At 43.8% G+C, this 144,179-nt stretch overlaps 1 protein-coding gene and 1 pseudogene across 12 annotated transcripts; one reads left to right on the plus strand and one right to left on the minus strand.

Moving 5' to 3' along the window:
- Positions 1 to 41,782: 41,782 nt before the first annotated feature.
- On the plus strand, positions 41,783 to 105,064 carry LOC106583045 (uncharacterized). Of its 12 annotated transcripts, XM_014166879.3 has the most exons (22): positions 41,783 to 42,138; positions 55,799 to 55,889; positions 72,181 to 72,399; positions 77,840 to 77,908; positions 78,572 to 78,592; positions 80,319 to 80,387; positions 81,033 to 81,053; positions 84,513 to 84,676; positions 85,102 to 85,213; positions 87,823 to 87,927; positions 89,718 to 89,837; positions 90,268 to 90,407; positions 90,739 to 90,869; positions 92,025 to 92,290; positions 93,561 to 93,849; positions 96,168 to 96,348; positions 97,455 to 97,559; positions 99,215 to 99,265; positions 99,348 to 99,408; positions 101,194 to 101,266; positions 101,847 to 102,082; positions 103,842 to 105,064. In XM_014166879.3, exons 3-22 carry the CDS (start codon positions 72,267 to 72,269, stop codon positions 103,850 to 103,852), a joined length of 2,358 nt encoding a protein of 785 aa, XP_014022354.3. In that variant the 5' UTR covers positions 41,783 to 42,138; positions 55,799 to 55,889; positions 72,181 to 72,266; the 3' UTR covers positions 103,853 to 105,064. The 12 variants fall into 12 exon arrangements, with proteins under 12 accessions (XP_014022354.3, XP_014022287.3, XP_045560224.2 ...); XM_014166812.3 differs by lacking the exon at positions 55,799 to 55,889 and having other exon boundaries at positions 89,718 to 89,828; XM_014166806.3 differs by lacking the exon at positions 55,799 to 55,889 and having other exon boundaries at positions 41,784 to 42,138.
- Positions 105,065 to 123,901: 18,837 nt separating this feature from the next.
- Positions 123,902 to 131,023, minus strand: LOC106583087 (complement C3-like; annotated as a pseudogene).
- Positions 131,024 to 144,179: the final 13,156 nt, after the last annotated feature.

Consider the following 144,179-nt stretch of genomic DNA (forward strand, 5'->3'; position numbering starts at 1 on the left):
AGGGCTAGTGAAGTACAAGTCTACTCAAACACTGAGACACAGGGGATATTAAATCATTTAGGGATTGGTTCACTTTAATGTATGAATAATACCCACAAAGGCATATCAGTATTGTCTGTTTTGTGTTTAGATAAATGTTTATTTCCTTTCCTTTCTATTCTTCTCTATATGAGTGTTTTATCCTATTTCTATTGCATGTAGCACATGAGGGCACATGGGTACATGATTAAAAACACCCAGAGAAATTAGTTACGGATCAAAAAATGTACATTTACATTTTAGTCATTTAGCAGACGCTCTTATCCAGAGCGACTTACAGTTCATCTTACTATAGCTAAGTGGGACAACCACATATCACAGGCATATAAGTACACTTTTCCTCAATGAAGTAATTGTCAGCAAAGTCAGAGCTAGAAAGGGGGGCAGTCAAGTTCAAGTGTTGGTTTAGGAAGTCGTTTTTTGGGGGGGTGGGTCGAGGTGAGGAGGGTTATTTAAGATTCTCTTTGAAGAGGTAGGGTTTTAGGTGCTTTCGAAAGATGGGCATTGACTCCGCTGTCCTCGCTTCTTGGGGAAGCTGGTTCCACCATTGGGGTGCCAGGACAGAGAAGATCTTGGACTGGGCTGAGTGAGAGCTGCCCCCCTATAGGGGTGGGAGGGCCAAGAGACCAAAGGTGGTCTTGTAGTGGATGCGAGCTTAGACTGGAAGCCAGTGGAGTGTGCGGAGGAGCGGGGTGACGGGAGAATTTGGGAAGGTTGTCCAGGGTTACACCAAGGTTCTTTGCACTCTGGGAGGGTGACCCTGTGGAGTTGTCAACCGTAATGGAGATGTCTTTGTGTGGGCAGGCCTTCCCCGGGAGGAAAAGTAGCTCCATCTTGTCGAGGTTGAGCTTGAGGTGATGGGCTAAAATCCAAGCTGAGATATTGGCCAGGCACTTGGAGATGCGTGTCGCGATTTTGCAACCTAAGTTTAGGTGGAAGGGGAATGGGAACTGACAGCAGTGTCAATAAAGTATGTCTATGACCATGGAGCTGAATCAGTGATAAATGGTTGCGTCACAGTCCATAGTGCTGAATTGTTTAGGATTGTACACCGTGCACAACTTGGGGTTCCCCAGGTTATTCAGATGTCAGCATCTAACCCTTGGCTTCCCTCCCAATTAAGTGGCAAACCCCATGGTAGCCTAAGTCTTACTCAAGAAATGAAGTAAGAACATAGACTTACTCATCATCACTGGAAAACAAGGTGCAGGGGTTGTTGCACAGAGCACTCATGGGACATCAATTATATGACCCAATGTCTAAATATGTACGATCAGGTCCAGAATTATTGGCACCCTTGATAAAGATGAGCCAAAAACACTGTATAAAATAAATAATATAAATAATGAGCTATGATGTATGCTCAAATCTTTCTTCTCAAAAAGATAGGCGTCAAAATTATTAGCACCCCTGTTTTCAATAGCTTTCTATACCTCACCTTGCAAGGATAACTACTCTGAGCGGCCGGAGCCTTTCCCTAAAATGTTTTATGAGATAGGACAACACATAGGGAGGGATCTTAGACCATGGTTAGTGTTTATTGGCTTATTTCACTGTAGAGCCTCTAGCCCTGCTCATTATACCTTATCCAACCTCTCAGTTCCTCCACCCACACATGCTATGACATCTTCTGGTTTCAATGATGTTTCTAGAGACAATATCCATCTCATCATCACTAAATGCCTAGGTTTACCTCCTCTGTATTCACATCCCACCATACCTTTGTCTGTACATTATACCTTGAAGCTATTTTATCGCCCCCAGAAACATGCTCCTTTTTCTCTCTATTCTGGACGTCACAGACGACCAATTCTTATAGCTTTTAGTCGTACCGTCATACTCATTCTTCTCTGCTCCTCTGGGGATGTAGAGGTGAATCCAGGCCCTGCAGTGCCTGGCTCCACTCCTACTCCCCAGGCGCTCTCTTTTGATGACTTCTGTAACCGTAATAGCCTTGGTTTCATGCATGTTAACATTAGAAGCCTCCTCCCTAAGTTTGCTTTATTCATTGCTTTAGCACACTCTGCCAACCCGGATGTCCTAGCTGTGTCTGAATCTTGACTTAGGAAGTCCACCAAAAACTCTGAAATCTTCATCCCTAACTACAATGTTTTCAGACAAGATAGGACGACCAAAGGGGGCAGTGTTGCAATCTACTGCAGAGAGAGCCTGCAGAGTTCTGTCCTGCTATCCAGGTCTGTACCCAAACAATTTGAACTTCTACTTTTAAAAATCCACCTCTCTAAAAACAAATCTCTCACCGTTGCCACCTGCTATAGACCACCCTCTGCCCCCAGCTGTGCTCTGGACACCATATGTGAACTGATTGCCCCCCATCTATCTTCAGAGCTCGTGCTACTAGGTGACCTAAACTGGGACATGCTTAACACCCCAGCCATCCTACAATCCAAGCTTGATGCCCTCAATCTCACACAAATTATTAATGAACCCACCAGGTACAACCCCAAAGCCGCAAACACTGGCACCCTCATAGATATCATCCTAACCAACGTGCCCTCTAAATACACCTCTGCTGTTTTCAACCAAGATCTCAGCGATCACTGCCTCATTGCCTGCACCCGTAATGGGTCAGCGGTCAAACGACCTCCACTCATCACTGTCAAACGCTCCCTGAAACATTTCAACGAGCAAGCCTTTCTAATCGACCTGGCCCTGGTATCCTGGAAGGATATTGACCTCATCCCGTCAGTAGAGGATGCCTGGTTATTTTTAAAAAATGCCTTCCTCACCATCTTAAATAAGCATGCCCCTTTCAAGAAATTTAGAACCAGGAACAGATATAGCCCTTGGTTCTCCCCAGACCTGACTGCCCTTAACCAACACAAAAATATCCTGTGGCGTTCTGCATTAGCATCGAACTGCCCCCGCGATATGCAACTTTTCAGGGAAGTTAGAAACCAATACACACAGGCAGTTAGAAACGCCAAGGCTAGCTTTTTCAAACAGAAATTTGCTTCCTGCAACTCAAACTCTAAAAAGTTCTGGGACATTGTAAAGTCCATGGAGTATAAGAACACCTCCTCCCAGCTGCCCACTGCACTGAGGATAGGAAACTCTGTCACCACCGATAAGCCCACTATAATTGAGAATTTCAATAAGCATTTTTCTACGGCTGGCCATGCTTTCCACCTAACTAACCCTACTGCATTCAACAGCACTGCACCCCCCACAGCTACTCGCCCAAGCCTCCCCCATTTCTCCTTCTCCCAAATCCATTCAGCTGATGTTCTGAAAGAGCTGCAAAATCTGGACCCCTACAAATCAGCTGGGCTTGACAATCTGGACCCTTTCTTTCTAAAATTATCTGCTGAAATTATTGCAACCCCTATTACTAGCCTGTTCAACCTCTCTTTTGTGTCGTCTGAGATTCCCATAGATTGGAAAGCAGCTGCTGTCATCCCCCTCTTCAAAGGAGGTGACACTCTTGACCCAAATTGCTACAGACCTATATCCATCCTACCCTGCCTTTCTAAGGTCTTCGAAAGCCAAGTCAACAAACAGATTACCGACCATTTCGAATCCCACCGCACCCTCTCCGCTATGCAATCTGGTTTCAGAGCTGGTCATGGGTGCACCTCAGCCACGCTCAAGGTCCTAAACGACATCGTAACTGCCATCGATAAGAAACAATACTGTGCTGCCATATTCATTGATCTGGCAAAAGCTTTTGACTCTGTTAATCACCACATCCTCATCGGCAGACTCAGTAGCCTTGGTTTCTCAAACGATTGCGTTGCCTGGTTCACCAACTACTTCTCTGATAGAGTTCAGTGTGTCAAATCGGAGGGCCTGCTGTCCGGACCTCTGGAAGTCTCAATGGGGGTACCACAGGGTTCAAATCTTGGGCCAACTCTTTTCTCTGTATACGTCAATGATGTCGCTCTTGCTGCTGGTGAATCTCTGATCCACCTCTACGCAGATGACATCATTCTGTATACTTCTGGCCCTTCTTTGGACACTGTGCTAACAACCCTCCAGACGAGCTTCAATGCCATACAACTCTCGTTCCGTGGTCTCCAACTGCTCCTAAATACAAGTAAAACTAAATGCATGCTCTTCAACTGATTGCTGCCTGCACCTGCCCGCCTGTCCAGCATCACTTCTCTGGACGGTTCTGACTTTGTGGACAACTACAAATACCTAGGTGTCTGGTTAGACTGTAAACTCTCCTTCCAGACTCACATCAATCATCTCCAATCCAAAGTTAAATCTAGAATTGGCTTCCTATTTCGCAACAAAGCATCCTTCACTCATGCTGCCAAACTTACCCTCGTAAAACTGACCATCCTACCAATCCTCGACTTCAGCGATGTCATTTACAAAATAGCCTCCAATACCCTACTCAACAAGCTGGATGCAGTCTATCACAGTGCCATCCGTTTTGTCACCAAAGCCCTATATACTACCCACCACTGCGACCTGTACGCTCTCGTTGGCTGGCCTTCACTTCATAATCGTCGCCAAATACATTGGCTCCAGGTCATCTACAAGACCCTGCTAGGTAAAGTCCCCCCTTATCTCCGCTCACTGGTCACCATAGCAGCACCCACCTGTAGCACGCGCTCCAGCAGGTATATCTCTCTGGTCACCCCTAAAGCCAACTCCTCCTTTGGTCGTCTCTCCTTCCAGTTCTCTGCTGCCAATGACTGGAACGAACTACAAAAATCTCTGAAACTGGAAACACTTATCTCCCTCACTAGCTTTAAGCACCAGCTATCAGAGCAGCTCCCAGATCACTGCACCTGTACATAGCCCATCTATAATTTAGCCCAAACTACTACATCTTCCCCTACTTTATTTATTTATTTTATTTATTTTGCTCCTTTGCACCATATTATTTATATTTTAACTTTGAACTTTCTTCAAATAACAAATCTACCATTCCAGTGTTTTACTTGCTATACTTTATTTACTCTGCCACCATGGCCTTTTTTGCCTTTACCTCCCTTATCTCACATCATTTGCTCACATTGTATATAGTCTTATTTTTTTCTACTGTATCATTGATTGTATGTTGTTTTACTCCATGTGTAACTCTGTGTTTTTGTATGTTGTCGAACTGCTTTGCTTTATCTTGGCCAGGTCGCAATTGTAAATGAGAACTTGTTCTCAACTTGCCTACCTGGTTAAATAAAGGTGAAATAAAATAAATACATTAAAAAAAATCCTCCATACAGAATCTTTCCAGATCCATGATATGCTTTGCCTGCACTTATAGAATGCCCTCTTCAATTCAAACCACAGGTTTTCAATGGGTTTCAAGTCTGGAGGCTGAGATGGCCATTGCAAAATGTTGATTTTTATGGTCAATTAACCATTTCTTTGTGGATTTTGATGTGTGCTTGGGGCGTGAGTTTCTTTCAAGCAACAGTACCAGTGTCAGTCTTCATGTTTTAAAGTTGTTTTGGTACTAATAGCTTTTACTGTTTTTGGCACTACAGGTGACAGGAAAACTAATAATAAGTATGTTGGATTCCAATACTTGTTCTTGCCTTCAGCAAACACATCTAATGAGACTATTCTCAAACCCAATAAGCAGTGAGTTTTTTTTTACAATGTCACCCAATAGTGTTCTGTAGATAAGGACTGCACAGAGTATATTTGAGAAGTTATTGCACAATTAAAATATGTGCCTCTGTTCTCTGATAGGTCCAGGTCGATAGTGTCTCTAGGGAAGCTGCTAGGGTTTACATCAAGTTTCGAGTCAGGTGAATAACCATATTAGTAATACAAACCAACATATCCTTTTTTTGAGTAAACAAAGTGTTCTCGGTCAATGACTGGCGATGACCATTGTAAGAGTTATAAATCATGCTCTCTATACACATAATGTCCCTTTCATTTCCAGTGTCCTGTTGTACCTCAATGGGAGCTCAGAATACAAATTCTAAGTAGAGGCTCGAGGAGCCAAAGTCCGAAGATGTCCTGATGATGTTGGATGGTTTCCCATGTGAAGGATCTTCCATCACCAAGAGTTGCAGTCTGTTTTGGAATGGGTGACCAGTAATAAACTGGTCCTGAACATCTCTAAAACTAAGAGCATTGTATTTGGTACAAACCATTCCCAAAGTTCTAGACCTCAGCAGAATCTGGTAATGAATGGTGTGGCTGTTGACCAAGTTGAGGAGACTAAATTACTTTGCGTTACCTTAGATTGTAAACTGTCATGGTCAAAACATATAGATTCAATAGATGTAAAAAATGGGGAGAGGTCTGTCCGTAATAAAGAGATGCTCTGCTTTTTTGACACCACACTCCAAAAAGCAAGTCCTGCAGGCTCTAGTTTTGTCTTATCTTAATTATTGTCCAGTCGTGTGGTTGAGTGCTGCTCTTCATTGTAATCAGAGGGCTGATATAAATACTATGCATGCCAGTCTCTCTTGGCTAAGAGTTGAGGAGAGACTGACTGCATCACTTCTTCTTTTTATAAGAAACATTCATCCCAAATTGTTTGCATAGTCAACTTAAACACAGCTCTGAAACCCACACTTACCCCACCAGACATGCCACCAGGGGTCTTTTCACAGTCCCCATATCCAGAACAAATTCAAGAAAGTGTACATTATTATATAGAGCCATTATTGCATGGAACTCTGTTCCATCTCATATTGCTCAAAATGAACAGCAAACCTGGTTTAAAAAACAGATAAAACAATACCCCACAACACCTCTCCCCTATTTGACCTAGATAGTTTGTGTGTATGTATTGATATGTAGGCTACGTGTACCTTTTAAAAAAAACATTGTATGTAGTTCTGTCCTTGAGCTGTTCTTGTTTATTAATGTTCTTTATTATGTCATGTTTCATGATTTGTGTGGACCCCAGGAAGAGTATCTGCTGCTTTTGCAACAGCTAATCGGGATCCTAATAAAATACCAAAAAATGTTCATCCTCTTCCCAATCACTGAACCTAACAGAGGATAGAGCATTCCTCTGTTCAGCACTCAATAACCTAAATTCCGGGTTAGTTCAAGTGTTCTCTTTACCTAACTAACACAAATAGACAGAAGTAGATTGTTTTGAAGTTATAAACTTGTCCAACATCAGGTTGGGTTGAACAGGGGACTCTATTGACAAGTATGCATATTGTTACGAAAACCAATAACTAGCCTACTGCTTTTGCTGTACTCGTTATGTCTAGGGTCTTAGGACTAGTTAACTGGTCTGTAAGATGCCTAGGTGTTGAATGTGCCTTTCCTTGGTCCAGGGCCAGCTCTGTCTCTCTTGACCTCTTGGTTGGCGAGTCCAAGCAGATTATTCAGATTATTGTTCAGATGGTGACGGAAGCAAATATATACAAAAATGAAAACTACAAACAGGTATGCCTAAACAAAACGAAAGGCATCATGGCCACCAAACGAACCAGCAGCCTCATGGCTTGCAAGCTGGGGCACTGACTGACAATCACCCTAATTGACAGCACCTGATGTGCTTATCAACCAGGCTCAGCACTGGGACAAGGTTGCTCCTGCCCCCTGGGGGAATTGAGTGTGGAAGTGGTAGTGAGCTGTATTGCGCTGTCTAAACTACCTAACCTATTCCAAAACAATATGATGTTGATTTTGAATGTCTGTTGCAGACCACTTACGGAAGAAGACCAGGCTCACAATTAGGATGTTGGAAACTCAGAGAGCAAACATTTTTGCATCTGAGCTTTGGCCGACACATTGAACAAGCTTTTCGAAGTCACCGAGAACTAATCTTTCAGTGGAGGACTTGACCATGGCCATTAGTGCTGTCAGTGAGGTCCTTGTCTGATCCTCTACTTGCCTTACCACCAAGATCAGTGCCCCATGACACTCCAAACTAAATGTTGTCATCAGTTTCCCAGACCTGACGGCAGAAGCATTGGAAATGTTGAGACTGTAAATAAAGACTTGGACTTAGAGATGCCTTTTCCAGTTCAAGAAGCCACAGCTGAGGAGCTTCAGGATGACTTGAACCATGCTGCCATTGCCATTGTTCCTATCAATTATATACTTCCATCCAGGGAGAATGAGAAACTTTCAGAGACCAGGTAAAGGCATTGGGCCCTTTGTGAGTAACTCGGCAAGAGTTCTCATTCCCTGCCTGCCAATGCCCAGGAGGCATACCAAGTCCACATAGACACGAGGACCAAAAATGTTATTAGTACTATTGTCCTCTCTTATTTATCAGAGAATACAACAGAGGAAGCGCCAAAATCTGAAACCTCCGTTGAGGTCAGTATATTTCTAAACAGTTTATTGTCCCACATGGAGGATTAATCCTCCTCTGGTACAACTTATTGGTACTCTGTGAGATTGGAGACATACTCTGACGAAGAACTGGGTCCTCTTGGAGTCTCCCTATTATTTTTCATCATAACTTCCAGGCTAAAGCTGAAAGAGCAGTAAGCGACATTCTCTTTAGTTCTACAGACACTGATTTCTTTATTAGTGACCAGAGTGATACTCTGTCAGCTGCACCATCATCACTGACCATACAGCATGGGGAGGAGTCAGCCTGCGCAGGCTCAAGACGTCTGTCCCCACACCTGTCAGTGCAGACCAGAGTGAGGCTGGGATCTCAGAGACCACTTTCATTCCTTCCAAGAGCTCAATATGTTTTGACCCTAGACTGGGCCTGAGTTCCCGAAGGACTGGTTGCGCTCCGCTGCTTGATTTTATAGCAAAGTGAGGGTCAAGGTGGACAAGTTCATCCATCCCCTTAAATCCTCAGCTTTTGACTCAATGGAGGTAGTTGCACCTGCTGCTAGTCTTCAGAGATGCGCTAGTGATGCAACTACAGTATCACCTCCAACAAAGGCAAGTGGATCAAAACACTACTGATCTCAGACTAAGTCAGGGATTCAGATCATTCCCTGCTCACAAACATGGGTTTGGGTTCCATGTTCTGCAGCGTTGGAACGGTGTTCAACAATAATGCCTCTGTTGAGAAATACATCAAAGCACCCCTGAAAAACTCCCCTGTGTTGTGTCTGAATGAGACAAGAAGTGTGTCTGACCATTAAGACAGAAAAAGCTAGTGTTGGACTTTGTGACAACACAATGAGAAGTGACAGCTTTCAGCTCCTTGTAATGTGGTCTGTGTGTAGCTTGTGTAGAGGAGTCAGGCGCAGGATAGCAGATATGAGTAAATAAACGTAATTTACTCAAAATAGACAAATATAATACAATAAAGCGAGCCCACATAACGGACCGTCTTACATACAAACAATTACTCACAAACAACATGGGGGAACAGAGGGTTAAATAATGAACAAGTAATTGGGGAATTGAAACCAGGTGTGTAAGACAAAGACAAAACAAATGGAAAATGAAAAATGGATCGGCGATGGCTAGAAGGCCCGTGACGTCGACCGCCGAACGCCGCCCGAACAAGGAGAGGGACCGACTTGGGTGGAAGTCGTGACACTCCTTCTCCAGGGTGTCTAAAGCACCTCGTCATCTGTAAGACTCCCTCACGGATATAACCCTTAGGGTCATTGAAGCACTGGAAAAAAGGGCAGGAAGTGGCACAGTCAGAGGCGTTAGATAAGGCCAACACGGCAGTATCCAATCTCGTGGCAAATATGTTGGCTACAGGGAAGGATGCAGCTTCAGCTGAGAGAAGCCTTCAGACCCTTCTATCTACAGGCATCCTCCGGCCATTCATAGACCACCTGGTGGAGCAGATCTGCAGCTTCCTTCTGGAGAACAGCACCCCATTGTCTTCAGTGACCTGTCTGCCAAGCAGAAGGCAGACAGGTGAGATCCAGAGGGAGCTGTCAGCAAAGGGATACTGAGAGATAGTCTATGCCTTCACAGAGCCGTCTCTCAAGTCCCTTCTAGAGCAATTGCTCCAAGTCCTCCTCCTTCCACCAGGAGATACTGATGTGGCCTTCTGCTTTCCCTTTCTCAGACCCATTGCGAGTCTGACACCCACTTCATATTCACATACAGGCCAGGCCAGCTCAGGGTGTTCTAAGCCACTCTCCAAGATCTGCCAAGGAGTAGTCAATCTCTTCACGCAAGTGATAGCTAAACATGTGGCAGACACACTGTCTCAGACAGCTGGGCTTCTGATTCCTGATGCCAAGCTGACTGGTGAATCGTACCTCACTTCCATCAATGAGAGCTGTAAAGAAACTGTTAATTGCACTAACCAAGTTCTCAAAAAGATTCTCGAAAAGATTCCCAAGGAGAAGAAATCTGATCCCAACCCAAATGAGCATCCCAGTGGTTCCAGGGATGAGGCTGTTGCCGATCCCAGCCTACCCGCAGCCAAATCAGGACCAAAAAAAGCAGGGCAAGAAAATGTCCTTTTCTTCAAAAGCTTTGGAAGATCAGCATTAAAAGAAGGTGGAGCGTCTTTAAGAAATGGCATACATTTCCTTTGATTATCTGGAATGAGTTCACATTTAGGATAGTGGCAAGGCCCCCAACATTTTGAGATACCCCTACCCGAGGTATAACAAACACAACCATATGGTTGTATAAAAATATTTTACTGCAAAGGTGGTTAAATTGATAAATATTGTGACACAACCCCTTAACTCAAAAAGTGCAAAATAATGTAGTGCAATATTGCAATCTCTGATATTGCTCAAATTTGGAATACAGATAGTCAGCTGTCTGCCCTACATACACAATCAAACAGCATTAGGGTTTTTACATGCATCTTGGAAATATAGACCTGTAAACACACAGATACTATAGCAGAAATATCAACTATGAATATTTATGATAAACTTCACTTTTTGGTAGCTGTTCATTAGACAACTTTCCGAGTCAAATGTGTTCTCTCTTATTCAGTGTTGTATGGTGCTGCCTGAAAGAAAATAATACAGTTACACGTTTTCTCAAGTTGTTGTGGCTATTGCAATCGGCTCTAACAACTGGGCTCAGACATCGAAATTAAATGTTTTGGGGTCCAAGGTTCCTTAAAGGATTTTGTATCTTTAGCCCCGTAGTCTTGCAATTAATAATAATCACAGTTTATCTTTATATTTTGATGTTCTAAATCCAATATGTCTGCCATAATTTGATGGAAGTCAAATCACCTGTAATTATGAATTATGTAAATGAGGCATTTTTTTCAGAATTGTGTACACTCATGCCTATAAAGACTGTTGGTGTGAATACATTTGATTCTGAATCCAATACAGCCAACGGGATTACATTCCAACACCTTCGCCTGCATATAAGTAGCCCTTGTTCATTTTCTATTGTGTTTTTCTGTCTTTAAAATGGTTTCATACAGCTCTTGGTATATCTAGGACTATGAGTGGTACTGCCATGCCTCTGTTGAGTTTGAATAGCCGAAGCCAGCTAGTTTTTCAATGTGTGTTCGTATTTTAATCTCATTCACACACTTACAGCATATCAACAATGGGCATTTCCACAAAATATAATAACAAGCCTTTCACGACACAAGCACACAGTAGTGTAACCAAGTTACAGGAAAGCAACCTGTAGTACAACAGTAGTGTATATGTACAACCCTCTTTTCCCCACTAAAACTAAGTATGCAAGGTTGATTCAAAGTCTTTGAGGCGACCAGGACATGAGTGAGTCCGCAAAGGGTGAGGAGACAAAGTAGCCAGTGGTGGTTGTAGTTCTGGGGCCTGACCAGCTTGCACAGTTAGCTGGTCATTCTGGGCAAGCTGCAGCGAAAAGGGTAATATCCTTCCTGTATGACACACAGGGTATTGGGGCTGTGGGGTGATCAGTTTCCATTTCTGTAGTTCACTATAGCCAGTCAGCAGATGCATCTTGCATACCAAAGAGACCCATTGACTAACTGGAATGTTATCCAAGCCTGAATGAGGCCGGGGACACTCCAGGGGTGGAATGGTTGGTTGTCTGGTTGTGAAGGAAAGTCTGTGAAAGGGCTGTCAAAACAGACTTGCCTTTAGGTCTTTCCAATGCCTAATTGGCCTGTGGGTAGAGTTTTTTTTAATGTTGAATGTGGCAAAAAGTCCTGCAGGTCACGTCCTACATATGATGATGATATGAACTGTGGGTGGTTGGCATTGATTATGGACTGGGGCTCGCCCAGAAGATGTGGAGAGTGACAGAACCTGTGAGAGTGACATCAGGTTACCTAGAGGTTAGTTAGTGTAGCTAGGTCAAAGACTATGACCTAAGAAGCATTGGTTGTGAGGGACATAGCACAGCTCCACACATTTTTACATTTGAAGATGATCCCTGGGCTTTGATGGACAGTAAAATGGTTGCAGAGGAGGTGGAGCTGATCAAGCATGGTTACCAAAGACCACTATCTCACAGTCAATCCCCAGCCACCATAAACGATCACCTACAGCAAGATTTACCTCTTGTTTGTCCTTATAAGAATGTTGGGATTACTACACCGTTTCCCATATCAATGTATGAATCACCCCAGCATAAAACAGCCAGGATGGTGGACATGATTGTCTGGCAGAAGCAATGTGCCAGCTCAACACAAACAAGATGAGGGCACCAGAACATTCAAATGTGCATCACAATTGCAGTGAGCCAGGGGAAGGTCATGTTGGATTCAGGCAGACGTATTGGACTAGCAATGAATCAAAGCTCACTTCTAAATGATAAAGAGGTGACTTAAGCGTTAGCAATCCTGGAGGGACAAGTTATACCACAGTGGGGGCAAGTTGTAGAGCGCGGGAGAGGGTGTCAGGGTTGGAATCTCTTTCCATTCGTTGGAGCCTCCCAGTTGCCTCATTGATCCTCAGAGGCTTGTCACTTGGAATACTACTGTTGCCATGCCAAGCAGTCTGCTGTCTTTTTATATATCCATACAAAGGTGTTTGAGTGTTTATGGTGGATATTGGATTCCTAACATAAACTACATGGCCAAAAGTATGTTGACAAGCCTTCAAATTAGTGGATTCGGCTATTTCAGCCACACCCGTTGCTAACGTGTATTAAATTGAGCACACAGCCATGCAATCTATATAGACAAACATTGGCAGTAGAATGGCCTGTACTGAAGAGCTCAGTGACTTTCAATGTGACACAGTCATAGGATGCCACCTTTCCAACAAGTCAGTTGGTAAAATGTCTGCCCTGCTAGACCTTCCCCGGTCAACTGTAGGTGCTGTTATTGTGAAGTGGAAACATCTAGGAGCAACAATGGCTCAGCCACGAAGTGGTAGGTTAAAAATCATGTTCTCGGTTGCAACACTCCCTACTGAGTTCCAAACGGCCTCTAGAAGCAACGTCAGCACAAGAACTGTTTGTCAGAAGCTTCATGAAATGGCCGTGCAGCCGCACACAAGCCTAAGATCACCATGTGCAATGCAAAGCATGGGGTGGAAAAGTGTAAAGCTCGGCGCCATTGGACTCTGAAGCAGAGGAAACGCGTTCTCTGTAGTGATGAATCCCACTTCACCATCTAGCAGTCTGACGCACGAATCTGGGTTTGGTGGATGCCCGAATGCATAGTGCCAACTGTAAAGTTTGGTTGAGGAGGAATAATGAAACTCTTTGTCAATAAAAGGGAAACATTGAAACATTATTCCTGACATAAAAATGTTAAGAATGGTCGGTGGGGATCTAAAGGATAATCATGCCATATTGTTTATTATTTTGTGATGCCATTAAGGATGGTTCTACAAAGTAACTGTCTGAAAGTGTACATTCTATGTATCAACTTTACATCTAAGTGTTGTATGAAATATATGATTAAATATGAGAATACTTTCGTGAAGATAGCAATGTGATTTTAGCCTTCTAAATGAGAATTGTTTTTCATATAAACTTGTGCCCAGTCAGTAACCACGCCCAATTGAGCACAGACATTGTGTCGGCATGATGGAACAACCCCTTTTTACCTGAGGATAAAAGCCTTGTTAACAAAATTTACATTAGACCAGTTGATAGACCAGCCGGACATCTCGAATGGTTAAAACTACAAGACCAGAAAGCGTGGAGTTGTGGCTACACGGCTGAAAATGGTGAGACCAATAAATTGCCAGGTTACTACTGGCGTGTAAAGTGGTCGGGAGCTGAACCCTGAATAATCAATCATTGAGACCACTACGAGACCAAAAGACGTGAGGCTGTGGTCCACACGTTGAAATGGTTAGAAACTGAATCTCTCAAACTCTACACAAGAAGATGAACTCACTAGACCTCATCATATCAGTCTGCAGCTGGCATGTAAAGTAGTCTAGAACTTTGCCTAAAGACACAAGGTGGGAAGGAGAATCCCATGTCCGACAATCGTTGGTACATCTGAAGTATTTGTTCTAACAAACTCTTCACTACCAGAGAAGCTCTACAACTAAGAAGGCCGTTGTGACCTCTGGTGGACAACCAGAGCCTTACATCGAGCCACTCCCCATAGACGGATCGATTGGTTTCAACAGAGAGACGACAGAGAAGGACATCTACGTGTAAATATATATATTGCATTTGTTATCCGAATGAGTGGTGGTTCATGTGCAAAGTATTACTATTCCTTTGAGCATAGGTTCCAAATGTATCCAAGTGTTCTCTTATTGTCTCTCTGTCTCTTTACCTACCCCTCCATCTCCAGATGTGTAACAAGCTGTCATATCTTGTCAGTCTACTAGAGACTTTTATCTCATGTAAGTGTGTATGTGTATTCTGTGTTATTATTTAGTTAGTAAATAAATTATTAAGCCAATTTGTGTATTGCTGATTCATCAGTAAGGTTAGGGTTCTTGCAGATATCAAGGAGTATGCAACGCTCAGAATGAGACTGATGAGGTATTAATGGTTAATAATTGACTGTTATTGATGTAAGAGATATCTTTAGAGTTTAAGTCGGGAGATAGTAACTCGTTAAACAACTTTTCCCGTGGTGCCCCAAATTCCTAATGAGTTAATTGTTATATGATTCATTTAACCAAGTAACAATTAAACATAGTTGATAAAATAAATAAGTTATCAGATTAATTATAGTCATGTCACGATAACCCCCATATACAAAGCGCGGTCCATACAGAAATGGTTTGTTGAGATCGGCGTGGAAGAATTTTACTGGCGTAAACAGAGCTCTGACCTCAATCCCATCGAACACCTTTGGGATGAATTGGAATACCTACTGCAAGCCAGGCCTAATTGCCCAACATCAGTGCCCGACCTCTTGTGGCTGAAGGGAAGCAAGTCCCTGCAGCAATGTTCCAACATCTACAGTGGGGGAAAAAAGTATTTGATCCCCTGCTGATTTTGTACGTTTGCCCACTTACAAAGAAATGATCATTCTATCATTTTAATGGTAGGTTTATTTGAACAGTGAGAGACAGAATAACAATAAAAAAATCCAGAAAAACGCATGTTATAAAATGTTATAAAATGATTTGAATTTTAATGGGAGAAATAAGTATTTGACCCCTCTGCAAAACATGACTTAGTACTTGGTGGCAAAACCCTTGTTGGCAATCACAGAGTTCAGACGTTTCTTGAAGTTGGCCACCAGGTTTGCACACATCTCAGGAGGGATTGTGTCCCACTCCTCTTTGCAGATCTTCTCCAAGTCATTAAAGTTTCGAGGCTGACGTTTGGCAACTCGAACCTTCAGCTCCCTCCACAGATGTTCTATGGGATTAAGGTCTGGAGACTGGCTAGGCCACTCCAGGACCTTAATGTGCTTCTTCTTGAGCCACTCCTTTGTTGCCTTGGCCGTGTGTTTTGGGTCATTGTCATGCTGGAATACCCATCCACGACCTATTTTCAATGCCCTGGCTGAGGGAAGGATGTTCTCACCCAAGATTAGACGGTACATGGCCCCATCCATCGTCCCTTTGATGCGGTGAAGTTGTCCTGTCCCCTTAGCAGAAAAACACCCTCAAAGCATAATGTTTCCACCTCCATGTTTCTCGGTGGAGATGGTGTTCTTGGGGTCATAGGCAGCATTCCTCCTCCTCCAAACACGGCGAGTTGAGTTGATGCCAAAGAGCTCCATTTTGATCTCATCTGACCACAACACTTTCACCAGTTGTCCTCTGAATCATTCAGATGTTCATTGGCAAACTTCAGACGGGCATGTATATGTATTCTTGAGCAGGGGGACCTTGCGGGCACTGCAGGATTTCAGTCCTTCACGGCGTAGTGTGTTACCAATTGTTTTCTTGGTGACTATGGTCCCAGCTGCCTTGAGAGCATTGACAAGATCCCCCCGTGTAGTTCTGGGCTGATTCCTAACCATTTTCATGATCATTGCAACCCCACAAGGTGAGATCTTGCATGGAGCCCCAGGCCGAGGGATATTGACAGTTCTTTTGTGTTTCTTCCATTTGCGAATAATCGCACCAAATGTTGTCACCTTCTCACCAAGCTGCTTGGCGATGGTCTTGTAGCCCATTCCAGCCTTGGGTAGGTCTACAATCTTGTCCCTGACATCCTTGGAGAGCTCTTTGGTCTTGGCCATGGTGGAGAGTTTGGAATCTGATTGATTGGTTGCTTCTGTGGACAGGTGTCTTTTTTACAGGTAACAAGCTGTGATTAGGAGCACTCCCTTTAAGAGTGTGCTCCTAATCTCAGCTCGTTACCTGTATAAAAGACACCTGGGAGCCAGAAATCTTTCTGATTGAGAGGGGGTCAAATACTTATTTCCCTCATTAAAATGCAAATCAATTTATAACATTTTTGACATGCGTTTTTCTGGATATTTTTGTTGTTATTCTGTCTTTCACTGTTCAAATAATCCTACCATTAAAATGATAGGCTGATCCTTTCTTTATCAGTGGACAAACGTACAAAATCGTCAGGGGATCAAATACTTTTTCCCCCCACTGTACAGTAGTGGAAAGCCTTCCCAGAGGAGTGGAGGCTGTTATAGCTGCAAAGGGGAGACCAACTCCATATTAATGCCCATACTTTTTTACACAAAAATAATCTTGAGTACAGGTCATATGTGCAGTACACAAATCTGAAAATTGTCTCTGAATTTAAAATGTGTACATATACAGGTGATTAATCTACCATTTAATGGTAATGTGGCAGCCATATTGGAATTTGGACTCAATATTGTATTTGGAGTCAAATCTAGTGGGTTCCCCTGACTTAAATGCAAGACTAGGGGCTAAAGATACAAAATCCTTCATGGAACCTTGGACCCCCCAAAAATAAATGTTGATGTCTGAGCCCACTTGTTTTCCTTAGAGCCGATTACAATAGCCACAATATTAAAAAAAACGTGTAACTGTATGTATTTTTGTCAGGCAGGACCACACAGCACTGAATGAGAGGACATTTGACTTGTAAAGTTGTGTATTGAACCAAATAGTTCATCATAAATATTCAGAACTAATACTTCCTCCTATGGTATCTGTGTTTACAGGTCAATATTTCCAAAATCCTTTAAGATATCCTAATGCTGTTTGTTTTGTAGGGCAGACAATATTCTGTTTTCAACCTGCTGCGCTATGACACCACAGACTGCACAAGAGGTGAATTCTGCCTCCTGTTCTTCCGAGAAGGAGAAGAAGAACAAGCAGCCCTTATTCGGGAGAGTATTTTCTGCCTTGACCAGAGCCCTGAACTGATAGCAGAACACCTCACTAGACTTGTATCAGTACTGATCTCTCTCTGTGGCAATATACTGTACATTGGTTAACACTTCTTATGGGCAGGTGGGATGGTAGCGTCCCACCTGGCCAACATCCGGTGAAATTTCAGAGCGCAAAATGCAAACTACAGAATTATAAATATTGAACTTTCATAAAATCACAAGTGTAATATATCAAAATAAAGCTTAAGTTCTTGTTAATCCAGCCGCTGTGTCAGATTTCAAAAAGGCTTTACTGCAAAAGCACACCATGCGATTATCTGAGGACAGCGCCCCGCATACAAAAGCATGAAAAACATATTTCAACCAGTCAGGTGCGCCACGAAAGTCAGAAATAGCGATATAATAAATGCCTTACCTTTGATGATCTTCTTCTGTTGGCACTCCAAAAGGTCCCAGATACATCACAAATGGTCCTTTTGTTCGATAATGTCCTTCTTTATATCCATAAAAACATAGTTTAGCTGGCACGCTTCAGTCAATAATCCACCCTGTTTCCCTCCATCAAAATGCATACAAAAATGAATCCCAAACGTTACTAATAAACTTTTCCAAACAAGTCAAACAACGTTTATAATCAAACCTTAGGTACCCTAATATGTAAATAAACGATAAAATTTAAGACAGAGAATCGTTATTGTCTTTACCGGAGAAACATACCAAAGAACGCACTCTCTTCCACGCGCTTGGAAACACTACAGCCAAAATGGGAGCCACCTAGAAAAACTACAATTTCTGGCTAATATTTCCAAAAACGAGCATGAAACTCTTTCTAAAGACTGTTGACATCTAGTGGAAGCCCTAGGAACTGCAATATGGGAATATTTCCCCTTATAATAAGTGACAACCATTGAAAACAGTGGTAGGCTGAATTATTTTTTGGAGGGGATGGTTTGTCCTCGGGGTTTCGCCTGTCATATCAGTTCTGTTATACTCACAGACATCATTTTAACAGTTTTAGAAACTTTAGAGTGTTTTCTCTCCAAATCTACAAATTATATGCATATCCTAGCTTCTGAGCCTGAGTAACAGGCAGTTTACTTTGGGAACGCTTTTCATCCGGACGTGAAAATACTGCCCCCTACCCAAGAGAGGTTAAATGTACAGGGGCGGCAGGTAGCCTTGTGGTTAGAGTGTTGGACTAGTAACCGAAAGGTTGCAAGATCGAATCCCCGAGCTGACAAGGTAAAAATCAGTTGTTCTGTCCCTGAACAAGGCAGTTAACCCACTGTTCTTAGGCCATCATTGAAAATAAAAATTTGTTCTTTAACTGCCTAGGTAAATAAAGATAAAATAAAAATAAGCAATAAATCAAGCCAGGCGTTCGCTGCTGTGTCCTTGGACCAAGCTGTCAGCAGGCAAATTTTGTCTGCTATTTTCCAATATTTATTTCAGTAAAACCTTTCATAGTGTGTGTGCAGGTATAGTGCATTATGATGGGGTTATTATGCATTGTAAGGCTTGATATAAGCATGAATAACGCCTTTATAATGTCTTATCATCTTAGGGGACTGCAGCTGTCATCTTAAACGCATTCATAGGATAATTGAATGCAAAGTTAAAAGAAGCCCTTGAGTCACTGCTGTAACAGGCTTTGTACCTCGGTGGTATTAATTAAGCATGTCCATCTAATGGGATAAAAATTGTTTGTTGTCGTCAGAAGTCATTCCTGTAGGATTGTATTGGAATTATGTTGAGTTTCTCTGTGTAACATGATTGCGTCCAATCTGATGTGGGACAGAAAACTAATTTACAGTAAAGCGGATAAGAAATTGAATTTAAGATGGTTGGTTGATAGTGGGGCCTTTTCAAAGATTTTTATGTGACGGAACATTCTATAAACTAATTTAAGCTGCCAACACTGCACCAGTGGTTGTTGGACAGGCCCAATTCACTTTCTGTATCTACTGAAAATGGAATACTAGGCCTACAGCGTTCTTCTTGCCCTCATTTTTGATACAGTATTAATTCCATTAAGATGTTCAAGGACAGTACTGTTTGCATTTCTAAGTTTATAGGTAAAGTAAGGACAACGGTTAGCTCTGTTTCCATCGCTTATAACCTATAGCTCTTAACACTCCTCAATCTTCTTCTCTCCTTGTCCTCCCCCTCTGCAGTGCTGGTTGGAAGGTGGGGCTAATCCATTGATAGACGAATAATGAGAATCTCTAACAAAGGGATTGTAATGGGGATTGTGGTCTCTTTAAGAGTCTGGTCTAAACCACTGGGGACTAACACGGGGGGGATTATCCTAAAATAGATCATTCTGGTGTACTGTTTGTAAACGTCTGTTTGAGAGTATTCTGTACTCTGTATTTGAAAGACTGCACCCTCTTGAGTACATACCCCTCATGGGTCATATTGGTGGGCACAGCTGGTAAATAACCAACTCATCTGCCTAATCATACTGCAAACTACAGACAATCTTCAAAATCACTAACATGCTGTGTTGCTTCTACTGAGATCTTGTATGTATGTGGTGCACACCAGGTCAGGGACATCATCCTCATTATTTTAACTCCTAATGAGATCGTATCCCAAGGTGGAAGCTGTCCTAACACGGACACCGTATTCTACACACATGCACAGACCCTTATCTTCTGAGTGTGTATGCTAGAACTGTGTGGCGAGGGCATATGGCAGGCAGCGTGTGAGCTCACTCCTCACAGTGTCGTCATTCCCTGTTGATGATAAGAATGTGATTACTCCCATGGGTGAGGGACCTTGGCCTATATTTCAGTAAGTTGACTGAGTCTCGCAGTGGCCAGTTAACAGGGAATGGGACTTTCTAATGACCATGTTGGTGGCAATGGTATGATATATGGACAGTGATGAGAGAGAATGAATTACTGTAACAGACATTGTCATTCAAAAATTTGTTCATCTGCCAGCTGTCCAAATGTACCCTGTGTGTGTGTGTGTGTGTGTGTGTGTGTGTGTGTGTGTGTGTGTGTGTGTGTGTGTGTGTGATGGTAATGAGAAATGGGGAGTCACAGTCACCAGGGCTTGACCTTTTGACCTTTCCCCTTAGTTATCTCAACCTCCTGTGCCTGTGTGACACTTTGACAGTTGTCCGCACATGTGACATCTAATCAATACATTTTTTGGGCTTAGTGACCTAAGCCCAACAGTTGGCTGCAGACGGCAAAGCAAATGTGAGCATTCCTACCTAATAGCTCAGTCTATAAACCCAGTGCCCCATGCTTCTTTGTCTCTTTCTTTTTTAATGAAAATGATGTACATTAATCAATGCCTTTAAAAACATTTTGTCTTTCCTAACAGCATAAATCTGTCCTTCTCTTGATCATCCTTGTAGATGAAAAGCACTGATATACTCCCGTTACAATACAATTATTTGTTCAGAGTGTATCTAAATACAGGCAACTACATTTCTTGACGGACAACAATTCATAAATGTGCTGACCAATTGAGGTTCATGAATACTCCATCAGGGCCAGTAGGAGAGGAGGGACAATCCAAACGTTCAGCTGCAACCAGAGGTCAAGGGAAGGAGGTGCCATTCTCTCATTTACTTATCCCACTCTCGGCCTCTTTCTCTCTCTCTCTCTCTCTCTCTCTCTCTCTCTCTCTCTCTCTCTCTCTTTCTCTCTGGTTTGTCATGGTAATGAAGGCACTGAGGGAGGCTCTTTAACCTGCTGCTGAGGGGGGTTGTGTGCATGTGAAGGGGGGGAGTCCGGTGAAATGAAGCGATGCAGTCATATAAACATGGAATGCATTGAAGCAGAAGAAGGGGGTATAAAGTGGGTATGGCGCGGGACCCTGAGGGCAGGCAAGGTGGACTGAGTGAGCCATTCAGGCCCACGTGTTGTGGAGCATTCTGGTGTTAGCCTCCTGTACCCTGTTGCCCAACAGACAACACGTTCGGCGTCGCATTGTGTCATTGTGTCACATTAGTCTGAACTGTGTGTAATTTTTTCCCACTTACATAATGCTTTACTTAGTACAGTAAACGCTTACCAAAAAAACTGGCTTCTGGCAAACACTTCTGGGAAACTTGTGGCGAACATTTTGTTTACTGCGAATTCAGTATGAATGTGCAAATTAGATCAGGTTTTATGTTACTGCATGTTAAACAACATTGAAATATATGTAAATAAACCGAATCACATAACTTTAAATGAACTTACTTCAAATAAAAAAAACGAAACATACTAAATGTAGTAAATATACTGTATATATTTACTACAACATACATTCAATGTCTTTAACATATAAACATAAATTCAATACAACTTGAAATCATCAGCATGATAATGAAGAAAATAGCAAAGACAAGTAAATTGTTTCATCTTTTTATGTAACTACAACATTTACATGAGAGAAGTGTGAACACTATGGGGATGTTGACCTTAGGATGTTTCAAGGGACAACTACAGAATGATTTACATGTGCCAAGTGATAATTGAACAATAGATTAACCAATGGAAGTTTAAAAGAGAATTAACAAAATATGAATAATTAAAACAACAAAAACTAAATCAAACCCATTTCAGAACTATTGTCTTTTTGAGTGAACTTCGAAGATGGCGGCCAAGACCTTCATCCAAAGCTTGTTGAATGCATGCACTGAAACAATCAAAAGAAAAGAAAAGTAGGATACTGAAAACAATTACTGAAAAATATTTATATTTTGGCATCTTAAAAGGTAGAAATTGAGTTATGCCTAATATGGCAATTCATATTATAAAAAATATATATATATTGTTACTCAAAAAAATGCTTGGTTAAAAATAACCCAATTTGGGTAATTTTGACAACCCAGCGCTGGGTCAATATTGGACAAACATAGAATTGGGTTAATTCAACCCAGCGCCTTGGGTTGAGGGCTTGACCCAATTGCTGGGTAAATTAGACTATATTACTGGGTTAAAACAACCCAGTGTGTTGGGTTGTGACATAAACCCAGCAAATTGGGTTGGTAGATTGACCCAGCAGCTGGGCAACCAGGTTTTCCTTAGGCAGTTTGACTGTGCATAGCTGTATTCCTGTCACATTGGTATAAAGTGATCGGGAGACAGGCGCAGGAATGCATAATAGTTTTTTTTATTGACCCAAATTACAGCGTGCCATGTAAAGGCACGGGGACGAAGACTAAACAAACACGTAACAAAAACACAGGGTTGAAACCCCAAAAAAAGAGACGAGTACCTCAAATAAATTACACACGCGCACAATGTTTAACACACGGGACGAGACCCGTAATCATCTGCGCAATCCACAAGGGCACGTAAGCCCAAAACACACAGCACAGGTACTCACACGCACCAACGGACAATGTAACAATAATCGACCCCCAAATGGAATCCAAAGGGCACATATATATACAAATACTAATCAGTGGGAATATGGGACAGGTGTGCGCAATGAAAGTTCCTTAGGGATCTGTGACAATTCCATTTATTTTTATCCTAAAAAAACTCCATAGTCCTTGCCGATGACAGGCATACCCATGACATGATGCAACCACCACCATGCTTGACAATATGAAGAATGGTACTCTGTGATGTGTTGTGTTGGATTTGCCCCAAACATAATGCCTTGTATTCAGGTCATGAAGTTCATTTCTTTTCACATTTTTTGCAGTTTTGCCTTATTGCAAACAGGATGCATGTTTTGAAATATATTTATTCTGTACTGGCTTCCTTCTTTTCGGGTTAGTATTGTGGAGTAACTACAATGGTGTTTTATTGCCACCATTGGCCTCATGGTGAAATCCCTGAGTGGTTTTCTTCCTCTCCAGCAACTGAGTTAGGAAGGACGGCGGTGTCTTTGTAGTGACTGGATGTTATGATACACCATCCAAAGTGTAATTAATAACTTCACCATGCTCAAAGGGATATTCAATGTCTGCTTTTTTTATGTTTACCCATCTACCAATAGGAGTCCTTCTTTGCGAGGCATTGGAAATCCTCTCTGGTCTTTGTGATTGAATCTGTGTTTCAAATTCAGTACTCGACTGAGGGACTTTACAGATAATTGTATGTGTGGGGTACAGAGATGAGGTAGTCATTCAAAAATCATGGTAAACGCTATTATTAAGTCCATGCAACTTATTATGTGACTTGTTAAGCACATTTAAGAAATATATATAAACTATTTTGACATTGTGGAGTATTGTGTGTAGGCCAGGGACACAAAATTGCAATTTTATCAATTTTAAATTCAGACTGTAATACAACAAAATGTGGAAAAATTCAAGGGGTGTGAATACATTTCTGAAGGCACTGCACAATACTAAGGTTGCTGTGTTCTATGTTGGGAGTCATTTTACAGCTTGCATTGATGGTATCATGTTTCTATAACTAAATAATTACATTACAAATAACTGATAGTAGTTTGTCGGACATTGCCAACAAACGGAAATGTGTTTAGAAGAAATAAATATACACAATATGTAAAACCAGCTCCTCTTCCCTCGACAGAGATCGATCATGTCGAAATCTAAAGCAGATAGCTTGCTACGGCCCACCACATTCAACAACTTCTAGACAAACACACTGCTATAAATAATTACTTCATTGCATATTTTTAACTGCATTATAATACTGATCTACTTAGTTACGTAATGCGTCGTCACATATGTGATATTCGAGGACCTGCAGTAGAAGGTTAAAAAAAAGAAAGGCTGCTATCCTACTCGAAGTGAAATCAAGTGGTAGGGAATAAATTGGCCACGTTAGCTACGGTCGTCACTATCTGGGCTTGTGTCAAAGTCATCATAGTCAAATGCAAATGTTGACTTCCCACCTGCACCGCAGCTTGACAATGTTAGGATGGATGCCATCTTTGGTGAGTTTGTTGAATACACTGAATGAAGTGTTGGCTTTCAGTTATCTTTCTTTATATTACTGAATCATTGCATACTCTATTCTGATTTCTGTTATTTCATACTTATATTTTTTCATAAAAAGTAATGCGTCTGCATCCGGGGGTGGGGGTGAAGATCTTGAGGGCGGCTACACAGAACAAATTCTCCAATAAAAGGAAACCCAGCAAACCGGGAACATTCCCATAACATTAGCTAAGATAAAAGACCTGTCTTGGGAACCAAACATTGCAGGTTTAACCCCACATATGCAGATTGTCAACATATGAAGTGTAAAAAAAATATGGTTGTGTTTGAATGAGTAACAGCTGTTCAAATGTCCTATGAATGAAATCATGTGCAGATTTGTCAACATACAAGTATAAAACATTTGTTTGTATCATTAAATGCTGTTCAAATGTCGTATGAATGAAAGGCAGTCCCCAAATGTGAATTGCCATTAAATCTGGAGAAAACATAATGGAGATGTATTCAAATCTGGCTTAATTTGCATGCTGCGAATGTTGTGGTAATATTAGGTAAAAGTTAAATATAACATTTTCGAAATGTTCTTGAAATGTTCTGAGGACCTCCAAGATGAGGTAAAATGTATATTGCGTGAACATCAATGGAATATTTTGTTCAACCTAAAACAAATATGCTATAAATGTCATAAAAAAACGACCTCTTTCATTCTTACAACATAAAGGGAAAGTCCTGTGCAACCTATGTGAAAATCACAAGAATATTATTTTAACATCTCAGACAACTCCCATAACTTAATGAAATGTTCTGGGAACCTTTAAAGAACTTAGACCAGGTGTTCTGTCAACATTCTAACAATATTCTAAGAATGTCCTGTGCAACCTATGTTAAACACTGTATCAATGTCATCACAACTGAGCATATTTTGTGTTTTGGGAACAACTCACACAACCTAATTAAATGTTTTGGGAACCTTTAAAGAACTTAGTAAGGCTGTTCTGTCATCATACTTGCAACATCAAAGGAATGTCTTTTGCTCCCTGATACAAACATCATCTGAATGTCAGCACATGTCTTGTCATGTCTCCACAATGTTCCCACAACCTAAAGAAGCGTTCTGGGAAACTTTAAAGAACAGACAAAATGTGTTCTGCGAATGTTCTTGTAACATCAGGTGAATGTGTTTTGCAAACTAAAATAAACATAGTAGAATCCTCCGCACAACTGGACAGTTTTTGTGTTTTGGGAACATATGTGTCATCTTGACATAGTTTCAGAACAGATGTTGTTTGGAATAACTAGCTAGCTAAGGACGGGTTATTTAAGTTTTAATGTCAAATCAAATGTTATTTGTCACAGGCACTGAATACAACAAGTGTAGACAAACAATTGTGGCCGATGAATCAGATTTAGTTGGGTAACATAGATAATTAAGATGTCTTACCTGCATAATATGCTTATGTGATATACTTGTTATTAGAATGTATCCCTTTGGACTCTGGTATTGGCAGTTGCACTTCTTCCCTCAGTTAGGGCTCAGTCACTTGGGGCCCAGAGGGGAGAGGTCAGACTTGTCTTTTACATGTCTCTGGTGCTATGCAGAATATCAGAAAGGGAAGAGGACAGGATGGAACATTGTCTTCATATGTGAATGTGTCTTTACCTATTCTTAAACCATGTGAAGGGATGGTGTGATTAATGGGGAACCAATTACTTGTCTCCACAATGTCTGTGTGCAAGCCACTCCCTCCTTTGGCATTGGGGGGAGGTGTATGGCAGTGTATGGAACCATTGTATGTCCCCTCTGATGTTGCACTTATCCTGGGATAGTGTATGACGTAGAGGCTCACTCCCCTCAGTGAGCTTGTCCAGGAGAGGGGTCAAGAAGGGGTTTTACTTGAGATGGGAGTATCTAGTGTTGACAATTGAGTTATGCCATTGGATGAGTTGGTGTTTTTTTTGCTATGAAGTACCAGGAAAATGATTAGAACCTCATATTAGGGACCAAACTGAACGATAATTTATAGTGAATGCTATCTGGCTACGGAATACTCCTTTCTCATTATAAAGTCTTCCTTTGTGAACTGTTCCTAATATCTGTGGTTTGTTGTGTCGACTAGGGGGGGTGTATCTTGGCTATAAAAGATCTTTGTACTTTTGTGTTGTCACTCTCAACGGTTCATTAGAAATAGGGAATCGTTGAAAGTCAGTGCTATTGCAAAGTTCTTATTATTAAAGATGTAGTTTAAGTATAACTCTGACTGGTGTGTGAAGTTTGTCTCTCTCCTCATTTTTGGTAATACAGAAATTAACAACCACACAATGCAGAGTTAAAATAAGAAAAATAAAAACAAGAGAAATAAAACACAAGAAGGAAGCTATATATAGGGAGTGCAAGTACCATATCAATGTGCAGGAATATGAGGTAGTAGCAGCAGTGTATAAAATGAGTGAACGTGTACATGTGTTTGTGTAAGAGGGTCAGTGTGAGTGTGTTGATAGAGTCCTGTGAGTGTATATGGAGTTTATGCAAAATAGAGTCAGTGCAGATAGTCCAGGTAGCCATTTCATTACGGGGGGGAGGGTGTAAATGTCCATGGGGGGAGCAGCAGGGGGAGGGGGGGTGATGGAGGCAGGGAAAACAGGCAGTGGCTCAGGTGGCTGAGGTCCCTGATGATTTTCTTGGCCATACTGCGAAACCTGGTGTTATAGGTGTCCTGGAGGGTAGGCAGTGTGCACCCAATGGTACTGTATGTTTGGCTGAGCGTATCATCTTCTGTAGCGCCTTGCGGGCGGCAGTGGAGGAGTTGCCGTACCAGGCTGTGATGCAGCCTTACAGTATGCTCTTGATGGTGCTACTGTAGAACACTGAGGGCCCTCAGGGTCAGGGCAAATTTCTTCAGCCTCCTGACGTTGAAGTGTCACTGTAATGCCTTCTTCACAATGGTGTCTGTGTGGTTTGACCATTTCAGTTCCTTGGAGATGTGTACGCTGAGGAACTTGAAGTTTTTGATAGTCTCAATGGCGGCCCGGTTGATGAAGATGGGAGCATGCCCAGCCTGGTTACTCCTGAAGTCCACAATCAGCTCCTTTGTTTTGCTGACGTTGAGGTAGAGGTTGTTTACCTAGCACCATGCCGTCAGAGTGCCTACCTCCTCCCTGTAGTGTGTCTTGTCATTATTGGTAATCAGGCCTACTACTGTCGTCATCGAACTTGATGATGGAGTTGGAACTGTGAGGGCCCGCAGTCGGGGGTATACAGGGAGTACAGGAGGGGACTGGGAACTCATCCTTGTGGGGCCCCCGTGTTGAGGATCAGTGTGGAGGAGGTAGTGTTCCCTACCTTCACCACCTGGGGGCTGCCCGTCAGGAAGTCCAGGACCCAGTTGCATAGGGAGGTGTTCAGACCCAGGGCCATGAGCTTTGTGGTGAGCTTAGAGGGCACTATGGTATTGAAGGCCGAGCTGTAGTCAATGAACAGCATCCTGACATATGCATTCCTTTTGTCCAGGTGAGTGTGGGCAGTGAGCAGTACAATGGCGATTGCGTCGTCTGTGGATCTGTCGGGCGGTAAGCGAATTGGAGAGGGTCAAGTGTGTCTGGGAGGGAGGAAGTTATGTGGTCTTTGACTAGCCTCTCAAAACACTTCATGATGACAGAAATGAGTGCTACAGGTTGGTAGTCTTTCAGTTCAGTTACTTTCCCTTTCTTGGGCACGGGGATGATAGTGGACATCTTGAAGCAAGTGGGGATAATGGCCTGAGTTAGAGAGAGATTGAAAATGTCTGCTGGTCTGCAGCTAGGTTGCTGTCTGGGCCGGCAAGGGTTAACACGTTTGAAGGACTTACATACGTTCTCCGTGGAAACCATAAGCATGTAGCCCTCGTTGTCCTCAAGGGCTCTCTTTGGCAGCTCAGAGTCGTCATTATGCTCGGAGCATGAGAAAAAGGTGTTAAGCATGTCCTGTAGGGCGGCATTGGTGTCTACGACATGACTGGCTTTCTTTTTGAAATCCATGATCGTTAGAAGCCCCTGCCGCATACGCCTCGTGTCCGACCCTCTGAATTGCTCCACTTTGTCCCTATACTTGGGTTTCGCCGTCTTGATTGATCTGCGTAGGTCGTATTTGTACTGTTTAACCCTACAATTGTCCCCAGTCACCTTGCTATGTTTATAAGCAGCATCTCTCCTTCAGTTTCACAACAAGGCTGCCATCAATCCGCCAGTGGAGGCTCCTTAGAGGGGGAAGGGGAGGACCATCCTCCTCGGTGAATTGAATAAAAATATAAATTGTGAAACATTAAAGAGGTTATCCTTTTTAGATAAAACTATACTAAATACAATGCTCACAAAAATAAAGGGAACACTTAAACAACACAATGTAACTCCAAGTCAATCACACTTCTGTGAAATCAAACTGTCCACTTAGGAAGCAACACTGATTGACAATAAATTTCACATGCTGTTGTGCAAATGGAATAGACAACAGGTGGAAATTATAGGCAATTAGCAAGACACCCCCAATAGAGGAGTGGTTCTGCAGGTGGTGACCACAGACCACTTCTCAGTTCCTATGCTTCCTGGCTGATGTTTTGGTCACTTTTGAATGCTGGCGGTGCTTTCACTCTAGTGGTAGCATGAGACGGAGTCTACAACCCACACAAGTGGCTCAGGTAGTGCAGCTCATCCAGGATGGCACATCAATGCGAGCTGTGGCAAGAAGGTTTGCTGTGTCTGTCAGCGTAGTGTCCAGAGCATGGAGGCGCTACCAGGAGACAGGCCAGTACATCAGGAGACATGGAGGAGGCCGTAGGAGGGAAACAACCCAGCAGCAGGACCGCTACCTCCGCCTTTGTGCAAGGAGGAGCAGGAGGAACACTGCCAGAGCCCTGCAAAATCACCTCCAGCAGGCCACAAATGTGCATATGTCTGCTCAAACGGTCAGAAACCGTTTGAGCAGAGGCTGGTATGAGGGCCCGACCCATGAGGGTGGTATGAGGGCCTGACGTCCACAGGTGGGGGTTGTGCTTACAGCCCAACACCGTGCAGGACGTTTGGCATTTGCCAGAGAACACCAAGATTGGCAAATTTGCCACTGGCACCCTGTGCTCTTCACAGATGAAAGCAGGTTCACACTGAGCACATGTGACAGACGTGACAGAGTCTGGAGATGCCGTGGAGAACGTTCTGCTGCCTGCAACATCTTCCAGCATGACCGGTTTGGTGGTGGGTCAGTCATGGTGTGGGGTGGCATTTCTTTGGGGGGCCGCACAGCCCTCCATGTGCTCGCCAGAGGTAGCCTGACTGCCATTAGGTACCGAGATGAGATCCTCAGACCCCTTGTGAGACCATATACTGGTGCGGTTGGCCCTGGGTTCCTCCTAATGCAAGACAATGCTAGACCTCATGTGGCTGGAGGGTGTCAGCAGTTCCTGCAAGAGGAAGGCATTGATGCTATGGACTGGCTCGCCCGTTCCCCAGACCTGAATCCAATTGAGCACATCTGGGACATCATGTCTCGCTCCATCCACCAACGCCACGTTGCACCACAGACTGTCCAGGAGTTGGCGGATGCTTTAGTCCAGGTCTGGGAGGAGATCCCTCAGGAGACCATCCGCCACCTCATCAGGAGCATGCCCAGGCGTTGTAGGGAGGTCATACAGGCACGTGGAGGCCACACACACTACTGAGCCTCATTTTGACTTGTTTTAAGGACATTACTTCAAAGTTGGATCAGCCTGTAGTGTGGTTTTCCACTTTAATTTTGAGTGTGACTCCAAATCCAGACCTCCATGGGTTGATAAATTGGATTTCCATTGATTATTTTTGTGTGATTTTGTTGTCAGCACATTCAACTATGTAAAGAAAAAAGTATTTAATAAGATTATTTCATTCATTCAGATCTAGGATGTGTTATTTTAGTGTTCCCTTTATTTTTTTGAGCAGTGTATATTCACGTCACTAAATTATTGATTATTGATTAAGGTTTTCTAAATTTTTTACCATGAATTTCACTGAGGAGGATGATCTACCCCTTCCTCCTCTGAGGAGCCTCCACTGCCGCAGTGAAACTTTATTCCTGTGAGGAACTATACCTTATCATGGAGTGACGTTTTACTGTGGTCACGTGGGTCGTACTGGGGTACGGATGTAAAAATCCCTCAAAATATGGCGTTGGAGACCATTCAAATTAGCCCCAAGGTTGCCTTGTTAAATCTTGTTCATTCTCTCAAACTAAATACCATGACTGTTTTCTCATTAGCTGGGAATGTTATTTGATATGTCAGATACAACATAATTTGGTTGATATCGTTACCAAGCTACTGCACACTCCTTAAAAATATACATTTCCTGTGCAGGGTGTGCTATTAGCATCGCTAGCATTCACTGGTTGAAGACGAAGTCACTTTTGAGTGTAATGACATGAATATATATCATTCACAACATTTTGACGGGAGTTCTAATCCAGTTATAATACCCCCGAAAATGTAACTATGGTGTGTCAATATTGCTTTAATTCAGGCTTGGCTGAACTGCTTTCAATTGGGAAAGATTGGCCCGTACCCCGATTCCGTGATTTTCATTGAAAACGTTACTTCCCCATGTGGACCTATGAAAAAGGTATTGACTCCAATTGAAAAAAAATTGTTAGCATTCTTATTGGAATTATAGCTGATGCTAACCAGATTAGCATCTCCTATTTTCTTAGAGTATTTCAGATAGCATCTATGCATGCGGTTCTTCTGCATTCCACTGGGCCAGCTTGCCAACTCCCTGTGCTACTGAAAGCTAGCCCTGTCACCAACTGAAAATGTTAGTATGGAGCCCTGTGACTTTATTCTCTTACAGGTCTGGACAATTGCAGTCCTCGAGGTCCGGATTGGTGTCAGAGTTTTGCCCCTGCCCCAGCTAACACACCTGACTCCAATAATCACCTAATCATGATCTTCAGTTTAGAATGCAATTTTATTAATCAGCTGTGTTTGCTAGGGATTGTGAAAAAGTGTGACACCAATCAGGCCCTCGAGGACTGGAGTTGCCCACCCCTGCACGGTCTTACACATAGTATAGAATGTGAATTATAGGATATGTAGGCTATCCTCTCACAACTTAAAAAAGTGAACATTACTGGAGACACGTGGCACTTGATTGTTCCGGAACACTTCCAGAGGTGGGCAGCCAGAGCAATATCAGGACAAAATGGGTATTTTGCACGTCCAGACCTGTAATTTAAAAGCAAACTCATGTGTTCGGATGACTCAAGCTCGTATGTATCTGTCAGGTCTTAACATGCTCAATGGACTGCTATTGTGGAATTATGCTTATCATTTTCAAAGGCATTGTACAAACATCAGTGTCTGTTGCTAGTAAGTATTTAAGGGTTGTATTACAGGTTATAACACATAATAAAAAAACATTTAACGAAACACTTATTCTGACCAATAGTTTTGTATAGCTGCAATTGATGCTTTTCAGGTTAGCATGAAAACAAATTCAGACACCATGAAATCCAGCATATAGGCTGACAGCTAACTATTGTCTTGACCAAGCTTCCTTGATGCTACTCTACCCACGCATCACAGAAAGCATTTGGCAACATTCAGAGATAGCATGTTCAGTAGACTATACGAGCTGGCTGGGCGTACTCTCTCCTGGGACATTCTGGACATTCCTGCTATTGTTATTTCATTAAGGGGCCATGGATGACCTCGGCCATTCACAGCAGCTGAGCTTCAGAGTCCAGACTCATTGTGTCGGTGGACACTAGGCTCTGTGGAATAGAGACCAGAATAGGTCTGTGGCCACTGCACTGCGCCCTCTAAAACAAGTGCCCTCTCACTCACTTGCACGCACGCACACACACACACACACACACAGACACACACAGCTATCAGATTTTTTTTTTTACAAAATGACAGCATTTTTAAACTATCTTCTGGCCAGGGTTGGGGAGTAATTGATTTCATGTAATCAGTTACATGTAATCTGACAACAACAACAAAAACTGTAACTGTATTCAGTTTCATTACCAGTGAAAATATTGTAGTTGGATTACAGATACTTTTGAAAAACTAGATAATTACTTTTTGGATTACTTTTAAATTCAGAAAGGATGTTTGAAACAATACATTATGACACCTTTCTCTTTCCTCAATTACATTCTATTTAGCATTGGGAGAAGTTGCAAGTTTAAGTTTGTTCTACCTGAGTGAGTCTGACCACAAGACAGAGACGACTATGATGACACACCAAATGTGTTTGTTGGAACCTTTTTGTCTTCTTTTAGGTAATCCAAAAGTAACTGAAAGAAAGATTAAGTTATTGAGCTGGTGTAATCAAAAAGTTCCATTACTGATTACAATTTTGGACAGGTAACTAGTAACTGTAACAGATTACGTTTAGAAAGTAACCTATCCAACCCTGCTTATGGACTATATCGTTACCCATCAGAGACAACCATAGCCAATATGTTCAAAGAGTATAATGCTCAAAAGGGAAGTGTACAAAGACAATCAGATCAGGCGAGTTTCAAGTGTTATCTGTCTGTAGATAACTTATCTTGTGTGGCTTTTTTTCATTCTTTGTGGTATCAGTCGCTTTTCAGTCTCCCTGCAAAGGCTCTCCATAATTTCATGGCAAGATCTGTGATCTGTCTGTCTGCTATTATCTTGTATCATCTGTATTTACTCTGCTTTTCTATTGTTTGTTTGTTTTTGTTCATTTGTTTCTTCAGTGAGAGTTTCAAAATCTCAGTGCCATTTATTTACCCCCCTATTCCCCAATTTCCTTAATTAACTGCTGGGCCTCAGGCCTGCGCCACTCAAAGCAATCAGTAGCAATTTATTGAGCGACGTGATTATTGCTTACTGGCCTGCTTGCTTGTGTACTTGTTCATGTTAGTGATTATGCATGTGTCTGAGTTTGAGGGCCTCTCCCTCTCTCTTTGTGTGTTTGGGTGAAGAGAGTGCAGCTGCAACTCTCAAATCAAGCCCTTTCCTGAGCAGTGAGTGAATAAGCGAGGGATGAGAGAGGGGAGGGTGGGACCCCTCTTCCTGTGTGCAGTGTGAAGTGTGTGCGATGCAATGAAGTCTAAAGGCTGCTACATGGTTTACGTGCGTAGACTCTTTTTGTTGCGTTACACCCAGAGAAGAAGTCTGTGTAGTGTATATCCCCTAGGGGGCTTGGGGTAAGCCAGAGTTGCTTACCAATCAAGAGGGGCCGAGGCACTCTTTTTGACTCTAGCTAGCGACGACATTTGAACTTCGGGACCTGGTGTCATATGCCTGTTTACGAAAGCTAGCTAGCCACAGAAGCAAACATGTCTTTCTATGAATTGCAGTTGCTAAAGTTTGAACAGCAAGAGCTTGAACTGCTCTTATTACTTAGGAGAATAAAAAAAATTGAAAATCTACAAGAGGGGACGATGGAGAATACAAGTCTCTTGTCCAAACTTTGCAAAGCATTGACGAGGAAAGACATTTTCAATACTTGCGGCTCTCTGTTGCCAGATTTCACGGCTCGCTTCAGCGGCTTGCCTCTCACATCGTGTATGTGAGAGAACTCACAGCTTGCCCGTAATTGATGCAGGAAGGCTGTCTGTGACCCTTCGGCTTTTGGCGATTGGCAGCACACAGCAAAGTATTGCTGTGAGTTGTAAGTTAGGAATCTCAACAGTTTGTGTCATCGTCACGGAAATGCGCTGTGCCATCTGGCATGTCCTGAAGGAGGATTTTGTTTCTCATCCCTCCTTGGCAAAATGGGCTTCACCATGATCAACGTTGCCGCATAGTCTGAAGCAAGTTCGGCCAGCTGCCGCTACCAAGGTCAGAGTGCTTGCCGACAGACCCAAACACTGAGCCCATATGTCTTTGTGGGAGACAAAGCATTCCCTCTGATGGTAAACCTAATGCAACCATATCCAGGTAAGATATGCTAAATACATTTGACTGTACTGTACATACAGTATGATGTGAACATTATACCATTAAAGATGTTGTAGTTATATGTCTCGCATAAAAGTGATCTGGCATCCCAGTAAAATGATAAAGGCCTATGTCCAAAGCATAGGCCACACGGTTGTTACGGTACACATTTGATAGCCATCGTGTCGTTGTTCAATACTAATGGCAATAATTATTTTATTCAAAGGTTCTGGCCTTGATGAGGCCAAGAATATCTACAACTACCACCACTCTCAATGTCAAAGAACTGCTTTGGGATCCTTGCTGCAAGATGGAGGATCCTGGAACGAGCCCTTGAGGTTGCCCCACAGAAAGCTGAGACCATTGTGAAGGCCTGCGTGGCCCTCCACAATTACCTTTGCACTACAGACACTGACGACACAGTCATCAACACGCTACACACGCTACTTTATTGCAATGGTACAGCGGTGAGAATGAGTGTCCAGCTGAAGGAAATAAGGACAGACCCCCAATACATTAACCTCATCTACATAGCTCATGTACAGTACAAAGCAGTAGTTTACTGAGTGACTGATTCAGAACAGTAATATTTTTTGTGTAAATAACCAGACAAATACATTTGCAGACCTTTTTGATATTTATTTAGGAAAATAGTTGAACGTAAAACTATGTAATACACAGGTGAAAAGTGTGATGAAAGGGGAAATGAGAGAAAAAACACAAAGTAAACAACAGTAACATGAATTAGGAAATAAGTGAATATAAAAAAAACATGCTGGTGAGAAGGGCCTGGGCGTTGGGGAGAAGGGCCGAGGAGGTGATGAACCAGGCCGGGGAGAGCGATGATAAACCAAGGGGCAATGAACCACCTGTAGATGGGCCCTCAGGGCTCAACTCTGTTTCTGGGCTGTCCAAAACACCACCCCACTCCACCACCTACAAGCAGATGGCGAATACATTAGAATACATTGCAAGCAATCTTAAAATATCTTCATAGGCTCCTTTTGAGTTAAAGTGCTAACTCAAAATAACAGATTTTTATAAACATCTCAATCTAATTAGCACACCGACACACCACAGTGTCTTATTTCAGATTGTTGAACTAGCCCTGATAATCAGTATGATAACAACACTGAATATTTCCCACTCACAATTTCTCCCATCCAGAAAAGAGCAAATTTCACATGATCTAGCTACGTCTAAAAACATAGGATTAGAAACACACACAATGTACAAAAGGACTCGGCTGCATGACAGAACACAAGCATTTCGCTACACCCGCAATAACATCTGCTAAATATGTATATGCGACCAATGCAATTAGATTTGATTTGACAAGAGTACATACCGTATTTGGCATATTATTGGTGTCTGACAATGTTTCATGTGAACACAAAACCAATCCAGGTGTCAGACAATCGGTGGGACACACACACCAGCGGCAGCCCCACTCCTCATCTCCTTCCCCCTTTTCAGATTGCGAACATACCAGTCCCAAATCTTTCTCCATGTTTCTTTGATATCAGTATCAGTGATCAAATGTGATATCCGGGATATCTCCTTCCAGCTGTTGTCTTTTGCGTGTTCGTCCGAATACAACTGTATCGAAGGGTGGTAAAGACTCTCGTATGTCTCACCAGTTTGCACAGACGCTTCCTAAAACTTGTGACGAAAAAAAGACATTGCGACACTGCGCTACGCTCTGTCGGCCCTGTTTGCGAATTCTATGTAGACCCCTTTACATGCAGAAAGCTAATGGAAGCCCTCATGTCAGGCCATTTTCTCCTCTCTACCCCCCCTTGTTTCCGATGGCTCATTACCACCACATGGTAATGCTTTCTATAAGAACATAGGCCTCCTGACTCCTCCAACAGTGTGCTTTTTTCTGGGCCCTTTCATTTTCCTATCACGCTGTCAGCTCAAGCAAATAAAGAGAGAGCACGCCAGAAGTATACGGCTGTATAGAATGGATGAGACTACCTTTAAAAGTACATTGAGGGTGTTCCACCAAAATAAGGTGAGGCAACTCAATGTAATTGAGTCAACCCAATGTAATTCAACCATGGAATTATTTGTTATTCATTGTTTAAAGCTTCTTTCTGTTTTACAGGTGTTCTGGAACAATCAGGTGGCTTCACTGTTCAGTAGTTGGAACTTCTCAAACAGTAATCGAAAGGTTGCAAGTTCAAATCCCCGAGCTGACAAGGTACAAATCTGTCGTTCTGCCCCTGAACAAGGCCGTTAACCCACTGTTCCTAGGCCGTCATTGTAAATAAGAATTTGTTCTTAACTGAGCTGCCTAGTTAAATAAAGGTAAAAGAAAAAAAAGAGAAGAATCTGGCTTTTTACACACAGTTGCGAATGTGTCGCTTTTGTAATCTTGCACAAGACGACTCTGTATTCATTTGTTATTCATGTACACAGTACCAGTCAAAATGTTGGACACACCTACTCATTCAAGGGTGGCTACTTTGAAGAATATATTTTGATTTGTTTCACACTTTTCTGGTTACTTCATGATTCCATTTGTGTTATTTCATAGTTTTATTCTACAATGTAGAAAAGAGTTTAAAAAAAAGAAGAAAAACCCTGGAAAGAGTAGGTGTGTCCAAACTTTTGACTGGTACTGTATTTTTGGAGGCCAACTTTACAACAAGTGTCACTGACTCCTTTGTGTAGCCTTATCACCAACCATTACTTCAGCGCACAGAGAAACAGTTATACCCATATTCTTTAAAGATAGGGTGAGGACTTTGCATCATGCACTGGGTGTGCAGTGGATCTATCAAGATAATTCAGTTGCAATAAGTTCACTGGCACTACAGGCTGTAGCAAATGTGTGTTTATCAAAAGATTTATCCAACATATTAATCCTGTGTGTGACTGCGTGTGTGGGGTCATTGAGAGACAGATGAAAGGATGGGGGAAGAGGGGTGTGAGAGGGTATGAATACCCTGGAAAGAGGGGGTACAAAAGATTAGGTGCATTTGCAGATCTCTTGAAAAGGAGGTTTAAAAAGAAGTGTGCTCCAGCACATAGAATGAAAGGGTGCAAGACTGCTTTTCTCCCTCAAGCTTGGGTTTGAGAGGGCAGTAGAAAAAGGCTCTTGAAATGAAAAAGCTTAATCAGTAACTTCCAGGTAGAAGACCATCTAAAATGTTTATATTCCTTCTACTGTTATTGTCACAGTTATGTATTATGGGCCTATAGAATGGCCCAATCTACAAACCTTTCTTTAAAATTGTGTTTTTCTTGTCATCACAACTGAGATGTTTAAGAAATCTGTGATCAAATCAATGAGTTCCTTTTAGCCTGGTTTCAGATCTGTTTGTGCTCTATAGCCTTGATAACAACCATACGAGTTGGTGATACAGCACAAACAGATCTGGGACCAGATTTCCTTTGCTTCCTGTGCAAAGATTGACACATTTCAAATGGCATGAACACAATGTTGTTCTGTGTGCTAAACTCTACACTGATCCTTTAATCTTCTCATTTTTAAAATCTTTTTTTTCTACTATTTCTCTTTTTTTTTCTCTGCATTGTTGGGAAGGGCTCGTTAGTAACCATTTCACTGTTAGTCTACACCTGTTGTTTACAAAGGATGTGACAAATAAAATTAGATTTCGAAAGGTTTGCATTTGTTCAGCTACAGTCCATGTGAAACATTCAAGGACGTTAAAAGGTTTCTCAAGTTGAATAAACAGGATGAAATAAGCAAAGAGTGCTTTTGTATTGTTGATCGAATTGTTCACATGCCATGTCATCCCTGTTTCGCCATGGGCAGTTACAACGTAGTCCAAAGTATGAAAGTATGAAGAGTGGTTTATCACGGAGAGAGCTAATTAAGAAAAGCATTGTTCCTCATTAAATTACCCATGGCAAGTTGCTCTTTACTGTTCTGTGCGAGTACAGAAAAATTTATAGATTGGCAGAAACATTGGGATTACAATGACAAAGCCAAAGCAAGGAGCTCTAAAGAGGTAGTGAATAAACCTTTTAAACCTTTGCACTAAACTCCCAAATCTCTCCAAATACTGCATGCAGGGAAGTCATGCTGAAAGGTCTAACTGTACAATGTTCTAGGTCTCCAGCTTGCAGCACTCACAGTAGCACATTCTAGTATACAGAAAGAGAACATACAAAGACAACCTGTTTTGCCAACACGGTTGTTAGGTTATTGCACTATGCAACATTGAACTATGAGCATATCCAACCCAGTCTATGTGTCATGAGCTCTTATGTTATATCAAATTGACAACACCAAATGTAAAGTACTTGTCCCATTTTTAATAGTAATCTCACATGTTTATTAGCGTATTGCTCTCCACTGTACATGAACCTATGCCTGACTGCAAGGCAGAAGGATATTGATGCTTAATTTACTCTTCATCTCCTGCAAATGAAACGTCATGCTCTTCCCTCGATGCTATTATATGTATTTTTTCACATCAGTCTTCAATTCATCTTCATTTCATATATGTGGTAAAGACCTCCACAGGCAACAGAAAGTGCTTCATTTGCTCCTATTCATCTCATATCTTTGTAAAAGGCTCTTGGGTATACTACTGAGACCAAATCATAAAACGAATGAAAGATTGTTGAATAGGTTTCTGGATTCATCCCAAGCCAAGTCCAACTGAATATCTCTGTCTCCTCTCTTTTCATTTGAAATTACCTCTTCAAAAATGTAACTGTCAGATATGCAAACAAACAATCAAGCATGTGCACAGACACACACACACAAGCCCCCTGCTCCCCAGCGCACACACACACACACACACACACACACACACACACACACACACACACACACACACACACACACACACACACACACACACACACACAAGCTCCTTTCTAGTTGCAGTGACAGGTGGCTCTTGGGGGTTTGTGCTAAAACGGCTGAACAGCTGCACAAAGGAGCCCTACTGGGTCTTTTTTTTGGGGGGGGGGGGTCCCCTCTCAAGCGTGCCGATTACCCCCCATCGCAGCCCCCTCCTTGGCAGATGCTCCTTGAAATCCACAGGCGTGGGATAGAGTGCTTCAGTTGGAACGAGTGGAGAGATCCATTATGGAAAAGCTTGTACATTTTGTATCTTTTTCACTGCATGATGAACTAATGAAATCAAGAAATCTAAACACGTATTTCCACTCTGCTTCTATTTGGCATGCAGTCGCCGTTTGCTAAATTACCTTGTAAGCCCCATTAGACTGCATAACAAATATTATTGGAATACTGTATTAGAACATACTAAAGAATTGTGAAGACGTTTCATTTTGTTATACTTCTCCAGCATTGTTTTGGCACAGATTGGCATGGTGTTTCTGTAAGCACAAACATTGCAGTAAACTCTTATCTTGGGTGGAACATGGCTTGTTTAACAAGTCCTGATATAAATCAGAACCATCACAGCAACAACAAAAAAATCTGATTCACACACAAGAACACTGACTAGAGTTGTCTCTCTACAAAGAACATTATATATCGTAGCAATGTACGCAGGATAACTTTATCATATCATTCGCTGAAATGTTCCATTATTTTACTATAAAGGAGAAGCATGTTTCATGCCAATTATTGTGTTTGGTATGCCAAACCATGTGCCAATAATTGTGCCGTTGTGCACCCTCTTCTCTTGTTTTCACTGCATGTGCCCTCACAGTCCAAATCCCCAGCAAATTTCTAATCCATCAGACTGGAACGGTCGACGGAATCAGCATCTTTTACACACTGTGATGAGAATCCTAATTAAAGTGAGTGTATATCCCACTCCTGAGTCAAAGGTCAAGAGATTTAGGTTGTGCATGTTGGTATCATAATTCCTAGGGACTAGGGTCAGTCTAGGCCTACCTGAGATGCACACATGAGCGTTTTGAACAACACATGTGTTCAGAGAATATCATTCTCACATGGTACAATGTTGCATTTTATATGGTCAGTTTCCATTGATGATGGCCTTGAACTTGTGGGGTCTTTCACAAACTTCTACAAACGTGTAGTCACAGAGAGTGTTGTCACTCTGGTGTCTTGATGTTGTTTTGAAATTGTGCAGACCAAGACTAAGGCATTAATCATAGGGCAAAACCTTGGCCTGACTTTTGGCCATGCCAACATAAAGTAACAACTGAATTTAGACAGCAGTCTCATTTTAATTTCTGCCAGAGACGGGGGCGCAACTTTCACTGGGGACGAGGATGGTGGGGGGAGGGGGGCATGTCCCCCCCACATTCTGAAATTGCATTTTTGTCCCCCACAGTTTTATAATTGGAATGTGATGGTGTGCCAACGAGGCAATGGTGTGCTTTAGGCCGATGCGGATGCCTCTGAGCGGTCGGGTAGTCTGTTTGGAGTGTTTATCCGACTGGATAAAAAATTGAATGTCCTCCCCACTTCTAAAACCAAAGTTGCGCCCCTGGAGAGAGATAATAATATTTAAACACTTCTGGAGAGTGAATTATACTTTAGGTTTTACTTTTTTCGTGGTCAATAGCAGGACAATAAGTGTGCCAAAATATACTGAACAAAAATATAAATGCAACATGCAACAATTGCAAAGATTTTACTGAGTTACAGTTCATAGATGGAAATCAGTCAATTGAAATAAATTCATTAGGCCCTAATATATGAATTTCACATGACTGGGCATGGGCCCACCCATGTGGGAGCCAGGCCCACCCACTGGGGAGACAGACCCAGCCAATCGGAATGAGATTTCCCCATTAAAGGGCTTTAATACAGACAGAAATACTCCTCCTAGGCTATATTAGAGTGAGCTATGTCAATAATCCATTACATTAATACATATGTGGTCTGTATAAACAATGTAGCTGAATACAAAGTACAGTAGTATAAATATTAGAATGAGTGATGTCGCAAATACAGTTTATAAATACTCAGTGTTAAAACGAGAAGTGACCAGTGGTTCAATGTCGCTCTATATGACATGGGACAGCAGTGATGGCTGTGCATGTGAGTATGAGGTGTGTGTGTGTATGTGATAGTTTGTGTGTTTTTTTGTTAGTCAGTGTGCATCACCTGGTAGGCTAGTGATGCACTAATAATTAGGCTACCATATGTGACTTCTAAAAAATGGCTTTGAAAACATTTGTTTTCAATGTTGTTTGGGTCGTTGAAGCATCGTTGAAGCAAGTGGTCAGGCATTCAACACATGAAAAGCATTGAATTACTTTACACTGGAATGGACCAGAGGTTGTATTCTTTTATAGACGGCTGGCTTCATTTGGAATGAAAGGGGTATACATTTGTATCATATGTGAAGTATTTGATTAAACACGTTTAAACATGTACATAGTCAAATATAAGTCATTACAACATAATACTACAAATATATGTTATTCGTTGTGAATTATATAATGCGGTATAAATATTGAAAATAAACGTGCTCCATAACATATTCACACCCCTACTGACTATGGAACAGTCCGATCCGGAGGCCAGCATCTGACTGTCCGTACAATGAACATACGGTCAGCTGTTGTGTGGGTTTGACTTATTTCCCCTCTCTCCTCCCCCTCTGTATCTTTCTGATCCTGACAATTTAGGAACGTTGATGGTATTGCAGCCCAAATAGTTTCCAACCAAACACATTGTTGTTCTACCTACCCGTGCGTTTCCAGCGTTCTCCATTTGGAAATAGGGGTCGACTGCGCGCGCTGGTGAGCAACTAGAGTGACTCAACCAAGTTTCCCTTCTGTCTGAGGAATGAGTATACATACGGTCGGGAGAGGACGAGCCCAAAAGCGCATGATTTGAATGAATAAAATGCAAAGCAAAGACCTCGACACCGATTTGGTGGGAAATGCGTTGCCTGAAGCAATATGTAAGTTACCTATTATTTTATTGAACCTCGTGTAAATTTCACGCACGTTGAAACGTTTTGTGGTTCGACCTGTCAATGAATTCGAGGATTTTCTGGTGGCCTTTCTCACGTATCTCCCGACAAAACTTTTTTTTAATAATCGAATGATCTTCATACCGGTCATTTGCGCGGTCGCTGTGCGTGTGAATGCGACATTGTTTGAGATCGAACGAGCTTAATATCTTTTCATCTGTATCATTGTTAGGCTATGTGTGGAGTAGTCTAATAAGGGATATTTCCACTCTATAAACGTGTAACAACACATGTCGAGGATTTGTCTAAATGTTGATTATTAGCCTAGTCAAAAGGAAGCAACTAGAGGAAGCAGAGCTATACATTCACCACATTCACAAACAATTCATAATAGCATAGGCTAGTCCGGATTGACTTCCGTCCAAAAAGGCTCCATAATACAGCCTAGTCTATTTCCACAATACAGCCTAGTCTACTAATTCTTCTCTAATCCGTATGACAACAACAACACATGAGAATATGCTGGGTTTAAATCATTGGATTTTCCTCAACAGGTTTCACAACAAATGTATGACTAGTGTCTCTAACAGCCTTACCCTAACACTGTCCATTCGATCGAAACTAAATGATTAATAATTAATACAGCGCGCTTGATGAGGTAATCGCTGTCCCCAACCCCCTCCCCATGTTTACATTATGAGGTCACCGGTCTGGCATCCGTTCCGTTTTCCCCTCAACCGGCTTATCATATGAGCACCCATCAACCGGATAACGAACGGCTTCTGTTCTGTGCCATTTGATCTTGACTAGCCCAGTTCTAATGCAGGGATTCATGGTTCATGTATCTTTAATCCAGGTGCCTTCTGATCTGTAAATTAATACACATGAGTACTGTGATTTAGCCTACTGAGATCACATGCCCTTTAATCAGAAGTCCAGAGCCAAAGTGCAGGCAGGGGCCAACTTAATCATCTGGCCAGATTGATTGATTTACTCTTCAAGTGCTATGATTTTAAATGTGCAAATTACAATCGGTGACTTTGTTGTCCTGGAGAGCTAGTGTTCAAGGACAAAGTTATCCACTGGATTTTATAAGCAGTATGCTATCATTCTGTCAGTGGACTTTTGCATAAGAGTGTTTAACAGTGACCGGTCAAAACGGATGTGGCAGGAGTATGAGTGCAGTTGTGCATTCCCTTCGGGCACACACACACACACACACACACACACACACACACACACACACACACACACACACACACACACACACACACACACACAACATAACCCTGTATTTGTCAGATGAGAGATGATCAGAGGATTGTCGTATTGTTTCGGGAAATGCCTCCTCGCCTCTATGGCTTTTCATGTGTCATCATAATGCATAAGGACTATTATGAAGTATAATTATGAGTGAGTGAAGGACTTTTAGACTGAAGACCAGAGCACAGCCATTGATGTCATCCAGTTAAGAGAGCATCAGAGGCTATTTTAATGTTCCATTTCACACAGCCAGATAAGCAGCTCCATTTGAATACATGAATATAGGTTTATTGTGAAATAGAGGACAATGCACTTTCTCTCTGAATCAGCCATACCTGATAATCACCAGGCCCTATTTTGTGCAATTAGCCTGTCGGCCAATTATCTCTGTGTGAGTAATAACACTCCCAGTAAAGAATAAAGCAGCTGGGGGCGGATTGCTAAGATCCTCAAAACGAAACCTCCCCAGAAGGAAGATGGAATTACCCAGATTCTCAGGCAATTCATGAGAGGAGGTAGTTGTGTCATAATGCAGGTGAGGTGGTGTTCACTGGTTAGAGCTGAGGTTGTCAAAGAGCTAGAACGATTGCATTGATCTATTACCCTGCTCTGTTAGTAGGACAAACACACACACCATGGACAACAGTGTCCAACCAAGAGCTTCCTTCCTACTTCCTGTGGGCTGCTGGATGGGTGGGTTGTTACTTGTTTTGGCTGAGATTCATAAGAATGGAGCTCCACCCTGTTGACCGTGGAAACCTTGACTAGACTCTGCTGTATCTATCTAGCAGCTATGTCATTGATAGCCTGGTGTCAGATCTGCTTGTGTGGTCTTGCCAACCTCATATGGTCATTGGATGACAGTGACAATGGGAGTTGGCTACAGCACACACCAATCTGGAACCGGGCTATGTCACTGAAGGCCGTGTCCAGGAAACGCGCCATCCTCATTATGTGCATTGTAGCCTACAGAATTCTTCTTCTATGATCTCCGCCCCTTGACAATGAGCAGAAGCTGTTTCTGAAGCTGTCTGGAATGATTCACGAGGAACATGTTACATGAGCTAAAAATGTAACAAAGTGACGACTCATGCCCACTGACTGACTGGTCCTGTTAAAGATCTTAGCCAGTCTTCATCGTCACATTCCTCAAGCATGAAGGGTGAGCTGTCAAGCCCTAGCCGAACTCTGTTGTCGTGTGAGAACATTTATAGAAGGGATTTTCCCCAACTTCAGTAGAACACTCAATCAATATTTTAATGTTCTAATCCTTATTTTCTTTAGGGTTGTGTCCCAAATGGCACCCTATTTCCTATGTAGTGCACTATAGGGCTCTGGTCAAAATTAGGGTACTATGGGGAATATTTGGGACGCAGGCTAGATTTGCATTCAGGCACTCGCCCCGCTGAGCTCTCCTTCTCTCTGCACCGCCAGTCCACCACTCGTTCCATGCCCTTGGAGTCGGCAACCATTTGGTCTTTCTCTCTAATCTGTTCTCTGTTGTTAACCTGCAAATCTGAGGCAGGCTGACTGGAATCAAGAGCTTTCTTTCTTTTTCGAGGCTAGCTACACCATTGCTAGTGCACTCTAACCATGACACACACACACACACACAAATGCACGCGAATGCACTCACGTGTACGCACGCGTACGCACGAGCACATGTACACACATGTACACACATGTACACACACACACACACACACACACACACACACACACACACACACACACACACACACACACACACACACACACACACACACACACACACACACAGACACACACACGGAGTATGCTCTACCCATCAGAGAGGACTATAAAAATAACACTTGTCTGAAATGGTTACTGTAGACGTCACAGACAGTACAGGATATATCATATAGAATTCAGGCCTTCTGAATAACTTGTCAGGTACCTGTGAGGAGCAAAGTGAAGGGAAGCCATCTTGACGTGTGAACTCTGGAGGCAGATCACGTGAATACTGATGTGATTCGTACTGGCATGTTCTGATATTTACTGTAAATGTCAAGTGTGTAACTGCACAGCTAATGGTAACTGCCTATAAACTGATTGAGGGTCGGCCATAGTATCACAGTTTAGGCCTACTTTAAATCTTAACAACGTGTGTAATATTGGGTCACGCACTTGCTGATGCACTGTAATGCTCAATAGATCTAACCAACAGATCAATAAACTTCAAGGTCAATACTGTTTGTTGTGCGTTTATTCCAAATGGCACTATACATGTAAGTTGCCTCATTAATCAATAGCAAATATTGCTGTGACTGTACTTGCATTGTTGTGGAGATATTTGAGCCTAGCTGAGCGATCGTGTCTTCCTGCCTAAAGCGTTATAGCTTGTTCACTGAGTTCCATGTTGTAGCCTACTGTTACTAACCCTAGTTTGTACAAACACGCTCGTCATCCTGGAGGATGAAGAGTCTTAGCAGACTGACAGGGAAACAAATCGTAGCGTCTGACAGGATTTTTTGTATTGTGTAACCCCGTCAGGGAGCCCAAGTACCAGGCTATCAGGCCTGCAGTGAACAGGATTACTCAGCTAGCTACGCAGGCACAGCTTCAGCTGCAGGAGCTGCTCTTACGTAATTAGGAGAATATGTGAATTGTGAAGCCAGTGTCCAGTTTTCTGGAGACAAAGCTGCATTATTGAGTATATTTGTGAATTAGTTAGAGATTGGTGGGCTACGAGTCTCACGTTGACACACTTTCTAGTACTGATGCACCGATATGACATTTTTGCCTGATATCGATATCCAATATTTTCCTTGACAAAAAAACGATACCGATAACCAATATTTAACATTTTTGCGGCCTTTTAAGCATTCATTGGGGCGGCAGGTAGCCTAGTGGTTAGAGCATTGGGCCAGTAAGCGAAAGGTTGCTGGATTGAGTCCCCGAGCTGACAAGGTAAAAATCTGTCGTTCTGCCCCTGAACAAGCCAGTTAACCCACTGTTCCCCGGTAGACTGTCATTGTAAATAAGAATTTGTTCTTAACTGACTTGCCTAGTTAAATAAAGGTTACACACACACAAACACCACACTGACCAAAAAGTTATTTGGTTGTGTCACAGGCCGGCTCATAGCCTGTGGCAAAAATGAGGGGACACGAACAACAAGTATAGGCCAATCAAAAAGGTTATTTATTATAAACCACAAAGTATTAACTTTAAACAAAGAAAAAATAATGAGGTGTGGAAATGTCATAATGTAGGGTGTATATAAAGTGCAGGAATGCATGAATCTGTGTGTGTGAATATGACTGAGTGGAAACTACGTAAAACTACAAAGGAACAAACAAAACAGGTTCATACCTGGAGGAGCAGAGAGAGAGAGAAGAGTGGTTAGTGAAGCATTTTAAATACCCTGAGCCCAGGTGGCTCAAATCACTAACGACCCTCCTCTGCCTGCAGGAGGAACCGCCCCTGCACTGCAGAGGAGGGGCCGTGACATTTACGTATGTCCCCATTACCTGTAAAACATAATCAAACCTATTTCTTTCATTTATGTGCTGTGCTGTTTCGTTGTTCATTTTTTCAGTCATTTCATTCTCAACGAGGATTTCTCTGGAACGGCGTTTGGGTCTTTGCGTGTCAAAAAAGATACACGCCAAATAGTGTTATTGTAACGGCTGTCTACGGAAGAAGTGGACCAAAATGCGGCGGAGTTAGGGTTCGTCATTTTTAATGTTACGAACACTATGCAATTAACAAAACAACAAAACTGACAGCCAACACAGTCCTGTCAGGTGCAACAACAGTGACAAGCACAATTACCCACACCACACAACGGAAACGTAGGCAACTTATGTGTGACTCCCAATCAACCACAACCCTCTACAGCTGTGCTTGATTGGAAGTCACACGGCCAAAATTAAATGAAACAATAAAACACTTACTCCCTTCTGCCACGTCCTGACCCAACTACACCCTCTACTGGTCAGGACGTGACAGTACCCCCCCTCAAGGTGCAGACCCCGGGATGCACCTAAAAAAAGGAAAACACAAAAAAAATCCCCAACAAAAAGGAACACCTAAACAATAAGGGAGGGAAGGGAGGGTGGCTGCCGTCACCGACGGCACTGTGCTACACCCTCCCTCCCCAACCCACCTATCCTGGAGGTGGCTCAGGTGCAGGACGTGGACCTCGCTCCACCTTCGGCGTCGCCCACTCTGTTGGCGCCGATCGCTGCGCCGGGCAGACGGGCCACTCGGGCTGACCCTGGCAGACGGACCACTCGGGCTGGGTCGGAAGGCATGCGGGCCACTCGGGCTGGGCCGGAAGGCATGCGGGCCACTCGGGCTGGGCCGGAAGGCATGCGGGCCACTCGGGCTGGGCCGGAAGGCATGCGGGCCACTCGGGCTGGGCCGGAAGGCATGCGGGCCACTCGGGCTGGGCCGGAAGGCATGCGGGCCACTCGGGCTGGGCCGGAAGGCATGCGGGCCACTCGGGCTGGGCCGGAAGGCAGGAGGACCACTCGGGCTGGACCGGAGGGCAGGAGGACCACTCGGGCTGGACCGGAGGGCAGGAGGACCACTCGGGCTGATCCTGACAGGCCGGGCACCCTGGCAGATCAGGGCAGGCGGGCACCTCTGGCAGAACCGGGCAGTCTGGCCACTCTGGCAGAACAGGGCAGTCCGGCCACTCCGGCAGAACAGGGCAGTCCGGCCACTCCGGCAGAACAGGGCAGTCCGGCCACTCCGGCAGAACAGGGCAGTCCGGCCAGTCCGGCAGGACAGGGCAGTCCGGCCACTCTGGCAGGACAGGGCAGTCCGGCCACTCCGGCAGTTCAGGGCAGTCTGGCCACTCCGGCAGTTCAGGGCAGTCTGGCCACTCCGGCAGTTCAGGGCAGTCTGGCCACTCCGGCAGTTCAGGGCAGTCTGGCCACTCCGGCAGTTCAGGGCAGTCTGACCTCTCTGGCGACTGTTGACTGGCGGGCAGCTCTGACGACTGTTGACTGGCGGGCAGCTCTGACGACTGTTGACTGGCGGGCAGCTCTGACGACTGTTGACTGGCGGGCAGCTCCGACGACTGTTGACTGGCGGGCAGCTCCGACTCAGGATTCACCAGGCTGGGGAGACCCACTGGAGGACTGGTCCGTGGAGGAGACACGGGCTTGACCAGGATAGAGAGACCCACTGGAGTACTGGTCCGTGGAGGAGGCACGGGCTTGACCAGGATAGGGAGACCCACTGGAGGACTGGTCTGTGGAGGAGACACGGGTTTGACCAGGATAGGGAGACCCACTGGAGGACTGGTCCGTGGAGGAGGCACGGGCTTGACCAGGATAGGAAGACATGCAGGAGGCTTGGTTCTGGGCGTAGGTACAGGATGTGCAGGGCTGGGAAGACATGGAGGAGGCCTGTTTCTGGGCGCAGGCACAGTCTTTACCAGACAACCAGCACGCACCTCAGGACGAGTATGGAGAGCTGCCTCAGGTGACATCATACCCACGACACGCTCATTAGGGCGAATGCCGTACTTTATGCACCACACTAGCAGCTCTCTCATCTCTCTCTCTCCTAATTTTCCCATTAACCCCGTCACAGTCTCTGTCTCATAGCCCTCGCTCACCTCCAATGTCATCCCGACTGGCTCTGGTTCCGACCTCAGCTCCACCGACTGTCCCGTGTGCCCCCCCCAAAAAAAATATTGGGGCTGCCTCTCGCGCTCGTTGCGCTCTCTCTCCTCGTAGTATCGCCTCTCCGCTCTCGCCGCTTCAATCTCCCACTGCGGGAGGCGATAATCCCCAGCCTGAGTCCATGGTCCCTCTCCGTCCAGGATCTGTTCCCATGTCCATTTGTCCATAACGCAGTAGTCCTGCTGCTCCTTCCTCTTCCGCCGCTTGGTCCTGGTTTGGTGGGTAATTCTGTAACGGCTGTCTACGGAAGAAGTGGACCAAAATGCGGCGGAGTTAGGGTTCGTCATTTTTAATGTTACGAACACTATGCAATTAACAAAACAACAAAACTGACAGCCAACACAGTCCTGTCAGGTGCAACAACAGTGACAAGCACAATTACCCACACCACACAACGGAAACGTAGGCAACTTATGTGTGACTCCCAATCAACCACAACCCTCTACAGCTGTGCTTGATTGGAAGTCACACGGCCAAAATTAAATGAAACAATAAAACACTTACTCCCTTCTGCCACGTCCTGACCCAACTACACCCTCTACTGGTCAGGACGTGACAGTTATAGTGTCAAATAAGCTTGTTGACCAATCAGGACCTGAATAGGACTGCACGTCACATAATAGTTTAATGTGTTCATGTTTTTTTTACATAGTTATTACACATTGATTACCCTATCACTCGTATTTCATATGTCACAAAGATTCATCGATATGTATGCTCTGATGCTGGTAAAGTTGTCTGGCGCACCTACAGTGCTGGTCATAAAAAAAGCTAGCTAGCTCATCATGGATGCCAACAATGTTCTTCCCCAAAAACACAGCAAAACAACATGATCTGTTTCAGTAGCTATAGTTAGCTAGCTAACTATATAGCTAGGTGTCATCATCTAAAATAACCCTAATTTATAAGACAGTTCTTATTTGATTAATGGTGGTCGGACCCATCTATGTGACGCCAGCCACAATGAGGATTAGCCACAATAGTGGACTTTGCGGTTAGCCTTCAAAATAAAAGTATGTAATTGACTGCTGCAAATGAATACAAATAGTAGAATAATGCCATAATTTAAAAGATAATGCTAAACGAGGTTGGAATGTTGTTAGATAAAATCAGCAAATGACAATAATTTGTTAATTTGACCAAAATCTGTTGAAATCACACTGGATGTACTATGCTTTAAAATTGCATTGGGGGCATACTTATTTCACTGTACAGCCTTACCTATGGATTGTGGATCAATGATATGGGGTATCGGTCTACTCAGTGACACCCAGAGAACATTAGCGTCGTAGCTCTTATTGCGGGACTCTGAAACAACTGAATTGAGCCACATTTATTGTCAAACTATGTGTACTGAACACTATTCCTGAGGAAAAACAATACTGTGTGGATGTTTTGGTAGTCTGATAACTCTGAGGAGGACGTTGGGAAAAAATATATTGGGTATTGAGTAGACTGATACCCCATTTCATTGATCCCCAATCCTTAGGTAAAGCTGTACAGTGCAATATGAATGTCAATACACACAATAGGCTGACTGGGGAGGTGATTTCACACAGTCCCATGATAAGAGCTACATTTTACATTTTAGTCATTTAGCAGACACTCTTATCCAGAGCGACTTACAGTAGTGAATGCATACATTTCATACATTCTTTTCTGCGTACTGGTCCCCCGTGGGAATCGAACACACAACCCTGGCGTTGCAAACACCATGCTCTACCAACTGAGCCACACACAACACTAATGTTTGCGTAAACTCTTCACAGTTGTGTTCTGTGGGTGTCACCGTGTAGACTGATACCCCATTTCATTGCTTCACATTCCAACCTTGTTTAACATTATCTAGTCTAAATATGGCATGATTTCACCAATTGTGACCTTCTGCATCACTTTCAAATAGGTACTTTTGAATGCAAACCGCAAATTCCACTATTGTGCCTAATACTTACTGTGGCTAGCTTCACAACGCATAGCCCGGTCAGGTCGAGCCTCACTAGCCAGATGAAGCTAGCTGGCTGCTTATAACGTTAGCTTTGGGCTACAGGGTTAAGTAGCTGGCTAGCTATTTATTTTCATGAACTGAAGTTCAATTTAAATAGGCAAACAACAAGTGGCTACCTAGCTAATAGTTACTCACCAGGATTCCAAAATCATTGCCAAGAGTAGTGAAAATGACTGCAGTTTCTACTGGTCATTGTTTTCAGGCTGGTTGTATTGGTGCTAGCTAGGTATCAAGCTAAAGCTAGCTAGCTACCCCAGAAGTTGCGGTCGATCAAAAAATGCTTCATTACCAACGCGGTATTGTAAACACATCGTTCGTGGCCGGTGTTTGCTTGTTTGCAGTCTTTTTTGTACAGCTTTGACAGTGCTACTGATAGTAGTAGTGGTGCTTGGCTTGCACGTGCAAATTCAGAACACACAACATTCTATAATAGAACTGTGTTATTTGATGTGTCAAATTAAAAGCTTATTTAACGCGTCAAATAGTGTTATTTGACGTGTATCTTTTTTGACACACAAAGCCCCAAACAACGTTCCATAATATGTCGTGAAGCTAACAGCAGGGACGCTATTACTGTGTTACTCCGGTAGGGCAACATCTGAAAAATAGCACACTTGGTAACGTTAATGTGTACCGGTGCTCGACCAGTCGCGAAAGCCAACATCACCCACGACAGAGAACGGTTGGTTGTCAAGGGCAATGAATTCCATTATCTTGGCGTTAATGGATTTCACCATTGAGTTATCTCGCTGAAATGTTTGTACTCTTTCAAATGACTGCTCGACTTGTTGACTGCTCAATCCACACAGCAAACATTATAGGCTAGGTTAGGAATGCTGTGTTGCACGTGTAGTGCAACATTTTACGTGGCGTCAGGTACCTACGTTACATAGGTATGCAGGTCAGCATTGACATCAGTTTTTCACATCGGCGTTAAACTAGACATCGGGCCGATTCCGATATTGGCATTTTTAGCTAATATCGTCCGATTCCGATATGTTCACCGATATATCGTGCATCCCTACTTTCCAGGCTTTTTCCACTCAGCTTTTTCAGAATGAACGTGAGAAAGATGGAAATTGAGGTTCATGGACTGGAGACCAATGGCTTCTAAGATTTGGCGGATTTGGCAAATTTGCAGGTTCACATGTAAAAAAGTGATATTTTTTATGTAAAAGTTTTTCACGTGAAACTGCAAGTTAGATTTTTACAAGTGATTGTTTTTCACATGTGAACTTGCAATTCCACATGAGAAAGTGAAAATCCAATTTTCAGTTTCACATGTAAGAAAACTCCAATGTTTGTAAACAAAGTAAATGTAAACAAACACTGTATAGTATAGCAAGGAAATACTTTTTAAATGCGAGAGCAAATTAATTGTAAATGGATGCAACATTTTGTATTTCAGTTTAAAAAAATAATTTATGAGCAACTAAATTAAACACCTCCCTCTTTCCTGCAATTTGACTTATCTTTGGTTATGTTACCCTGGCCTTTGCTTTTCCTGCCTTTTTTCTAGTTGCAAGTTGTGGTACATTCCTTTCAGCAACATAACACCCTGCATCCCACTGCTGGTTTCCTTCTGAAGCTAAACAGGGTTGGTTCTGGTCAGCCCTGGACTGGAGACCAGATGTAGCTGAAAGGGGTGAAAATGTGAAAAATATACATGTTGGGTAAAATAAAATCCACAAAAATATAAATTTGAAACTTCACACATTTCTGAAAAACATGTTGTTTTTTTTCACCTGATTAAAAAAAATATATATGTGTAAGGGTGATCACAAATGTAAACATTGCTGTCGTATAGAGATGTAGCCTAAGATTGGTATTCTAGACACATTTTAGTTGTCAGATTTGATATATTGGGTAATATGTGATCATCTTACTGATCATCTTGAGCTTCTAACAATGTCATTGTTGGATCAACTTGTTTCGCATAACTTTCCTCAGAAAATACTTCATTTCAACTGGACATATGGATGTTACCATACATTATTCCTGCATAGTTGTGAATGAGTCAGCGAGTGGATGAGACTATGTAGACCAGGGGCGGGCAAACTTTTTGGCTCGAGGGCCACATCAGGATTTTGAAATTCAACGGAGGGACGCATTTTTTAGGCTCTGTTTGTTTAAATGAATTTGATGGGGCCTCCCGAGTGGCGCAGCGGCCTAAGGCATTTTTAAATGTTTATATATATATATATATATATTTTTTTTTTATGTCCAGCGGGCCGGAATGAAGTGCCCGGCGGGCCGGTTAGGGTCCACGGGTCGTACTTTGCCACCCCCCCTTGATGTAGACTGTGCATCCTACTATAGCCTAGTTGTGTCAGTGCTCTTTCGCTTCATCAACATCAAAGCTGGTCTAGAAAAGACGTGTTTTTGCTGCTGTGTGTGTCGATGAGCTTCCGGCTAGCACAGAAATAATTCATCCTCTGAAGATTTCAATTTTATCGCAGAGTGAGATTTCAAAAGGGGGCCCATTTTCAATCTCTTGATTTGAGGGAGGACGAGAGAGATGGCGAGCAAATAGAATGTCTTGTTCGTTATATAATCTCATTTATCATTTCACTCCTCTGTTTTATCATCTCATTTATTTATTACCGGTTACAGTGCAGAAGGAAGACCCACCAGAAGGATGAAGGCTCTATATCCAGTATAATCCAGTTAATTCCATATGAATGGTTCTTCTACCCAAGATTACGTTGCCAATCAAATGCCCCGTTTCCCAACATATTAATCGGGTTTACTTTTTGGGAAGAATTAAAAAGTATTTGCATGGTTAAAAGGATTAGGCAAATCCTAAATCCCCTATAGAATTTGGAAATAAAATCAGCAGAATAAGGAGAAGGCTTTACTTTGCTCTCCTATTTAAGAGGTATGGCTCGTTGTTCGAATGCTAATGGAAAGGGTTACCCTTCTAAGTTTGTAGTATAGGAACAGGAGTTTTCCAGACCACTCAACCTAAGCAGGGAAAACTCTGGGCCCTAGTAATGCTGGTATGTTGTTGATGCAGGAGGGAGGATGATTTAGAAGGATAGGGTTAGGAAGTAGCCCTCCTCTCCCACATGTTCAAAAAGGCCATGCTCAGCAAAATGCACAGACAAGGTGGGTTTTGAATGAGGACGGGAGAGAAAGAAGAAAAGAGAGGGAGCGGCCACAGAGTGACAGAAGTCATGCCAGATTCGTAGTGTTTGGAGTCAGGTCTTTAAACAACAGGCAAGTCTGTGTCGCTAGAGAGTCTAATGTTCTTCCAATGCTAACAATGTTTGGGTGGCATTTCTCTCTTTCTTCCGGTGCAGGGGCCTCCCTGTTTGTGTGTGTGCGTGCGCGCTAGCGGGCATGTGTGTGTGTGTGTGCCTATGTGTATGTTTTCAGCGTGGTGTTTCTCCCTCAGAGGAAGAGTTTCGATGAGGGTGGAGAAGAGGTATATAAGAACCAACGAGATGGGGGAGAAGAGATGAAGGAGAGCTCAGTGGAAAGATATCTTCACCAGGGCCAAACTTCCGAATCCCCACACATAGAGATAGCATCATGTCAGCTATGGTCCCCTCTACAGCACCCAGCTGGTGTAAATCACACCACTCACACTTACCTCAGACACTGACTTCTCACAGGGGAGTGGAGGTAGCCCTCCAGCCCACCTCACTGGAAACCGGCACTCAAACTGTGCAAACTCGTAATGTTCCATAATATTTTATCAGGCTGTGTGTGGATATTTAAGTGTTTTTGACTGAATTTAATCAGACGCAGTTTCTGTTTATTGTTGTGAACTTTTGACCACACTTAAGGGACTAAGCGTCGTTAAATTTAGCTGATAACACTTTTGTGGAGTTCCGCCTCAGACACGCTCAAAGGTAAACAAAAACATAAATGTGTAGACTGAAAATGGGGGAAATAGTTACCTTTCAACCTTTTTCTGCTCTGAATTCTGCTGCCAGAACGACAACCAGTCATTGTTTATGTTAATTCGGGAGCAAGACCATTGCTTTTAAAATGAATGTGATCGTTTTTTTGTCGCCCATGGCTTATGATGTTAATTTGGTCTCTTAAGGAGTTAAGTTGTATGCGTATTCATGCGCATTCACAGCCCCGTTAAATATGTTATTAGTCACGCTTTTAACAGGGCCTGGCAGTTGCGGTAGCCTCTTCAATCCCTTTGGTCATCCCCACATAATACTAGCCTTCTGAAATAGGAGACCATTGATGTTTCAGATGGTTCCAGACTTATCATTGGACCTGTAACTCCAAAGCTCCAGGTATAGTGATGAAAGGCTAATAGCAGATGACAACGAAGTGCTTTGAAGTAAATTGAGTGGCTGAGTTAAATGTAACATACAATCTCATTCAAACAGCTAATTTATGGCAGAGTGGTTCCCTATAAAGAAAGGGTAATTGCTGTATACATCCAGGTTTGTACATGTCGATCGTCTGAAGAGCTCATGCATTCATGAATGTGTCATCCAAAACATTGGACAAACACTGTAGTAAGGCCTCGACAGGGTGCTACACAAGAATTTCAAACCAAAAGGACACAGAGAGGAAGTGACCGAATACCAGAGCCACATGCTCTCTAATAGCTGACCGCCTGACCCCTCACTCTCAAAACACGAGGGGCCCTGAAACGCACACATCAGCTATTTACCAACCTTCCTCTTCTTAATTCTCACTTCCCACCCCCTCATTCTCTCTCTCTTTCTCTATCTCTGTCACTCAGTAACTTGGCGTGGTGCCGTGGCCTAATTATATCACCAAACAGCTGTACCCCACTTCCCTGACTAGGTCGTTGCTGAATGCGAAGGGCTATGGTAAGAAACTAGCTCTGAACTCCATAGCTGCTTCCTATCCTGCCATTTCCTCTCCTCTCAAAATATCCCAGACAGGCTGCTCTGTGCTCTCTTGGTCTTCTTAAAGTCCCAGTCACCAGACCCATCAGCTAATATTAGACCCTGTTCAGCTAAAGGAATTGGTACTGTTCTTATAGGCCACCTCAATGTGTTCTCCCCCCTGCACCGATCAGAAAGATCATTTGGTGGTGGTGGCCATCTTGTCAGAAATATCTTGACCCAAATGTTGTGGTAGTCGTTTGTTGGTTTATAAAGCACTTTGAACTTAACCTCTGACTGTCCACCAAGTGTCCTGTTGTACTATTGACCCACAGGTTCACTAGCCTCCCATGTTGTGGATGATGGGGACTGTACACCAGGGCTATTCAACCATATTCTTACAGGGGCCAGATTTGAAAAAGTTTTTTTACAAGGGGGGCAGATATTTTCTACATGAGATTACTCTTCCTAAGATTGGTATAAAAAACGATGCACTAGCACAATTCTAATCTTATAAAACACTTTTATTCAAATTCATTTGTTGCTACAAGTTCATTTGAAGTGCTTTAAGATTAGCCTTGTTCAGTGCATCAAATTGTTTAAATAATGGAACACATTTGTACTTATAACGCAGTTGACCTGCATCACATTAAATCATTTCTACTTTCCTGTCCGTTTTACATACATAGCTTCATCTTTCGTTTTTGTTTACACATAGGAAGCCTTTTATGAATGGCATATCTCAGTTCACCAGCATCATATTCTGTTCTATTTTCCATTTCTTTATTATTTCGTTATTTTCTTTGTCTAGTTGTTTTTTCCCCCACATATAGAAACCTTTTATGCATGGCATGTCTCAGTTGACTAGCTTTTGCGGAGAAGTCTCTCTCCCCCCGTATCAGTACAGAACGGGTCCCTATAACAAACAGCACAACCTCTGTGGGGACTTAAACTTGTCAAATCTCATTGCAAAGTTATCTTTCAGTTTCTCCTAAAATCTCAGACGTGACAGGAGTGATCTGTACTGATGATGACTGAATGTAGTTGCGCAGTGTAGGGAAATGTAGCATATTTTTTTGGGGGGGGGGGTGGGGCTCAAATCAAAGGAGAAAATAAAAAATGTAAGTCAATCATGTCAATGACTGTTTTATCCCTCCCCTGTAGTCTCAAATGAAGTGCATTCAATTGATTGAAGATGTCACCAAAAAAACATCTGACACGAACTCCTCGTCAAGCGTTTTCGCTAGACAGGTGTTGGCCTTCTTGTGGCGGCTTTCGCTGGGAAAAGCAACTATCTCCTCCCTCAGCTGACACGGGCTGCTCTCTTGAGAGCATTATTACCCTTGCTTAGCCACCGAACATCATTACGTAAAAGTAGATCATGATGCTCAGCAGACTTACGCAACAAGCGATGTTGCGGGCTAGATGTTGATTGCATAACGTTTATGATAGCCATAACCGAGTCCATGGTGTTTTTTAACTCACCGCTGAGTTAAGCGCAAAGAACGCTCTGGTGTATCAGGCAGTGTAAGGATCTCATCTGTTGTGAAAGAGCCGATAGGCAGGCAGACAGACCCTGTACTCCTGTTAGCAGTTCTGATGGGCTGTAACTGGTATGTTGGGTGATATATATTGACAGCACTTAAAGTGCGGAACTACAGGAAAAACATTTCTCCCATTGGAGAATATTGAACAAGGGCTCCTTTTGGCACTAAACCTCACATTTTTGCAGGACATATTGATGCACCCTTTTTGGTTCCATGTAGAATCCTTTTGGCTCCAGGTAGAACCCTTTTGAGTTCCATGTAGAACCCTTTCCACAGAGGGTTCTTCATGGAACATAAAATGGTTTCTACCTCGAACCAAAAAGGGTTCTCCTATGGGGACAGCCAAATAACCCTTTTGGAACCTTTTTTTTCTAAGAGTCTAGGCCTTGAGAGATTACACATTACTCTTATGGTCTGTTGTGTTCTTGTGGAAGCTATAATTCAAGCTCTTGCCATTATGCAGAGAATCTCTGAACAGTTGGGTGGGACCTTAAAAACACTAACACTATACAGCAACGAACAAGGACTTTTGGACTCTCCTTTATTGTATGTTTGGTGTTGAGATTGTTGACATGATTACTGCTGGAACCTGATGTTGTTTGCCTGAAGTAATGGCCCTGAAAAGGACTATGTTTGAACGAAACAACCTCCGTCACCCTCCCACCTACAGTACCTCACGCAGGAACACACATAGTCCCAGACATCCCTATCTCCAGCATCGGTCAACAAAGTCATAATAATACGAAATGACACCAATATGGTGCCTGGTTTTCATCAATGTACGATCTAGCTACAGTATATGCACGCTTGTGGAATTTAGCATTGTAGCCCGGTTTTCCACAGAGAAACAGTTTGAACCAGCTCTTTTGTTCATCTCTCCGTCTGCTGGCTCCAAATCACTGCTGAGTTAGAAAGCTAACCCTCTGGGAGAGCATAGGAATTTTGGCTGTGTCACTCGTTGGGGATGTACAGAGAGAAGAGGAATAGCAGATAGCAGAGATGTTCAATGACTAACCAGCTATCCAGGCACAGCTGGGTTTTGTAATGAGTGTCTGGCCAACAACAAGGTCATGCGATTGAAGTCTCTATTGTAAGCATGACTGTTTAAACTGGATCTGATTATCTGATGTAAACCCCCTCTATCTACCAGTTAAGTCTCTAATGGGGCTGTGTTGGGCTTGGAATGTGATGTTACGGTCATTTCACTATTGCATTGCTCTTTTGTTACTGGTTTTTTTTTTCATTTTCTTTCCCTTTTCATTTATTTTTCGTATTGTTTTTGATACGTCCATTTTGTATGTTACCCAGCCAGTCACTACTCACTCCTAGAACAGTGTTGTCAGTGAAATCCCTGCTGGTCTGGTAACATCTTGAGGTCCGTTTTCAAACGCTCCATGAAATATTGACTGTTCAATTAAGGGGACTTCAATCAGTTGAGTTTGTTTGTAGAGGGTTTGTACACATCGAAACTTAAATCCACACCCTTTACAGCTACTAAACATTTACTCCTCCTTGCTAATGCCCCGTCCTGCCTCTGTGTAAACGCATTGTGACAGGGGTGTATTTGGTGCCATGAGGCCACCTCTCATAGACCAGTGGAGGATTCATCTGGGCTGGAGCAGGTTGCCACGGCTGACTGCTGGATAGAATGCTCAGTTATGAATGGATGACAGCCAAGCTGCACCGGCCAGATATCCAGTTGAGGGTGGCTTGAGTGTGAAGGTCCTATCACTCCCTATTACTGCTGGGTATCTCAACCAATCAAATACTGGTGTGTGTGTGTGTGTGTGTGTGTGTGTGTGTGTGTGTGTGTGTGTGCGTCTTCTGGGCATTTCATCACCACGATGGCTTCGAAAAGGATGACAGAGCTTGGGAGGAAAGCATTTAGCAAATGCCAGGCACAAGCAAGCAATTATATTTTGTGGAGTTAAAAAGTAACCTGCAATGTTGTGATTATTGTGCTAATGCAGAATGAAACTGTGTACACGTGAATTAGCGATTTATTTGTTATCTATTTCTCTCTCACACCCGTCATCGCTTGAACTCTAGGAACTTGAAAACAAAGTGCAAATACACTCATTTCGCAGGCTGGCAAGCCCGATAGTTGGAACTTTTAACACACACACACACGTACACACAGTGAGAGCCTTCTGGCGCAGAATTGGTTGTTGTTGTTTACACGGCTCTTCCAATTTGTCTGGGGCCCCACCATAGCCCCTTACATCACCCCATCCGGGGTGAAAGTGTGGGGGCCGAGAGAGGAGCGAGGGGGGTGACGGTGAGGTAATTCATTAGTTCCCTGTCCCATTCAAATGAGATGCAGACCTATTCTCTTGCGGCCTCCCGAGTTCCTCTTTACTCTTTTTCGGAGCAGCCCTTTTCCCTTTCCACTCTCTGATTTCACGGTTCGGGACACGATGCTGTTTCCTAGACTGTTGTTTGCCTCATTTCCATTTTGCAAGAGAACCAAGAGAGAGTTCCCACCCTGTTTACTCAGTGCTCTTTTTCTGGCAAGTTCGGTTTGAAGTCTATTTTTATGCTTGGGCTTCTATTTTGCGAGTCAGTTCCAAGTCCACATATCACTAGCCCTGATTTATTACCGGTGGTTGTCTTGCTGTGCTCGGTCCTATTTTGCCTGGTTTGGCAGGAGACGGGAAGAGAGATGTGCTTGAGAGAGCAATGCTTGGATCTATGAATATTTCATTCCTTCCCTGTCCTATATTTCCATCATGTCCTGGGGATTGCCAGTGCCCATGATAATACCCGGGATTTGATGTTTGGGTGCAGATGAGTGACCGGCTGTGTTTGTATCTGATCTAATTGGTTGATGTCCTGGGACCAGGATCTACATGGGTTTTACCCATGTGCTTTTCTGTGGATAGCGGGAATCCAAGCCTGGTCCGATATATGTTTTCTTGATAAATCTTATGGTCATTGTTTGGCGTGACAATGACCATAGGAGTTGGAAAGGCACTAAAGACGGCACAAACGGATCTGGGACCAGGCTATGAGATTCCTTAGTTTCACATTCCCATTGCCTTATGTGATGGTTTGCTTCCAAAGACAAAATCTCCTCTCAGCTGTAATTCATGTTTTTGGGAGTAATTTTTGTCATACTTTGGAATTTGAGTCATATGTTTGTGTTGTGGATGAGACAATATCATTGCTCTTTGTTCCTCAATGACTGCATGATGACGCCGCCTCACAATCACATGAGCCGGAGTTTGAAGAACAGGTTGCCAACAGACAGGGTGTGGAACACACACACACACACACACACACACACACACACACACACACACACACACACACACACACACACACACACACACACACACACACACACAGTCCGAATTCCCCACTTTTTACAACCGCCAGGGCCTCAGGCACCCAGATTGGCACAGCTGATTTAGGCAGTTACTTAAGGCCTGAGTGAACAGTGTTGAGATATGAAATACCTTACATTCTAAAGGGATCAACTTATCAAGGACACAATCATAACATGTTTATTTTTTTCTATTTGATGGCATTTACAGCTTTCATATGTATTTTGGGCTTTGAAAATAGAAGCACACATGCATAAATGTTTTTTGTATTTTTTGATTGTCAGACCTTGGGGCTTTTTCTGTCATTTTTTATCAGAGATGTCACATCAGTCATTTTTATGTGAAGTGCTTTGATTTGAGACATTTATTTGGTATGACTCACTCACATTGATGGAATTGGAATTGCTGACATTTTCAGTTGTAATGTTGCCATTTTCTGTTATCTCAGTGGCCTCCGCAGCTACTATATGCAGCCGTTTTTCCAGTCAGACCATGATATGGAAAGCCACTTAGAAGAGGAAGAGCAGTGAATGTACAGTTTACCTCTGGACCTGGTAAAGATGCAGTGCAGCAAAGCCCTGATGTCCTCATCCTCTTTAAACAGACCAAACCTCTGTATTCTGATACCAGAGGTGGAGCCCCTAGTGGCCAGTGATTTTAATGCAGGTAAACTGAAATCTGTCTTACCTCATTTTTACCAGCATGTCACCTGTGCAACTAGAGGTGAAAAAACTCTAGATCACTTTTACTCCACACATAGAAACGCATACAAAGCTCTCCCTTGCCCTCCTCCATTTGGCAAATCTGATCATAACTCTATCTGATTCCTTCTTACAAGGAAAAACTCAAACAGGAAGTACCAGTGATGCTCTCAATACAGAAGTGGTCCGATGAACCAGATGCTAAGCTACAGGACTGTATCACTATAACAGACTGGAATATGTTCCGGTAACATTGAGGAGTTTATCACATCAGTCACCAGCTTCATTAATAAGTGCATCGACGACGTCGCCCCCACAGTGACCGTACGTATATATCCCAATCAGAAGCCATGTATTTTCAGGTGACATCCGCACTGAGCTAAATGCTACAGCTGCCACTTTCAAGGAGCGGGACACTAATCCGGGCATTTATAAGAAATCCCGCTACGACCTCCGAAGTGCCATCCAACAGTCAAAATGTCAATACAGAACTAAGATCTAATCCTACTACACCAGCTGTAGTGCTCGTCGGATGTGGCAGGGCTTGCAAACTATCATGGATTACAAAGGGAAACACAGCCACGAGCTGCCCAATGAAGCGAGCCTACCAGATGAGCTAAATTCCTTCTATGCTCTCTTCGAGGCAAGCAACACTGAACCATGCATGAGTGCTCCAGCTGTTCCAGACGATTGTGTGATCTCACTCTCTGTAGCCGATGTGAGTAAGACCTTTAAACAGGTTAACTAACATTCACAAGGCAGCGGGGCTAGACGGATTACCAGGACACGTACTTAGAGCATGCGCTGACCAGCTGGCAATTGGTTTCACTGATATTTTCAACCTCTCCCTGACCCAGTCTGTAAAACCTACATGTTTCAAGCAGACCACCATCTAGGGATGTTTGCCCGAAGCAGTCAACACTGACAGCGTTTATGCCCTATAAGCAAACATCGAAAAGACAAAGTCATCACAAATGCTATTAATGCATTGCATTGCTAAGGACATTATACCAATTAGCACAGTCGAAAAATAAGGTTTCAAGAGGCTTATCAATTTAATTGACCCCTGGCCGCAAACATGGAACAATTTTCCTTAAAGTATAATTTTATGTGTAGCTCACATAATATATATTTTTGTACCTTTATTTAACTAGACAAGTCAGTTAAGAACAACTTCTTATTTACAATGACAGCCTATCGGGGAACAGTGGGTTAACTGCCTTGTTCAGGGGTAGAACGACAGATTTTTACCTTGTCAGCTCGGGGATTCGATCCAGCAACCTTTCGGTTACTGGCCCAACACTCTAACCACGGTTTGTTCAGGCATTCTTGAGTTTGAAGCAGATATGCACATTTTAAACATTATTTGATTAATATCGTGATAATTATCGTTATCGAATGAAAAAATATATAGATATTGTGATAATTTATTTGCCATATCGCCCAGCCCTACTGCTGAGTGCAAAAACTTGAACATTGTGAAAATTCTGTGCAACTTCCAGCGCGCGTTTACTGTGAACCCTGAGGCTGTACCCGCTTTAAGTTACAGTTTTAATAGTGGCCAAGTAGACTGCTGTGGCTATTTAATCATAATGTAGGCCTACCAAAGTGACCTACCATCAAAAACAATGGAGAAAAATGCATCCCATAACATTTTAACATGGAAATAGCTGTTCTATCATTCATCCTACAGTAGCAGCCAATGTGTGGTGTTCAATGTTGGCCTACATTCCTTAAGACATAAAAAAACATGCAGGGCTTGACATTAACCTATTTATCCACTTGTCCTTCAGACAAGGATGTGACTGAAAATGTTGTTGTGTTTGATGCAAAAAAAACACTTTATAAAATACAATGCATTATTATTCAGACAAATCATGCTACTCTCTTCCTATTGGCTACGTAGCTTATTCAAGCCTGTCTCAAAATACTACACTGCCCCTTTAAGACAATAAAAAGCTCTTTACCTGACTCATTTTTTAAATATGTCTAGAAATGTACATGTTTTGGGCTCTTGTAGGAAGCAATCACTCCCCTATTGCTGACAACAAATGATCTACACCTGGGTTAATAACTCACTAACTAGCAAAGGATATGAACACAATGTGCATACGTTGCTACATGCAGCTTTTGCTTTGATCTCAAAACAAGCTCATCTACTCATGATCGCTCATGCTGTAAACACATTCCAGTTCAAAGTAAATGGCACAGATCCATATATGGCAATGGTCTATTTGCATATAGGCCTACTGCAGCTCTGATTGTTTATGCCGCACCGGTCTGAGTAGAGTACGGGCTGAGTAGTGCGTGTCAATGCAATAGAATCCTACTCCGATGCGTTCGGCCTACAACAAAATATCTTGCATAGTTCCTTTTGTTTCAGTATGTTGCACTGAAAATGGCTAATATTGCGTTGATTCAATCACAATTGCCACAGTAAAGGGAAACGATGATAGTCTTAACATGAAAAACTCTAGAATAGTGGTCAACAACAAGGCAAGATCACTTTCTGAGTCAGAATGCAAGCCGAGATCTATAGCTCAGATTTTTTTAGAACATGACTTAAAAAACGTAAGCCTATGCAACATTAACCTATTAAAAACAGTACTGTAGCAATGAGGTTTGTGCAGTAAGCTATAGGCCCAATACATTATCACCGCATATTAGCTTGAATTGCCCTTCCAATGCATTGTTGTTCGGGACATTTAAAAAAAATTATATTTCAAAATTTGAGGTAGGCTATATGATCACACTGGGAATAGATCCGTTGTTGTATTACTTGTGAGGCACAGCTGAGTGACCATACATTTAAATCATTTGCTTTTTGTTTTTATTTTACTGGGCTGGTGGTGCCTGTATCTGATGGTCAGTCTCAGCGGAGGGAGAGAGCAGCAGACTGAAGGTTCGCCTCTTAACGTCCCTACGTGTTCCCTTTCCTCCACTGACACTGACCAAAAAGGGACGCCACACCGTCTTCCAGCTGATGGCGAAACTCGAGTCGCGCCGCATTATTTCGTTGTTGTTACTCCTATGAACAGAGAAAGTGAAATATTCCTCGATATTAAAAAAGACCCAAGCCGCTAATAATAACAACAACGCAAGCCTATCGATACACCTTCCTACTCATTCATTACAGCTGCAGTGCTGGTTGTAGTGCGAGTGGAAGTAGGAAGAATTAGCATTTTATGGATGATAAAAGTGGTGAATACAAAGTGTTGACAGTGCTGAGTAAGAACTTAAACATGAACTCCCTAATAAAAACAGCCGCTCTCTGCTGTATTCATTGACAGCCTCTCTCTAGTCATGGTTTTAAACGTTTTTAAATATCACAGTATGAACTTTCTTTTATGTCTGCTCCGTTATTGCAGACACGGTAATCTGAGCCATCCGATTGGCCAGTGTTAGGCCTATAGTGCACTTGATTTGCTCCCCGGGCCCGCAAGGAAGGCAGAGTTTGTACCTTCAGACACATGAAATGGTTAAAAATGGCAACAGTTCGCGTACCCGGCACGCAGGGCAGCTGAATTGGGTGCACCTACCGCTAACAGCCCAAGATGGATAAAACAAAATAGGAACACAAGGCTTTATCGTTTTTTTCTTTTTACAGAAATATTTGGGGATCGTCTAGGAATGCCTTGTAGATCGACCGGTTGGCGACCACTGCTCTAGAAAGTTGAGTGAAGTTCAATCTCGTGCTTCGCTCTGTGGGCTAATACAGTCTCGAGGCTACTGCGCACGTGCGCAGCTTAGAGGGAACATTGCTAGAGTGCGTACGGCCCAGTATATATCACCTCTATACCAGGCGGTGTCAGAGAAAGGCCCAAACAATTGTCAAAGACTCCAGCCACCCAAGCAATAGACTGTTCTCTCTGCTACTGCACAGCAAGCGGTACTGATGCACCAAGTCTGGAACCAACAGGACCTTGAACAGCCTCTACCACCCCAAGCCATAAGACTGACAAATAGTTAGTCCGGGTAGCTATTGGTTAACTATTTATCTATCTGCACTGAGCCTTTTTGCACTCTTTTGACTCATCACATATGCTGCTGCTGCTGTTTACTGTCTATCCTGTTGCCTAGTGACTTTAGCTTATCCCTAACTACAGTGCATTCAGACCCCTTGACTTTTCCCACATTTTGTTATGTTACAGCCTTATTCTAACATTTTTTTTCAATCGTTTTTTCCCCCTCATCAATCCACACACAATACCCCATAATGACAAAGCAAAAACAGGTTTGTAGAAATGTTTGCAAATGTATAAAAAAGAACATTCAGCGATATAGTGTTAGCACTACCTTGCCCTGAGCATGCACATTTGGGCACTGGTCTCTCCCTCGAGAGCTTTTGTGGTCCCGTGCAGATATAGGCTTGGCTTAGTTAGCATCCCATAAATAATTGAGGTGATTGGAAAAGGCTATTTAACGTAGAGCTCTTCATAGCTTATTTTGGAACCACAACACTCCTCAGTCCTCTCCTCTGCCTCCGACAGGAAGACACGGTGAGACAAATTAGAGCTGCTCTGCTGCCCGTTGATTCTTAACGTGTCATTTAAGATAAGACGAGACCTAAGATTTAATTCGATGAGTATGGCTGTTTGTGTGTAATACGAGCGTGCCTGTGTGATTTTTTTGGTTGTTGCGGTGTTTGTATTGGGTTGTGAGTGTTACAGTAGCTTTCCTGTTTGACACACGCTGGGCACGGGGGACACAGAGGGCCTAGACAGATAGGTCATGGAGTACATGGCAGACACACAGACAGACGGTGCGAACTGGACACCCAGTGTACAGGACCAGCATGCCTCAGATTCCTGATGCTTGTCTGTCCAACCTTCTAGGCCCTGGCCTGGCCTGCTCACCCCTCTGCTTTTCACTGTTTGTCTATATATACCCATTGCAGACCTGGGCTCAAATACTATTCGAAAGCATTTCAAATACTTTAGCTGTGTTTGATTGAGCTTGACTGGCACAATGGGACCATTTTAGAATAGTCGAAACAGTGCACAAACTGCCCATCGTGTACTCCAGGCAGGCTGAAGCAAATTCTCAAAGTATTTGAACGATTTCAAATAGTATTTGAACCCAGGCTTGATAGAAAGTAGCGACCCCTCAACATGGAAATCTGCAGTGTCATAGTGTTCATTATTTAGACTGATTCTAGTGGCACTTCTCGGGGTCTGTGCAAGGCGGCTGTTAGAGTGGTAGGAACACTCCAAGTAGCGTAAAACCGCATTAAGTGGTGTGTGTGCGCGTGTGTGTGTGCGCGCGCGCACCTGTGTAAAACGCTGTTATCGAGCATTGAATTGCACTGTAAATGCGTTGCCTTGTTCTCTCTTTTTATCGAGTCTCCCTCAATGATATCCTGTGCCAAAGGGATTTTCCGTGTTGAGTAGAGAGGTGGCTGTGGAAAAGTATCAAAGTGGTGGCAATGGGTTAATTTATGCAATATGTATTATGAATAATGTAAATGGGGACCGCCTTGTAAAAAGGGAGAAAGGCTCTCTCATGGTTTTTGACCGTAGGGGCTCCCAGGGTAGAAAGATTCAGGGGGAGACATTACAATACTGTGAAGGTAATGGCGAAAAGGGAGGGCTTCAAGGTACTGTATTTGGTCTCTTCAAAATGTCGAGAGACCAAACAAAGAACGTGCCTATCGCTCACTCAACAAAGTTTCAGTTTATTCTGTGAGTAATAACGTGACTGAATGATTGCGAAACAGTTCATTTCGAAGACAATTCACACTTGAAAACACACCGGTTGGACAGCGGTGTCTCCCTCATCACATCCTTATTACATTCCCTTTTTAGAAGTTGTTTTAGATGTGTTTACGCTCAGATGACTCGGGTCCCTGTCCGACGCCAGAAGGAAGCATTTGAATGGTTACTCGACAGTAAATCAAGTAGTGGTTATGTCGGGAATTCATTGAGTACATCTGTGCAAACATCGGATTTGCATTTTGAAAAGCACAGCGAGTTCAATTGCAGGTAGTGTGTTAACATTTCGTTGCTGTGCTGTGCCCCAATCCTGTTTGCTGTCAGGGTAACTGGCATGGGGTTACCAGGCTTGTTGGTCAGGGCCTGTATTCATAAAGCATCGCAGAGTAGGAGTGCTGATCTAGGATCAGGTCCTGTTTGTCCATGTCATCTTATTCATGATGATATTCAAGTCCAAACTGATCCTAGATCGGCACTCATACTCTGGGCACGGATTACTAAATGCCAATACCACATAAAATATTATTCAGTGAGACCAACAGAGTGTCTATTCTCTTGGTCTTTGTATCAGCCATCCTTTCTCTGTTGTCGGAAAGGGCTGCAGTCAGCCAGAATATCACGTCCTTAATGTCCCTCGTTTCTCTCCAATGCACCAAAACACCAAACCTCCCCTGGCCTGCAGCGCAGCAGAAAACAACACCTCTTCTCTTCTCATTTCCTACGACTCTTATGCTTAGTAGCGTAAGGCTTCATTTGTATTCAGCCTACACACTGTGCCTGCAGACCGGGCTTTCTTGCACATTTATATCATGGACTGAATACATCATGCAGATTATCAGAGCGGTCGCACTCAGCACTGCTACCCATTGTGTTCTTGATGACAATAGTCCTCAGGTGTTAATGAGCCTGCTATGATATGCTTCCTGTCTGTCAAAGACTCCACTGGCTGCGACCTTTGGATTCTACCTTGCCGTATCTAGCCCAGGGAATGTAACACGTACGTGTGTGACTGTATGTGAAGTAGGGTAAAATAGTAAGAAGGGGGGGGGGGGTGTATTTTTTTTGTCTACCGGAGTTGTGTTTGTGTGATGTGTCGGCTGGGGTTCACAACGTTAGTTGAATAACTTTGCTCAGTACGACTGCAATTTTTTAACCTCGCTATTAGATCACTGAGAGAGGCAGGGACTCGGCAAATCTTGAATACGCTGATTGCTTTTTATATCAAAAGATCAAATGCAAAGCAATCGTAGCTATTGTTAAAGTGGATTGAAAACACTTTCTCATCCACTCAAAAGGGCACATCAGGGGTTTGGTTTTGGGACATTGTGATATTGTCTCTTTAGGACACTTCCTCCTCGTCAGTCAGTTTGATCCATTGAGATGTGGTCTGTCGTTGTCTGAAGCCTGTGACGGAGGCAGGGTGGAAAGAGGGGTTAGCTTTATCATTACATAGTTCCAGATTTCTCACTGTCCCATGTGGATGACATCACAACCTCCCACATTGTCAGAGCATAAGAGAGCGGAAAGAGGGGGAAGGAAGAGGTAGCCCGGTGGTGGTAATTTGGGGTGGTGGAGACTGGAGCGTGACTTCACCCATTCGGCTTTAGCCAAAATAGTCTCAAACCCCCAACTATATATGGGCTCTGCCATCTACTTTTGCTCTCGAATGGGGAAGCTGTGTGATTCCTTCACTCTGTGTTCTTCTGTCAGTACATGCAGTTCTGTTTTTATTCTGTGTAGGCTAGGTTTTGTGTTTTGGTTTAACTTATTTTCACTTATTTGTTTGGTTTCACATAGGTTTGTGGTGTGCATCCAAGTTGGCCACCTACTAAATCCCCTTATGATGAGGGATACTAGTTGCCATCCTCTGCGCACTCTCTCTCTCTCTGTCCCTCTTTCTGTTTCTCTCTCCCTTTCTCCATTTATCCACCCTTTTTAAATCTCCTCTCTCTCTCTCTCTCTCTCTCTCTCTCTCTCTCTCTCTCTCTCTCTCTGCCCTCTCTCTCTCTATTCCCTCTTTCTGTTTCCCCCTCTCTATATATCTTCCCCTCTGACTCTTCTCCCTGTCATTGCAGTGTGTTTGGCAGCAGGCCCGGTGCCATACAGAGACGCCAACAATGGCTCCTCTCTCTCTGAGTACATCACTGAGCTCATCTACATCGCTGGCTCAGTACTTATTTAACAGTGGCAGGCTTTGAGAAGGAGACCGCTGTGTATCTGTCTCATCTCAGCTGAGCTCCCTCAGAGACTCGTCTCAGCTCAACTCGCATGCCAGCACACACACACACATGCCAGTACACACACACGCCATGAGCTGAGCTCTGGCTGGTCTTTTCCATGAGCTGAGCTCTGGCTGGTCTTTTCCATGAGCTGAGCTCTGGCTGGTCTTTTCTATGAGCTGAACTCTGGCTGGTCTTTTCTATGAGCTGAACTCTGGCTGGTCTTTTCCATGAGCTGAGCTCTGACTGGACTTTTCCATGAGCTGAGCTCTGACTGGTCTTTTCCATGAGCTGAGCTCTGGCTGGTCTTTTCCATGAGCTGAGCTCTGGCTGGTCTTTTCTATGAGCTGAGCTCTGGCTGGTCTTTTCCATGAGCTGAGCTCTGACTGGTCTTTTCCATGAGCTGAGCTCTGACTGGTCTTTTCCATGAGCTGAGCTCTGACTGGTCTTTTCCATGAGCTGAGCTCTGGCTGGTCTTTTCCATGAGCTGAGCTCTGGCTGGTCTTTTCCATGAGCTGAGCTCTGGCTGGTCTTTTCCATGAGCTGAGCTCTGGCTGGTCCTTTCCATGAGCTGAACTCTGACTGGTCTTTTCCATGAGCTGAGCTCTGGCTGGTCTTTTCCATGAGCTGAACTCTGGCTGGTCTTTTCCATGAGCTGAGCTCTGACTGGACTTTTCCATGAGCTGAGCTCTGGCTGGTCTTTTCCATGAGCTGAGTTCTGGTTGGTCTTTTCCATGAGCTGAACTCTGGCTGGTCTTTTCCAGGAGGTCTGTTGTCTATGTCAACAGAGGTATGCAGGAGAGCTCAGTTATGACTAGAGGAGTAGCTCGGAGGGACTGGAATGTAACATAAATATATATAGCACTCTCGGATGATGTGAATCAATTCAAATTTAAAGTTTAAATGTCAACTGGTGTTTATATTGATATACGTTGTGCTTCGTGGAGTGGGTCCTTCTTTTGTGTGGTAATAATGCATTGTTCCTCCCTGATGACTCTCTCTTCTTTGCGGAGGTAAGCAGCAGGTTGCCTGAATACCTGTCGTATTTTCATCACTGCCTCAAGCAGACCATAACATGTGTAATTCACACAGGTTCACGCTCTGCCAGGTGCCTGCCAGCGTCCCACAAAAATATATAGTCTATGTGATGGAGGAGACCTGTTCCCATAGAAATAGAATGGCTAGATGGGCATGACTGTTCTAGTCATTCAATTTCTATACCCACCTACTGTTCAGTATCAGAGTACAATTCAAAACAATATAGCTATACTGTAACCTACACTAGGTTCGATACTAAGTACATCATAATGACTTCCCAAAGTCATGCACTATTTGCTTCTTCCAGCATTGCTGCGCTGTGCGGCGTTATCATACTTGCCACCGTGTTGCACAGAAGAGAGTACATCTCCTGTCTGTGGTCCTTTGTGACATACCTGCTCCACCGTCGTTGTTTTTAGCCATGAATGAATCATTTAAAGCACGTTTCCCCAGTGTTTACCCTGAGACACTGTGTGGAAGAAACTCGGCTCAATGCTGAGTGTTGCATAGGGAATGTAGGGCGACAGTGCTGAGTGGACAAAGGGGCCAAATATTTCCCCCTAGGACTTTGTGAGGCCTCCAAAGCCTGGGCAAAGTTATGTTTGAGCAGGGAGCTTCAGGCTCAAGCTGCCAAGTGTGAGTCACACTGCCACTGAGGCACTGACCCAGCCGTAGAGCTCTCGCAACCAACACCCTGTCCAACTTTTTCTATGCCTAAAGGTTTTTGCAGGTGCAACCTGTAAATCCATTGTCCTATGTGGTCACAGGATGAAATGCACACACACCCAAGGCCCAATTAAGCTGCACACACACAATAACAAACTTTGTGCCACCTAATCAGTGATCAGTATACTCAAAAAGACAGACAATACTTTTTAGTATGAAACTACAGATTACACCTTTAAAATGTTCTGTTTGGCTAAGTTAAGGATGACTTTTGTCATAAAGAGAGGAACCTGCATGTATCATCACCCCCCCCCCCCCCCCCCCCCTAAAACAATCCATTCCTCCCCGGTAGAATCATCAAGATGCAGAGAGGCAATTACCTTGTTTTGTTCTGCCAGGGAGAGAATTCACTCAGCCCTGACTGTCGATAAATCAGCCGGTCGTTCTGGGAGAGGAGCGTGGGGTGAAGTTAGAGAAGCAGACCAGAGAACCGAGATCTTGTTGCTATTAGAGATCTTAGTGGACCAAGCATATCTTGAGTCATTTCGACTCTTCCGTTTCGCCAGTGGGTGAGAAAACAGTTTCACATTGTTATTGTCACGATGCGCTTTATCGTTCTTGTGTGTTTATTGTTTTACATTATTGAGGCTGAGAGTTCGTTGAGTAGCTCAGCAGAGACCGCAACGCATTTTGATCTCATACTAGGACTTGCTGGCACAGTGTGTATTAATCGGTCGACCTCTAGTATGTATGTACAGTGAACCGCAGTTATTTGCGTTACGGTCATTCGCATGTTATGGGATCCTGAGCATTTTATGATCATAAGCATTGTGCTATATAAAGTTCCTCCACTCCTCTAAATCAACCTTGATTCCACCTGTTGCCCCTGTTAGCCTCTAGAGACTATAAAGTAGATCAATACAACGTCACTCAGACCCACTTCCAGACAAGCTGCTTGCTTTGGAATGAGGACAGGTTGAATTCCTTCTCTATATTGCGGTGTGTTAACGCTTCTCACTCTGCCATTTTCTCACCTGGCTTCTCTCTTCCTCTTTCTCCGACCAGCTCCCCATCCGGCTCAGGACCCAAACCCCACAAAGGAAGACACTGAGGGGTTGACAAGCCCCCATAAAACAGGCCCAGCACAGATAATGGAAACCTACACGAAAGAGGAGAAAGAAAAGAAAGTGGAGACCCACACAAAACTGGACGTCATCCCGAAGTCACCTGCTACACCGACGTTGCCTGTGCCTGGCTCAAGTCCTAGCCCCAAACCTAATAAAGGTAAGTCGCCCTATAATGTGGTGTTACCAGTAATAAAGGAAATGGTGTGAAAATGGCTGCCCATTAGCAGTGGTGTAAAGTACTTAAGTAAAAATAATTGAAAGTACTACTTAAGTCGTTTTTGGGGTATCTGTACTTTACTTTAAAATTTATATTTTTGAAAACGTTTATTTTTTTACTTCACTACATTCCCAAAGAAAAGAATGTGCTTTTTACTCCATACATTTTCCCTGGCACCCTAAAGTAATCGTTACATTTTGAATGCTTAGCAGGACAGGACAATTGTCAAATTCATGCACTTACCAAGTGAACATCCCTTGTCATCCCTACTGCCTCTGATCTGGCGGACTCACTAAACACGAATACTTCATTTGTAAAGATGCCTGAGTGTGGGACCGTGCCCCTGGCTACTAGTAAATAAAACAAATCAAGAAAACAGTGCCATCTGGTTTGCTTAATATAAGGAATTTGAAATGATTTATAGTTTTACTTTTATTACTTAAGTATATTTTTTGCAATTACATTTACTTTCGATACCTTAGTATATTTAAAACCAAATACTTTTAGACTTTTACTCAAGTAGTATTTTACTGGGTGACTTTCACTTTTACTTTCTGTCATTTTCTATTAAGTATCTTTACTTTTACTCAAGTATGACAATTGGGTACTTTTTCCACCAATGCCCATTAGTATGTGTTTCTATCTACCATAGAGCATTTTAAGTAGTTTATGACCATTTTCAGGGGTAGGAACACAGCATTAGACGTCCATGGTTGTGTAATAAAGGCTATCTTCCTGTGATTATTGAGCAATTACCTCAGAACTCAGGTGATGTCATCCAACCCCTCGAGAAAACAAAATGGTTCAGTCCAGAATTGTCCTGACCATAGGCTTTCAGTGCTGGGGGTAAATCCAATAGACCTGGAGCAGGGGGTTAGGTACAGCGCTTACAGCTCACATGACAAAATCCATTAAGCTTGAATTGTTTTGCAGTAGATTTATAGAATTTGGCCAAATTTTTTGTTTTGTTTTGTTGTTGTTGAATTTCTGATGTAATGTTGAGTGGATGACTAGTGCTATTTGTGTGTAGCTCAGTTGGTAGCGCATGGTGCTTGCAGCGCCAGGGTTGTGAGTTTGATTCCCACAGGGGAACAGTATGAAAATGTGTGCACTCACTAATGTAAGTCGCTCTGGATAAGAATGTATTTGCTAACAGGCTAATCGCTAACAGGCTATAGCTAGCCTGCTTGCTAATCACCTCCGGTCTCTAACAAAAGTTGGAGGAATTAACCTGACTGGGCATCTCATTTCACCGAGTGATGTCGGGGGGGGGGGGCATTTAGCCTAGCTTGACCCGCTGTTGCACCACCACCACATTTGTTTCCACAATGCCACTACTTGTCCTGGCCCCAGCGCTGTAGCACATGCAAACACTAAGAAATGTGTTTGGGGGGGTTTTGTGAACATAGTCTTACTTCCTCTCTGCCCATTTTATTCTTTGCCCATTCATCTATTGACTGTGGTCATGGTCTATTTAACTGTAGCGTGATGTGGCAGAGCTAGTTCTACTGACTAACTTCCCGAGATGATCACTGTAACACCAAATTAGATACTGGTTTTGGTGTGTCAGATCAGATATAGTCAGATCAAGGAGCTCATTTTAGCGATTGAACTGCAGGATCCCCCAGTAGATAACAGATCTCAGATCAGATTTTGTAAAGTAAAAGATATTGGTAGCACTTTACTTAAAGCCTACAGGTATAATGCTTTATAACCTATCATAAGCCTTTGTAGTGTCTTATGACGAGGGTTATATTGTTATGTCTCTAGAAGGTCTGTTGGAAGCATTTGAGCACCAATAAGTCAACAAACTTCTGAGACAGCACATTCTAAAAGGGCTTCTGTCACTTCCTCTCCTTCGGGTTGCCTTCATGCTCAGTCATGCAAGCTCATTTCTGTGTTTTATCTTACCCCGAGGGTAGGAGGAAAAGGATGAGAAACAGTCTGCAGCTCTTAATTAGCTAAATTAAATGGCAAGGCATGTATTTGGGAGCACTACCTCCATAATGGCCGCTTTAATTAAACTTTGGCACATCTCAGCCTCGAGTCTGACAGGTCATGGCACTCGGCCACCGGCGGTCCGTTGCCTTCCGGGAGGTTTTCAGGGTCCCTGTGTTTTCAAGAGATCATTTTGGGGCGGCAGGCTAGCCTAGTGGTTAGAGCGTTGGACTAGTAACCACAAGGTTGCAAGTTCAAATCCAGCTGACAAGGTACAAATCTGTCGTTCTGCCCCTGAACAGGCAGTTAACCCACTAGGCTGTCATTGAAAATAAGAATTTGTTCTTAACTGACTTGCCTAGTTAAATAAAAATTAAAGACCAGGGATTTTACTCTTCACTGTCACTGTCAGGGGGCCCTGCAGCTTCAGTTCAGCCAACCACACACACACAGCTCCCCCAAACTCCTCTCCATGGCACTTGTTAATTGTTGCCATAGAGACTTGGTTTTTACTGTAGCACTTTCTTGTGGATTGCCCATGGACATAATAAATACAGTGCCTTCAGAAAGTATTCACACCCCTTGTCTTTTTCCACATTTTGTTGTGTTACAGCTTGAATTTAAAATGGATTCAATTTAGATGTTTTGTCACAGGCCTCCACACAATACCCCATAATGTCAAAGTAGAATCATGTTTTTGGACATTTTTACTAATTAATTTGAAATGAAAATCTGAAATGTTTGAGTCAATAAGTATTCAACCCCTTTGTTTATGGCAAGCCTAAATAAGTTCAGGAGTAAATTTATGACAACATAATCTCTGAACCCCACACATACAATTATCTGCAAGGTCCCTCATTCAAGCAGGGAATTTCAAACACAGATTCAACCACAAAGACCATGGATGTTTTCCAATGCCTCGCAAAGAAGGGCACCTAAAAAAATGTAATATTCATTTTAGCAAGTGATTCATTACAATTTGGATAGTGTATTAATACACTCTGTCACTACAAAGATAAAGGTGTCCTTCCTAACTCAGTTGCCGGAGAGGAAGGAAACCTCTCAGGGATTTCACCATAAGGCAAAGGGTGACTTTAAAACAGTTTCAGAGTTTAATAGCTGTGATAGGAGAAAACTGAGGATGGATCAACAACACCGTAGTTACTCCACAATACTAACTAACCTAATTGACAGAGTGAAAAGAAGGAAGCCTGTACACAAAACAATAGCCTAAAACACAAGGCCAAATCTACACTGGATTTGCTTACCAAGAAGACAGTGAATGTTCCTGAGTGGCCAAGTTACAGTTTTGACTTTAACCTGCTTGAAAATCTATGGTGAGACTTGAAAATGGTTGTCTAGCAATGATCAATATCCAATTGGACAGAGCTTGAAGAATTTAGAAAATAATGATGGGCAAATATTGGTGTGCAAAGCTCTTAGAGACTTACAAAGAAATACTCACAGATGTCATTGCCGCCAAAGGTGATTCTAACCTGTATTGACTCAGGCGTGTGAATATGTATGTAAATGAGATATTTCTGTATTTCATTTTCAATAAATGTGCACAAATTTCTAAAAACATGTTTTCACCGTTGTCATTATGGGCTATTGTGTGTAGATGGGTGAGGGAAAAAATCTAAACATAATTATTATTTTTTTTAATTCAGGCGGTAACACAACAAAATGTGGAATAATATGAATGCTTACTGAAGGCACTGTGTAGCCAGAAAACTATGCCCAATTTCTCCAATGAGAGAAGTGGTCCATTTGAAAGGATACCCATTGGATATTCCCGGACAAAAGTTCCCTATGCATTCAACTCGGAACCCAGAACCAAATCCTGTGTGCGCTAGCTAGCTATTTTGTCTTTACAGTCTGCCATGACATCTATGGATCAAACTGCTCCTCTATTCTTTTCAAAAAGGCAAGTAAAACAGATGACAGAGAACCATATTGTTGAGATTTGAGGAGTGTGCTGCTAACAGTCTGGAACCCAAACAAGCTGCAGTGTTTCTGGGTCAGCTTGATTCTGTTTCCGTCTCGGAGGCTCCTGTGGGTGACTCATCGTGATGGTCAGGGCCCACACACACACACACACACACACACACACACACACACACACACACACACACACACACACACACACACACACACACACACACACACACACACACACACACACACACACACACACACACACACACACACACACACACACACACAGAGAGACACTAGCGCTTGTTACAGCACTATACATAATCAGACGTAGTGTCAAAGTGGGTCAGAGGATATTATAGGGAGGCCGCTGCTGTTCTGTCCTATCTGGCGGATTGTTTCAGCACTGTGATGATTGTGTTTTAATGTGTTAGAATCCACTGAAGTATGAATCGTGACATGGAGGTACAACATATGGTCTGTGTATGGAAGTAATGGATGGAAGATGATGCTGTAAGCCTTCACACATACAGTAGAATTCAACTTGGCCAGTTAAATGCCGATCAATTGTCACGAAACGGTAGTAATTGGTGCTTGGCATTTGAGAATTACATCATAGTAATTACAATATGGTGTTTTCGTCCAGGGAGTTGTTGCTTGGGTCATAATTATGCAATGAATCATATACAACATGATCGTCTAATTATATGAATTCTTTTTTGATTATCATTCAAAAGCAATTGGGGTTAAATTGATAATTGGTTATGGGTCGGTGGCAATGTTCCACATGGAATCCATTCCAAACAACCCAGAAGGGTGCAGTAGTATTCCTGTAACAGTAGGACTATGCTCTCAAGGCATGAGTTAAGGTGCTCAGAAGAATGCAGACACCAGACACCACATTTTTTCCAGTCAGCACCAATCAGAGACTTTTGAACATATACAGTGACTTGCAAGACAGCTCTGCTTGAAGATCAAAGAGGACCTCTATAGAAATGGATTATTCTGATATACAGTGTTTTTTGTCACAAGGTTAGACAAAGAACATCTCTCCCTTCCCGAAAGTGATTGTTTATGTGGTGTATGTATTTCCTCATAAGCCAGTAATGGCTAAATTGAATGCTGAAAGAACATTGTTGACTTGGCACAAGTGAAAAATAAACCCTGTTTATAGCCATATCCTGTCTAGGGTTATGTGCATTACTTAACTGAATGCAATTACATGTTCACTCATGAATCCTCACCAGGACACTGTAGACAAGGTGTGACTAACCACCAGTCCTAATCAGAGTGTTTTCCGCATTGCTCATTCACTTCTATTAGACACTAGGGTGGAGTCTCTATCTGGCTCTGATATAGTTGCCACATTTGACTGCCAGCTTCCAGTGTTTTATCGCTCTGCAAATGTGGGGCTGGATTGGGGCTCTTTTCTCTGTGTACAATGACCTCTCACATTCACTTCCTCTCCCTCGCTCTTTCTCTCGTTCTCTCATTCTCACCCTAGATGCAGTGAAGTCAGAGGAGAGACAGAAGCTGGCCAAGGAGCGGAGGGAGGAGAAGGCCAAATATCTGGGTAAGCTGAGATGGAGGGTTGAGAGGAGGAAACTCTGTACACAGGGAGAGGATGCCCCCTAGTGTTGGGGGGTAAGGGGTGGAGGCAGATTTAGTTTTAGGTTGTATCTGCGTTGGCTTTGTTTTCAGGCCTACACATGGTGTGCACATGTATCACAGAAACATTTGGAAAAACGTTGAACGAACGTCAAACCAACCTAGGCGGTCGCTCAAGCTCAAGCTGAGCACTTCAATACAAAAACCAAGTCAATGATTTAGTATTTGGCTTTCAAGACACATTACAGTTTTCAACGTGCGAGCGCCAAATAAATATTCATCTGCATTTTATTAAAACAATAGCCTAGCTAACCCCTTTTTGTTTGAACTCACAAACGCTTTAATGATCCCCAGCTCTGAACTTATGTTTAACCCAACATCAACTGATACAGACACGTTTTCAATTGATAGTAGCATATGTCAATGCCCTGCTTCAAGTTGCCTTAACAATTCTCTGGCTCTATTTCTTTTGTCAGTCAAGATGGCTGCCTGTCACCCGCTTGAGTGTTTTTGTTTGTTTGTTTCACAAGCCACGCTGTCCTTGGCTCTAGTGACACCCTGGCGACGTGCACTGCTTTGCATGATTGACAGTTGCTCTTGTCTTCTCTTTCGCCCATACCCCCTCCAGACAAGCTCGGCCAGATACAAGGTAAACCACACCCTATGTGTCCGTGGTGGTAGTTGGTGGTGGTGGTGGTGGTAGTTGGTGGTGGTGGTGGTAGTGGTGGTGGTGGTAGTGGTGGTAGTGGTGGTGGTGGTGGTGGTAGTTGGTGGTGGTGGTGGTGGTAGTGGTGGTGGTGGTAGTGGTGGTAGTGGTGGTGGTGGTGGTGGTAGTTGGTGGTGGTGGTGGTGGTAGTGGTAATGGTGGTGGTAGTGGTGGTAGTGGTAATGGTGGTGGTGGTAGTTGGTGGTGGTGGTGGTGGTAGTGGTAATGGTGGTGGTAGTGGTGGTAGTGGTGGTGGTGGTGGTGGTGGTAGTTGGTGGTGGTGGTGGTGGTGGTGGTAGTTGGTGGTGGTGGTGGTGGTGATTCTCGTTGTCGTGACCTGCAGTTTTGACCTGTTACCTTGATTGATTTTAACAATTGTGTCTGTTTGTCGCTCAATCACCCTCTCTACAAAAAATATTTTGAATGAACTTTCTACATTACCATGGAAATGATTGCTTCACAGTACCAGGCAGCCATTGTGAGTGTACCAATGAGTTTCAGTCAAATTGCCAGGGTTAGAGGATCCAAGCCCATTCTATTCATTCTATTTCTATGTGAACTGCTGCTGCAGGGAGGGGGGGTGTTGCCTAGGCAACCGAAGACTCATTCGCTACAACACCTTGCTTGTTTCAACAAAGAGCAACGTTGTAAATTGCCCATGTTACCGCATAAACGGACTCAACTGCATGAATGCCCGGCCGTCCAGTCTTCAGTCAGCTGTTCGTTCCACAAATGTGTATATATATATATATTTTATACAGTTATGAGGGTTATTTTATTTTCATGACGGTCTTTATCCATAACCGTCGGTTACATGGTAATTGTACCAGCCCCACATTGCGTTGGTGTACATTTTTGTTTGTAGGACGTTAGCCTAGTGTCTACTTTCATCACATGTTTTCCTGCCATGTTGAGTAAATGATACAAAGTAGGTGCTTCCACACAGGTGTTGTCCCTGAGTTAATTAAGCATTATATCATCCCATCATGTATAAAAATACTGGACAGGCCATTCTTTTTGCCATTATTTTGGCTACCATGGCTATGCCCCCATGGGATGACAATGTCCCCCTCCACAGGCACGAGTGGTCACTGAATGGTTTGATGAGCATGAAAACGATGTAAAACATTTGCCATGGCCGTCTCAGTCATCAGATCTCAACCCAACTGGACACTTATGGGAGGTTCTGTAACGGCGCCTGAGACAGCGTTTTCCACCACCATCAACAAAACAACAAATTCTGGAATTTATTGTGGAAGAATGGTGTCGCATCCCTCCAAAATAGTTGCAGACACTTGTAGAATCTATGCCAAGGTGCATTGAAGCTGTTCTGGCGTCTCGTGGTGGCCCAACGCCCTATTAAGACACTTTATGTTGGTGTTTCCTTTATTTTGTCAGTTACCTGTATAATTATATAATTTATTACCTCTATATGCAGTTATTTTTCCATTTTATACAGGAATTATAAAGAGAGGATAGGAATCAAAAGTCACATCACCCTTGCTAAACGGCAAATGTGTTTATACTTAATCTTGGGAACCCAGATCCAAATCTCACATTTCCTGGCCAGCTACTTCATTAGTAAACATTTATGTCAACAGTCTGTCATGAGAGACTAGTTTTTATTCTAGTCTAAAAACTTTCTCTCGTTCTCTCATTCTCACCCTAGACGCAGTGAAGTCAGAGGACAGACAGAAGCTGGCCAAGGAGCGGAGGGAGGAGAAGGCCAAATATCTGGGTAAGCTGAGATGGAGGGTTGAGAGGAGGAAACTCTGTACACAGGGAGAGGATGCCCCCTAGTGTTGGGGGGTAAGGGGTGGTGGCAGATTTAGTTTTAGGTTGTATCTGCGTTGGCTTTGTTTTCAGGCCTACACATGGTGTGCACATGTATCACAGAAACGTTGAATGAACGTCAAACCAACCTAGGCGGTCGCTCAAGCTGAGCACTTCAATACAAAAACCAAGTCAATGATTTAGTATTTCGCTTTCAAGACACATTACAGTTTTCAACGTGCGAGCGCCAAATAAATATTCATCTGCATTTTATTAAAACAATAGCCTAGCTAACCCCTTTTTGTTTGAACTCACAAACGCTTTAATGATCCCCAGCTCTGAACTTATGTTTAACCCAACATCAACTGATACAGACACGTTTTCAATTGATAGTAGCATATGTCAATGCCATGCTTCAAGTTGCCTTAACAATTCTCTGGCTCTATTTCTTTTGTCAGTCAAGATGGCTGCCTGTCACCCGCTTGAGTGTTTTTGTTTGTTTGTTTCACAAGCCACGCTGTCCTTGGCTCGAGTGACACCCTGGCGACGTGCACTGCTTTGCATGATTGACAGTTGCTCTTGTCTTCTCTTTCGCCCATCCCCCCTCCAGACAAGCTCGGCCAGATACAAGGTAAACCACACCCTGAGTGCCCATGGTGGTAGTTGGTGGTGGTGGTGGTGGTGGTGGTGGTGGTAGTGGTGGTGGTGGTGGTGGTAGTGGTAATGGTGGTGGTGGTGGTGGTAGTGGTAATGGTGGTGGTGGTGGTGGTAGTGGTAATGGTGGTGGTGGTGGTGGTGGTGGTGGTGGTGGTGGTGGTGGTGGTGGGTGGTGGTGGTGGTGGTAGTTGGTGGTGGTGATTCTCGTTGTCGTGACCTGCAGTTTTGACCTGTTACCTTGATTGATTTTAACAATTGTGTCTGTTTTTCGTCTCAATCTCTACAAAAAATATTTTGAATGAACTTTCTACATTACCATGGAAATGATTGCTTCACAGTACCAGGCAGCCATTGTAAGTGTACCAATGAGTTTCAGTCAAATTTCCAGGGTTAGAGGATCCAAGCCCATTCTATTCATTCTATTTCTATGTGAGCTGCTGCTGCAGGGAGGGGGGGTGTTGCCTAGGCAACCGAAGACTCATTCGCTACAACACCTTGCTTGTTTCAACAAAGAGCAACGTTGTAAATTGCCCATGTTACCGCATAAACGGACTCAACTGCATGAATGCCCGGCCGTCCGGTCTTCAGTCAGCTGTTCGTTCCACAAATTTGTATATATATACACTGCTCAAAAAAATAAAGGGAACACTTAAACAACACAATGTAACTCCAAGTCAATCACACTTCTATGAAATCAAACTGTCCACTTAGGAAGCAACACTGATTGACAATACATTTCACATGCTGTTGTGCAAATGGAATAGACAACAGGTGGAAATTATAGGCAGTTAGCAAGACACCCCCAATAAAGGAGTGGTTCTGCAGGTGGGGACCACAGACCACTTAAGACACAGACTATAAAGGTCGTGTTCATTGTCCCATATGTTCCATTGTCACAATTGGGAGTACAAAGCTGGAAGCTGCTTAAGTAAAGAACGTCATAGAAGTAACATTATATGCCTTCTGGTAAATCCAGCCTTCATCATCATAGTAAAGTGTAGTAAATCTTGGATAAAATGCGTTATACCATCATGGATCAGTCAAATTGTCAGTCCACTGGGGCAGGAGACCAGACAGAGGGTTTCTCCCTGATCTAATTCCTTCAATCACTGAGATTCAATCTATAAACTAGTGTTTGCAATCCCAGCTAGGAGGCAATGCCGGCTAACAAGGCCAGTCTTTTGAAGTATCAACAGCTGGAGCGTATTGTGTCTTCTTCACATGTAGGCTATAAAGTGCCTTTGTTTTTTCGCTTTTTTTTTTTTTCTTCCTCAAACGAGATCGGATTTTCTCCCTGCGTGTTTTAAGTGTTCTGATAGGCCTCTGCTGAGTAATGCATGAAATGTTCACTAAGCAGCAAGAAGACGTGTTTGGCCCTGTGACCGCGTGAGTTGTCCGTTCTTGGCTCTCTGTAGAGTTTAATGCATACTTAATGTGGACAGGGAGGGAACAGGACTCAGTTAATGATTATTTCATGGCTCTGGCTGCTGCCTAGCAGACCTAGATGTTGAGTGTCAATGTAGGGAAACATTAGGGGGCGATGAAGGGAAGATCGTATTTAAGTCACATCCACAGGGGGAATGTAGTGTTGTTGATCTCTTCAATATACACACACACACTTTTTAATTGGCTCAACTGCCACTACGCCATCCTATTCAAACCATGTCAAAACTGATATCAGATCACATGGGGACGTTAGTAAATGACCTAAGATCAGTTATTGACCTAAAGTATCCATTTATCGCACCAAATAATTGTCTCTTTGACACCAGCATTATAAAAATTCCCTATGGCGTTATCTTTCTCCTACTGCTCGATGCTATGTGTGTTCTAGGTTAGCATGGCCGCTGTGCTGCTCCCTGGCAATGTGCCAAGATCTCATGTGGGCCTTGTCAGTGTCACACTCACGCTGTCACATATTTGATGTGTGAGGGTGGTGTGCGGTCTGTCATGCTCTCACTGTGACAAGTCGCTGTGCCTTTTGAGTCAGTGGAGGCGAGAGCTGTGTAATTCTCCATCCATAGCCAGCCCTGGCATGTAGCCTCTGTGGACACTGGAAGCCTCGCTTCTCCTTCCTCTTCTCTTCTCCCACACTCCCTCCTTCTCACTCACCATACTTCAGATTTCCACAAGGCTGAAACCCCGAGACAGTCTACACGCAATTACCTCTACTGCTAGCCCTCGAAGCTTTGCCTCGACAGAAGTTAATAATATGACCTTGCCTTACTGGAGTCAAAGTACTGTTATTAAAAGTAATTACGTTGAACCGAAATGCACACTGACTGTAGAAGATAAGACGTGGGAACTCATTTAGTTAGTGCTGGGGCCCCCTGGCCTGCTGTGGCATGGTGTGATGGTGCTTTCTGAGCCTACTTCTCTCAAATAAAAGCACAGCTGTGCGCTTTGTGATAAATCTAAGCGTTTGCCTCCAATGTTGCCCCAGTATTCCCCTAACGTAATCGGATAACTGCCAAATAACCAGTAATTTTTGTTGCATCAGGTACCCCCCCAAGAAGCTGATACTTCACGGGGGTTTATTCAATAAAGCCAAAAGATACAGTCGCTTATGTGCAAAGAGAGAGAAGCACTGTGTGTCCCAAATGGCACTCTATTGCCTATTTAGTGCCCTATTTCCTTATAGGGCTCTGGTCATAAAGTAGTGCACTGTGCAGGGAATATGATGCTATTTGAGACGCAGAGGCAGTCATAGAGGTGGTGGCATAATACCACCTTGTAAGCCCTCTTTGAATGGCCCAGGGGGTGGGGACGCTTACCATATCAAAGCGTGCAGTTTATTGAAACCGGCGCTTGATGCGATTAACGTGGTAAAGTGTCAGTCCAGGGGTAACAGCCGAACCTTGCATAACGCTGCCTCTGTGTTGCAATTTATATCCGAGGGAAAGTGGGATTTCCCTGTTGAAAAGAAACACTGCTTCACACACCCACATTTTGAGGGATTTGAGATTTTAAAGCCCAGTCAACATCAGAGTGAAGAGGCGTTTGTGTTTTATTTAAAAGTACTTCAAATACTGTTTACCATAGATTTGCTTGTGCTTTTGTTTTTTATTGAAACAGATTAAAACACAAGGGACTAAATTGTTTGGTCCATAGCAAAACAACATTAAAATGTTGGTCAACATCTAACAAATCAACAGGGCTCTGCCTATCAGGTGCAAGGGTGTTGTATTCAAAGAGAGAATAGAAGATTCTCAAATAATTGGGACAGGAAGAGAGCGAAGGCTCCCCCATGTAGCTTTCACTTGTCCAGTCATTTCCAATTAGTGATTGCCTCAAGGAAGGGAGAAATGAAGGATGCACTTTTGAAATATTTGAACAGGGCCTCAAAGAGAGAGAGAGTGAGAGAGAGAGTTCTCTCTTGATCCCAATTTTGTTATCTTGCCTCTCTAACCCTCCTGATGTGGTTCTCCCGTAGCGGCGAAGAAGTCCCAATGGCTGGAGAAAGAGGAAAAGGCCCGGCAGCTGAGGGAGAGCCAGCTGGACGAGCGGCGCAGGAAGCTGGAGGAGCAGCGGATCAAGACAGAGAAACGTCGCGCCGCCCTGGAGGAGAGGCAGAAACAGAAACTAGAGAAGAACAAGGTCGGTTGTGAGGGAGAAGGGTGAAGTACCCTTAGACGCTAATCTTAGGTCAGTTTAGCATTTTCCTCACTAACGGCAAAGGTTAGTATTGGGGGAGGGGCAGCTGATCCTAGATCTGTACCTAGGGGAAACTTCACCCCCAGAACGGGTGGTAACACTCCTCACAGCAAGCCAATATTAGAGCCCCGATGATCGTGAGTTCAATCCCCACGTCCGCCTTTCTTGCTTTCCCTTCTACTAACCTGTCTCCCCCATCTATTTCCACACTGTCTCGATGAAGGTCAGCATTTTTATGCTAAAGGAGTGGTGGAATTCCACTCACCTTAGTAAAACAAGAGAATAAGGTGGGTGGGTAACAAGAAGAGAATGAGTCAGAGAATTATTAAGTGGTGCTAACCTAGTATTTCTCCATGTTTGGTATGAAGGCGCGGTATGAGGCTGCCCTCCAGCGGTCCACTAAGAAGACCTGGGCTGAGCTCCGTCAGCAGAGATTGTCCTGGGCCGGGGGCCTCAGCCAGAACTCCAGCCAGAGAGAAAGTGAGTACCTACCTCTGAAACAGGAACCCAGAACTGGAACCCACCGACCCAGACACTGCCTCACCGATACACACTGGACACTATCTTGCCGAGCCAAACGACTGTTTTTTGGCTTGGATCATTTCTTTTCACATGGTCCTTCCCAGCACGGTTTCAGCAACTATGGTGGATGCGTTACCAGGCCAGCCCAGTACAGCTCGTTTTGGCTCACTTCAGTAGTGTGAAAAAGGTACTATTGTGCAGATATTCACATTCTACCGAGCCATTTTTTTCACAGTCTTACGGTTGTTTTGCACTTTAAGTAAACCATAAATTAGGTCACTCACTTTACAGTATATAGTCAGTTAGTGACAGTCAAACTTGAATTCCAGGCACCTTCAACCCTATTAAGCAGAGGAGGTTCTCCGTGATTCAGTCTGGCATCAATCAGCCTGAGCAGCTCCTCTCAGCCTCATCACAGATACATAGTTATCTCTAGTTAAATCACTGTAAGATATCACACACGCGCACACACACACACACACACACACACACACACACACACACACACACACACACACACACACACACACACACGACAGGTGGGTTGATGTCCCTATCTGCTCTTGCTGGGCTGTACTACACTACAGCAGTCTAATTTCCCTGTACACGGAGGGAACATTGGCTTCATTCCGGAAGGAAATAGCTGGGTAATGACACGGCTGAGGTGAATATGAGATGTCCAGGCATGGTTGAGGTGTATATGTGTGGTGTGTGTGTGGTGAGGGGGGGGGGGGGGGTTATGTGCCAGATATGTAGTGATGCCCTGCGTTTTCCCGGTCTGCGTTTGTGCGACATACTCAAAATGTTTCTGTAGAGGGTCTCTGGTGATTCTACGGTGAACCATTTTTCTTAAAGGATTTCATATTATTCATATTTCATTGAAAGGAATGAAGGGGAGACAGCTAGAATGAATATAAGTAGCATGAGGGGTTCGACCGGGATTCGAACCCACGTAAGCAGGGTTACAGACTGTATGTGCACGACCAACCTCAGGCACATAGTGTAGGCTACTGCATGACTGGATGTTTCATTCAGGGTCTTTAGCCCCTAGATACAGATAAAGTATTGGTTCTTCAATGTGATTCCCGTATGCTGGTACTTTAGAGCCTGCAGTAAGCGCGGCGTTATCAATCATCAACACACATCAGACTAGTGGTCGATTCATGTTTCGCTAGCATTGATTCACGTTGCCAAATACCCCTTCAAGTCAAATGGAGTCGGTAACATCAATGTACGTGGTAAGAGGTGTATGAACCGGGGATGTCTCTCTCTTTCGCTCTCTCTCTCTCTTCCTGCTGTTCTCCACCTTTGCCAACTCTTATGGTCACAATGAACATAGACGTTGGCAAGACAGCCAAACAAATCTGGGACCAGACTACGTACTTTATGAGCCATGAGTAATGGCAAATGTTTACCGCCAAATCAACCTGCCCCCCAGCCTCCTCTTTCAGACCCAGTGCAGTCGAAGACCGAAAGGTAGGGGGAAAAAAAGAGGAAAAGACTGAACCGTAGCAAGCGTTAACAAACAGGATACAGTGGACTACTGAGAATCCAATAGAGTTATTTAGGAAGAGGCAGCAGAGGTCTATCTTGGCCTGCAGACAAAGAACCTCTTCCTGCCCATCTCTAACAACAACCCATATCTGACGAGGGACATTTAGGACAGAGACATCCAATTCCCCCATTAACATTAATGGGGGGGGGGGGTGGTGTTTAATCAGTGGGTTGTCTCAGTAGTTCCCTCCACTAGGTGCCAGTTGTGTTACATGTGTGTCAGTTGTGTTACATGTGTGTCAGTTGTGTTACATGTGTGTCAGTTGTGTTACGTGTGTGTCAGTTGTGTTACGTGCGTGTCAGTTGTGTTGACTGACATTGGTATTCGTTTGTGTAGTACAGCATGTTGTGGTAACAATAACACTGTTACTACTTTGTGTACGGCAGGGCTCAGGTTGGGACGAAGATGGGACGTGTACTCTTTCACATTCTAATCATGTCATTGCAGGTTAGACATATGTGTTCACAGGCCATTGATAGTCAGTCATTTTCCGTGTTTCGGTGTCACTCGTTCACAAACAGTCAAGTGTGTCCATTTTGAATATCAACACCTAACTGAATGACGCATGACCCAGTAGACTCAACACAATATTTCTTTCAATGTATTTTTTCAGTGCGTAGAAAAAGCTGCGTTATTTCCCTCTACCATCAATTGTCTGTTTTCAGATTGTATTCGATTTTTGGTGGAGGCTCCTCGAAGTATACTTTGACATGACACTTTGACAGTTAGAATGTCTATTCTGTTTCCCATCATCTCCATGTGGAAAGGAATGTAAAATAACACTGTCAGATGAGAAACGTTCAATACAGAGATTTTATTATTTGGTTTCTTTACTGAATCAGAAATAGTTGCCCTCTGGAAATACACTGTTTTGGTATTTGGATGTTTGCTGTATGTATGTATGCGTGTGTGGGGGGGATTGATATCACCGTGACACATCCTGGAGGTCTCCCTCCGCTGTGTGAAACAGTGTGACCCACCATCTCTGTGGACTACTCTCTTGGCTTCGCAGGCAGATGCTCGGTGTCGGCGGTCAACCTGCCCAAACACGTGGACTCGGTTATAAACAAGAGACTCTCCAAGTCCTCCGCCACCCTCTGGAACTCCCCCAACAGAAGTAAGACACGTCAGGCCCCCTTTTCCGGGAACACCCACTTTTCATATCCGTTCCCTCACAATTTTTTTTTTTTTCATTCTCCACAGTTTTTTTTCTCCCCACTGTCTCCAATCCAATCGCCTGTCTGTGTTCGATGGTTGATTACCGAATGATTTTCACCTTCCAAATTCAAATCCACCCTAGTTTTTTTTCTTCTGTGGTTCATGGGTTATGGTTTTTCTCCCTCCCTCTGCATTTTGTTCAGTCCCTGCATTTATATACTTCATACTTTGGTGTGAATATATGGGTTCATTTACTCTGTCTTCATATTTTATGTCCCACATTTTTGGTGTTCTTGGGTTATTCATCTGCTGGTGATGGTCATTTCATGCTCTTTGGTATGTGTGTCAGTATATGTTTTTTCACTCACTGGAGAGTCTTGGTCAATGTCTTGAATGGTGATGGTGATGATGATGATGATGAATGGGTTTTCAGGCCTATGCTATCCCGAAGTAAATACACTGTACTATGTGGAACCTAGTAACTCATATTCAGAGTTACTCACACAAGTCAGTGGTGTTTCAGTGCACCGAGAACACCTCTGCAGGTGCAGAGTTCTTTCAGAAGTACATGTCTAAATAGGTCGCAGTGTACCGGTGCGAACACATAGGAACTTTAGTGTTTAAAATAAATAAAAAGTCAACCACTGAAAGACGAGTCAGCGTTTTGAGAGAAAGCGCATTCTGAAAACTCCACAGGAACACCTGTGATGCTTGAAAATAGATTAAGGGGACTCTGCTGAAAGCGTAACCCTCTCCCTCTTTTCCTCTCTCTTCTTCCCCTCTCTCGTCTTCCTCTCTCTCGTCTCTTCCTCTCTACCTCTACTCCTCTTCTTTCTCCTCTACCCCCTAGTTCTTTTGTCTCACTCATTGTCTATCAAAAGCTCACTCTCCTCTCTTTGTTATTTCAGTCTCTCTCTCGCACACTTTCTCTCTCTCTCTCTCGCTTTCCCTCTCTGCTGGATAACCTTATTATCCTTCAGGGCAGGTTTAATAGGGAAGTGAGATGTGATTTTTGTGTACCGAGACCCAGAGCAAACCTCTGCGCTGGACTTCTTTCATCTCTCTCTTCCCTCTCCTCTCTCTCCTCCCTCGTTTTTCAATGTCAATGTTCTGAACAGATGCCTCCGTAGCCAGAGGGTTTTTTTGCTAACTCTGGCAGTGCTTACTTTGTACTGCTCTGGCATAAAGGTTGTGTTCTTCCTCCCTCTCATGTTATTATGCGTCTGGAAGTTTTCCCAGTCTAATATGGAACCCACCATTTCCCCATAGAGCATAAGAATGGGGCGTAGGCCTGGGTTGGTTTGAGGCTTTATTTGGTGTGAGTGTTTACTAGAGGCATAAGGGTTTATGCGGGTGAGATATTGTCTTATTTGATCTGTCGTTATAATATATAACGTAGGAAAGCTAACTGAGCAAAGATTATCTCATTGTCGATATTTTATATAAAAGAACGAGAAGCAAAAGGCCTTTCTGTGACACTGTGATGACAATGCGATATTGGATCATTACATTTGAGTCATTTACTAAAATGGGGTTGCAATAGTTATCAAACAGTTAGTGGGTATAAGGTGCATATTAAAACTGTTTGAACACTGACGTCGTCTGACGTGGCGAGACAGAAGTGGAGATGTTCACGGTGGCTCTAAGAGGCAAACCGGCTTTGAAAATGAAGCTGGTTTGCCCCTTAAGGCCAGCGTAGGACTTTGAATATATGTGATAAAATTGGTCGTGTTTTGTCCTCTCCCGCAGCCCGTAGCCTCCATCTGAGCCCGTGGGAGAGCAGCATTGTGGACCGACTGATGACGCCCACCCTGTCCTTTCTGGCCCGTAGCCGCAGCGTCGCCAGCGTGCTCAGCAACGGTAAAGGCCGTAAGTAGTTATCCCACTCCCACTGGGTTAGATGAGACCTGCTATTGGCGGGGGTTGTTTGTCATTTAGAACAGCATCTCTCCAACCTCTCCTCTTGGCCCCCAGCACTTCCAGCTATTTGATCATTTGTTCCAGTCAGAGCTAGCACATCTGATTCCAAATGTCAACTAATCATCAAGCCCTTGAATGAGCTGATGAACTACGATAATTCTGGACACGACACAATTGGGAAACGTTTGAGGGGCACCGACGAGAGGTTTGAGAAACACTGATGTAGGGTGTGTGAAGTGATGTGTGGCAATGAATACCTTTGTTGCCTGTGCTCTGCTTGCGTTTTTAGATATGGGTGTCGTATTTATTTCTCTTCCTTCCTTCCTTCTCTCTATCTCTCGCCTGCTCTCTATGTGCCTCTCCTTCCCGTCCCCTCCAGAGTCGCCCCTATGCCCTCGTTCGGCCTCGGCCAGCCCGCTGACGCTGTGTGCCCACCGGCCTCACCACCGCTGCTCCGACCGCTGGAGGGTGACGTCCAGCACGCCCGACATCACCCAGCGCCGACGCGACTCCACGCCGGTACGTCAACCATCCTTTTTTCTTTCCTTTCGTATTTTTCAATTTCATTGACTGGATAGAGAGGAGAGAAGATAGAGAGATACAAATCGAAAGAGGGTCATAGACAGTGAAGGGCACAAACAGACACGACTCGACCCCTGTCGCCCGCAGGCCTGCGTGGTCCGAAATCTGAAGCGCCGACTACAACCATCCCTTAACGTTTAAACACAATAGAACACCGTTTGGCACTTTGAATAAGCTAGAATGTACTATGTGTCATTTGGTTTTGAGAGAGATGTTTTTATCCTCATTAATACCTTTCTGATGGTTTGTGTCTCTTGTCTCTCTGCAGATAGAGAAGAAAAAGAAAGAGAAGAAGGACAAGGAGCGGGAGAACGAGAAGGAGAAGAGTGCTCTCAGCAAAGACAAGGTGCTGAAGAAGAGACAGTCCTTACCCAGCATGAGGCACAGACCGGACCCAAGGTAACCTGTTCTCACGTGGATCTACTGTATCTGCATTTGGCACAGTATAGCACTAAACACCCTGTACACACTACTGAGCCGAGCCGAACCAAGCCAAGCCCAGCTGTAGTGTATTGGCCTGTTTAGTTGTTGAAAACTTTCAGGAAAGGACAATGTTTAAAGAACATATACAAGCCAGCACAGCATATGTAGATTGGGTCGACATTATAGTGTGAATAGGGTATAAGACTTAAAATTAGAGCTTAGAGTGTTTCCTGAGGTTAGGGATACAGTAAGAGACAAAGATAACCATGACTGCGAGTGCAGATGGTGAAACCAGTGTGTCAGTGTGTTGAAGTGAACTCAGGCTAAGACTTAAAAGCATGAGGCCCCTGAGCCGAAGGATATTTATCCAGCGCGTTAATCATAGCCGGCCGCGGGACATGGAAATGGATGGGGCTCACTGACAGATGGAGGGAAGAGAGAGAAAAAACGAGTGCTCTGACTTAACAAAAGGGTCTAGGGAGAAAGGGAGAGAGAGAGGGAGAGAGAGAGAGGGAGAGAGAGAGAGAGAAATGTAATGTTTACTGTTCATTTTTATTGTTTATTTCACTTTTATATATTATCTACTTCACTTGCTTTGGCAATGTTAACATGTTTCCCATGACAATAAAGCCCTTTGAATTGAATTGAGAGAGAGATGAGAATGCCAGATGCCTTAAGGAAGAGAAGTACACACACACACCACTCTGGTATAATGGGACGACTATTACACTGTCTACTGCTGGGAAACCATCCCATAATGCTCTGTCACAGACCACACTATGTTACACGTGTTAGGTTGTGTAGTGTCTGACCCTGCTACCTGGTGAGGTCATGTTTATTGACTGCTGTCTGAGACTTGAGGTTAGGGAGGCACATATGTAACAGAAACAGTTTTAATAGTATTACTTCATTGGAGGTATTAGTGGTAGTCTCCTTGCTTTATTGTGTATAGAGATGGACTATTTTTTTATCCCTAGGGCTGGACATGACTAAATGTTCGACTAAACTTTACTTAACTGTTGTTTGCTTATTATTATTTACATATTTCTAATGATTTCTAATGATTTGTCGGACATACTGTTTGTATTCATGTTTTACATAATAGCTCCCTCCCTCCCTCCCTCCCTCCAGTCCTAGTCCCTTATCCAGACAGCGAGCTGCCTCACCCGCCACTACTCCTAGAGCAAGACCTTCCTCCTCCTCTCCCAGCCCCGCTGCCTCCCCCAAACCCCCCTCTTCAGCCCGGGCTAGCCCCTCCACCCCCAAAGCCCGGCCCAAGAGGGCTAGGACCCCGGCCCGGGTGGACCACGGGCGCACCTCCTCCCCCGTTCCCCTGGAGAGGGCCAGGGAGACCCGCGGCCGTAGGTCAGCCACGCCCGAGGAGCCCAAAGGCAAGAGTGAGTAATGCAGTAGCTAGTTAGTACCCCCAGGTGGAGGGTTATATGTGTAAGTAAAGTGTACTCTTACAGGGATCACAACTGTGCAGGATCATTTTAAAGGGCTTAATCAGCGTAACCACATTCACTTTAAGTGGGGGGGGGGGGGGGTGTATTGTTTATGTTGTTGGAATGAGTTCAATTGTAACACTAGACGCGTAACTCTCGGCGAGCGTGAGACACTCCTTTTCATTTCAATGAAGCGCGTAGGCAGTGCGGTTCGTGACAGGCTTGCGCTGCTCAGTGTCAAATGACTCTCTGGTTCTATTTTCAAGATTTCAAAGTAGCTGACTTGATAAAGTGGTTCGGCCTCTGCTCGCATTGATGTTAAGTTAAGCTTCCAGTGGAGCAGGGAAACAACCCACTGCTTCTGCAATGCCCCAGAGTAGTTCCTGTGTTATGTCACATTTAAAGCCAGTTATATTTACATTGACATTAAGCTCTGTGAATGGAAGTCCTGTCTTCAGTCTAGTTATGGTGTGGTTTGTAATGGTTTGAAAAATGGTTTGAAAAATATGGACTCACTCACCCTAGATAATTTAGAATTTGATAGATTTGTATGCACTTGGCACACAAGCCGTGAGAACACTATATACCCATATAATTCAGTACCTTTTCATTTCCCCCTGACACAAGTTGGATTTTAGTGTGTCTGTTTTCTATTGGCCGTCGCCCTGCCACGGCTGATTCATACTTTGCTTCTTCAGTTCTTTGTGGTTTGGCTCAGTTGTTCCCATGGCTGAGAAGAGTGAACCTGAAAATCAAACTGGAAAAAGTGAATGTGTGCGCACGTGCGTGCGCGTCGGTGCACTGTAGCGCCGGCCCAGCCTCAGGATGATTACCGTCGTAGTTAATTAGGCACGCCGACAATGCCAGCTCGTTAAGTGAGTTACACAGCTTCTCTGTCTTTCTCTCCTTCACACACAGCGAGGAAAAGCAGAGGAGGTGCTAATTACTGCAAAAATGCTATAATTACAAGTTTACAGAATCCAAAAATGGCCAAAGTTTCCATGCTTTGCCACTGTTTGAATTAAGAACATCACAGAGTGTCTCACATCAACCAAGAGGAATCTAGACCGGAGGTCTAGTGTACTTGTCTTAATGTAATTACTCAGTTTTATCAGCGTTTCAGCTTAAAGAAGACGATAGTTTGAACAGTGATTTGTCTTTAGACCACTCTTATTGTATTTTTCCATTCCTCTCCTCTTTTCCTGCTCAACTCTCTCTCCAGGCTCCCCCGTTCCTTCAATCGTGGTATCCTCCGCTCCGGCCACACCCCCTTCACTGAGTACACCAGTCACGACGGCCACCGCCACTCCCTCTGAGGTCCCTCCTTCCGCCCAATCAACCCCCAGTGTCCCTGCATCGTCCCCAGCCCCAGCCTCCTCATCAGCCAAGCCCATGGCGGGCACCAACAACCCAGAGGAGGCCGCCCGGACCCTGGCCGAGAAGAGGAGGCAGGCCCGAGAGCAGAGGGAGCGGGAGGAGCAGGAGAAACGCGAGCTGGAGGAGAGAGAGAAGTGAGAGTCATGTTATCCTCATGTACAGTACATAAACCCACACTGGAGAGAGCCACTGCAGCGTCTAGTCGGGTTGCAAAATTGCTGAAATTTCGGTTGGAGGATTCGACCATTATCCTTTCTACTGTAAATACAACCTATGTCTTACCAGCTTGAAGGGACAAGGTGGAAGTAACCATGGCAGCACATCACAATTTGAATAATTTCAAGTGTAAACCATCAACATATGGAGTACAATACAGTTCTCCACCATGTCATATGCATGGCAGAATTAGACCACTCGGCATTGTCTATGATACAGTATGTGTGGTGCTCGTGTTACCCCCCGGAGGTGTGGAGCTGTTGACATTTGTGTAACGGCTTAAGTTGCCCCCCTCCGCTCAGGTTTATGAGCTAAAAAGGATTTCCTGCGTCAGCCTATTGTAGCACGTTGACAATAGTTACTATGTGACCACTGGGTATTTATGTCGTGACAGCTGTCAGGCTGGGCAACGGGCTCCTGTTGCTCTCTGTTCCTTTCCATTTTATCAGCAGGCAACTATTTCCTTATAAAATAGTTTCATTTCCTGATTGTGTTGAACTTTTTATTTTCCTGACACAGCTATTGCCAAAGTAGTACAAAGACAAAGATTCACTCTTTAAGCTAGAGCACATGTTAACTGATTTATTGTAAATCTAGATGTATACAGTGCATTCGGAAAGTATTCAGAACCCTGGACTTTTTCCACATTTTGTTAGGTTACAGCCTTATTCTAAAATGTGATTAAATCTTTTTTTTCCCTCTCATCAATCTACACACAATACCCCATAATGACAAAGCAAAAACAGGTTTTTAGAATTTTTTTGCTAATTTATTAAAAATAAAAAACGTAAATATCACATTTACGTAAGTATTCAGACCCTTTACTCAGTACTTTGTTGAAGCACCTTTGGCAGCGATTATAGCCTTGAGTCTTCTTGGGTATGACGCTACAATCTTTGCACACATGTATTTGGGGAGTTTCTCCCATTCTACTCTGCAGATCCTCTCAAGCCACTCCTGCGTTGACTTGGATGTGTGCTTAGGGTTGTTGTCCTGTTGGAAGGTGAACTTTCTCCCCAGTCTGAGGTCTTGAGTGCTCTGGAGCAGGTTTTTATCAAGGATCTCTCTGTACTTTGCTCTGTTCATCTTTGCCTTGATCCTGACTACTCTCCTATTCCTTGCAGCTGAAAAACATCCCCACAGCATGATGCTGCCGCCACCATGCTTCACCGTAGGGATGGTGCCAGGTTTCCTCCAGACGTGACGCTTGCCATTCAGGCCAAAGAGTTAAATCTTGGTTTCATCAGACCATAGAATCTTGTTTCTCATGGTCTGAGAGTCTTTAGGTGCCTTTTGGAAAACTCCAAGCGGGCTGTCATGTGCCTTTTACTGAGGAGTGGCTTCCATTTGGCCACTCTACCATAAAGGCCTGATTGGTGGAGTGTTGCAGAGATGGTTGTCCTTCTGGAAGGTTCTCCCATCTCAACAGAGGAACTCTATAGCTCTGTCAGAGTGACCATCGGGTTCTTGGTCACCTCCCTGACCAAGACCCTTCTCCCCCGATTGCTCAGTTTGGCCGGGCGGCCAACTCTAGGAAGAGTGTTGGTGGTTCCAAACTTCTTCCATTCAAGAATGATGGAGGCCACTGTGTTCTTGGGGACCTTCAATGCTGCAGAAATGTTTTGGTACCCTTCCCCAGACCTGTGCCTCGACACAATCCTGTCTCGGAGCTCTACGAACAATTCCTTCGACCTCATGGCTTGGTTTTAGCATGCACTGTCAACTGTGTGACCTTATATAGACAGGTGTGTGCCTTTCCAAATCATGTCCAATCAATTGAATTTGCCACAGGTGGGCTGTAAGTTGTAGAAACATCTCAAGGATGATCAATGGAAACAGGATGTACCTGAGCTCAATTTCGAGTCGCATAGCAAAGGGTCTGTATACTTATGTAAATAAGGTATTTCTGTTTTTTATTGTTAATACAGTTGCAAAAATGTCTAAACCTGTTTTTGGTTTGTCATTCTGGGGTATTGTGTGTAGATTGGATTTAGTTTTTTTTAAATCCATTTTAGAATAAGAGTAACATAACAAAATGTGAGAAAAGTCATGCTTTCCGAAGGCACTGCACATTTGTAAATGAGCCTATGCTTTGATTGGTAGACTGGTTGGATAGAGAGCCCCTGGTGATACATTATAGGTTGTATTGCTCGCTAGACTCATGGCGACACAGCGAAGGTGGGTAGGAGACTGCATTATAGGTAGGATTGCTAAATGCTTGTCGCCCTTTGCTCAGGGTCCTGCGAGAGGAGCGTAAGCTGCGGGAGGCGGAGGAGAGCCAGCGCAGAGAGGAGGAGGCGCGCCTCATGGCTGAGGAGCAGCGCCTGAGAGACGAGGCCCAGCGTGTGGATGAGGAGAAGGAGGCGCAGGAGAGAGCCAGGGCAGAACAGGAGGAGAATAAGCGCCTACAAAAACAGGTGAACAAGCACCCCCAACTACCAGCAGACAGAGGGGCTGTGTCTGTCCATCCGTCTGTCCGTCTGCTTTTCTTATTGTCCACCTGCTTTGTGACAGAGAGCCTTCTGTAACCCTGTCTGTCCCATATCACTACTTTAGCCAAGTTGGTCATCTACCTGACCTCATTTGATAAGGCATATCTCAAAACCAACCTTGTTTCGTATATTTGTTCAAATCAATTTCAACCAATGTGATTTGTCGTTAGCGTCGGTCAATATTTTCCCAGTGGCTACAGACATTGACATTAATGGCACATTGAATCGCCCCTTTCACTGTTTGGAGATCAGCAGAAAAGGCCCGAGTCCGTTTGACTCACTGACAACTTCCTGTGTCTACCAATGGTTTTACCGCCGTTGCTCAGGAGCAGTCGAGTCTAGGATCCCGACAAACAGATGTCAGTCAGTGAGCCAGAAAACACTGATTCAGAGAAGGGTTTGTTTGCAGTGTCAACATAGACTGTGTGATAGGAGATAGGAGCTGCCCCTGGGGTTGTTTGGTTTCTGTCTAAGTGGTGGTTTTCTCTGGCTGACGACCCTTTGATACCCTCTAGTGCGCTGTCAATGAAGTGTCATTCGTAGTTTCAATAATGATGTATTTAAAAAATACAGTAGGCTAGAAAGGGTATTGTGTTCAATGACAGGTTCAATACAATGACAAAATTCTAACAATGTTAGAAATATTCACTTCTGATACCACAAACAGTGACTGTATAAAGCTACAGGAAATACTATCTCCCTCAGGATAACGCATATACAACAACACTATTGGTGGTAGTAGCATGTTATTAGCCTCGTAAAATCCATACGATAAATAGCAAACTAGAATGGACATTGGCGTCCCAGCAGTGTGACTAAAAGGGCTGTCGTCTTGGTCAGTAATATAATGTATCTCTACGGTAACCCTTACGGATTTCACATGAATCTCACATGTGATCCCATGTGAATGAAGTTAATGTGTTAACATGAAACCACATGCGCGTAAGCATATGTTCCAAAAACACATGTGAAATGTATTTTTTTTTTCTATAAGATTACATTGATTACATTGTAATCTGTATGCTTTCCAGAGAGAGGAGGCTGAGGCTAAGGCCAAGGAGGAGGCTGAGAAACAGCGTCTGGACAGAGAGAAACACTTCCAGAAGGAGGAGCAGGAGAGACTGGAGAGGAAAAAGGTAAGAAAAGATCCATGCATTCATTCTACTACATGAGTATACCCCACCAGAGTCCTCTCTACCCTGGTACCCATATCTGTGTGTATAGCCAACTCCTATCGAATTCCAGCTATTGCCACTATTGCCATCTCCTTCTAGAATTGTCATGCCAAACAGACTGGCACCGTAACAGACTTGCAGACTACTGTATTTCTTCTGTACTGTACATATTCCAAAGGTACAGAGGGAAATGTTTAGTACACATTACAGTAAGCACACACAGGGCCTTAGATCAGTCAAAAGGAACGTTGTTCTAGTAGCAACAGGAAATTATGCTTTAGCTTATGGTTACGTTTCTTTTTGTTTCACTCTTTAGACAAGGATTTGTTGAACATAATATCAACTCTCATATTCCTGCCGCCAAGAAGAATGATGTTGGCTTATCCTGGCTACTTGTTTTGATTTAAACAGTCTCTGTTTGTTTGAGCAGAAGATTATATACTAGGTCCAAGACCTCAGGCTATATATAAACAGTTATGGTGGAGAGTGAGTCCTAACTGGCCCAGTTCAGTGTGCAGTCCAGGGTTATGTGTTCTGCCCGCACCTGGTGTACCACTCACAGTCAGACCATACTGCAACCCTCTGAGTCTGCTCTCTCACTCTTGCTCTTTCTTTCTCTCTTACTCACCCTCTCTTTTTCTTTCCGCCTGTCTCTTGTCCACCTTCGTCCCTCACTCTCCTATTCTCTCCCCCCCCTTCTCTTTCTGTCTGTTTCTCTCTCTCCCTCTGTTTCTTTCTCTCCCTCTCTTTCTTTCCCTCTCTCTCTCTTTCCCTCTCTCTCTCTCCCCTCCTCGCTCCCTCTTTTCTCCCCCCTCTCTTATCTGAGGCCCATGCAGCTCAGCTGGTCGAAGCAGCTCCACATTGTGTGTTGAGCCAGGCTCTAGTGGTATTACTGCACAAGAACAGTATGTCCTCTACCCAAACGCCTGCTGAGTCACACGCCTCTGCACACTGCTCCACAGCTGCTGTTACATACCTGACTGGGTATGGATTCTGTGGATCACGCACACCAGTGGAGGCTGCTGAGGGGAGGACGGCTCATAATAATGGCTGGAACGGAACACGTGGAGTGGCATCTGTTGTACAACTGACTCGGTATCCCTTTAATGTATTTGATACCATTCCACTTATTCCGCTTCAGCCATTACCACGAACCCGTCCTCCCCAATTAATTTGCCACCAACCTCCTGTGGCACACACGGATCACCTAACTTTCCACTTTACCAATAGCGTGTATCAAAACTCAACATCAGAGCTGCCCCGCATCTGGCATATCTGTATGCTTTACTTGATTTATGGCAGCTAGCTCTTCTCTTAGCATCATGGCTATCTTGCATTCAGCTAGGCCGTCATTGTAAATAAGAATTTGTTCTTAACCGACTTGCCTGGTTAATTAAATAAAGGTTAAATAAAAATAAATATCTTGTACCAGGTAGGATTTGGGTGTTTGTTTAGCTGTTCGGTGCCAACAAGGAGTCCATTGAGATGAAGTTACTGCACAGTTACTGTATTACTGTGATTCAACCCATGGGGACTGAGCACTTAATCTGCATCCGCCATTTTGTTAACATTCTCAGTCTATTCCCTCTCTCTGATCGTTGTGCCTTCTTCCTTAGCGTCTCGAGCAGATCATGAAGAGGACGCGCAAGACAGACGGAGGGGAAAAGGTACGTTTGTTGTGAAGGCACAATGGCAATGCACTTCACTCGATTTAAAATGCATGTAACACGTGATAATCTATCTCTGTAGAAAGACACCAAGTCCCCACCTCCTTCCCAAGCCAATGGCAAAGAGGCCGAGAGCAGCAAAGGTAAGCAGAAAATGAAGAGCAGTGTAAATGGCGTCCATCTTTGTTCATTATATTGCTCTTGTGTTCAGGAAATCGATGTTTGGACTCGGAGTCAAACAATTCATCTCAATTAATCCTGAAAGGAAATGTATTGTAAATGTATTGGGCTCCCGAGTGGCGCAGTGGTCTAAGGCACTGCATCTCAGTGCTAGAGGCGTCACTACAGACACTGGTTCAAATCCAGGCTGTATCACGCACATTTGGCCCAGCGTCATCTGGGTTTGGCCGGTGTAGGCTGTCATTGTAAATAAGAATTTGTTCTTAACTGACTTGCCTAGTTAAATAAAAACATTATAATTTAGATTAGTTCATCAATGATATCCGGGGGGAACGGATTCAAACATCAGTGGGTCCCTGGTCCTTTTCCAGCCTATGTTTCACTGCCACATTAATGGGGAAGTTCAGCTCTAGATACTGACTGGTTTAATAAACAAATTAAGTCCCACTGGGCACAGATGTCTATTCCAAGTTGGTTCAACGTTGATTCAACCAGTGTGTGCCCAGTGGGATAATATGGCTTCTTTGATTGGATGGCTGTATCTGTCTTAATGTTAACTTTGACATTTGTTCACTCAAAATGAAAATGCAAATCCCCAAGATTTAGGCCAATTTCCAAGTTAGGATTTAGCCGACTGTGTGTTGCTTACGTTTACGTGATCTATTCCCTTCCTCTTCCTATATAATAGGAATCTTGTTGATTAGAATGCAGGGATTGAACTTCTACTTTTTCCCACCTCTCAGTTTAGCTTCAGTACTTTGTCAAGTCAAGTTTATCTAACCCATTTGTAAGTACTAAAAAACACGTTTCGTAAGAGCTCTCAAACAATAGAACAATATAAACATACATATGAACATGCACAGTCAAAAACAGCCAATGTAAATATGTGGCACAATTATCTCATTAGACTAGGCTAAAAGCATGAATGAAGTTAATATGTGGTGCTGCTAGTAAAGTGCTATAGTTACGGACAAAATGGATAAAAGGATAAAAAGGGACCTCCCTTCTGATATGTAGAATGTTGATCTTTGTTTCATCGCCATCTGCACTGTGTTCCCCTTCTCATATGAAGAGTATTTAATACTATTGTTAGAATCCCGGACCCACTGCTTTCATTTAGGACAGTATAACCCATGTGTGTGCTTATTGTTTGCAGTCCAAACCCAGTCTGGGGGATTTTCAGTTTCTGGGAATATTTTATGGCAATGCATTGCATTGCAGGGTTGGATTAGTGACTGTAAATGGACAACTCACCACATTCAGCCCATCAATTCAATTCAGTTTTCTTCTAACATAAGGCACAATAAATACAAATATTCACAAATATTACTCCTACTTATATAACCCTCATCCCCATTTGACCAGAGACACACACACACACACGCACATGCACACGTACACACACAACATTTGCAAATGAGAAGTATGAGTAGGAATGAGAATAGGGGATTTGGGTACATGTGGCCAGGTTTCCAGCATGGTGGAAACCATTATTGGAGGCACTGATGTGGTTGGGAGTCCAGGCAAGTTGGGTGGCGTTACTCCTCTCCAATCAGGCCTTTGGACATACTCACACAAACACACATGCTCAAATATGGACACACACACACACACACACACGCAGTATCTAATCATGAATCCAGCACTGGTCGGATCCATCCTGCATATTGAGTTCTGTCTGTGCTTGCTTCAGGGTGGCCCTGAGAACTGAGTGTGTGTTTTACAGCGGATTTTATTTGTTTCCGCAGCCTCTGCTGACTACCAGCCAAGCCCCGAGATCAACAAGAATACAGAGAACGACCATAGTGGTGAGAGAGACAGGTAAGGTTCAACAACCATGTCCTCTATTTCCTCTTGTGTTAGAAATGTAAAATAGCAAGCCGTGCACTATTGTTATTACAAGACCACCATGCGCGCTAGAAAACAAGCAAACCAGAAACCAGCAGTATTGGATGCCTTCTAATCAAGACTTGTGCCGATTTGTATAGTTTCAAACCACAAAAGAAAACAGAGAGCCTCAATACATAGGCCTACAGTAGAATAGTAGAGATATTGTTTATTTATCTATAGAAATATGTTTTTGTTTGTGAGGGATAGTGTAATACAAGGTTTGAGGACTTCAGTTAGCCTCTGAGGGCAGACCAGGGTTGTATTCCGTCATGTCAGACGTTATGAATGTTGCAGATAGATAGATATAGAGCTGTCACCATTCTATCTGACAATCATTTCTGTTCTACACATTTGTAGACATTTCTATCTACGTTATATCTACAGTATAATGTTACATCTTCCTGAACAGGCCCGAGGGGAAAACCTGCAACTGAACCACTTGGGGCCGCAGTCCTTTTGTCTGTAACCATGTTTCACCCTCCCTCCCACCGTAACCATCTCCCTCCCACAGCTCCACGGTCCATGTGGTCAACGGTGTCCAGCCAGCCAGTCACGAGAATGGCCTGCCTAGCAAGGGGGACACCGCACACTTTGAGGAGATCATCCAGCTAGCCAATCAAGGCAACAGCAGCAATGGGGGGCGGGAGAAATCAGAGAGTGACATGCCCACTGAGCCAATCCTGGCCTTTGAAAGTGATGAGCCCTTCCTGAAAAAAGTGGGCCCCATGAAGCCTCAGCATGTCGCAGGTACATTGACAGAGGGAGAGAGAGGGAACTCCAAGGGCCGGTTCCCCGGACACAGATCATGTTTAGTCTTGGACTAAAATGCATTTGAATAGAGAATCTCCATTGAACATGCTTTTCAGTCTAAGACCAGGCTTAATCTGTGTCTTGGAATCTGTGTCTTGGAAACAGCCCTCAAATGACAACTTAACCTAATAATATTACCTCAGCTCTGCCAATATTTGCAGTGATCCAAGCAAGGAATCGTATCTCGGTGTCCTCAACCTCCGAAGACTTTGAAGGATTATTTTTTACAGTGTTCTTAACTATAGATTAAGCTGGGGTTCATTTACAGCAGTAATAATGGTCTCGCATCTGCTCTGGCAGTTGACTCCTCACATTAGGGCCAGGGTTCACAACGTGCCATAAAGCGGCGCCATGGGTTCGTAGTGTTGTCCTTGGCAACGAAGAGCCATCCGACTGAGCAGGTCAGTTTAGTGCCGTCTCAGATGCAATTCGTCACCCGTGCGTACGTGAGTGTCCCTAGGGAAAGAGAGGGGGTGAGAAAGGGAGGTAGAGGGTGACAGAGGGAATCCTCCAGCCCCCAGTGGGTCTAAGGGGACACAGAGGGGAGGAGGGGGAGTGAGGTATCTTAATACTGACTGCTTTCGCTCCCAGAGCTCCGGTTGCTACTCTCAACACCCAGTGTTGAATTCCATGAGTGTTGGGGAGCTAGCTAGCTGCCAGGGATGGAAACAGAACCCCGGCCCAGTTATGTACCCCCATCCCCCTCACCCTCCTCCCCACGGCGTGGTCAGCATTACTGCCCCTCCCCTTAGTCCCCACCTGCCAGCCTGCCAGCAGGTCATAAATTATATCCAAAGCAAACAGAAGAGGGTAACCCAGCTGCAGAGCTTCAGCCACACGAGCTCCAACAATATGAACCACTTTAATCAGAGTGAATTCACTCTGCCACACACACTGCCTTTAAGTCACAGTCTCAGTCTTTCACAAGTTAACATCACATTTCTAATCTGCCCTGTCTGCATACCCCGCACTCTCTTACCATGATGACTTGGAGGGGTTATTTGGTTTATGGCCGTGGGGCTGGGGGTTTGTGACTGGGGAGATTAATGTATCGACGCTGATTGAATGTTACGATGTAATTCCATAGATTGGCAATCGGGGACATGTTTATTTCTAAACATACCGCCGGGGGCTAATTCAAATGGCGATACTTGTGAGCTATTGTGGTGGACCGTTTAGCAGCCTGACAGGTGCCTCTGTCAATCTATTGCTACTGTTAGCATCAATCAGGCTGTGTTTATCACACTCGTAGCGCTAGCTAGCTATCACTCACTCACATGATGGGCGACTGAATGGTCGTTGATGGTCTGCCATTAAAAGGAGTCAGGATTCTGTCTGGAGCATCTGCTGCTTGGTTTGATTAGCCTCTTCATAACCCTATAAAAACACGCCTATAAAGCCTTATGGGTCCATGCCCTGCGTGACATGCACTCAGGACCTTTTCAAATGTAGTATTTAGCCAGGTCAAGGGTTTATACGCCTTGTCATTAGCAGGGTCAGTGAGGGTGGGTCCTCCTCACACATTTACAAATGCTAAAATTGGCGACCATTTTGGCTCACCATTCAGATGGCACATTCAGAACGGCTCAAAATGGACACCATTTTGGATCGCTGGTGTTTTTCCTTGTTGTTGTGTGGTGTATCACTGTGTTGAAACTGACCCTCATCTTGTCCTCTCCGTCTATTATCTCTCCAGAGGTCCTGTGAGGTGTGCCACTCACGGAAGGCGATTCTTAGGCCCCCCACCTTCCCGAACCCAGCCTCCGCTCGTACGGGTAGAGAGCACCCTTCTTCCCGAAGGGGCACTTCCCCTATGACATGTGCCAAACCAATCACAGACTGCTTTCTAGGCCCCAAAAAACATAAACTTTACCTGGGAAAAGGGCCGATGAAGAAGAAGCAAAAAAAAGACACAAGCAAAATACAAAACAGGATATGACATCATCGCCACCCGACAGGGTGCATCAGTGTTACCATTTGTAGATGGTAGACGATATCACAGCATCAATTCTTCCATAACACTATCGTCCATGGTAGATTTCACCAGCCCTGAGGGGGGAAAAATACACATTTGACACTAATGAGTAATTGTTATTATTATGATGAGTTGAAAGAGAAATGAGTTGGCTTTTTTGTTTCTAATGTTTAGTTTATTTAAGTTGAAGAGAAATGTAAAGACTGGGTACAGTTTTATGTGAATAGTGTAAATGAAAACTTGAGCGTTGGACTAAAGGAGGGAGGGGTCTGTGGAATAAATAGTGTATGAATTTATGAAAGGAAGCCCGATGTTTACTTAACTCCTGCCTTTCAAGGTTTGCCCAGTAACTAATATGTATTGAAAACATAATGATACCGCCTCTGTAAGCATATTTTGTAAACGTTCTGTAAATGGAGCTTCGCTGCAAATAGAATGTCTCCAAAATACTGAAGAAGACGTTTGACAACGTTTTGACAATGTAAGAATGATGTTCTTGCAGCACAGCGTCAGCTGTCTCCAAGGAGTGCTGTGTCGACAGGTTTTCTGTTTGAACTGTTCCATTCCTCAATTATGATTGATTGTACTCTGAAATGAATATAGAAATGAACAAGGGATCAGTTGAATAAAAAACAGCACACACATGGGTACTCCAGATTCAGAATTGGTAAGCCTTGGGTCTAATCAGTGATCCATTCAGTTTAAATCAGTGTTGAAACAGAATGTACACGAGGGCATCGTTTTAAAAGTCAGTATGCAGTTTATTTTTTTTCTAAACCTGAGCAAGAAGCATGATATGTTGCCTCCATTGAGATTCCACAGATTCTAATGTGTTTGAAAAGGAAATGCTGGTGTGTGTGTATATGCTATAAATATATTTTGTTGTGTGTTGAAGGGTCAGAGGGAGTATCGGAGTCTTATTAAAGAGAAAATTGTTGTCTGTGGTTTAGTTTTCCTTCATTTGTTGGATGAGATTTGGAATGACACTTGAAACCAGCAAAAAGACGACAAAGAAAACACTGTCACTTACAAAACTGGCGAGACCAGCCTGAAAAGACAGACATACTGTAGAGTATGTTGAGGTTGAATGTGCTGATTGATTCTCTCAATGTCCGTCATTTATCAGAAACCGACAAATCGGACAAAGCGCATGACGTTTCACCAAGTAGTACAGTTAGGAAATATTTCCCCCTTTTAAGCCCTCAAAGTCCAATGTCAACTTATTTAGACACACTGTTGACAGCCTGAGCAACAAAACACAATGCCACACAACCACCAGAAAACCAGATCTGGAGATGGTTTTGAGTGACTTGTCTTTTAGGGGGGTACAGTGACTTAGCTCAGGTGTCCCCTTCAATTTGGTCTTCTTTTCCCAAAACCCAGTGGGTGTCCATGCCTCCCATGCCCTTACCCCATCAGACCCCCACTGTTTCCACATTCTGGTGGTGAGAGGGGGGCTGACAATGTTGATGAACGTTCGCCATTTGCCATTCGTTTTCCCTGCAAAAGCAGCTGGACTCTATTACCAGCACGATTTATGTCCCTCCGCTCCCCAACGCAAACGCATGCAGTACCGATCATCACACGTACCTCTCATTTGACTAATATGACTTATAACCGCTAATGCACTGTGGCGAGACTAATGAGTAATGTCTATGACTTATTGCTAGACAGTAATGGACTTGGCTAGGGAGAAGTATGTTTGACTTATTACTTCAAACACAGAGTTGCCTTCGCCACACTACTGGTGTCTTGAAAAGTCCCTGTAATGCCTCTAAAGTTTAGAGAATCTCTTCTCTATCTTTGACTCACATTTAGTTTGGTTTCTCGGGTATTGCCTGATTCATGTCTTGAAATGAAGACGTATTGGTTTTCTTATTGACTTAACCTCCCCTGTGTCGTTGGATCAGTGAATATTGATAGAATGTTTACGTGTCCCTATAGAGTATCAACTAGATTTTTATGAGCACATTATCTAACCGTATAAATCTTCGCACTGGGATAACATCTAGCCGACTGACGCAGTTGCTTAGATTAGAATAGTCACTAGAAAATCTATTTAACAGCTGTATTCATCCGGCCCAGCAGAGGGCAGCCATGCAACACAGAGGTGTCAAACCACAGATCACATTTCCCCACACATGTTCACTCTCTCAGACCTCTCAGTCAGTGGAGGCTGGTGGGAGGAGCTATAGGGGGACGGGCTCATTGTAATGGTTGGAATGGAATTAATGGAACAGAGTCAAACGTGGTTTCCATGTGTTTGATGTGTTTGATACCGTTCCATTTATTCCATTTCAGCCATTACAATGAGCCCGTCCTCCTAGAGCTCCTCCCACCAACCTCCAATGCTCTTTCTCTCTCTCTCTCTCTCTCTTTCTCTCTCTCTCTCTCTCTCTCTCAGAGGACCTGAGCCCTAGGACCATGCTTCAGGACTACCTGGCCTGATGACTCCTGATGACCCCAGTCCACCTGGCCGTGCTGCTGCTCCAGTTTATTATTATTTGACCTTGCTGGTCATCTATGAACATTTGAAAATCTTGGCCATGCTCTGTTATAATCTCCACCCGGCACAGCCAGAAGAGGACTGGCCACCCCGCATAGCCTGGTTCCTCTCTAGGGTTCTTCCTAGGTTTTGGTCTTTCTAAGGAGTTTTTCCTAGCCACCGTGCTACTACACCTGCAATGCTTGCTGTTTGGGGTTTTAGGCTGGGTTTCTGTACAGCACTTTGAGATATCAGCTGATGTAAGAAGGACTTTATAAATACATTTGATTTGATGCTCTCAGTCAATAGGGTAGCCTACCAGCGAAACCAGAGAAAGACAGTGTGTGTCATATAGAGAGAGAGCGATTCACACATTCAAATCCCAAACATATCAAAAAGACAGTCATAAAACAGTCAATAGAAATGGTATAGTCGTAGTCAAGCTTTAGTGTGTTCCCTCTCTTGATCCACTAAGTCAAATCCCAGTTGCCCATAGTGCTGCCTAGAGGGTGAGGGGCACTATTTTTAGGCGGATGTCAACAGGCAAGTAATGAGTAATGGAAGGGACAGTGGGCAATGCCAAGGTGCTGAATTCATTCTCAGAGAATGGAGGGTGAAAAGAGGAGGAGGTGTGTGTGTGTGAAAGAGTGTGTGGTGTGGTGTGTGTGTGGTGTGGGTGTTTGTGTGTGAGAGAGAGCGTGTGTTCGCTAGATTTACGAGGCTCTGATGGACATGGAGCAAGATAAAGGTGCCTGTCGGTCAGAGTTAGAGCCTGCCACTCACCCTCCTGGAATAGCAGGGCTGGGTGGCATAGTGGCGGTGCAGATTTGGCAATGTCACTTTGTTGTGTCGGTCTATTATCTCCTCGTCGGGGGACGGAGAGCTGCCCAGCCGGCCTGCTGATAGGTGTACTGGAGGTGTTGCCATTTCAACCCTATTCTTAGATCGCATTCCTCTTCAAAGGGTGGAGGAGTCCATAGGAGTTAGCCTTATAGAGAACAGTAATATAGGAATTAACAGAGCTAATTCAGTCCTCTATGACTTTGTCATTTTATCTGGGTATTCTAAGATCAACATTGGTTGTCTGTTATACTACCCATTACCTATCCAACTACTGTAAAAAGCCTGATGCCTTTGGTAGTCATGTCTAAGTCTGCCTCACTTCCCGTTCACGACGTGGTACAACTTGCGTTCGCTGTTGTTCTTGTCGTAAACCCCCTGCACCTTTTGACCCGTGGAATCTTGTAAACGGTGTGGAAGCGCAAATGTGTCATCTGCGCCTGCCGGATTTAACGAGGTAGACAGGTCAGTGAGGGGTCAAGCCATGCCTGCATCTGAACCATGAAAAACCCGAGAGAGACCAACTTCTGTTTAGTGTTCAAACACACACACACACACACACACACACACACACACACACACACACACACACACACACACACACACACACACACACACACACACACACACACACACACACACACACACACACACACACACGATCACACACACAGACACACCCCTCTTACAGTACATTGCACCCCCTTTATCTGCTCAGCAACAACAACAGGACCCCTTTACACAGCTGCTATCTGATGGCAACGCATTAATGGCATGCCACAGAAAGGCAGGCACTCCAAATGAGCCCATTTCTTTATCCCTGGAGGTGCTGTTCCACCTCCAAGCAGACATGGCCTCTCAACTGCTATGATGAGAGACAAGGGTTTCTAACAGCTGCCCCAAACCCCATCTCACGCTCACACACACACAGACAGACACACACCAGAACCTATCACCTCCCTTCAGTGCCTGTTGTTATGGAGTTGCTGTTTGAAGTTCCAGGGAGGTCTCAGGGCCCACGTCCCATGGGGAGTAGCTGACTCTAGAAAGGTATCAGCTGGAGCATTGTCACACCTTTTGGAGTTAATTTTCATGCAGGCATATTCACTCTTTGATGAGTGTGGACCCCCAGGGAGTGGACCCTTGGGTTCTTATGGCCTCTGACCAACCTTTGGAGTTAATTTTCACTCAGGTATTTCCTTGGGCCACTCTTTGATGAGGTCCCCCTGGGTTGATGTAGAGTGGTGTGTGGGCCCTCGGGCCCTTTAGGTCTGTGACAACCGGCACACACATTGCAGTCCTCTGAAGAAATGCAATGTTAACTTTGTGTGCACGACATTGTGAAGAAAAGCATGTTGGTGTTAAGTTAGAACAGACTGGTGTTGTTGAGAAGGGAAGCATGAGCTTTATAGATACATTACCAGTCAAAAGTTTGGACACAGCTACTTATTCAAGGGTTTTTCTTTATTTGTACTATTTTCTACATTGAATAATAGTGACGACATCAAAACTATGAAATAACACATATGGAATCATGTAGAAACCAAAAAACTGCTAAACAAATCAAAATATATTTTATATTCTTCAAAGTAGCCAGCCTTTGCCTTGATGACAGCGTTGCACACTCTTGGCATTCTCTCAACCAGTTTCACCTGGAATGATTTTCCAACAGTCTTGAAGGAGTTCCTACATACGCTGAGCACTTGTTGGCTGCTTTTCCTTCACTCTGAGGTCCAACTCATCCCAAACCATCTCAATTGGGTTGAGGATGGGTGATTGTGGAGGCCAGGTCATCTGATGCAGCACTCCATCACTCTCCTTCTTGGTCAAATAGCCCTTACACTGCCTGGGGGTGTGTTGGGTCATTGTCCTGTTGAAAAACAAATGATAGTCCCACAAGCGCATACCAGATGGGATGGCGTATCGCTGCAGAATGCTGTGGTAGCCATGCTGGTTAAGTGTGTCTTGAATTCTAAATAAATCACAGACAGTGTCACCAGCAAAGCACCCCACAACATCACACCTCCTCTTCCATGCTTCACGGTCGTAACCACACTTGCGGAGATCATCCGTTCACCTACTCTGCGTCTCACAAAGACACAGCAGTTGGAAGCGAAAATATCAAATTTGGACTCATCAGACCAAAGTACAGATTTACACCAGTAATGTCTATTGCTTGTGTTTCTTCGCCCAAGCAATGCTCTTCTTTTTATTGTTGTCCTTTAGAAGTGGTTTCTTTGCAGCAATTCGACTGATTCCCGCAGTCTCCTTTGAACAGTTGATGTTGAGATGTGTCTGTTCTTTAAATTTTCCAGATTGACTGACCTTTATGTCTTAAAGTAATGATGGACTGTCGTTTATGTTTGCTTATTTGAGTTGTTCATGCCATAATATGGACTTGGTCTTTTACCAAATAGGGCTATCTTCTGTATACCAACCCTACCTTGTCACAACACAACTGATTAGCTCAAACGCATAAAGAAGGAAAGAAATTCCACAAATTAACTTTTAACAAGGCACACCTGTTAATTGAAATGCATTCGAGGTGACTACCTCATGAAGCTGGTTGAGAGAATGCCAGAGTGTGCAAAGCTGTCATCAAGGCAAAGGGTGGCTACTTTGAAGAATCTCAAATATATTTTGATTTGCTAAACACTTTTGGTTACTACATGATTCCATATGTGTTATTTCAGAGTTTTGATGTCTCCACTGTTATTCTACAATGTAGAAAATAGTACAAATAAAGAAAAACCTTTGAATGAGTAGGTGTGTCCAAACATTTGATTGCTACTGTACATCTGCTACACAGCCAGCTGCAGTGGACATTCTTTGATCATTTGCATATGTCTTCCTAGGATTCTAAAGAGACAGAAATACATTTTCGGTCTCTAACCCTTGGCACTGATGAATAAAAACAAAACGAAATTTGCTGCTCTGTCATTTGTTCTGTAGATAATCGGTCGGAAAATAATAGTCAGTATAAGGTGCAGATGAACAGGCCATATGGGACAAGGAGGGGAGAAGGAGAGTATAAATATGGGTCAAGGTTTGCACTTTGGTTGCAAACCAGGAGCCGGATGCATGATGTCCAGACCTGGCGCCAAGACAAAGTGACTAAGGTAGGTGGTATCAGATAAGACCCAGATGCAGACAGCTAGAGTCACAGATGTTTATTGACCCAAACAGGGTCAAAGGCAGGCAAGAGGTCCGTAATCAGGCAAAAGACAGGTCAAAGGCAGGCAAAGGTCTGTAATCCAGGAGAGAGTCAATAAGGTACAAAACAGCAGGCAGAGGTTTGTAAACGGGTCCGAGTCAGGCAGGTACAGAACGGCAGGCAGGCTCGAAGTCAGGGCAGAAAGAATGATCAGAACTGGGGAAACTAGGAAACAGAACTTGAGAAAGCAGGGAGATGGGAAAACATGCTGGTAAGACCTGACAAGACGAACTGGCAGCAGACAAACAGAGAGCACAAGTATAAATACACTGGGGATAATGAGGAAGATGGGCGACAGGTGACAGGTGAAACAGATGAGAGTGTGACAGCACCCCCCCCCCCCTCCTACCAGGACGCATACCTGGTTGACCGGGGTGCCGGCGTTGGAACTCAGCGATGAGGCCTGGGTCCAGGATGTCCTTTGCGGGGACCCAGCACCTCTCCTACAGGCCATAACCCCCCCCAGTCAACCAGGTACTGGAATCCCCTGCCCTGCAGTCAAACCTTCAGGAGGCGCCTCACTGTGTATGCCGGTTGGCCGTAGATGAGACCGACAAAGGGCTGTGAGACATAGGTTTAATCCTAGACACATGAAAAGTGGGATGAATACAGAGGGTACGTGGCAACAGAAGACAAACTGCAGAGGGGCTAATGATCTTGGAGATGGCGAAAGGGCCAATAAAGCGGGGGGATAGTTTGCGGGACTCTACCCGCAGGGGCAGGTCACGAGTGGACAGCCTTACCCTCTGCCCGAGACGATACCAGGGAGCCGGGGTCTGGTGGCGGTCCGCTTGTCGTTGATACCTGAAGGTGGTCTTGAGAAGAGCTGACCGGGCTCTCTTCCAGGTTCGGCGACAGCTGATACCCCAGGGAACACTCGAAAGGCGAGAGCCCAGTGGCAGAGCAGAGGAGGGTGTTGGGGGCGTATTCAACCCAGACAAGGCATTGAAGAGTCGTCCCCAGGTCTTGATTGGCTCGCTCCGACTGGCCGCGAACTGAGGGCCCCGATTGGAGACCATGTACATGGATCCGGAAAACGTGCTGCACCATGAGCTGGGCCGTCTCTTTGGCAGAGGGTAGCTTGGGGAGAGGAATTAAGTGGGCGGCTTTGGAAAACCGGTCCACTACTGTCATGATGGCGGTGTTGCCATCAGATATGGGGAAGACCCGTGACGAAGTCCAGGGATATGTGAGACCAGGGACAATGAGGGACAGGCAGTGGTTGAAGAAGACCAGCCGGAGCTTGCCGAGGAGTCTTGTTCTGCGCACAGACCGTGCAGGTGGTGGCGAACGCAGAGACGTCCGGAACCATGGTAGCCCACCAAAAGCTTTGTCTCACAAAGGCCAGAGTGTAGCCGCGGGGCTATAGTGGTGTGACAGTGCATCCGGCTTGATGTTCTTGGATCCTGGTCAGTGGGAGAGGGAGAAGTTAAACCGGGTGGAAAGCAGGGCCCACCTAGCTTGCCTGGAATTGAGACACTTGGCGGTGTGGAGATATTCCAGGTTCTTGTGGTCCGTCCACACAATGAACGGATGTTCAGCCCTCTCCAACCAGTGTCTCCACTCCTCCAATGCCATCTTCACAGTGAGAAGCTCACAATTTCCCACATCGTAGTTCCTTTCCGTAGCATTGAGGCGATGGGAGAAGGCGGCGCAGGGATGTAACTTGAGGTCCAGGGCAGAACGCTGGGACAGGACAGCCCCCACTCCGAGATCCGAAGCATCAGCCTCCCCCACGAACTGACATGACGGGTCAAGATGAACCAATATGGGAGCAGTGAAGCGGTGCATGAGGTCCCAGAACACCCGGTCAGCAGCTGGGGACCACGTGAACTGCACCTTGGGAGGGGTGAATGGAGACAAGGGGAAAGCCAGGGTGCTGTAACCCAGATAAAGCGCTGATAGAAGTTAACAAATACCATGAAACATTGCAGCTGCACTCTGGACTTAGGCTGGGGCCAATCCACCACCGCTCTCACCTTCCCGGGACCCATCTGTACATTCCCTGCAGTGATGATGTAACCAAGGAAAGGGATGGTGCAGCGATGAAATTCGCATTTCTTCGCTTTCACGAAAAGCTGGTTCTCCAGGTGGCGCTGGAGGACCTGTTGGACATGGAGCACGTGTTCTTGGACTGAGTGGGAAAAAACGAGGACATCATTGAGGTAGACGAAAACAAACCGGTTCAACATGCCGCGGAGAAAGTCATTAACCAGGGCCTGGAACACAGCAGGGCCGTTGGTAAGTCCAAATGGCATGACCAGGTATTCGTAGTGGCCGCTGGCCATATTGAAGGCAGTCTTCCACTCGTCCCCTTCCCATATCCGCACCAGATGGTAGGCATTCCGCAGGTCAACTTGGAGAAAACGGTGTCCCCCAGGAGCAGCTTGAAGGCCAAGGCGATGAGTGGTAGCGGGTAGTGGTTCTTCACAGTGATGTCATTGAGGCCCCGGTAGTCGATGCACAGGCGCAGGATTTTGTCCTTCTTCTCCACAAAGAGGAACCCTGTGCCGAGAGGGGAGGCAGAAGGACGGATACACTCTGCAGCTAGGGAGTCCTCGATGTAGGTCTCCATAGCCTTGGTCTCCGGATCTGATAGAGAGTACAGTCATCCCCGTGGCGGTGTGGTGCAGAGGAAGTGAACTGGCCCGGGCCTTACTGAAAAGGTCCTGGTACTCCGCGGGAATGGCAGAGAGGCCTGGGGCAACTTCCGAGCCCACGGGAAGACGTCCTGGGGTAGGCTGTGCTGACTTCAGACAATGGGTGTGGCAGAACGGGCTCCAGCCCATAATGGCACCAGCAGTCCAGTCTATGATGGGATTGTGTTGCTGGAGCCAAGAGAATCCCAATACCACAGGAACCTGAGGAGACTTAATCAGCATGAATTGGATTGCTTCGCTTTGATTCCCTGATACTCGTAGGTTAATGGCAGTGGTGTTGTGAGTGACCCGGCCTATAGAGCATTCGTCCAGCGCTCTAACATCCATGGTAATGGAGAGGGGCTGAGTGTGGATGCCCAGCTCGGATGCCAGGGTAGCATCCAAAATACTCTCATCAGCTCCAGAGTCGATGAGAACCCAGAGAGATTTCGACTGGTTCTCCGACAGCAACGTGGCATGGAAAGTGATGCGAGTAAGGGGAGAGTAAAAGTTCTCTGTACGGCCCACCAGAGTACTGCTGGAGCAGTTTACAAGCAGCCTTTCTCCCGGACAACGGAGAATCAAAAACCCTCCGAACTTCCGCCACAAACTCTTCCAGACTGCGGCAGACGGCGGACTGTTACTCCCACACCGCCGTGGTCCAGGCGAGTGCCCTCCAGGACATTATGCGTTATGATATACACTATCCTTGATTGGTCTGAGGGGAACAAAGAAGGCTGCAGCTCGAAAATGAGGAAGCACTGGGAGAGAAAAGCCCGGCAGGTATGGAGTCCCTCCATAGTACATTGCAGTAACTTCTCGTGTCTTCTAATGGTGGCTCCTTGCAGAGAGACAGCATTGTGGAGCTGGTCTGAGTCTGCTGGGTCAGTCTTGGCCAGTTTGTACTATCAGAACTCAGGATAAGACCCAGATGCAGACAGCTTAAAACATGGAAAATCATTCAGCTCATTAGTTCAGCAACACGTTGCAATATGGGCCAAGACATTTCGGTGGATCAAATTCGACCCACCCTCGTAATCAATTAAGCAATGCAGGCCTACCATAAACACATTTCCAATACATACAGTTCCATTTACAACCACGAAAAGCAATAGGCTACCATAAAAATGTAATTGTAGGCTATCTATTTCTATGATGAAACGTACCCATATGTAGCTATACCTATTTGGGTTCTTGCATTGAAATTATGCTGAATTCTTCTTATATCACGCTATACCACAATAAAAATTGAAGTTCAAATGCTGAGACCATTGAGTGATTTTGACCAAGTGACGCATCTGCAGTAACCGAGTATTCCAGCCGCGCTCTTCCTATGAACCAGTTGCTACTAAAATAACATTTTTGAACAGAAAACCTGCAGCTAGGGTAGGATTCTATAGGCTAACCTGGGCTGGCTCCTCTGTTCCAAGATCGTCAGGAACAGTTGTAGGTGGAGCAGGCTGTGGAGCCATTATCTCGGCGGTACTAGTGGAAGGCTAGCTGGAGCTCGGCAGCATCATCACTGCTGGGCTTGGCGGCAGCCTCTGGTTTGATTTCCGATATCCATTGTGGCAGTGGCAGATTAGCTGGTTAGAGTGAAATAGGCTAATAACACTGACAGCTTTTACAGCTGGCTAAGAAGCTTACTAAACTCTGTAGTGGTGGGGCATGAGGCAGAGTTGAGTGAAGCAGCTTGAACTGTAAACTTGACCCCGTCTTTATAAATCAAAATCAAATATTACAGGCGGAGGTGTATCACACTATTCACATACCCTACCCTAGATGAGCAGCGTCATACCTAACCACCCAGTGCATAGCCCCCCTACACACAAACATACACACTCTCCACGACGCTGATACAGCACAGATACAGATTTCGCGCCAACCTGTCACTCAATCATTGGAATTTCTTTGCTATTTTTATATAGAGACAGAAAATGTAAACTGAGGTGGCACAGATTTCAACTGAGGGGGCTAAGCCCCCTTTTGCCCCCTTGTGGAGCCCGGCCCGATGTTGTCACTGACTCACTGCACCATATACCATGGTTACACCAAGGCATTCACGTCTCGGATTCGGCCGGTGACACAGCCTTGATTTGCTGGATCTGTTTGTCTCTTAATTTCGACGCTGACAGTGGACATGGTTTACAACATCCCCAGCCGTTAGCCCAGCACAGCCTCAGGCTTCAATTTTGCCAGCTTGCAGTGTGTTGGTTATTTTCAGTTCCCAGGGATAGCTGGGTATCAACTATATTTCACTGCACATTAGTAGCAGGCTACTGTAACGACGACGCAGAAAGAAAGCAGGTGCAGATGGTGAGGAAGCAGGTGCAGATCGTGAGTTTAATAATAATGAACATAGAGAGTAACAAAACAAGAGCAGCGTCTGGACATGAAAACAGAACCAATACTACCTGATGACTCAAGTAGGTGAGGGCTAAATGAAGGGAGATTAATCAGGGTGGTGATGGTCCAGGTGTGCTTAATGATGGGGAGCAGGTGTGCGCAATGTGGGTTGCCAGGACTGGTGCTTAGTAGACCGGCGACGTCGAGCGCCGGAGGGAGGGAGCAGGAGTGGGCTTGCCATCTACAGTCATAGAAATATAATTACTACATATTGAGAGTACTCATGAGTGTGCTGTCAAAATGCTGTCTGACGGACTTTTCTCATTCTAGTAATTCTCTATTAATCCCATTGCACCTTCAGTAGCAGTCTACAATCATTGAAATACTGTTAAGTGCACCCATAAGTGTAATGTTCTAGTCATAATATTTCTATGGCTACAGTAATAATGTGCTGCTGTAGGCTGCTGTAGCACTGTCTCTTGGATGCTTTCCAATGAAGGAAAAAAGATGATGGCCAGATACATGTAAAGTAGAAAGAAGCTCCTCCATAGCACAAGCCTGTGTTATTATTGGCTAGCTAAATCAGGCCCTTGGTACAAGGGTTATAATTCAGTGGAGTAGTACAGGCGGACTCCCTACACAGTTTTCTGGGGTGCACCTGTAGTGTCTTCTTTTCCACTGGGTTATGCAAGGCAGCTCTGTAACACACTACTTTTATCTAGTACAAGTTGTTTTTCATATCACCACCACCATCACCCACCCAACTTTAGAGCTTAAATTGAAAAATAACTTGGATAGAAATGGTTTGAATGTTGACATCATATGATCCAGTAGTTTAAACATTTCTCAAATGGTTTGAAAAACCTTTCTGGGTGTGAACTTTCAATTACCCTCGGTCTTTAAACAAAATAAATACAATTTTCAAGACAATATGTTACTGTATAATTTCACCTTCCTGCCTGTGACCTGCTCAGTTCATGTTTCTAGACCAGCACTAAATCTTACCGTTCTTAATTCATCCTCCATCGAAAAATGATTATATAAATGACCCCCACCTCTCAGATCATAGTAATTTACTGCCAAGGGGTCAATAAGATGTGTGTCTGCATGCATGTATGTGTATCCATGTGTGACATGTGAGAACAGCTGCTCTGGGACCCTGGAGAGTTTGAATGAGGAGTACGGGAGTGGCGAAACAAAACTACAATCCACCACGACAGTGGCCTCTGAGTTATCTCCTATTTGGTCTGATTCAAAAATAATAATCTAATCACAGCATGACACCCACTGCTGGTTTCCCACACTGCCCTGCTGCTCATCTTACTGGGTCAGGTTAAACTCCAGTCCTCGAGGGCCTGATTGGTGTCACACTTTTTCTCCATCCCTAGTAAACACATCTGATTAATCAAATTGCATTCTAAACTGAAGATGATTAGGTGATTATTGGAGTCAGGTGTGTTAGTTGGGGCAGGGGCAAAACTGTGACACCAATCAGGCCCTCGAGGACTGGAATTACCCATCCCTGGGAGGCTAAACTTAGCAAAGGGACAGGAAGTGATCATAGTCGTGATAGAAGTGGTGGTCAAGGCTTGCAGTATATTTGACACAAGTTACTTTTCCAGTTGAGCAGCAAAGGAAATGTACTTCCTCAGAGTTGAGCACTTGAATAGTGAGCAGGCATGCTGTTTCTCTCATATTCAACTCTGATGCCAGGTATTTCAACACAACTGGAAGTACCTTCTATCTCCTAAACCACATTAGATTGACCCCCTGGACCTTCCCACCTGGACACACACTGGTTGAATCATCATTGTTTCAGTGTAATTTGTCAACGTATTGTGACATGGAATCAGTGTGGGAAATACATTGGATAAAAACAAACAGTACTGTTTTCATCTCATTTCAAGCAGTGTTGTAAACATTAGAATGAGGATAAACTTAAACTTAAATACATTTACTTAACCTGACAAATAGGTTGTTCCATCAATCTAATTTCAACATAATCCTCAGAACAATGTATACGTAGAAATTGCTTTGAAGATTCCACATAGAAAAGTAAAAATTGTTTTCATTCTATATTTATTATACACTGTGTATACAAGACATTAAGAACACCTGCTCTTCCCATGACATAGACTGACCACGTGAAAGCTATGATCTCTTATATCACTTGTTAAATCCACCTAAGTCAATGTAGATGAAGGGGAGGAGACAGGTTAAAGAAGGATTTTTAAGCCTTGAGACAATGGAGACATGGATTGTGTAGGTGTGCCATTCAGAAGGTGAATGGGCAAGACCAAAGATTTAAGTGCCTTTTAAACAGGGTATGGTAGAAGGTGCCAGGCGTACCAGTTTGTGTCAAGAATTGCAACGCTGCTGGGTTTTTCACGCTCAACAGTTTCCTGTGGGAAACAAGAATAGTCCACCACCCAAAGGACATCCAGACAACTTGACACAACTGTGGAAAGCATTGGAGTCAACATGGGCCAGCGTACCTGTGGAACTCTTTTGACACCTTATAGAGTCCATGCCCCAACAAATTGAGGCTGTTTTGAAGGCAAAATGGGAGGGTGCAATTCAACATTAGGAAGGTGGTTGAAATTATGCTGAATTTAATATTTAATTAGACATACAGTACAAGTCAAAAGTTTGGACACACCTACTCATTTAAGGGTTTGTCTTTATTTTTACTTTTTTCTTCATTGTAGAATAATAGTGAAGACATCAAAACTATGAAATAACACACATGGAATCACGTAGTAACCAAAAAAGTGTTTAAAAAAATCTAAATATATTGATTTGTACACTCTTGGAATTCTCTCAACCAGCTTCACATAGAATGCTTTTCCAACAGTCTTGAAGGAGTTCCAACATATGCTGAGCACTTGTCTGCTTTTCCTTCACCCTGCGGTCCAACTCAACCCAAACCATCTCAATTGGGTTGAGGTATGTTACATCTGCCCCTGCCACGCCCTCTACTTCTCACCCTGTGTCTCCCTAACCTGCCACCACTCCCCCATTGCTCTCTCCATCCCTCTCTCTGTGTGGGTGTATCTGATTGTGTGAGTGGAGACAGGTGTGCTGGAGTCAGAGCAGATCCCCACCAGCTGCAACCTGTTCCATAATCAAGACCTCTACAAATACTCAGCCCTGCCACTTCCACACTGTCAGATAGTAGTCTCTGCTCATTCCGTCCGCTCTGACTCTGGTCCCTGTTGTCAGTACCGCTTCCTTGGATTCCGCTTCAGACCTGCTTACCTGCCCGAGCTCCCCTTGTCCTGCAACCCCCCCACCCCACTTTTCAATAAATACCTTGGTTAGCTTACTCCTGTCTCCTCGCCTGAGTCTGCACTTGGGTTCACCTGCTCCACCTTGCGTAACAAGGTTGGGTGATTGTGGAGGCCAGGTCATCTGATGCAGCACTCCATCAATCTCCTTGTTGGTCAAATAGCCCTTACACTGCCTGGAGGTGTGTTGGGTCATTGTCCTATTGAAAAACAAATGATAGTCCCACAAAGCAAAAACCAGATGGGATGGTGTATTGCTGCAGAATGCTGTGGTAGCCATGCTGGTTAAGTGTGCCTTGAATTCTAAATAAATCACTGACAGTGTCACCAACAAAGCACCATCACTCCTCCTCCTCTGTTCTTCACGGTGGTAACCACACATACACAGATCATCAGTTCACCTACTCTGCGTCTCACAAAGACACGGCGGTTGGAACCAAAAATCTCAAATTTGGATTCATCAGACCAAAGGATAGATTTCCACCGGTCTAATGTCCATTGCTCGTGTTTCTTGGCCCAAACAAGTCTCTTCTTCTTACTGATGTCCTTTAGTAGTGGTTTCTTTGCAGCAATTCGACAATAAAGGCCTGATTCCCGCAGTCTCCCCTGAACAGTTAATGTTGAGATGTGTTGAACTCTGTGAAGCATTTATTTGGGCTGGAATTTCTGAGGCTGGTAACTCTAATGAACTTATCCTCTGCAGCAGAGGTAACTCTGGGTCTTCTTTTCCTGTGGCGGTCTTCATGAGAGCCAGTTTCATCATAGCGCTTGATGGTTTTTGCAACTGCACTTGAAGAAACTGTTCCGGATTGACTGACCTCCATGTCTTAAAGTAATGATGGATTGTCATTTCTCTTTGCTTATTTGAACTGTTCTTCCATAATATGGACTTGTTCTTTTACCAAATAGGGCTATCTTCTGTATACCAACCTTGTCACAACACAACTGATTGGCTCAAACGCATAATGAAGGAAAGAAATTCCACAAATTTCAGGCACACCTGTTATTTGAAATGCATTCCAGGTGAAGCTGTTTGAGAGAATGCCAAGAGCGTGCAAAGCTGTCATCAAGGCAAATGGTGGCTACTTTGAAGAATCTCAAATATAAAATATATTTGGATTTGTTTAAAACTTTTCTGCTTACTACATGATTCCATATGTGTTATTTCATAGTTTTGATGTCTTCACTATTATTCTACAATGTAGAAAATAGTAAAAATAAAGAAAAACCCTTTAATGAGTAGGTGTGTCCAAACTTTTGACTGGTGCTGTATGTTCTTTGACTTAGTCTATGACGTCGAAACAATAACGTTGATTCAAACATACCATTTTCCTATTTAAAACTATTTGTTTTGTTTTGTTTAGAATTTGATTAGAATTATTCTTTCTCTTTTTAGGCCTTATCAATAATGAATTTAATCTTGCCTATTGACAATGTCAATAGCCCCTATATCAGTGTGAATGAGATTGAGGCCATGCAATTATTTAGAAGAATGTGGAATGCAAATGGGTTCAAGTTAGCCTATTTAGCAAAGATGGGATAGGTCTATAGTTTGTTATTTCGTTTCTGTAAGCCATTTAACAAAATACAACGGACTAACATTGGAATTGGAGTTGATTCCAAGGCAATACATAAAAAACTGCAAATACACAACCTGAAGCATCTACATATTTCGCCATGGAGCACATTCTGATTGGCCAGTGAGGGACCACGCCTTGACACACCGACAACATATTTATTCTTCAAAACCCAACCCTGAACTTATAGCACTATTGCCTGCACTTAGATTGACCATTGCGTTAGGTTTGTTAAAATATTAAATGGTATTAAAATGTGTTAACTGTCCATTCTCTCAGCATTGTGACCAGATTTCCTGGTCCTTCCATGTATTAAAGAGAGATATTGTTTCAAAATAATGCCATGCTTAGTCAATCATTTTACTTTCGCTATAATGATGTGTTAAATTGTTTCACCAACCAGATCTGTACACTTGTAAGATACAATGCAGTGTAGGCCGTCATTGTAAATAAGAATTGGTTCTTAACTGACTTAGTTAGTTAAATAAAAATTAAATAAAAGAAATAAAAATGAAATGCGTGCCTGACTACCTCCAGATGTGGTCAGAAAGATCTGATTACAATTAGTTCACAATGTGTATTTTGATTGTCTACACCTGTCAAAAAATGTGGATTCAATCAGAATGTTGACAAGATCAGGACAAAGGACGCATGTTAGCACCAGGCTTTGTCATCTGGGTTCAGGAAGAGAGTGAAGATGTTGGGCTATGGTTAATGTGGGGTGATTATTGATATTTTTGTCTTTAATCTTCACTGATTGAGACTGAAATGTCCTTCAAACACTCAGAGCCACTCCGGCTGTGTCATCCCCAAGGCTTACATGAAAGGTTCCGCATCAGTGTGTGTGTGTGCGTTTACACGTGTGTGTGTGTGTGTGTGCGCGTGTGATCCCACTACAACTGTTGTCTGCTAAAATACATACTGCATATCTCCCATCAATCACAGAGACACACTTCCTCCTGGTAAGGGTCAGTGTCCTTTGTCTGTACCCCTAATGTAAAAGCCTTGCTCATAATAAATTAACCCCTGATTATAAATTATCTTGTTTCAATAAACAAGTTTCCATATCAGTAAAAGCAGTGATGAAAGTGTCTATGCAGTGATGAAAGTGTCTATTACCCTGACTGACTTGTATACAGTACATCTTATTTGCTGAGTGACATATGGGGCAGGAGAAAATGTTTGCTAATCCTGATTGCATTTGTTAAAAACAATGATGATGTGTTGAAACTGTTGAGTGTTGAGACTGCACTTGTGAAGGTGGTAAATTACCTTTCAATGGTGTCAGACCGAGGCTCTGCATCTGTCCTCGTGCTCCTAGATTTTAGTGCTTCTTTTGATACCATCGATCACCACATTCTTTTGGAGAGATTGGAAACCCAAATTGGTCTACACGGACAAGTTCTGGCCTGGTTTAGATCTTATCTGTCGGAAAGATATCAGTTTGTCTCTGTGAATGGTTTGTCCTCTGACAAATCAACTGTAAATTTCAGTGTTCCTCAAGGTTCTGTTTTAGGACCACTATTGTTTTCACTTTATATTTTACCTCTTGGGGATGTCATTCGAAAATATAATGTTAAATTTCACTGCTATGTGGATGACACACAGCTGTACATTTCAATGAAACATGGTGAAGCCCCAAAATTGCCCTCGCTAGAAGCCTGTGTTTCAGACATAAGGAAGTGGATGGCTGCAAACTTTCTACTTTTAAACTCGGACAAAACAGAGATGCTTGTTCTAGGTCCCAAGAAACAAAGAGATCTTCTATTAAATCTGACAATTAATCTTGATGGTTGTACAGTCGTCTCAAATAAAACTGTGAAGGACCTCAGTGTTACTCTGGACCTTGATCTCTCTTTTGAAGAACATATCAAGACTGTTTCAAGGGCAGCTTTTTTCCATCTACGTAACATTGCAAAAATCAGAAACTTTCTGTCCACAAATGATGCAGCAAAATGTATCCATGCTTTTGCTACTTCTAGGTTGTACTACTGCAATGCTCTACTTTCCGGCTACCCGGATAAAGCAGAAAATAAACTTCAGTTAGTGCTAAATACGGCTGCTAGAATCCTGACTAGAACCAAAAAATGTGATCATATTACTCCAGTGCTAGCCTCCCTACAAAGGCAAGGGCTGATTTCAAGGTTTTACTGCTAACCTACAAAGCATTACATGGGCTTGCTCCTACCTATCTTTACGATTTGGTCCTGCCGTACATACCTACACGTACGCTATGGTCACAAGATGCAGGCCTCCTAATTGTCCCTAGAATTTCTAAGCAAACAGCTGGAGGCAGGGCTTTCTCCTATAGAGCTCCATTTTTATGGAATGGTCTGAGAGATGCAGACTCGGTCTCAACCTTTAAGTCTTTACTGAAGACTCATCTCTTCAGTGGGTCCTATGATTGAGTGTAGTCTGGCCCAGGAGTGTGAAGGTGAAAGGAAAGGCTTTGGAGCAACGAACCGCCCTTGCTGTCTCTGCCTGGCCGGTTCCCCTCTCTCCACTGGGATTCTCTGCATCTAACCCTAATACAGGGGCTGAGTCAATGGCTTATTGGTGTTCTTCCATGCCGTCCCTAGGAGGGGTGCGTCACTTGAGTGGGTTGAGTCACTGACGTGGTCTTCCTTCGGTTGTGCCATGGCGGAAATCTTTGTGGGCTATACTTGGCCTTGTCTCAGGATGGTAAGTTGGTGGTTGAAGATATCTCTCTAGTGGTGTGGGGGCTGTGTTTTGGCAAAGTGGGTGGGGTTATATCCTTCCTGTTTGGCCCTGTCCGGGGGTATCATCGGATGGGGCCACAGTGTCTCCTGACCCCAGTATTTATGCTGCAGTAGTTTATGTGTTGGGGGGCTAGGGTCAGTCTGCTATATCTGGAGTATTTCTCCTGTCTTATCCAGTGTCCTGTGTGAAGTTAAGTATGCTCTCTCTAATTCTCTCTTTCTCTCTTTCTTTCTCTCTCGGAGGACCTGAGCCCTAAGACCATGCCTCAGGACTACCCGACATGATGACTCCTTGCTATCCCCAGTTCACTTGGCCGTGCTGCTGTTCCAGTTTCAACTGTTCTGCCTGCGGCTATGGAACCCTGACCTGTTCACCGGACGTGCTACCTGTCCCAGACCTGCTGTTTTCAACTCTCTAGAGACAGTAGGAGCGGTAGAGATACTCTCAATGATCGGCTATGAAAAGCCAAGAGACATTTACTCTTGAGGTGCTGACTTGTTGCACTGTCGACAACTACTGTGATTATTATTATTTGACCATGCTGGTCATTTATGAACATTTGAACATCTTGGCCATGTTCTGTTAAAATCTCCACCCAGCACAGCCAGAAGAGGATTGGCCACCCCTCATAGCCTGGTTTCTCTCTAGGTTTCTTCCTAGGTTTTGGTCTTTCTAGGGATTTTTTCCTAGCCACTGTGCTTCTACACCTGCATTGCTTGCTGTTTGGGGTTTTAGGTTGGGTTTCTGTACAGCACTTTGAGATATCAGCTGATGTAAGAAGGGCTATATAAATACATTTGATTTGATTTGATTTGAAAGATGCACTGTACTGATTTACCATATGGACCAGAATGAGAACAAAAACAGTTATCATCCCACTCAACCTTAAACTGAAGTAGTCTTTGATTTGGTGTTTAAAACCAAAAAACAATTAAATCCACAAAATGACTAGTGGTACGCACACAAAGGAATGAGACAAGACATTTTTTTAATGCATTTCTTTCGTGTTTATTACAGCAGGCAGGGGTCATTTTAGTGCTAAAATAAAGGCATATAAAATGTAACTATGGCATAGTAGTCTATGACGATGATGACAGCAAATGGCACATATAAATGTATGTGTAAGTGTGTCATTTGCAGTGGTCATCATCATAGGTTAACTTTTAAGAAAAACCTTTTCTTTCCCAAACAGATTTATTGTGCACAGTGTACTTAATTTACTGGTCAGTTTCAGAATATATTCCAAGTGGTCAAACTCATTGCCATACACTCTCTAGGTTACAATGAGTTATGACAGGGCATGCAACCTGGATTGAAATGTTACAAAAATGTAAATTTAACAAAACAAGAAGAGAAACTAAACAGGGCAGCCGAAAGTTGTGATCTGGTTAATGAACTTGTCGATGCCCAGACAGACTATTCTGTAGTCTCTGGACGTGCACTCTTGTTGTGAGGGCCAGTACTCTATCCATGTCTGTTCTCCTAGGACATACTTGTACTGCAAAAGTCCTTTTTCCTCCACTCTGTGCAGGTCTTCAGACTTCCCCATAATCATGTATGTTTTCCCCTGCTTTAGACCCAGAGCCTCTCTGCAGTAAGATAGTGCCATGAAGTCACGATTCCTTCCCACTATTACCTCATCAGTACCTGGCTTGACGACGTCATCGATCTTCATGGTGTAAGTATCTGTGTGTGTTGTCAGCTTAGAGTCCACCACCGTAGCTTTGTAAACGTAATCCAGTCCCGCACCGCAGGCTTTGTCTATGCGGTTGACATCTGGCTCATCTTTCTTCTGCATACTGCAGCTCTCTTCAGCACACATCTCCAAGACACAGTCTGCTCAGAGTACCACCCTCCCTCTCTGGGTGGTAGAACTTCACACAGTGCTTTTGGTTGTAGTATTCGTATACAGAGATGGCAGCAGGCTGTAGAACTCCTACTTCCTGTACTCTGTGAATCTTAAAGGATATTCTGTCTGCCAGCTTATGGGACACCTTGTCCAGATAGAGGATGAGAGATCCTCTTTCAGACAGAACTTTGTCCATCTCAAACTTCTCTATGTAGCGCTCCCTCCCCTTGGACAACTTTTTCAGATCATCTGTGTCTACGATGAAGCCGGTCAGCAAGCCGATGTCCAGGATAGACATGGTCGCATCTCTCTCTGAGTTACGATACAACACCTCAATAGTGAGCATAAATGACTCTTTAGCATCCTCATGGCTTGTTTTGTCCATCTTAGTGAGGGTGACAGAGAGGTCAAAGCTTTCACAGTCACTGTCCTTCTCCTCTGGCAGGGCATAGTATAGTGTCACCACCGACAAGGTCGCCTCACCATTTCCTGAGGCTTTTACTGTCAAGTCCTTGTCTATGGAGTTGACCTTGTCTGTACGAGTGTGGAACTGGTTCTTGTTGTTTATGGACCACTTGGTGACTGATGCCCTGCCGGCCACCTCTAGGTTGATGTTCAAGTCAATGTCTTTCAGGTCCTTAATGTGGCTCCAATACTCAGCCACAGCCTGGAACACCATGATGGTGGACTGTGTAGATCCGTATCCCCCTCCCACTTTCTTCTGCTTGTTAAGCCACCTGACTATTGGGCCGGCCTCTTCGAAGGCCTTCACCTTGACTAGGGCAAGCAGGGCATACGACGTGGCCTCCAGCGTGTACTGGTGACCACCTGGGACTGGCCAGTGGTCCAGCTGTGGAGAGGCGAACTTCAGTAGGGTCTCCTTTTTGAGTTTCCCTGCATTGGCCAGAGCATAGGAAGTCATAGCTACAGCATAGGGGTTCGTGAGGTGGGGAAGACGCTTCTCGAGGTACACTACTGCCTTATCCATACTGCCTGGTAGGCTGTTGACAGACTGCTCACACAGTGAGCTTGCTTCCTGCATGGCGATGAGAACAAAGGCTGTCATAGATGCGTCACTGTCCGACCCCCTCACGTTACCCGTCATCTCTGAGTGATAGACAGGAGCAAACTCATTGAAGATGCCGTCTGGCTGTTGTGTGTTCAGGATCAGCCACTTGACAGCACTACACAGCACTTTTTCCTGAACACTGATCAATGTACTGGACATGGCAAACACCTTGACTACGTACGCTGTCAGCCAGGTGCTGCTCTTTGTGTGGATCCAGGCAGCGTAGGAGCCATCTTCTTTACGGTAGGCCAGCTCACGTTGGTAACCAATGTTGATGTACTTGATGGCTGTGTTCCGTCTGTCCAGGCCAATATCCTCCCACTTTTTGGTGTTGTCCAGGTAGTGTGTAGCAATGACAGGCAGGGTCATGTAGATCATGTTCTGTTCCCCACATCCGACTGGCTGAACTATCAGATTGCCCAGAGAGTCTCCACTGATGGCCTGCTCCACCAGCACACTGGTCTGCTCTCCACCTGTCACACTGATCAGTGTGTCAGCATCAGAGTTAGGCACCTGGTTCCGGGGCACTCCACTGGGTATGTGTGCCGTCTGCTCACCACCATGTTTAACCTCTATGGGCTAGGTGGGACGCAAGCGTCCCACCCGTGGTGCACTCCATCAACAGAAGGTGCATTTCAAGAGCGGCAAATTTGAATCCAAATAAATGTCAAAATTCAAATTTTTCATTCATACAACTATTTTACACCCTTTGAAAGATAAACATCTCCTTAATCTAACCACGTTTTCCGATTTCAAAAAGGTTTTACGGCGAAAGCATAAATTTAGAGTATGTTAGGACAGTACATTTACAAGAGTTGTGTGTAATGTTGTGCCAATTCAAAGACAGGCGTCACCAAAACCATAAAATCAGCTAAAATTATGCACTAACCTTTTACAATCTCCAACAGATGACACTCCTAGGACATTATGTTAGACAATGCATGCATTTTTAGTTCTATCAAGTTCATATTTATATCCAAAAACAGCGTTTTACTGTGGCGTTGATGTTCAGGAAATCGTTTCCCTCCAATAACCGGCATTCAAGTCAGCACCACAAATTAAATAATTAAAATTAGAAAACATTGGTAAAATATTATATTGTCATTTAAAGAATTATAGATTTACATCTCTTGAACGCAATCAACTTGCCAGATTTAAAAATAACCTTACTGGGAAATCACACTTTGCAATAATCTGAGCACTGCGCCCAGAAAAATACGCGTTGCAATACAGACTAGCCGCCATGTTGGGGAGATCTAAAATCGAAAATACTATGTAAATAATCCATTACCTTTGATTCTCTTCATCAGATGTCACTTCCAGGTATCACAGGTCCATAACGAATGTAGTTTTGTTCAAAAAAGCTCATCATTTATGTCCAAAAATCTCCGTCTTGTTAGCACATGATCTAAGCCCGCCGGACTTCACTTCATGAACGAGGGGAAAAAATATATTTACGTTCGTTCAAACATGTCAAACGTTGTATAGCATAAATCATTAGGGCCTTTTTTAACCAGAACATGAATAAAATTCAAGGTGGACGAATGCAAAATCTTTTAAAACGTATTGGAACGAGGGTACCCAGCATGACCTAGCGCGCCAGGTGTCTAATGGGCCATCATCGTTCCATGGCTCTTGTTCGGTCAGATCTCCCTCCAGAAGACTCAAAACACTTTGTAAAGGCTGGTGACATCTAGTGGAAGCAATAGGAAGTGCCAAAATATTCCTCAGCCCCTGTGTTTTTCAATGGCATAGGTTTAAAGGTAATACAACACATCAGGTATCCACTTCCTGTCAGAATCTGTCTCAGGGTTTTGCCTGCCAAATGAGTTCTGTTATACTCACAGACACCATTCAAACAGTTTTAGAAACTTTAGGGTGTTTTCTATCCATATATAATAAGTATATGCATATTCTAGTTACTGGGTAGGATTAGTAACCAGATTAAATCGGGTACATTTTTTTTATCCAGCCGTGCAAATACTGCCCCCTAGCCCTAACAGGTTAACCGGGTTCAGGAGTACGTTGTTTTCCTTCTTGACCAGCACTCCCTCAGCCACAACGCGCAGATCTCTCTTCACCCCGTCATTGCTGCCAGAGTTTTTCACAGATGCCTTGACCTCAATGGAGTGCAGACCCAGCTTCATAGGGATGATGACATAAGGGACAACCCGGGTGGACATGGGGTCCATGTTCACTTCCTGCTTGTACTTACCCTTCTTGCTTGCCGAGCTGCACACCTCACCATTCTCCATCAGCTCAACACGCACAGTGATGGGGTCGTCGCTGTAGTTGTGGAGGATTGCTTTGACCTCCAGCTGTTCGTTGCGGACAGCTGAGTAGGGCAGCTTTAGGTCAATGAAGAACTCCTTTAGAACTATCATCTCAAACGGATCTGCCACACAGATACTATGTGTTTTAGACAGGCTGATGGCTGTTATCTGCCAGGTTGTGATGGAATCTTTCAGGAAGTTGTTCTTTATTATAGACGTGGTCTCACAGTGCTTATCTTGGGCGGGGCATTCAGGAAGATTAGTGTCTTCCCACATCCAGCTCTCAGGGAACTGACTACGAGACACAATGTCTTCAGACCGCATGAAAGCATCATCATCCTCCTCCTCACTGCGTGAGAGCAGCAGTGCATCCTGTTTGAATTCATCCTTTTTTGTGGCCATCTCATTGCAGCAGACGAGGAAGGCTTGGATGCAGACATCCCCATCTATGATGTACTGGGCCCGTCTGTCACAGGTGTACCCCATGGTGTTGTCTCTCATCCCATCCACACAACACTCCTTGGCCAGACCATTGTACTTACTGGCCATAGTAGTGATGACGTCACTGATGGTCACTGCTCGTCTCCGCCTGGAACTAACAGGACAGCCAGGGTCTGTTCTGATCACAGTCCCTTTAGCGGTGTTGGTCTCAAATACCAGACCAGCATCGTAGAACACCCCCATATTGTCTGCTCCCCCTCCAGCTGTACAGCCTGTATCATGCTTCTCTATGGTGTCCCAGATCTTGGTCTGTGTGAGACGGTGTTTGTTGTTGAGAACGTAGACTCCCTTGTCTACAGCCACCAGTCCTACTTTAGCTCCCGGGTCTCCAGTGATGGTCAGACTGAAAGCCTTACGAGGCTCATAGGATGCCTTGGGCCTGGTCGACGTCACTTTCAGTGAGCCCATGCAGGAGACCTTGACGTCAACCCAGACAGAGTCTGCCACCAGGTCATCTGTTCCCACATGGTAGTACGCTATGATGCGGAACGACGGAAGCATTTCCTTGGAGACGGGCACTGACAGTGTCACCAGTGCATTGCCCTGTCTTCTGAATCTGCCCACTTTCACCAGCTGACCTCTACTCAGGAACATGTATGTAAGGTCATAGTTTTGTATGGCGAGGGGTCCCAGGTTCAGATTGATCTTAATGGGGTCTCCTATTTTCAGCTCATTAGAGTCAACCCCAACATGGAGGAAGTTCCCGGTGGAAGTCCTGTAGGGGAGAGCCTTCATGGTGGCCTCCGCCTGTCTGGTGTGGAGGATATCCGGGTCCTTGGTCTTCACAGTGATTGGCAGTTCTTTGGCTGATGCCACAGTGTTAAGTGTAACTTTGGCAAAGCCATTAGCCCTGGTCACCCCTTTAGCATTATCTGGAGCCACCTCAATCGCCACTCCATTGGCTGGAGAGTTGTCGGGATTCGTAATGTAAACCGAGACATCAAAGGGCATGCCAGGTTTGAAGTATTTGGGAGTTCTCTTGAAGAGGATGGTGTATGGCGAAGTGACGATCTGGATCCCTCTCTTCTCTGCCTCTACCATCTCACCCCCACCCTCTGTTAACACACTGACTGATATGAAGATGGACTGTTTGACCAGATCATTGATGTTGGGGAAAGTCTATGTGATGTGTTCCTTTTTCAGACAAGCCACTCCTTTACCTTCACTGATCTCTACTCTCTGCAGAGAGGCGGGGAAGCTCTTTTTTTCGTTCTCTGTTGTGATGACACCAAACACCACATAGCCTGTCCCTGTCACTTCCTTACCGTATAGATACCTGGCAGTGATGTCAACGGTCAGGTCTTTGTCATCGATGTAGAAGAAGGCTTTACCTGGGGTCAGACTAACCTCGAAGCTGGGCAGAACATACTCCTTGACCTCAAAGTCAGATGAGAAGGTCATCTGAGGAGTGCTCTGGAACCTCGTGACCACATGCCATGTCCCGAAACTGACGATCGCAGGGAGAATGAACTGTCCAGATTTGACTCCCTTATCTGGGTTGATGATCTCCCTGAAGATAGTGATGTTTTCAGGAGTCATGATCTCCACAGAGCCTGCGATCTCTTTGTTTTTGGCAACTTCTTTGTCCTGAAATATCTCCCTGGTCAGAGGCTCCAGGCCAGGACTCATAGAGAACACTCTGTAGTAGACGGTGCTGGCCGGTGTGTAAATGGTCTTGTCAGTCTGGATGAAGATGTATCCAGACTGGAAGGAGACCAGGACAACCTTCTCCAGGAGGCGGTCAGGGAACTGGGCCTGCAGGACCACATACTGCTTCTGCTTGGGGTCATCCACAAAGTGGTCCCCCTCTGGGATGACCAGTTGTGTCATAGCCTGGAAGTTGTTTGCTTGATTCAGAACCACTGATTTAGAGACCAGCTCTTTGCTCTGCGTAGGGTGGTTTTTCACCATGATCTTAACATCCAGGGGACCTCCTATATGGTCTTGAGACTCCACAAAGATGTTCTCATTACTGCCCACACGAAGCAGGTTAGGAGCTGACAACACTTGTAGAGCAGCTCCATCAGATAAGGTAGGTAAGGAGAGGGCTACAGCCAGAGTGGCCAGACACAGCAAGTTGCCGACCCACATCTCCACCACTGATTTTGGGTCTGTAATAGTGCCTTCACTCTCCAACCCTGGCTTTTATCCTGTCTAGTGTTAGCTCATTCTGTGGGAGGATTTCCAGGGGTGACTCCCCCGGGGGGGTGTGTTACTTCCCAGCAGTAGAGTTGGGAAACCAGCGGTCCTGATAACGGTAGTTGGAAAGTTCACTGTTAAGCAAAACAAACAGCACAAAATCTATCAGAGAGATATACAGGTTGGAAATGTACTGGACCTGTGGAACTTCTGTGATTTACGTTAAACCACTGAAACAAACAACTTAATAAAACAAAATTGCAAAAATATATATTAATATAAATATATATTATTAATCAGCACATGGAAGTGCTATTATCAAAGCCGAAGCTAGCTAACTCCATTAGTTCAGATCTGGTTTCAAGACAAGTCAACAGGTCATGTGTGATACAGTCACTGTCAAAACAACAGAAACACCATGAATGCCAAGGAGAGCTCAGTGCATCTCATAATGAGTCGGTGTGTGCCAACACAACATCAACACCCCCATTACAATAGAGAGCTCAGTGCATCTCATAATGAGTCGGTGTGTGTCAACACAACATCAACACCCCCATTACAATAGAGAGCTCAGTGCATCTCATAATGAGTCGGTGTGTGTCAACACAACATCAACACCCCCATTACAATAGAGAGCTCAGGGCATCTCACTGTGCGCACATGCACGCACGCACATACACACATTTACGTCATTTAGCAGACGCTCTTATCCAGAGCGACTTACAAATATTGGTGCATTCACCTTATGATATCCAGTGGAACAACCACTTTACAATAGTACATCTATATCTTTTTTTTTTTTTGGGGGGGGGGGGGTTAGAAGGATTACTTTATCCTATACCAGGTATTCCTTAAAGACACACACACACACACACACACACACACACACACACAGTCAGTCAGTCAGTCAGTCAGTCAGCATATTGCAATCAACTAACGCTGAACAACTAGCTGAAAACAAGCCGGCAAAGTCTGATGTGTGGGGGTTACTCACCAAGGCAACTATAATTAACTACCGGGCCTTCAGAAAGTATTCATACCCCTTGACTTATTCCACATTTTGTTGCTTTACAGCCTGAATGAAAAAAGACAATTCTCACCCATCTAAACACAATACCCCGCAATGACAAGGGGAAAACATGTTTTTAGACATTTTTGCAAATAGATGGACTGTTAGTAGCCTGAAACTCATTGTTTCACGAAGCATAACAGTTTAGATTTCAGTCTATATTAGTTGGACTCCATGTTTGCCAAAGTTACAGCCTTCAGAAGGCCTGTTTCAAATCAAGAAACAAAAACATGAAGGGCTTATGTTAGCCACAGTTCTATCTTGAGGGGATCTCTCGTTAACCTCTAAAAGTCTAAGCCGTTGGGGGGGCCTTTACTACTATAGCTCATAGAAATGAATTGAATAACACATTTATAAATGGCAAAAAAGACAGTAACATTTTTTATCATATGTAATAAGGTTTTGAAGTGTCTGTCTCTATGGAAAGATGAGACTCTCACGAACAAGACGGTGGTCTCTGTTTTGCTCTGCGACAACTATCACGGGACTCGTCTGAAGGTGACCGGTACCAGTTAAAAAAAATGTATGGAAGTATAGAGTTGGTTCTGTGCCGACCCAAAAAATGGGGTTAAATATGTGTAAAAGAAATCTTTCTTAAATAGCTCTTAAATTTTAGGATCCCTTTAGATATTGAATTGGGCCTTTACTACTATAGCCCATTTCTTAAAACTCTAGGAGATACGTATTTAACCCCTTTTATTGGGTAGGCACAAATCTACCTCCATACTTCCATTCATTTTTTAAACTGGTACCGCAAAACCATTGTGTTCGTGAGAGTCTCATCTTTCCAGAGAGTGATCATATTAGTTTTAATATGTGACCAAATCCACATAGAAATGTGAGTTATAGATCTGTCATTCTCATTGAAAGCAATTCTAAGAAGCGGTAGATCTGTTCGATGTGCGCTATTTTTATGCTTCCTGTGCTTAAGTTTTGTTTTTTACTTTCGGTTTTGAACACCAGCTTCAAACAGCTGAAAATACAATATGTTTGGTTATGGAAAATATATTTAGATGGTGCAATGATTCTCTACGCTATACTTGGTTGTTTTGTCACAAACTGAAATTCGGCAAACTATTAGCATTTTAGCAACCAGGAAATGGAGGAGCGATTTCTGCATAGTGCACCTTTAAACCATCAATACGTGTTAAGATCAACAACACAGATTTTCTCAATTGCTTCCAAAATGTCCTGCTCCCTTAACCCTCTTGAGTCAATTTAAATGCATGCAATTGGTGTAGGAAATATGGTGGAACCTTCTCTAACCCATGCTCACACCATTCCAATGCTTTTAAATCTATGAGGTGGAGTCCAAATCCAATGGTAGAGAATTGAACCACCAAAGTGCCTCAGATGGCAACCTAGTAAAGCTTGTCAATGGATCCCATCCATATCTAGACAGTACCCCTTGGTCCATTTTACTCCCCCAAGTTGGCGGGCCCCACTTAATTAAAAATAAACCGTTTCAGGGCAGGCTGTAAACCCACAGAGGTGACGAGTCCTGGGGAGACAAGTCAAGTTTCCCCACAGGGCTAAGAATTGCAGGCCTTCTTCTTTAGGATACACTAGTAAGTATACATTGGGAAAAGTATACATTCCATGAAGCTTGTGTTTTCATAGAAATGCCATCAGCAGTCAGCAACCCCTCATACTTCAGCTTTTTCCCCCCTACTTCTCTCAGCACCATCCTCCTTTTTATTTTCTCATTTTGTTGTGTCTGGCTCAGTATTATCACAGATGTACTTACAGGTTCAAAATATTCCAACTGACTTCTTTTGATCACCCACATTGGAAGCAATACAGGGACCCTAATATGGATGCTGTATACTGCCTAGAAGTTGTGAGCAGAACATTTGCATCACAAATAGGCTCCAGACTCCTACGGTTTAAAGTGGAGCTGTTCTACTGCTAAATTTGCCAAGCTAATAAATAGCTGCTGATGGTTGGCATTAATAAAGCAGTTTGGTTGGCATTGGATGTTGTGGACCCTCTTGCTGCCTGGCTGTCTGGACTTGATTTAGTTCAATTGAATCGTCGAGAAGCCTCTTGTGCTGCCAAGCTGGGTGATAAGCATGGAAGGATGGGATACAAATACACACATTCATACACACATGCACACACACATACACGCTGCATCATGCATTCACATATGAACAGACATACACACATATACACACTAGTGGAGGCTGGTGGGAGGCGCTATAGGAGGACATACTCATTGTATTAGCTGGAATGGAATAAGTGGAACGATATCAAACATATGGAAACCACGTTTGACTTCATTCCAGCTTTGATTCCATTTCAGCCATTACAATGAGCCCGTCCTCCTACAGCTCCGCCCACCAGCCTCCACTGATACACACATAGAACACACACATTACACATGTGGCCTTTGGCATGGCCTATTGGTCTTGATGTTAGGAAGATCGTCTGTAAATATAGTAAAGTAGGGTTGTAACCGGATAGGACACACTGTTCAGGAGAAGTGGGGTAGTTGATATCAGACATACAGAGGAGCAGCACAATGTGTTCCCAAGTGGATCTGGTTCCCCTTATGTAACAAACACCAACTGAATAACAAAAGAGATCAATCTGGAGAAAACAGAGGGGGTTTGATTACAGGTTATGAAAGTGATGTTGTTGTCTCATCTGTGTTGGATCCTGCTTGAGTTGTAGGAGACTTGAACAGTTTAGCCATACTGTCATTGTAAATAAGAATTTGTTCTTTCACACCACATGACACTGTCCACCTAACCTACAATTATGGAAAGACATAGCACACAAACTGTCTACCGTTTTGGGTCACAGCATTCCACTCTCCCCATCCTTCTGCCTTCTTGGAAACGTCTCACTTGTTGATCTACCACCCAAACACCATCAATGCTTTTTGATCGACTTAAAGAGATACTTCAGGATTTTGGCAATGAGGCCTTTTATCTACTTCCCCAGAGTTTTACGTCTCTGTGTCCAGTATGAAGTTAGAGGTAGTTTTGCGATCCAATGCTAATTACTGTTAGCGTAAAACGGGAAGTCTATGGGTATCTACTAGCATGCTAGCATATACCCATAGACTTTCAGTCATTGTGCTAATGCTAGTTAGCAATTGCGCTAGCTGTAGCATCTTCCTTCAAACTGCACACAGAGACATAAAAATGGTATCCACGAGTTCATCTGACTCTGGGGAATTAGATAAAAGGCCTCATTGCCAAAATTCCGAAGTATCCCTTTAACTTAAAAAAAAGTATTTAACCAACTCGCCTGGCTAAATAAAGGTTGAATAAATTATAGAAAGAGAAAAAAGTGCTCTTTAATAGACAACTTGTAATGTATACTGGTGAGAATATCTTGTGGCAACAGACTACTGCACGTGAAAAGGTCAACAAGGACCACCGTACTGGAAGTCTTAAGGTCATTTGTCATTCTAAAGGACCAGGCTCAGCAGGGCAATACTAAGAGCAGGCCATTTCAGGCCATTGCCACTCACATGGCACCTTGTACCAAAATCAATAAAACCTGCTTAAGTTTAAGTTCATGGGCCTCGTTCTGTCCAGGAGCCTATTAAAATGACCATGGGAGAATGCTCCTCCCTCTGCACAAAATATATTTGTTCTTTTCTGTCATCTGTTTGTCTTTTCCATAAAAAGATAGGGAGAAAAGAACTGGGAAGAGAGAACGACCGGATTTCTAGACATGTGTTCCTCATCTGGTGTGAAAGAGGCACCAAATCAGTATTCTATAGGGAGAGGCAATCTCCACAGGCATTGGGACTCAGGAAGTCAGACTGGAGAGAATGGATGAGAACCGGCCTGTAATCTACAAGTCCACCAACTGTATCTCCAGGGCAGTCACATAATACAGATGTAGGATCTTAATTTGAGCCAGTTAACAACAGCAGGAAAATAATCATGCAGCAACTGGAAATGTGAATTATTACGTGGATTATAATTAATGGACATTTTTGTAGGGGTTGATACATTTTTCATAAGGGAAAATGAAGTCTGAAATTTCAAAGTGGAAATTACAAACTTCGGAAGTCTTTTTAAACGTCAAATACAATACAAGCTTTACATTTCCTGCATCGCATGAAAGTTTTCCTGCAAAGGGTGATCAAATTAATATCCTACATCTGTAATACAACATACCCATGCAAAGCCAAACATCTTTGCATGTGATGGTAGTAAAACTCTCCATATCAATAGTGTAAAGAATTATCAGCCTGCATAAAGATGATTGTGAAACCAGAGAGATGTCCAACTTGCGCAACATCTTGTCTTTTAGTAGGATCAAGGGACTGGGGTAACGTTAGTCTAACATTATGCAAACTGGAGGAAGACCAGATTCATGTAGTGTTGTGTTCTTCAACATCTTCATTGCCAGATCTTCCAGTTCTACTCAGATGGTTAAGCTAGCAGTATGACTCAGCTGTGGAGTGCAGATGTTGTTAGTGCGTAGTTACATGTGTGGGATGTTGCTGACAAAGAGTACTGTGTGTGGTTCAGTGCATGATTGTGTGTGGTAGTCTATAAAGAACCAAGGCTTGGCTGTGTGGTTGAATTAATATAATATACAATGGCCATGATGACTCAAAGGTATGGGATGTAGCTATGGGATCTATGAATCAGAGTTAATGGGAATGGAAGTTTAGCATGGTGTTGCCCGTGATTTGGTGTTGCTTCGAGGTAATTGAAAAAGAAAGCAGTGTGTGTGTGTGTGTGTGTGTGTGTGTGTGTGTGTGTGCCAGCGTATGTGTATGTGATAGAGACAAATAAAAAAAAAGGTAAAATACTGTATATCTGGCCTTAGATTGAACCAGATGTAGAGTATACTATTTCATCGTTCAGACCTTAAAGCCATTTATGAGAGGAAAGATTTTAAGAGTGCCTGGCGAGATTACAATGGTGTCACGTCGGCACAGCTACTCTGTGAAGGCTAAGAGCCTTTGAGCCCTCTGTCTCGTTGATAGAAAACTTGCCCTCTCGATCTGGCCCCTGGATGGTCGCCCGTCTAAGGATTGGTGCTGTCAAAACGATGTTTTTAAGTGTGTGGAAGTAAGTTTACATGCAAATGTATACAGTGAGGGTAAACTTGAATATGTGTGTCTGTAATGTGTGTCTGTGTGTCTGTCTATCTGTCTCTGTCTGTGTGTGCATTGGCGCTTACTTGTATGTGCACGCGTTTGGGTGTGGGTATGCATGTACGTGTAGGGGTAGTGAGTGTGTGCATGTGAACATTTCTGTCTGCACTATACAGAATGTGTGTCACGGAGAGTGCGTTTACAGTACATGTGTCTACACCATGGAGCAGAGGTGAGGAAAGGGGGTAATGCTGCTTAACTTAATTTTGGACTGTGCCCAAGAGCCACAAGAGTAGAGCTCATGGAGCCAGCATCACAGACTCCTAGTGGGAGTGAGACTGTGCATAGAACAGATCCAAGCAGAGCAGAACAGTGGGTCTATTCAAACCAAGCATTTTCCCTGGCAGTATTCGGAAATTGTATAAAATGAGACCACCATTTTTTTTCACATTCAAAAAACGTCAAGCGAAAATTAGAAGAAAATGGAAAAGAAAGTATTTTCCTTTCCAAAACAGCGGCACAGCAGTGGTTATTGTGTCTTACAGTTCAGTTTCGCCTCGCGGCAATGGCATAGCTATGGGGACAAGAGAGAGAGAAAAATGTTGGTCTCTTTTTCGGTTGTATGCAAATAGCACCCTGAACCTCATTCGCTCCTCATTGGGTTGTTTCATTTCAGAAGTGCAGGAGACATGAACTGTTTTCATCTGGGTAGGGGATGGAAGAATAAATCCCTTCCTATGAGTCTGATTCCCCTTTGATCCCCATCCCTCTGCTCCATCCCTCCCTCCCTATCTCTGGCCATGTGTAGAGAAACAGCGGTTGTTTGGTATAACCGCACCGGTACACACTGTAGCTAAGACTCTGAACTGAACATTTTGAATGCCTTCATCAAACCCTGAACGCCAAGGCTCTATGGCCTCCACAGCACCAACTGCCAAACGAGGTGATAATTGGACCGGACCACTTTGACGGACAGATGGGGGGGCGGGGGATGTTAATAACACAAAATCTGATACGAATGGCTACCTTATTAGGCTTTTTGTACAGGCTCTATTCTAAGCAGTAGGCCTGTGGGAAATAATTATATGATTATCTTTAGTTAAGTAACCAAATGTGGTGCGGAATCAAAGCCAGATGGGTTGCTTTGGCTCTCGCGGCCCAGGGTCGGACGACCTCCAGGATTAAAAGAATAGATCACCAAAGTGAATACTTTTGGTTCCTTCTCCACATTTCTTGCATAACTGGATGGGATTTAGTGGAAGCAGCGATGGCGATGCATCAATGTGAGATATGATGTAGACTGGAGGGTATGTAAGCGGCATGGCCTCTTCTGAGTATGAATTTCAACAGATGGCCCATAGCTCGATTTCATTTCAGGACAGTTGTGTGTGCTGTGGTTCAGCTGACTAAAGTCCGGCTTTAGTATACATTTTTGCTAGATTTTTTGGCCCATCCATTTTGTTGTAATGTTTGAGTAACATACATAAGTGTAAGACATGGCATTGCAAGACAATGAGCTTTAAAACTGCAACAATTTCTCTGCACCCATTTACAAAATGTGTAGATTCGCATGAAATAAGCTTTAAACCTGCAAACTTTTCTGGAAGGGGTCTCAGTGTTTGGGAATCCCTGGTCTAGAGGATTAGGAATTTGTTTATGGAAGTTAAGATGGTTGGCTGATGAAAACTGACAGAAAGTCCCATAGAAGTAAGTAGACACCAGTGCGGTCTAGGATCAGCTTACACTCCCACAATTCTAACCTTCACCATTAGGGTGAGAAAATGCAAAACTGACCTTACGTCTGGTGTTAGCAGTGTATCTGCTGATCCTATTTATAATGTTTGTCTTACTCTTCATGCTCCATATCGACTGCTACCTAGACAGGAACTGGCTTTGCGTCCGATGATTGTTCATGAGAATTCCTAACCAAAGCAAATTTTTCTTTCACTTCACGTTCCCCTGCCCTGCTGTCCTTAAAGACCCTTGTGCACCTGAGAAGATATACACCATTTAAAAAAAAATCTATCCCAGACTATAATGTTATCTCTATCAGCTATACTGGTCAAGAGCTTGTAGTGCCATCAACAATCACAAAATCTATGTAATTGTTTTTTGCGAAAATATAAAGCAATTTGCAGTTCCAACATTAACCAAGCAGTTACCCCACCACTGGACTGGTAAATAGCTTAGGGAAGGGGCTGGAGATATGTAATCACTCTCAAATTCATAGACAGAGCTATGGATGCAAGGATTGACCATCCATAAGATCAAAATGATCGTTTTAACTATATTTTCAGGCTATGCAGTGTTTGTTTACGATTAGTTTGTTTACATGCTTATATTTTGCGTTCTGGTGTGGTAAAACAGTTGAACTAAGCTCCTGAGGCATTTACAAGTTATATTCTTCAATAATCCATTTGTATATATCTTGAATATCTTGAAATGGATGTAGAAATAGCAGATTTAAATGTGTGTTTTTGCACTTTCAGAGTGTATGAGTCACTGCTGCTCCCTGCTGATTCTTTTCTGTCTTTCCTGTCCCACTCAGCAATATTAGGTTGATTAATGCTATTGTTTTGCTGCTTGACAATTACAAACCAGAACCATCATGTTTATTTTCTCTTCACCAGCCAACAGAAGTGGTTTGTGTGTGTCTGCTGAAGTATTTTTTAAGTGTGTTTAATGAGACAGCGAGTGTATAGTACACATTATTCTGATAAACTAAATGGTGCTGTGTTGAATTTTAATCCTCTGCGTGCAATACTAGAAGGATCACAAACACAATATACTTTTGCAGCCAATTTCTATTAAAAGATTTTTGCAGGCTAACTGTTGGCAAAATACCTGTATTTCAGATGTAAACAAATTTACACTTACACAATAGCTTTTCTGTCTGACAGATTTCAATTACCCCATTAAACAACGCTGCACATTTTGATTCAGTCATCAAGTTACAGCAAATTGCATTCAAAATGAAATGGGAACACAATTGGTCTATCTAGTCCAACATCCTCATTCATAACAGGTCTTCTATTTTTTTCTTACCAACTGAAAGCCCTTTGGAAAATGTTCTGCAGTGTCATGATCTTTTTTGCCTTACACTCTTCCTCTCTCAAATAGGCATCTGTATTTTGTTAATACCTTGTAGTTCAGTTAGGAAAATGTGACCTATCAAATGCTGAAGAAGTCTTCAGGGGGTGCACCTCGGTCGCCTCAGGCAAGAAAGAGATAGGGAGGGCGATGTCTCACTTGAAGGATGACAGTTTCCACTTAGTGCCATGGAGAGGCCTGGGGCAACTACTGTAAACAACTCCAGTCAGCTGAAACTAATGTCTCCTTGGTTACAGTTGCAGGTCGAGCTCCACTCCAGCAACGTAAACTACAGGACCACACAGTAGTGTCCATTGATCTATTCAGTTATCTTTACAGGGTGTGAATTGAAGAGGTGTCACTTTTACAACATTTTATAAGACCTAACATTAGAAACTTCTTTGTGATGTGCTCTGTCTCTGAGGGAGTTGGTGTTACGGAAACAACATTTGAAGTGGCTTGTGAGAGGTGTTGTTTGTGAGATGTGCCGTTTAAATTGGCAAACACTTCTAAATGTATGCCTACTTTGGCTCTGGAGTTGCTAGGGTGGTCTATTCTGGTGGTGGTGAAATCTGTAGGTCACAGTCCATGCTCAGCCCAAAGCCATGCACAATACCCGCAAAGCTAAGCTAAATGGAATAGTCCACACTGAAGAATACTAATGAGCCTGGATGGAAAATAGACTTTGGATTATCAGCAGAAATGCAACATTTTACTGCAATATTATATCACTGTGAAATGAGGTTTATAATAGTTGAAGGAAGATTCATCTTTCATCAAATTTTTTAGGATGATTTTTCTTCCTCCAATTTCTTATCATGTTGACTCGAGAGACAGAAATGTGACCTCCTCCCTCCTCATTGAGGTTGTGGTCTCTGGCTTTGCCGTCTTTCATCCACCATTTTTCTGCTCTCCAGTTGGACTAATTTAGCACTGATCAGATTCAGAATTATTTGGTTTGGTTAGAATAGGCTCAGAGCCCTACACATCTGGGGTCTACACAACAACGAACCATCAAACGTCAGTACAGGACTAAGATCGAATGGTACTACCATAGCTCCAACGCTCGTCGGATGTGGCAGGGCTTGTAAACTATTACAGACTACAAAGGGAAGCACAGCTGAGAGCTGCCCAGTGACACGAGCCTACCAGACGAGCTAAATAACTTCTATGCTCACTTCAAAACATGTAACACTGAAACATGCATGAGAGCATCAAAGCATCAAGCATCACAAACCACACAGGTCTCGGACCTCCTCCCTATAGGCTGTCTCATTGTTGTCGGGGATCAGGCCTCCCACTGTTGTGTCATCAGCAAACTTAATGATGGTTTTGGAGTCGTGCCTGGCCGTGCAGTCATGAGTGAACAGGGAATACAGGAGGAGACTGAGCACGCACCCCTGGGGGGCTCCAGTGTTGAGGATCAGAGTGGCAGATGTGTTGCTACCTACCCTCACCACCTGGGGACGGCTTGTCAGGAAGTCCAGGATCCAGTTGCAGAGGGAGGTGTTTAGTCCCAGGATCCTTAGCTTAGTGATGAGCTTTGAGGGTACTATGGGGTTGAACGCTGAGCTGTACTCAATGAATAGCATTCTCACATAAGTGTTCCTTTTGTCCAGGTGGGAAAGGGCAGTGTGGAGTGCAATAGAGATTGCATCATCTGTGGATCTGTTTGGGCGGAATACAAATTGGAGTGGTCTAGGGTTTCTGGGATAATGGTGTTGATGTGAGCCATTACCAGCCTTTTAAAGCACTTCATGGCTACGGACGTGAGTGCTACGGGTCGGTAGTCATTTAGGCAGGTTGCCTTTGTGTTCTTGGGTACAGGGACTATGGTGGTCTGCTTGAAAAATGTTGGTATTACAGACTCAATCAGCATTTCACTGTAAGGTCTACACCTGTTGTATTCGGCGCATGTGACAAATAACATTTGATTTGATTTGATTTGATTTATCAGCCACTGTGAGGCCCAAGAGAGCCATTGGGTGCCTTAACAGAGAAAACCATAGACATACAAATATTGTTTATCCATCATTGGAGGAAACATGGCATGACTTCAGTGTTGAACTTGAAATACTCCAAAAGCCATTGTGTTCTTCCCACAAGTTTGACCACCGGCTAAAGCCTAAACGGATCCACACCAGCGGATACTGGAATGGTCTGGCCATCCTCCAGATGCTATTTCCAGTGCCGTGACTGACGCCAATGTTTAATTTCGATGCATGCCCACCTCTAAATCCCATCCCATGACTGGCAAGAATGGAACCGGGGGCGTGGCATAATAGGAACCAAACATCTTTTTAATTTAGTTGTTTCTCCGTCTCTCTTTCTCTCTTTGAAAATGAGATTCACCCCTGGAGCATTCTAGAAGGGACTCACATTGTGGTTTCCGAAGAGCATTCCTCTCTGACCCTATGTCTCCTGGAGGGAGTGGCCATTTTGTTTTCCTCCAAAAGCCACACACTTTCGAGAGAGGAAAACCACTGAAGCAAGGTTTTGGATATCATAAAAGCTATTTCTCAATGCAGTAGGCATATATCGACCAGTGTATGTTTAATGCCAACGATTGTTAAACACAGCTGAATCTGATGTTTTGTTTTTTGAATATTTATTTCTCGGTGTTTTGGTTGTTTGTTTGTGAGCTTTGCTATTTTATTTGATCCTTTATTCTGTTTGTCTCCTGTTGTTAAGTTAAGCGGTGTGATAGAACCCAGTGGGCAGCTGTATCGTCTTCATGAGACAAAGTTTCTTTACGTCTCTCTCCCCAGTTAACAACAAACGTTCCCACAACTTTAGAGAACGTTCCCTTAAGATTCTCATTAGGTCATTAACTAACGTTTTCATAGGAATGTTCCTGTGATGTGCAGGGCATGTTTCCAAGAGACCATTCACTTAATGTCAAATAGAATTTACCCAGAGCGTGGTTACCATGTTCTCTGAATATAAGATATTAATGTTCTAGACACGTTTCATGGGAACATGGCAAAAACATGAATGTGTCCAGTTTTCTGTGGGTTAGGAGAATATTCCATCAATCTCCCACCAAACATACACAGAACATGGTTGCCATGTTCTTAGAACATAAAATGTTTAAGACATGTTTCATTGGAACGTTGCAAGAACATTTATGTGTAAAAAATGACTTTACACATCAAGTCTTGTTATTGTTGCCAAGCCAATTAAGGCCCTGATTGGTGAACCATTGATAACTCTTTGTCTGTTGGCAAGATTAGAAATACTCAAGCACACAGTGATTTCAACTTTACATATTTGACACACCTTGACTACATTGTGCATGTTCATTTATTCACTAATTATTATTCAACACGTCTCCCCCTGGGATTTGAACTCACAACTTCTTAGTTCATGGTACTCCGATCTTCCTGCTACGCGACCATGTCCATGTCAGGTATTAGTCAATCTGACTATTCTCTCATCGTTGATTTTATTGACTTATTTCAGCAATGTAAGGGCTATCTGTATAGTTGTCTAATGTTGGAAGTGACTCTTATCAACACTCTACGCAAGAGATTGAATTGTCTTCTCAGGAATTCAGCCTCTCTCTGTGCTATCTCTGTTGTGATAACATCCTGTAGGTCTGATGTCTGATAGGAAGTTAACAGTAATGCTATTGGTCAACAGCTCAGATCTAGAATCCAAACCTGGTCAAATGGATATAAAAGGGTTGATTGTCTCTCACTCTCTATTTGTTCCTGACCTGCTGTGGTCACTCTCTCTCTTTCGCTTTCTTTCTCTCTCTCCCCAAAACGCTTTGGGCCATCGTACAAGCCATGGATTATTTTTCTCTCTTTCCGTCTCTGATCATGCATAAAATAATGCCTTGTAATGCGTGTTAATGCTTTGTAACCTAAGCTTTATGTATTGT

The sequence above is a fragment of the Salmo salar genome, chromosome 02 (genome assembly GCF_965601325.2).
Source record: "Salmo salar chromosome 02, fSalSal1, whole genome shotgun sequence".
NCBI lineage: Eukaryota > Metazoa > Chordata > Actinopteri > Salmoniformes > Salmonidae > Salmo > Salmo salar.

Excerpts from the sequence above, each read along its gene's own strand:
- LOC106583045 (XM_014166806.3), top strand. The coding sequence starts at position 42,072 with ATGAATAAAATGCAAAGCAAAGACCTCGACACCGATTTGGTGGGAAAT. Across the intron at positions 81,054-84,512 it reads CAAGCTCGGCCAGATACAAG|CGGCGAAGAAGTCCCAATGG; the intron begins GTAAACCACACC and ends GTTCTCCCGTAG. Across the intron at positions 101,267-101,846 it reads CATAGTGGTGAGAGAGACAG|CTCCACGGTCCATGTGGTCA; the intron begins GTAAGGTTCAAC and ends TCCCTCCCACAG.